The sequence below is a fragment of the Rousettus aegyptiacus genome, unplaced genomic scaffold, assembly GCF_014176215.1.
Source record: "Rousettus aegyptiacus isolate mRouAeg1 unplaced genomic scaffold, mRouAeg1.p scaffold_m13_p_1, whole genome shotgun sequence".
NCBI classification, from domain to species: domain Eukaryota; kingdom Metazoa; phylum Chordata; class Mammalia; order Chiroptera; family Pteropodidae; genus Rousettus; species Rousettus aegyptiacus.
The window spans coordinates 106,724,182-106,868,360 of NW_023416284.1; the positions used below are offsets into that span (position 1 = coordinate 106,724,182).

Here is a 144,179-nt window from a genome sequence, read left to right on the forward strand (position 1 = left end):
TTCTAATTGTTGGTCTATTGATTCTTTAAGTATTTATGGGGAGAATAATCATATCATCTACAAATAATCACAGCTTTATCTCATCCTTTCCAATCCTTAAACTTCTCCTTCACCTCTCTCTGTTGTCTGGGGCTTCCGATGCCATGTTCAACAGTACTGGTATGGGGGTCCTTTACCTTACCTCATTCCTTACCTTTAAAGAAATGTGCCAAAGTTTCTCCGTGAAATACTACTATTTGCTATTTTGGGGGTATACAACTTTTACTAAATTGAAACATAACTTACATTTATTAAGAGTTGTCTTTAAAGTTATAAATAGTTGATGAAATCTACCAAATGCCTTTTCTGCTTCTATCGAAATAATCAGATGATTTTTCTCTTTTACTCTCTTAATGTGGTTACTTATACTGATATATATATATATATATATATATATATATATATATATATATATATATATTTTAATATTGAACTATCCTTACATTCCTTTGGAGAAAAAGTCTACCTGATCATGACATATTATTATATGTTGTATTAGTTTTTGGATTTGCTAAGCTAGTATTTTACCCAGGATTATCATCACATCTATATTCACAAATGAAAACGATAGTAGAATTCTATCTGTATTGATCATACGTGGTTCTCATAAAATTAACTGGGTAATGTTTGTTCTTTTTCTATTTTCTGGGCAATTTTAAAGTGAGAATTAACTCTACTTTGATATGTTTGTCTATAGGCGCTTCTGGGCTGTTTGGTGGTCTTAGACTACTGTTTACATTTATTTAATAGTTTTTTATTTCATGATTATATTTACCACAAATATTTCTACAAGATATGATGTATCATAAAAAGAATCTTCCTTGGAGATTTTTGTAATTATTCTGTATAGTAGATATTGGTGAATTGGCCTGTTTCTTTTCTTGACCATCTACTCGAGTATATGTTCTTTTTGTACACTTAACACCATTCTGTTATTATTTTTAATGTAAATAATACTAACAAGTAGTCCTTTTGAATAAGTCTTTCAACTAAATAATTTTACTGACAAGAACACCAGTTCTAGTAGTACTGATGGATTAGTACAAGGTAAAGGGTGAGATATGCCCACTGGATTCCAGTAAGTCAGAGAAGATTTAACGCTGTTGGTCTCCTGCCTCTTTGAAGAAATTTCTAGTACATCTCTATCTAACAATCAACTTTAGACAATAGTTTGAGCAATCACATAATGATTGAAATGTTAAGCTATTTAGTTTGTTGAAGTCTGTTGTATTTTCCCCTTGCCTTGACTACCAGGTTGCTCCTGGTGAATTTTAACGCCTGACTGCAGTGACCATCTTTCCCAACTTCCAGGTTACTTCCCTTATGTATGTGTGTCAGATCATACTCTCTGAATCTGTCTTTCAGTGCTCTAGAACCTTTGAGTTTACCTAGATCTCAAGTACCTGGTTATAGTGTTTGATTTTGCAGTTTCTCATCTTAAAATGAAGATAAAGATGCTCATTTCACTATGTGGTTGTGAGGATTACATGAGACTTTGGACAAAATGAGAACCTCCAAAGCTAAGGGGAGGATGCAGGGCAGGACGCTGTGGCTTACTTGCTTCCTAAATGACTCACTTCCACACACCAGCCTCTAAGGTAGCAAAATTTCTGTCTCAGCAACATTATAAATTACTACAGCATGGGCTTTTAGAGTCACTTGTGAAGAATGTATTTTGGGGGGAAAGTAGAAATGGCATAAATGATGAGCAGACACATATCCCTATGAGAGCCATGGAAGTAACGGGCACTCAGCAGAGGTCTCTACTAAGGCTCATCTCAGCTATTACTCCCAGGATGTCCTTGGCTTTTCCTGGTTTAACCTTATTTGCCTTCTTTCCTCTTCAGGCTGATGCAGAGTGAAGATCTGCTGGCCGAATTCCACTACTGCAGCCACTTTGAAAATTAGCAGCTCTGGTGGTGGGGTGGGGGGTAGGTAGGGAGAACTCAGTGACATTCCTGCAAATCATTGACAGGAAAGGCTAGGTGGGGCCCCTAGGGGTGACACTCATAGACTGAGCCCCACCAAATGAAACTATAACCTGTTAGGATGTGCAGAATTAAGGTAGAGACCTTCCAGGGAGCCAGGGAAAGACAATGAGAAGGAGGCAAGGAGGGTGAAAGGGAAGCGAGAAAACAAAAGAACAGAACAAAAAGAATATCTGAAACTAGTAACGCATATGGAATTTTTTGGCGTTTACCTCTTTTCATTGGATTTTTCTTTTCTAAATGTCTGCCTCTCCATAATTCTCCAAATCAATTCCCCTAGAGATCTTTCTGAAATCCTTCTTCTCCATCAAAAAGGACTTCTGTAGATTAAATAAAAATAGCGCATCACTGGCGAAGTTTGAGAATTAGAGTTTGAAAAGGAATTGTCGCCTCCTGTTCAGAAGCTTCACGACATGCAACGACTTATCTGGAAGATATACAATTCAAGAATACAGTGTTTTCTCTCAGTATTTAAAATAAAATTCCCTTTCTTTTCTCCTCATAGTCTTTCTATCTTCCTTTCTTCACTCTTTTGCACCTCGTTTGATACCTTCAGGTCCAGCACCTACTTCACATTCCTTCCTCACGTGCGGGTGGTGATAAATAAAGCACATTGATAAGCTTCAATGGAGAGTGGCTGAAAGTGCCATTTGCCTCTTAGAAAGACTAGGAGCCAAAGGGGTGTCTGTAATACAAGAAGCTTATTTTTTTTAAGAATTCTCTTTCTCTTTTTCTGAACACTCTTTCTTTACCGTGTGACTGTGTGTGTGTGTGTGTGTGTCTGGTGTCCACTGCCACAGGCAGGTGAGAGATCTTTTTGTTGTAGAGTGCGAGTGTTTTATTTTGGCATGTGTCCCTTGTCACTGTGGAACATTCCAGTTGGGACAAGTCAGTGGCTAACATGCTTTATTGAGCACCCTTCGCTTTGGCGGAGTTGAAACCCAGAAAAAGCCAGTCAACAGGTAGTTGTTTTTCTGGGATGGCATTTTTCCAATTCTCTAAGGTGCCCAGAGTTGCTGCCTAGGGAAGAAGATATGAAAGGCAGGTGGATGGGAGGGGAGACAAAGCCTGTGACGATTGTCACGTATGTTGAACAGCTGAGTCAGGCAGGAACAAGAACATCACTATCATCTTAGGTCACTGAGTAGGATTTCTCTGACTAGTAGTCCTTCTTAGTAAAACCTAAAAAGGAAGGGAAAACAGTGTAAATTCCCTTAAAGGAGACCACTCTTCAGACTTCACTTGCTTTCAAGAGCTGTCAAACACAATCTAGACCTCTTCCTTCAGGTATCTCCTAAGGCCCTGGGCCTCCACTCCAGCTTTTTGGGTGTGGTGACTGAAGGAATATTTTTTTAATTGTTGTGATGTGGCGACTGGTATATTTCAATGAGAACTGTAAAAAGGAGTCATGAACCTTTCGCTCTTTTTTTATAAAAAAAAAAAAGTTACCAAGTAACCAGCCCACATCACCTGCACTGCATCCCTCTTCCCCAACCAACTCCATGGTGTTAGAAGTCTAGAATTAGAGGAAGGAAGGGATGAGGATTTGGGGTGGATTAAGGCTCAGGGAGGGGTGAGTGTGGCTGTACGCATTTCAGAATACTAGGTTGGAAGCATCCATATGGAAATGGAGTCTCTATTGCTCTTTCCTGCAGATCAATGGAATTCTATCTCAGTGACTCTTCCCACTTACAACTGTCTAGGCAGGTTCTCTCCACCAACTATTTCTGGGAGTCCCTAGAAGAGTCTGGCCCTGTTGTTTTGAAATTTGCTTTTAGCTATTATGTCACTTGTAGAACCAAAACTTGAATGAGAAGACAACCATGAAGAAGAGGTAAAGGAGGTAGCCATGGTAGGAGTGAGGGTTCCCAACCTCACTGACTAAGCACCGCCTTCCTTGTCATCCCTTCCTCACTAGCCCCATTCGATGTGCAACCACTAACACACCACAAACCCCAGCTTGAAAACCAATGATCCTGTCCAATCCCGTAATTTTATAGAAGAGAAAATGGGACCCAGAGAAGGAGAATATGACCAAAGTCAGATGCCTGCTGATGTAATTCTTTGTCAGAACAAAGAATGATTATTAACTAAGTAGCAGTAGGGCTAAAATTCACACTCAGGTCTTCCACTTTCAATTTGTTCTCCCTTGCTGGTCATCTTAGTTTAAAGTGTCCATTGTAAAGCAGTGGTTAAGAGCATGGGCACAGGAATTGAATCTCTTGGATTACAAGTTTGGCTCTACCACTTATCAACAGTGTGATTTGGGTGAGTATCTCAACCTGTAGATGCCTCTATGGGATAAAATGAAGATAATGATATCTAGTTCATAGAATTCTCATAAATATTGAATAAGACGTTCTATGTAAAGCACTTAAGACAGGTCTTTAATAAACTTTCAATAAATATTGGTTATAATTATTATAAGCTGAAGAAAGATGACCTAGGTGCTGGTTTACAATAAATGTTAGCTTTTTGAAGAACTACTTAATTTGATCATAAGCTAGAGGCAAACACGGTGAAAATATTCAATCCATTTTGCTGAACTTAAAAAGCGAAAATTACTGTGCATATTGAAGGTTTCTGCTCTTCCTCAAATCTGCCACCAGGTGACAGCAGTTGATAATAGGAAAGATAGTTCAGGCGGCAATTTGATTAATACTTCTTCCCTTCAAAACATCTGTAAGAGCATCCTTTGAAGCCTTTATTAAGCACATATCTTTGTAAAGTCCTGTAGCGAGTAAGACAATTTCCTTTCTTTTCTAGAACTTCCACTGGAAAATGTATGCTGACAAGAAGGGTTTAAATGGAAGAACACAGTCTAATAATATAAATGTAGTTACTCAGCATTTTGAGGAAATAATGCCAATAAATATTTAGAAACCATAGGATTTACATTGAACCAGATTTTCACAGTGAATAAGCTATTTCCAAGCCAACAGAAGTAGTTGTTCACAAAGTAAGATCCCAAACATCCAGGGGCGGTGGGGGAAGCGCATATTCCAGTCCTGTTCGGCTTTTAATTGAGGCATAGAAAAGCCAATGGTAGAGTTTATGTAGAACTGAGTATTGTATGAGTCTGATTAAACTCAAAGAATGGATCATGGTCAGTCCTCCTAGCCTAAATTATGCTGCCAATAACTAGCTACCTGAAGACCTCAGAAGAGAGAGGTAGAATGAACCAGAAGGATTGCTTCAGAGAGCTGGTAAAATTTAGTCTCCTGAGTCCTTGGGCTAGAAATGAGGAATTTTTGTCTAACAGGTCCAAGGTTCAGCTGGAGGGCATCACTCATGGGATCCCCACTCCAGATAACCAACTGAGAATATGAGCTCAGAGTCAGAAAGTTGGGTTCAAACTTTGACTCTGCTGCTTGCTATCTGGCTGTCTTTGTAGAATTTATTTCACCTCCTTAGGCCTTAGTTTCCCGATTTATGAAATGGAAATCATAACACCTCCCTCAGAAATTTATAATTGAGGATGATATGAATGCTAGCTACTACATTATTTTTGTCATTACACAAATATTATATGATAGGTCCTGAAGACATAGTGGAAAATGAAATAGAGTTATACTTTGGCAGATCAGATACAGACAAGCAAAGAAACACATATTGAGTGATAAGATATATAAAAGGGAGAGAGTAAGGCGCTATGGGCGCCGATAGCACCCAAATCAGTCTGAGAAGTAAGAGACAGCTTCCCTTGGAGACGTGAAATCTAAACTAGGAACTAAAAGATGATAAACTTTATCCAGGCCAGGTGTCTGCAGCAGAGGGAACAGCAGTAGCTAAGTCCTGGATTTCAGAAATTGCATTTAGTGTGTGGTTAATAATAGCTAACACTTTCTGAGAGCTTAGTTTGTGCCAAGCACACTTATAAGTATAAATGCATTTACTCCTCATAAGTATAAATGCATTTACTCCTCATAATTATCCCATAAAGTACCTTTGCAATCTTCATTTTATAGATGATAAGACCAAGGCAAAAAGAGATTAGGTCACATGCCTAGGGTCATATATTCAGTAAGTGGCATAGACAGGGTTTGGCTCCTGAAATGACTTTCGAGGAATTACTAGGCTCTATTGTCCAGAAAGAACAAATTATAATAGATTATTCTCTAAAGCAAGTTTGGAAAGACCTCAAAAAGACCAACACAAACCAAAAAAAAAAATAGATCTCCAACCCCATCAAACAGCCCTTAAGAATCGATATTAGCTTCCTGAAGTCCTCAGGTCTGAGAATTAACAAGAGATTGTCCAAAACCCCTAGGACATCTACAGATCAGACTAGGCTCAAAGGAAATGATAAGAGGCATCTATCATCACACAATCCTCTCTTAAGGAGCCATCTAAAGCTATGCTGTCTAATATCACAGCCACTAGCTAATTCAGCACTTGAAATGTGACTAATGAGACTGAGGAACTAAATTTTAAATTTTATTTAATTTTAATTAAGATTTAAATTTTAAAATTGAAGCAGTGTTAAATATTTTTCTGTTAAGCACAACTTTACGGTTTTGGTAGAACTAGATTTCCCTTTCACTACTAAATCACGTAAGACATTGCATTGTAGTATATGTGCTGGCACGGGCTGTCTTTGCTAATATCTTATTGGTGATTTTTTATATTGCACATTAAAATGATAACATTTTAGATATGCTGGGTTAAATAAGATATATTATTAAATTCATTCCACCTGTTTCTTTTTACTCTTAAAATTTCTTTTAATTACATACATGGCTCACATGATACCTCTATTTCACAGTGCTGGTCTAAAGGAAGTTACATTTAGAGAGTCATCATTTTATCCTCAGGGAAAAGTCTGAGACAGAGAATTTGGCCCCTCACATGTATGTAGTGCTATGCCTTTGTGCTTTGAATGCGTGAGTTGCTTCAGTCTGAACTTGAACAAGACACAAAAATTTACTCAAGATTTCTTAACACAACTGGTTAAACCCATGTGTGCTGCAGGAACAAAAGTGCTAACTATGGAGTCAGACAGCAGGAAGCTCATCAATTAGCACCAGCCTTAACCAAATCCTTTACTCTCACAGCCACTTTCTCACTCTGGGTGGGCTAGATACTTCCTAGGATCAGCTGACTTTGTAAAGTTCTATGATTAAACCAAGTTGTCAGGATCCACTCTGTTCCCCACCAGAAAAAAAGACAGTCCATGCTCACAAATTCAGCAACATCAAGAATAAGCCCTTGGTGATAGACGAGAGTGTGGACAGAGTGTGGGAGAACCAGCACATGGCCTTCACCCACTAGAAGGACAAGGCCTGCAGTCCGGCCACTTGGTTGCTCACACACTCTCCCCCTCTCCCACTTCCCATTGTCTGACCATGCACATATTTAAACCTGGCCCCCAGTCAAACACCCACTAAAAAGATGATATGAATGTTGAGAACATTCATTTACTTACCTATCAAATATTTTGTGTATATATATTTCCACATGCACATGATAGATACTGTGAGTAAGACTGAAAAAAAAAAAATGCCTCGCCTCAGGGAGCTTCTGTTCTAGCAGAAGAGACATTCAAGAAACCACTGTTCAGAAAACTGTTTAATTTAGTATGAAGTGTGAAGCAGAAACACTGAGTATGAAGAAGACTTAGACTAGGACCATCCACCTTGTGTATTTGATATTTCTGACATGCGTGGTAAGCCTATGTAGCTCAGTGGTGAAGAAATCAGACTGTGTGTCCAGATGTGAGGTTTAATGCCACTCTCTTTTTTATTTTTCTCACCTGAAAAGTAGGAATGATAAAATAGTATCTACCTCTGAGAGTGGTTAGAAGGAGTTAGTAGTAAGTGGATACAGGACACTAGTGGGTCAATTTGAACAGCCTTGGCAAATAGTGAACAGTATTTTCCAAGAGTTTGCCATCATCACTGGAAATTCCAAGAAATTTTGGAGGTCTCCCTATAGTAACCATTTGTAGTTGAGCTCATTTTAGAGACTTTTTTTATTCTCTTTGGGGTCTGAGCCAATCTTTTGTGTACAAATTCCAAATGTAGGCTTTCTCTCCTGGACAGTCTCAGGTATCAGCAAAGAAACAATTCGTTCCATAAATTTCCAGACCCAGAAAAGTAGCTGATCATTCATAGCAGAGGAAAAGTCAAGGGCTTGAGAAAAATTTCCCACATATACCAGTCTTCAAGGAAATGTAAATTATAACAGCTAAATGCAATTCGTTGTGTATCAATTAGCAAATGTATTGTTATTGATGTCATTGTTGTTTTCTTATTTTGGATTGTTTATGATAGCAGTGCCAGTAAAGAGTCAATAAACAGATAGGTATCATTTATTTCATTCAATAAATTAAATAATGCGTATACTAGAAACTATACTCTCCTTCTCTGCTAGCAGAAGTATAAACCGAACTGAGGTTTTCACAAAGTTAGTTGACAATATGTTACATAACTCCCAAAGATATGCATGCCCTATGAATTTCATATTTAGGACCCTAAGAAAATAATACAAAATAAAGACAAAGATTTATGTTCATCACGGTATTATAGCAGAATACTGAAAATAGTCTAATTTCTTAATACTATGGAAATGTTAACCAAATTACAGTATATCCACAGAAAGAAATTTTAGGTATCTATTAAAAATATTTACAAAGATTTTAATCATATAAGGAAATATGTATTTTACACTTCTAAATTTTAAAGTCATGTATAAAATTGTACATACAGGCTAATTTCAGCAACATATGACAATAGACAGAGAGAGAGAGAAATATATCAAAGTACTGAAAGTATTTATTGTGATGATTTTATGAGGTGATAGGGCGATAGGTGAATTTTTTATCACATGAATATTTTTCTACAGGTTCCAGTTTTTCTACATGTGCAAAGAAGTATTATTTGCTTAATGTTCCTAGAAGCCAATAACAATGGAATGGACACAAGAGCGAAGGCTCCCAGGATTGCAATTGGAGCTAAATTTGAAAGAGTAGCTACAGGTAAGGAGCCCCTAATCAAGCCTGTGATCCCAGGGTTTGGGAATCCAAAAGACAATCTCTGAGCACAGGATGAAATAGAAAAAAGAAACATCACTTATTTTAATAAAAAGAGAATTCCAGGGAATGGACAAAACTTGTCTGTAGGAGTTTTCCACGGACAATGGCATTTCAAGCACTACAGTAACTGCCCCTGGTGAGAGAAAGGTGAACAAGACAATGTTTCTTTCTAAACCATTGTGCATTCAGCCTCCCTAAATGTAAATGTGGCCTGAGCTTTGGCATTTGTAGCTTTAAACATTCTGTCTCCATTCCTTGTGGGCAACAATGTTTCACTCTTCTGCACCATCTATTGACCTTGACCCTGATCCTTGAGACTCACTCAAATGGAATGAATCTCATTAAAGAAAACCAACTGTATTCGTTTTCCTCCATCCCCATTTCACTTCAGGCTCCTTCTTACATCATCAGACCTAAGATCCAAGCACCTAATCAAACACATCCACAACAAAGTTTCACACAACTGCAGCTACATGAGAGTAACAAAGATGGGCATGGCTTTCCAAGAGGGATCCCAGTATCTCCAAAGATTGTTTTTATTATGGAATCATGTATTCTGATGACCAGAAATGCTACAGACAAACTGTAGCCTCTGGGGCCTGGCAGTCCTTTGCTCAGATGCTTGAAGGACATCCAAGGATGTCCCAAGTATCCTAATATGTCATATGTAATAAAGAATTATTTCCCCCTGGGTTGTACTAATACACCGGTACTCTGCAAAATCCTACATCAAAGACATCTGAAGAACAAAGCTCACAATTATAACTATTTTCACAAAATAGCTTTAAAAATTTGAGGAAAAAAGTATTCTCCGACCTTTTTCCTTTCATTCATATTAACTGATATTAAATAAATACTTTAATTTTATTAAAGATAAAAAATCATAAAATCCTTATTGTTCTAACAATTAAGATTTAATTTCAGTTACAATTCCATTCCTTCTTATATTACCAAGATTTATCTTCGTTATGTTTTCCAGGCTACCTTTTAATTGCTATTTTGGAGGCATAAATTCAGAAGCATTAGATTCTTATTATTCAATATCTTTCCCATTACATGCTATCTTTCTTATATTCACAAGTCTTGAAAGATTCTAAACCACCTGATAACTTTTCATCAATATAAATCTTTTCATTCTTATAGGGATTGAATGGTCAGATTTTTTACATCAGTTGAAAAATCTTTTTGTAGAAAAATTACAACTCTTTTACCTCTTTCATGCTGTCAGTTTGTCATTACTGAATTGCAATCTCTTTCATTTGCATAGTTTCTGCAAGTAAACTTGAAACTTTATCTCCTTAGAAAATAGGTCATAAAATAATCTTAACTGAATAGATCTATATTACTAATATTCAAAGATTAATATATTTAATTTAGCAGTTTAAATTATAGTATTAACTTATTTAGTTAACTCAGCAACAGTTGACATTCCTGCTAGAAGATATAAACCATAGATCCTTCTTCCCATGATAATTTTGATAATACCTCTTAATAAACTATAGATACTTTCTCTCCCTGCCTTTATTTAAGTGAGATTGCCTGAAACCTATTGACAGTCTCCTCAAACCTTACAATTTTAATACCAGATCTAATTTATCAAAGAATTCCACTTAAATTAAGATTAATTTATTCCTGAAGTGTCTCTTTTTTAAAAAAAAATCTTGCTTTTTAATGATATTTAGTAGATAGGAAATTTGAGATACATTGTTTCAGGTACTTCAGCCTTAGATATGTTCTTTCTGCATTTAAATATTATCAACCTCAATTCTTCTCAGTATCCAGTATTTGGAAATACCTGCAGTGAGTTCATCACATTACCATCTATTAGCTATTAATCAAATAAAGCAAGGTCATGTACTTCATATTGAATAGCATAGATTGTAGAAGAGCCGGGATTTGAACCCATGTGTCTGACTCCTTCGACCCTAAAAGAACTTGTAGTATTACTGGGGAAGGTAAACCATATGCAAATAAATGGCAAATCATTTTTTTTTAACAGTCAGTGCACACAATAAGTACCCTCAATTGGGCTGTATGGTGAGAGGTTATTTTGTAAAAGCTCTTGATCTCCTCCCTGATTTAAAAATACTGTTCTAGAAAGAGAGAGAGATTTGTCAGAAGTTTAACAGGGACTTATAGACTCATAGATTTTAAATATGATTGAAGGAGAATTAGTCTATGGATATTTGGGGGTGGGAGTGAGGTAAGTGAAGGACCCCCATGGCACTTCAACTACAGCTGCAGAAAGGGGATACTCCTTACTATACCAGTGTGTTTCTCATTGTCCAGCTAAGATAATACCTCTCACCTTCCCCACTAAACCCTATCACTTTGAGTTTCCTCTTCTTCGAAACAGGTTAGACTTACATCTTCAAGACATCATTACCAAAAACTAAAAGGAAAAATTACAATAATTAAAATATGAAAGCCAAAAAAAAAAAAGTTGAACATACAAGATAACAGTTAAGAAACTTAGATGGGTAAACTCTAGTCACAAATTTCTTAATCAACAAAATGTTCTAAATAAATACATGTCTGTATTCTTTTCATCTACAAGGATACTTCCACCTGAAATCATTCAGGATGGCCCTGTTAAAAAGTATCTCAATTCTTTCCAGAATCTAGTTCTCAATCTTTCAAGAATATCCCATATGGTTCTTGTCTCCTCTAACTAGACATTTGCATCCTAACCCCAAAATCAATGCTCTAAATCAGCCCAAGCCCATGGTTGCTTGATCTCTGATTTCCTTAAGTGAGAGAAGCCCTTTTCCAATCTGGGCCTACGTTTTGAGGACTCAGACACTCTGGACATTCTAGGATCACCTCATACATGCTTCTCCTAGCCAGAACTAGTGCTTGGCTCAGTCCGTAGTGAAACTGTTTCTTCACCTTGAATTTCTCCATAGTATCTAAGCAAAAACTTCACAATGGTGTACCCCAAGGTGACAAGTTTCATCTTGGCCTGGCTCAGTTCCAACTTTATCTTGCCTTCTTTTGGCCAGTCAAATCCCTAACTAAAGCTTTTTCTTGTCAAATGTCCTGTTTTTCTTAATCTTATCAATTGATCCTCCTCCCTGAAAACAAATGTCCAAACACACAAATCTTCCCTTTATTTTTAGTAAATTCCTAAGTCCTTTTGAATCCCATTGATAGATTCCCTAGAAATCTATGAACCCTAAATTAAGAATCCCTGTCCCAGTATCTCCCACCTTTCCCAGGTTCTGGTCTGAGGAAACAGTTTCTGGCTCATGTATAAGCACATCTGACTAATATCCACAAACCCTATGTCATTCATTTACCCTCTCAACTCTTCTGTCCTGTAATGAATTGCTAGCAAAAGTTTAAATCTTTGTAATTGTACAATTTTTAAACCATTTAGCCATACAAAAGTCTAAAAGTGAGAGGTCTGAATTTTGCAGAAATAGTTTATAGGGGCAAATGGGAGCACCATGTTTGCATGACAGAAAACATGAGCTAGACAGAAGCAAAGCTGGAAATTATAAAGGATGAGGCTAAACAAGAAGGGCAGTACTGCATGTGAAAGACCTTGATGTAAAACATCAAGTCTAAACTTTATCTATTCTATAACTTTACAAAGGAAAACCCTTGAAGAGAGCAATGGCTAAGAAAGATGAATATGTTTTTGGTGAATAAGATAGGCTTCAGGGAGGAGAGTCTAGAAATAGGGAAGACCAATGTAGGAAGCTATGACTATTGGAAAAGCATGAAGGGTTGGAGACCTGAGCAAGGGTGAAAAGAACTCCTACTATAGGGCAGAACACCAAAGAATCAATAGGACTCTCTCGGTAGCAAATTGAAGTTGGTGACAGGACTGAGAAAAGAGGAAGAAGGAGAAAAGAAAAAGGCACCAAAAAGCTAAAGACAGTGAAAAAGTTTGGGACTTCATTAATTTGAAAGATATTGCTTAAGGATAATACAAAACAAATTAATCGAATTTGCCGATGGAGGAATTTTGTTTAGAAGAAAAGGATAAACTTCCAAGGCCATTGAAATATTTGTTTCTTAGAATGTATTTAGACAAAGCATAGACATTTAGGCAAGTTTTTAAGAATACCTATTAATTGGATAAGCTTTCTGGATTATTTATTTTTCATTCTGTATATCTATATGAGTCTAAAGGCATGACTATATGCTATCCAAACCTACAGATGGAAAGTGAAAAAATTAACCTATATGGATGTAATAAGTTTATAAATAAGAAGTAAGTTACATTTGGCAACAAGTAGACAAAACATTCTGAAAATCTGGATTTTTTTTCTTCAGATGTCTTGTTAGGTCACTACCTACATGAAGCAATCTCCTTAGATTGACAGGTTATGGCAGGAAGAACTTATCTTCATTCTATATATTCCAGAGTACATAAAATTTTGAGCTCCTGTAAGAACTCATTATGGTTGATGATGAATATAATTTGATAATTAAAAATAACAATATATAATATTTATGTTTCTGCAAAAAAAAAAAAATTCCAATCCTTACAATGACTCTCTGATGTAAGTACCATTATTATTAGTATTGCCATTTTAAAGATGAGGAACTTGAGGCTTAGAGAACATTAAGTAACTTGACTAAGGTCACATAGCTAGTAGCCGGCAGAGTGAATCTAACTCAAAACTTTCTCATTAATTTATGAATTCTTTGAGTGCCTCTCAACCAGTGTACCTTCTAAAACTCTAATTCTTACTGCTTTTTATATAGTAATTGTTTAATAAATGTGTACTAAGTGAGATGGGATAGATGGGATGGATGGATGGATAGACGCATGGATGAATGGATGGATGGATGGATGGATGGATGGATGGATGGATGGAAGGAGATGTTTGATGAATTAGTACAGCCTGTGAGCAATATATTTTTTCTGAGACCCAGGCTTCCAAACAAAGCTTTTCTAGAGCCTTAGGATATGTACCCACCAAGCACCCTGCTGAGTATCTCTTTTCAGCAACAAGCATGAAGGCAGATGAGCAAGTTTCTCACCTCAGTCAATGATCTGTCAACCACTTCCTTGATTGCTGTTAACTCATCACGTCTAGCAGATGCTGTGTTTAGCCCACATAGGACTCTGGCTCCCTGTCTCTCACTTTCAAGTATTAAGCTCACCACATTTTATCTCCATGCTTTATGAAGCCGACATTATCAAAAAAGAGTTCAAAAACCATGTAAGTTCAGCAGGATCACATAAACTTATATAAAACATATAACTATTTTTTAAAATGACAGATAATGGGTCTGTATCCAGCCTTTTCAGACAAGGAAATTGTCTCAAAAATATAATAAACAGGTAGGTATTAAACATCTATTATATCTGTTTTGTACAATGCTAAGAACTACAACTTAACAAGTTTAAGTCTAGCGAAGACAAAAAAAATTATACATAAACATAGATACATATACATACACATTACACATATAAATTATATAATAAATATGTATTACATAAATATATAAATTATATACATATATGTTTAAAATATAGCACCATAAACAAAATAAAAATAATTATTTCACCCAGATTGAGGAAGAATAATAAAGTTCAAAAAGATGGAGACCTCCTTGTCAGGTTTGACAGTATAGAATAAAGAAGCTACCTACATATTTTTCTCTTTCATAGGAGGAAATTTATCTAAAATATACACACCATTTAGAATGTCTTTCCAGCCCGCACTCCTTTTATTAGAGAACAAAGCTAACTTAACCACAAGGCTGGCCCCCCGCAGCAGCCCTGCTTATACTACATGATTCCATTCAACCATAGCTGATTAGACACGTGACTCAAGTTAAGCCAGCCAGGCTCTCCTGAGTCTATGGCTTGGAACTGAGAAATATCAACAGTGGACCTGAGAATATGTGAACATGAGAGAACTAGAAGCAAAGAGAAAAGGAATCTACAGAGAGAGCCATGACATAGTTTAAGGAAGAAAGATTTTGAGAGACAGAAAGTAACTGCTTGACCCTTGTTTATTGTTTAGCACTGGTTTCAGTACGCCTCTGAATTCCTGCTGTCATTCCTACCCTAGGTTTCCTTGAACCATCTTCAAATTTTTACAATTAAGTCCATGTTTTTTTCTGTTAGCTCAACTGAGTTTCTATTACAAAGAAACTATATAATCTTCAAAGTTTCTTAGGAAAACATAAACAATAATACAAAAAACCTTATATATCCTATAATAATAATATGTATTTAACCAAAAATCTAACTAATATTTATCATCATATTGATTAATAGCAAATAATTTAAAATGAATTTAAAATGCATTAATAGGAGAGTAAATAAATAAATGCTGGTATATACATACAATTGAATTCTAAGCAGATATTTAGAGATAATACTTACATCAGAGGGTTTTTAAAATTAATTTCTCTTTATCTACTATTATCTTATACTTGGCATTAGATTCAAGAGGTTTGACTCAATACTAGTCTAATGTTTAAAAATCTGGCTTATGCAAAGTTTTTCTCCAAAGCTAAAATGCATTATGACTGTAATGTCCTAGTTCTCCAGGTCAAATAGAAAACCAATCTGATTCACAGCCATCATACAATATTCTCCTATGTGGTCCACATGCTTAAATTCTACTTCTTCTAACCCCGGTTTTTTAAGAAAAAGAAAGAAAATGTTACCACTTTTCTAATCCAGATAGAAAACTGAGCACTAATCCTCTTACTTCGATCCTCAGTGAAATATAGGCATATAGACACCTTCCTCTGCTCCTCCCTTATTTATTTTTGTGGAAGTCTCCACTTTGAGAGGATCACAAAATAAATGTATCTTGGATATATCTTAGTCTGGACACAATCATAGCTCTAGACAAAGAGGGATTGCCAATCAAATTGAGATATGGACAAGGGTAATTGAAAAGGTGATATCCCAAAATGAATGAGAAAAGATAATTTGATCATTTTTAAGACTTCAAATTTTTGAAACTTCAAAATATTATAAAGTTGAAAAGTCAGTTGCCAAGTAAGTTTTTAAAACTTTTTCAATATCACTGTTTTCAGATAGTCATAGTAAAAAGATCAAAGACTTGAGAGCCAGACATATCTATGATCTATCTCAGGGCCACCATCTGCTGACTTGATGACCTTGAACAAGTTACTGAAACCCACCAAACCTTAGTCTTCTTTTCTGTAAATTTGGAAAGTAGTATCATATAGAATTGTTGTAGAGAGTAAATGAAATAAATAAATGGGTAAAAAAAAAAAAAGTCTTGCTCTGTGACTTTATAAAATTTATAACATTCACATGTATTTGACACCTATCATATGGAACACCACTGTTTTGCATACCTTCATAGGCCTTTCTGTTGTAAATGTTTTTGCTGATGTCTTTAATAGCTAATGCCCTTGTACCTAAAATTGTTAGCAAGCTCCATAGATCTCTGTCAATTTATTTTAAGTATTATTTTTATCATATTTGATTGCCAGGCATCTGTGAATAGATTACATTATATTGATGTTCTTATGAACAAACTAGCATATTTTCTAAGAATGCTGTTGACATCAATACAATTTCTATTTGTTCTTACCAAGCAAAAATTGGTAGGAAAGTATTCTGAACCGAATTAGTCACTCCTTTGCATCATAGGAAAGTACAAACCAGAAAATTGCAACTTAGGGATGCCTGAATAAAATAAATCTTTTCATTTAATAATTTATCTGTTATAAAATTAAAACATTAAATGTGCTCCATTATGATTAAATTTTTTATACTACTATAACAATAAAGCAAGCATCGTTTTCCTAATCCATTCCATTGGACCTTATCACTAAGTTTTGTTGTAGTTCTTTTAACTCTTGACTGAAGTTGCTTCTTTCTGACTCAAACTGTCATTGAAAACAGTTGCAACTTCCCAGTGTTATGAATTCACAAAGGTCCCTCTACTTATACAACCAAGCAGTGTAACCCTTTAATTTTATGTCTTGACAACACTGCTCTTCAGCCAAATTCAGTCACTCTGCAATTATAGAGCTCTGCAGTAATTCTACTGAGCACCAGGTATTAGGAGCATTACTGTTGCAGGGAGATGAGATAGAGAAGTCAAAGAGATAATAAAAACTTGGGAGCAATCAAAATATTTAACAAAGGGAAATTTCTTAAACAGTCTGCTATTTATCTATGTCTTAAGATGTTAGATATTCCGCTTGTTTCAAATACACCCACAAACAACAACAAAAAGCTTTAAAAAGGGTACAGTGGTTAGACTATACTACAAGGTGAGAAAACAAGTTTTGAAACAGTTTTGTAATATGATCCAATTTTGTAAAATAAAATACTTATAGTTTTTTAAATGTAATTTTTATAAACTAGAATAGTACTTAAAATGATCTCAATCTTGTAAAATAACAGGAGCAGTATTCTCCAAAAGCTTATTTCTAAGACCTGGGATTATGGATTAATTTTGCTTTCTTTCTTTTGCTTTCCTCACCTCCCCACTGTTATTTTGTATAATAAATGAGCGTATATTACTTTCTTGGTCAGAAGAAAAACTCTATGTGTGTAATATGTACATGTGAGTAGATAGATAGACAGACATACACACAGATGATAAATAATAGAGATAGAGATATAAAATGAATACATATGCATATGTATACATAGAAATTATGAGCTAAAGTTCAATATGATGTATGGTAAACATTGATATTTCTATATTGTTAGTGCAATAATGTGTAAACCAAATGGACAAATTAATAATCGAGACTATTCCTTTCCACTGATCAGAATGCCTGTCCAAAATCCAAGGCACTGGTTTCCAGTCTATCTAAATACTTCAGATGCCTAGTTTATTACCAGCAATTTAGTAAGCACGGAATAGAAATAAAGAGCCTGGTTACCCTGAATGTCAGCTCCTTGAAAGCTTGTCTTGTCTGCTTATACCCTGCTATCACCCCAGAGCTTAGCACAGTGCCTGGCACATAATAGGTGCTCAATAAACTATTTTTGAATGAATGGCTGTTTCATTCACACCATGTGGAAGTCTGAAGAAATCTCCTTACTTCCTCACAAAGTAGGCATAAAATGAAAAGATAACCAGTACCCCTCAGATTAAATGTGTCTTCTCAAAAAAGTTTGACAAACTGACAAATTCTCATGCCCTGACAGTCCTCCAAAAGGTTAATATTTTATCAACATTAATTGAGCATGAAATATATGCCAAGCCACATGTATTATTTAATTTATTACTCACAACTATCTATGAGTCACTTTCTATTGTTATCTCCATTGTATACATATGAAAACTAAGACATAGGTGATATAATTTTCCCAAGGGAACAGGAATACTAAAGTGAAGCTAAGATCTGACTATGGGAAAGTCTGATATCAAAAATTTGTCCTTAATCAATATACTAAACAAGAGTCCTTTATAAGTCTCAGACAAAATTTTATTTCAAAATGTAATGATGGGAAAAACTCCATCTCCTCTAAAAAATTAGCTAACTTCTTCCTTTCTGCTAATGAGAACTATGCTACTAAGCACATCTACCTGTTTTTCTTTGGCTACCAGGAAGCTCAGAGAAAAATGTAGACCTTACCCAGAGTAATCGTATTGGTCCTTATAGACTGTGACTTTGGGTTTTCTCTTCCCAAATCTTAACTTTTGACTCTATGTTCCCTGGGCCTGGTTCATATTTTTACATCTACTTTATTACCTGAATTTTTGTTATAAAGCACCTCAAATTTTAGAATAAAATTCTTATTTTTGAATAAAGGAATATAGCATCATTAGTATTAATTTTACTATATTTTCAATTTGCAGAGCAGCCAACTCACCATAGCATCCTCTATATTGTCTAAAAGAGAAAAACAATTGACAATTTGTTCCAAATTCACGTGCTATATCTTTCCTTTTAAATATATTCTGTGGTTATCTTATTATCATATTTTTATATTAACTTTGAAATTGCTGAAAAGAAAATAAAGCTGATAACTTGATAGTTACCAACCTCAATATGTGGTTTGGTTTGCTTATTTAATTTTAGACCTTACTTTTCAGTGACATCCGTTCAGACTTCAGTCATTTGCTGACCTTAATTCTCAGGGTATCAGATGAAGTCAGCATTACCAAAGGGAAGGCCACCTGTAAAACAAATTTGCATGTGCCTGCTAACGTATAGGCATAGAATTCTAAATTTATTTGTTTAAAAAAAAAATGGAAAGTTTTTTGACCCACTTTAAATCAGTGTTTCAGTAAAAGGCCAGTGAGAAACCCATCTAAGGAAAAAGCTTGGTTTCCATGAGGTTAGTAATTATTACTCAAAGGAGAAACTGACATGTGTATATGATGTGTTTGATAGTGGATTTTAATGTAAGGATGGGGAAACACTGATGAATTGCGGTTGTTTTAAGATGACATGATGTGATTTGTCTTTCGTCTCTTACACAGCTTCCAGGCATCATTCAATGCTTTGGGGCTGGGAAAAATGTCTAAGGGCAAGTCTCATTTACCCAAAGAATAAAGGCATTATATACTATTTGGAAGTTACCAGGAATAGAATGTCTTTTAGTCAAATGAATAATGTAATGGCTGTTCAATGTTCTTTTGACCATGTAGATTAAGTATGCTTTTTTTTTTAAAGACATCCAACCAGTTTTGTAATTCAAGCCATAGAATAAGTTTTTATCTGATCCTATTAGATAAAAATAGTCTAGTCTGGACCAGGTAGAGGCAATATCAAAAACCAATAGTAAAAGAAAAAAAAATAGTTCCTCAAAAGAACTGTTCATAGAGGGTCTGTATCAGGGAAAACAATCTACCGAAAGATAGAATGACTAATGGTGAAAAAACAGAATCTAAAAACTGAAAATAATTCTGCCGTTATCTCTCAGCCCTTGCGAGCCCATTAACAATGACTCCATTCAAATGTCCTCATTGTTAATCATTCCTTCAATTCACCATGTCACATAAGGAGGGAAAATTCTCCACCAGAGATTCCAGAGGAAGCCTATGTGTACATAACCCTGGAGTAGTCTCACTTAATAATTTATTGTTCAGAATGCCCCTCAGAAAGAAACGCAGCCACAGTGAATACCTAACAGTACAATACTGGAGAGGAACAGTGATACTATCAGGCTGACACTAAGATTGATATTTCCTATTGAATAAACCATGTTAATTTCGCTTTAGTGAGAACCCACTTTGTTTTCTAATTCTTACTTTAAAGCAAGGGTTGATATTCTTAAGAATGGCACACAGGTTAGATTTCATTGGCACATGAGGCAAGCACAAGGAGATCAGCTAGTGCCAGCTTTCCCCCCTTATCTATCAACCGAAAGAACTGGCAGCAAACACATTCTCCTCCTCCTCATCCTTGCCAGAAAGCAACAAGCAAAGAACTCTTTTCTCTACTCCAGGTGGTCCTATATAGGCCACATCATTGTCACACTGTTTTCAAAAAGGTCAGGATAAAGAGTCAAAGTGTTAGACAACTCAATATAGGCATTGGAATGCATCTGGGTCCCTAAAAGAATATTCAAAATTCTGAACTACCCAAATAGCATTATTCATACTGTCAATCAGTAAAAATATCGAGCACTTATTTACTAGACGCTATGTCAAGAGATACAAAAGACTAATAAGATGGCTATCCGTCTACAGATAGCTCACAGTCTAGCAGAAAATTGGAAATGTAAACCAATGACACGCAATACACTGGAAATAGGCATGAATGGCTGTGTATCACAGAGAAATCAGCAACACAAAAAAAAAATCTGTGAGGACCATGTTGTGCAAAGCTCGACATTAGGCACCACGAGAGTAACAGAGATGAATAACGCATTGGCTTTGAAGGATTACAGTAAAACCTGAAAATGTAAATAGGCATATATCTTAAACATATTTTTTCCATCCTAATAAAACACAGTACAAAATGAAGCAAAAGTTATCTGAGAGGTAGATATAAACTATGCTTTACGGGAGCCATTCACTTCAACTAAAGTAATCAGGAGAGACTTCCAGACCTAGAATACACATTTGAACAGGATCTGGAGGAACAAGTCGCATTTTGATAAAATGAGGACAGGGAAGAGCATTTCCGAGACAATACCTTAACAAAAGGCATGTAGACATTAGAAGAAGGATAATCAGGACCCATGAGCCCATGTCCTGGAGCATGGGGGAAGGTGAAGCTAGAAAGTTGCAGATCTCAAATAGAAACTTAAATACGAATTTAAATGCTAATGAGTTAGCATTTGGTTCCGTACTTTTGCTAATAGGACAAGAAAAGACACAACCAGAGCCAAGCTTTGAGAATTATTGCAGGAATGTTAAAGATGGACAGAAGGCAGCAACTTGGGAAGAGCAAAAGTAGCTATTAAAACAGTCCAAGTGGATGAGTGTCTAAGTCAGAGGAATGGCAGTAGGTCTGGGAATTAATACTAGATACGAGAGACACAGCAGCTTCTGACACTGCTACCTGATCACAGGCAGAGAGGAGAGATAGGAGATATGTAGACATATCTGGAGACATGTGTCTTAAAGTTACTCACAGCAACTCCATGTCTTCAAGGATGAATGGTGATGTCAACAACAGAACTAGGATAATCAGGAGAAGATGCGTCTTACTTTCTCTTCTATCTGAATCTGTTTGCCTAACAAGATCATCACTATCCCTGAGGTTCAACTGCTCCTGGCCTCACTGCTCAGTCAGGAAAAACAGAAGTCACTTCATACATTTGTAGCAGGGGAAATTTAATGTAAAGAACTGGTTACCATTGTGATCGAGACTGGCATCAACAAGAGGCTACCACCATTCCAAAAATGGAGGGACAAAGTGAGAAGCAGTGCTCCAGGAAACAGAGCGAGCAGACCCCTTATTCCCCCTCCCCTTCCTTCTCCCCACTCCCACTCTTCTACCCCACAATTTCACTCTGGCCACACCCAGCTGAAAGCCAGCTGACCAGGAAATCTGAGAAAGTGGCTTAAAGGTCAGTTCTCTGAGACACAGAGTGGATCAGAGCTAGGAAGAATGGATTTCAGGACAAACAGGCCCAAGATTCAGCAAACTTCGTATACACCTCAACCGTTGAGTTAGAACTACTAGTCATCCTCCCTTGTAACCATGTATCATATGAGATACCAGCTGAGAGATTCTGAGTTCCATCACTCACTTCACTGGGAAGAAGGGGCAGAGAGAGGGTGACATGTAGCCAGCCACATCTATACCCACTGACCCCTCATCTTTATCATCCTGGGGCTGGTCCTCAGTGTTTCTGAGGAGAAGCTATTCTCAAGGACTTTAAATCAAGTGTAGCTCACTTAGACAGTGGAGAGAAAAGGAATGAGAAAACAATTTCCTTCTCTCTTTCCTTCTTAAGCTCCCTCATTCCTCCTCTCCCTTCCCATTCTTATCATTCTTTATGGTTAATTGACCTCCTTTTCTCTACCTCCTTCACCTTTCTTCAGTCTCTATCTCCATTTTCAATTCCTGTCACTGTCCGTCAACATCTCCTCACTCCTTCATCTCCGTCTCATTCCTCCTGAAGAATTACATGAGTTAACAAGTTGCTTTGTTAAACATGCCTTTAATAGTAAATCTCATTCTCTTTGACCTAGTTATTAGTTCCTTAGTCAAGTAGACATTCAATAAAGCAGGTGTTAACTTAATAAAATAATATAACCTGGCATCATTAAATTATTTATTCTTTTTTTGTTTGTTTACATGGTCAGATTTTGAGCAGTTTCTAAAATGGTCTCCACAACATTTGGTTAGGGAATATGATAAGAAAAGGAATTATCAAATGGCAAATCAAAGTGTATGACACCAGAAGACTTGAATGTTATGCCATACTTCTATTTTCCCATGAGATATTAAAATAGAGCATGCTCTTTTGGCATCTTCATATATGCCCATAAATAAATGATATCAGCTTATAAGTAAAGCATCATTGTTCAGCTTGTGACACGTAATAGTTCCTTGAAGAATAAAGAGAGGACATAGTCTTTGGAAACATGAATTTCTGCTCTTCCAGTTTCCTTCATGATATCAAGCAGATATTACTCGTCATGAAGGGGAGGTTCTTCTCTCACCTCAGCTGGAAATGGAACATTTAACCAAAATGGTGTCAACCCTGACCCACTCCGATACGCCAACGTAAGTGACCACAGAAGTAGCAAAGCACTATAAAAAGAGAGAAGATAGCACTACACTTTGTCCATCTCACAGGAGGCAACAAGCTCAACCATCTCCCGCTGATCAAGGGAAACTACAATGGCTCCTATGAGAACTTCATTCGTGGTGAGTCCTGCACTAATATTCAGTGCTCTTGTTATTTGGATCAGATAATACTTCTGGACTCTGGGCATGAAATTCTGGATTCTAACTGTGGAGATCCAAGAATACTGATCATGTAGAATAGGAAATGAAAGCTTTGGCAGATACTTGTCATTGTATAGCATTCTCAAGAACTGATACACATCAGTTTGAAAGACGAGATTAAAACTGAAAGATACCTACTTTGGGGCTAAACCGCATAAGAAGTGTCACATAATGCTGTGCAGTAAGAAAGAATGTTCATTGAAAACATTCTTTCTAAGTTCGAGCGATTTAATATAATTCTCCCACAGCATTTTTTTAATTCAAAATAAGACAGGCCACTGTCCTTGAGAATTTAATAAGTTGTGGCAATGACATTTGTTTCCATTACCTATTATTATACCATAGTTTTGGTATACCAAACCTGTTTATTCTCATCGGATATATATATACATATATATGTGCATATATATGTGTGTGTGTATATATAATTATGATTTAGTGTAAATGATCTTTATATTTTTAAAACATCTTTTTTGAAATGTAATTTGATTATAGAATCAATATATGTAAATTTATAAAACAGTAAAAAAAAAAAAATACCTAAGAAAACATAAGGGGGATCCAGTTTTGAGTTGGATGTTTGCCAGTGGTACAAATAGCATTTCTAGCACAAATACGGACATCGCATGTATTTTCAATAGCCCTTTCTTCCTAAGTGCACATTCCACTTCACATAGGGTTTCACAGAATGCTCAGACAGAGAACAATGGTGCAGGACAACATTTCTTCCTAGAAAATCAAGGTCAATATTATCTCAATGACCTGGCAATGATGCACATACTGAAAAGACGATGGCTTGACATTTTTACAAAAATTACTGCCAGCCAATTAATAATGTGTCTTTCCTAAATCAAAGGAAGAATGTTCAAGACTGGTAAAAAAAAAAAATTAAATTAAATTAAAAAAATCCATGGTTTAACATTATTTTGCTCACCTAATCCATTTTCATTTAACTGATCTGAAAATTTATAATAGATTGTCCTGGAACACAGTATTTTCTCTATGATTAACAATCCAATCATTATCACGACTTGTTAACAAAAACTACATGCTAATATAATCTCTCACCTTTCTTTCCTTTATCATTTAGTTCCAATCACTGCTGCTGCTGCTGAGTCTGGTGGCCATAGGGAAGGCAGGAATAGCAATCCCACGAAATACAGGATGCCCAAATACTGAGGTCAAGAACTTTCCTCAGAGTGTGAAGGTCAACCTAAACATCCTTAATAAGGATACGGATCTCAGAATGTCTTCGAATTATTGCAATCGATCCACCTCGCCTTGGACTTTCCAGTACGTAAGAATCCCAGATGAAATCTCTGTATTCTACCTTTTATGCATCAGGGCTGCCAGTTAAATCAACTTGAGGATAATTTTACTCAAAATTATCAGTCAAACCTGGAAAGGCCTTTGTGCAAAACAATGATTCTGAAACTTTTATTCTACAGATTTATTTGATAGAGCATAGGATACTCCTTCCCCCAACCCTCAACACCTGCCCTATTAGATCTCATTGTCACTGACCCCAAAAACCCACCCAAATTTTAATGGTTGTCATCATTCTAGCATTTACAATACCCCAAGTCTATTGTTTGTTTATTTTGAAAAATAGACATTCATCATAGGGAATTAATGTTTGAATTTTCTTTTTTTACCATAGCTACCATTGAAAAGATTTCTTTAAAATAACTAGTAATTAGCTGAGATATTTATGCCCTTTAAAAAAATCTTATTAGCCCTGGGAAAATATAGCTTGAATCTCAGTGGAGGAAGTATTGGATTGGGTATTTCCACCTCCTTTTAAGTTAGATAATCTTGCTCTACACCCCCAACAGACCTATATTTGCTGTGCCCTTAATATATCTAGTATTTAGACCCAAGGAAGAATTAAATACAAAATATTCAATATATGATTTCATGCTAAGAAGCCTCAGTTATGTGGTGCCTACAGTTTCACCTGACTGTAGCATTTCTTTTCCTCTTCCCATTACCAAGAACAGTTTAAATAAATCAACTCAAGCTCAAAGCAAATCATTCACTCAGCTTGGGTAGAGAGGGAAGAGGAGGTTATAGAGAGATTTAAGCTTTTATTTCCAGCCCTTTGTATCAGCTCTGGCCTCTGTTCCAAGAATGCGTTGTCAGATAAAATTTTGATGCATTCCATGCTTCAAAGGCAGACTTCATTAAGTTAAATTAACAGCTATCTTATTCTTACATGATTCCCCTGGTCATTTTCCATCAAATGTACCCTAAAAAGATTATCCTTTGTGTCAAACTTACATCCCTGCTGCAGTCCCAGTCTATCTTATTTTTTCCTCATTCTTCAAAGAAATTGGGGAAAATTTATCACTGTCTTTTTTCTATAACATTTCCTGTGCTTAAAAATCTAAGTTTTCCCGAAACTACTTTTTTCAGACTAATAGCACGTAGAGAATTTGCAATGTCTATAATTTGTCACACTCTGAATTTGTCTCCCTTTAATCATTCCTGTTTGATTTTCCTCCTGCTTTACCAGGAATTCACTTTCCTCTTGGCTTTTGTCTCCCTTGTAGCCAAAATAAGGACACTGAGAGATATCCCTCTGTGATCTGGGAGGCAAAGTGCCGCCACTTGTACTGTGTTAATGCTGAAGGGAAGGTAGACCACCACCTGAACTCCGTTCCCATCCAGCAAGAGATCCTGGTCCTGCGAAGACAGCCTCAGCACTGCCCCAACTCCTTCCAGCTGGAGAAGATGCTGGTGAATGTCGGCTGCACCTGTGTCACCCCCATTGTCCGCCACATGGCCTAAGAATTTCCAGTCTGACCCCAGATTCCCAAATCAGTAGGCTTTCTGGGGAGTAGACCCAGTCTCATTTCTAACTAAACTCACTAGGATTTTTAAACAAGTTCATTTAATTCAAGTTTCAGAGGTAATTCATTCAGAGATTGAATCTGAATCATCTTTTCCTCCCCCCAAGGAGGAAGGTTTAGATTGAGTACCAATTTGCTTCTTGTTTGCTTTTCTAAGAGCTTTAAGTTATTTATGTATTTAAGAGGCCCTGAGATAATTTAGGGGCTAAGATTCCATTTTAATGAATTATATGCCTTATTTTGTATTTTTCTTTTTAAAAAAGACAGTATTCCATACTTAGGAATTGTATTATTTAAAAGGTAAAACCTATATTTATATGAGCTATTTATGGATCTATTTATGTTTCTTAAGTCTTTAGAGAAAGATGAAATAGTATGATTGTTCTGCCTAGGGAAATATTAGAAAGAATTAAATGGCAGTTGAAAATTTCTGAATTTGTACTACATATAGATACAGGATTCTCTCCTCTTTATCTCTTAGGAGTGCATGACATAGCTAAAAAAAAAAAAAAAAACAAAGACTATACCTAATTACATATTTATTAACTTAATTTTGTAAATTGTTGAAGTTTCACAAGAGATAGTAAGTCTAACTCTCTGTTAAACCCTTGTAATAATTTGCAATAATAAAATTTGGGGAAAAAATTTGTTTTCTTATTTTTTTTCTCATTAAAAGTACTTTAGCCAGTTCAGTTCTCACCTATTTGAAAGAATATGCAAATTATCTCATCCAGCAAAATAAAGTATGTCTTTGAGTAACAATAACCTTCACCCACGCAAGTCCAAGTTCTCAATTTAACATGCCTTCAAGATAGTAGAGGACCAAGGCTCTCATACTATTAGCCGATGATGTGGATACAAGCATTACAAAATGAATTAAGCAAATAAAAATAATGGCCCTGGTAAAATGGCATGTCATTATTAAAGATTATACAGGAAAAAGAAAAGACTCTCCCAAAAATATGACCTGAGGTTTGACAGTAAGGGGCCAGTTCTGAGAGAAGTTATAGTTTTTCAGACTAGAATATAGTCTGTCCCAAATTCAGGCTTCTTTTGAAGATTAATGCCAACCAAAAAGGAAGATTTTTCTCTTCCTCGGTCTACACCCCTAGGACAACCCCTGGTTCCCACGGCCTCCGATCTAATGTACCCAGACACAGAAAAGAGCCAATAGAGCAAAACAAACTTAAAGCATGAGAAAAGTTTAGCCCAAGTAAAATAAAAACTAAATCACATTCAGTTCCAGAGTAGTTTCAAGTTTCGAGTCGACCATTTTTCCACACCATGGCCCAGCATGCTGTCTTGCCCTACTTCTGGAGGCCCTTGGAAATTCTCAGGCTGGTCCCGCAAGCTCCTGTTTCTTGAAGAATCATTTTCTGCACTCTTTCATTCTCTTGCACTCTCCAGTCCTACCCAGAAGCCTAAGGCATTTCTCTGCTTCTTCTCTAGCCCCTTTCTTCGTAGTGTCATTTGTGTGCTTACATCTTGATTCTTGTGGCCATCTCCTGTCACAGTCTTTATACAAGACATCCACAGGCAGCTGCTGCTGACAGTTTCTCACAGCCTTTACACTTTAAAACCTCCCACTAAAGTCCTGCTGCTCATTTCTCAAGTTCCCCTGAATGGTAGTGGTGAAAATAAAAACTTTGGTTTTGTTTTGGGAGGGCAAGAAAAGGGCATATGTAACTACAGTCCTGAACCACTATTTCCCACTAGATTTTATTTCTGGAAATTTCATGGGTGGAAAGACGCAGCTACCTTTCATGTCTCCCCTCCCCTGATATGTATTGCTTGTATTCTATCTTCGTTTTCCCCAATTAGCACCATTTATCCACCCAGTCATCTACACTAGAAATCTCTAAAGCATCCCTGACTCTTCCTTCTTTCTCTTCCTCATTCCTAACACCTACACATTATCAAACACATTTGGTTTTACTTTCCAAAAGTTCTCAAATTAACCCCCTCCCTGCCCAGGTTCAGAACTTCACCTTTTCTCATTTCTCTCCTCAGTTATTGCAATAGCTTCCTGGCTATCCATGCTGCTGGTGCCCCTGTCCTCAATCCATCATCCAACAGCCACGGCACAAAATTAGACAAGACAAAACACACTCTCCATAACCTGGCCCTGTTCCTGCTCCTGCCCTCTCTTATGCTGATTCCTCCTTGATGTTTTACCCTTCAGTCATAATGAAGTTTTTGTTGTGAGCACCATGCTGTTCTTGATTCAGTGACTGTGCCATGTGGTCCCCTCTACCTGGAATGCTTTTACCACCTCTCCCCTCCTGTTGATATGGTCTGAAAGTTTGTTTCCCCTCCAAAATTCGCATGTCGAAACCTGATGCCCAAAGTGATGAGATTAGAAGGGGGTGGGGGGCACTGGAAGGTGATTAGGTCATGAGGACAGAGCCTTCATGAATGAGATTAGTACCCTCATAAAAGAGACCCCAGAGAGCTCCCTTGCCCCTTCTGCCAGGTAAGGATACAACAAAATAAAAATTTTCAACCTAGAAGAAAGCCCTCATTCAACCATGTTGGCATTTTGATCTCAGACATCCAGCCTCCAGAACTGTAAGAAATGAATTTCTGTTGTTTACAAGCCAATCAGAATATGGTACTTTGTCTTAGCAGCCCAGACAGGCTAAGGCGTCTGCTCACACCACTCTGTCCTACCCCCATTGCTCTGCTCATACTTGAAGATATTATCCAGGTATCATTTTTTCTAAAGAGCCTTCTCAGACCCATGACTCCAGTAATCCAGGATTACTCACTCTTCTGGGCTTCAGGAGCACCATGGGTATCATTTATCACTATACTTATTGTATTGGCTTTATCTATTTAACCAGGTTGTGGTCTCTTGAGAGTGAAACCATCAACACCTGACCTGGAACATAGTAATCAGTCAATTTTGAAGTAAACTCTGAATCAATAATTCATAGACACTTCAAAGTCAACAGAGATATAACTAAAGTCACTAGCTCTACTACTAAACTAGCTTCTCCTACTCCTTTTTTTAATCTATTCAAATGGCATCACCTAATCAACTGAGAAACCTAGACTTCTGTGTCATTCTTTTCCCTTGTCCAATCAGTGACAAATCCCTCATGAGTTCTCATGTCCTCTCCTTCCTCTTTAACTCCAAAGTTGCTAATTAAAGTTGAATTTTACAGCATATTGTACACTTGAAAATAATATAATATTGTATGTCAACTATAATTAAAAAATAAATTTTAAAAAATTAAGTTGCATTTAAACATGAGTCTAGTCTCCATGCTTTGCTTCTTGTAGTTTATAATTCAATGTCTTCAAATTTCTGGGGGAGGCTAGTGAGCATAGGTAATTGAGAGCTGTTGCAATAGACAAATCCCAACTAAACAGAGGTTTATTTCTTGCTCATGTTACTGTCCATCAGGAAGACTCAAGCTTTGCTCCACTCAGACATTCAGGGATTCTGCCTGACAGAGGTTCAGGTTCTGCCTTCTTGTAGCAGTGCAATCTACAATTACATTGTCTAATACAGCAGCCACTAATTACATGTAGCTATTGAGGACTGAAATGTGGCTAGTCTCGAATGAGTTGTGTGATAAGTACAAAATACAGTGATTTCAAAGATTTTTGTCGTTCTTATTTTTTAGGGTAATTCTTTCCAAGAGCTCAATTACTAGTTGTGAGGGTCATAATTTCAATGTATGGATCACACAGAGAAGGTGCTATCAGTACATTTAAGATGCATTTTACCTAAGTATAGAGCATGCGCATTCTTACTAGAGACAGGACATAATATATTAGGAAGGTTGCAAAAAAGTTTCCGAATATTTTGAGGGAGTTGTATCAGTGGAATACTGAGATACTTGATGTTCATTCTTGCTCCTTAGTTCTAGGGATTCAAATATTTTCTCCTTTTTAAAAAAATTGAGATATAATCGACATATAACATTGTATTCGTTTCTTGTGTACAAGGTAATGATTTGAGATATATATATATATATATATATATATATATATATATAGTGAAATGATTACCAGAATAAGTTTAGTTAACATCAATTATCACACACAGTTACAATTTTTTTTTGTTATGTAAACTTTTAAGATCTACTCTCAGCAACTTTCAAATATATAATACAGTATCAATAACTATAGTCACCATGCTCTACATTTCATCCCCAGAGCTTATTTATCTTATAACTGGAAATTTGTACCTTTTGACCACTTCACCCATGTTAATACTTTTTAAATGTAAAACATTTTGCTATTTTTATATTGATAAATGTTGAAATGATATCTTGGATGTATTGGGTTAAATTTATTATTAGACTATAAATTACTTGAAATTAACTTTTTTCTTTTTACTTTTTTCTATATGGCTACTAGAAATTTCAAATTAAAATGTGGCCAGCATTACATTTCTATTGGACATGTAGCCAATGAAAGAAAGGAGAAGGCCGAAAAACTACATGTGCAGCTTTTAGGAGCCAATCTCATCGGCCAGAACTCAGTCACACAGACCCAAATTAACACCAATGAAGAGAAGGAAATATAGACTTATTGTATATCCAAAAAAAGAAAAATTAAATGAGATTCGGTGAGCATATAGCTTACCTCTGCCACAAGACTTACAAATGAAGGCGCATGCATACAGACTCTCACAGTTACACAATTCCAAATGGCTGAGCTGTTACATGGCCACTTTCTATTGTATAAAAGCACTTGAGAGTAAAATTATCATAAGAATAACCTTTAACTTACTCTAATTTTTTAAAAATGGCTTTTTAACACACTATAAAAGAAATAATTTCTTTGTGACATGTCTTACAATCAACTAGAGCACGCTTGATTTTTGTGCATGCTCAGGCAAGCTTTCTTTGATTATCAAATGGTAATTTGTGAAATATTATCGAATTGTACACTGACAAGTTGCACATTTCTCTGTATGTATGTAATGGTTCAATACATATTTTGCTTAAGAAAAAAGAACACTGTTTAGCACATATAGGTTCTCAATATTTCTTAAATAATACAACAGATGACTCAACCAAATTCTCTATCCAATAATATTCTGTAAAGTAAACAGGAAGACTTTCTCAAGCAGGTGAACACAGAGAAAAATGCTACACAGGCACCCGTCTTCATAAAAACAATATTCAGAGATATACTTTAGCTGACTGAGAGATAAATCAATGCTGAAATTCAATAATGGGCACCTTATTTCTTTTATTCCTTATAACCTGAACCTTCTGTGAGCATTAAAACTAGGTATACATTAAACTATGCCTAAATAATGGTTATAAATGCCTTTTAAATAAATCTGAAAGCCAAAAAAGTTATAAAGAAAAGATGAGATATCTAGAAAAATAGGCTAATAATAATAATACAATAATAATCATCAAAAATATCGAACATCGATATCTAGATGATTATCTATCTAGATCATTTAGACAATCGTCATCATGTAGATCTGCAACCTAAGATTCAGTAAGCCAAGTAGAAAGGCACAAAATTCTTCAGCTTTATTAAAGTGAAGTCGAAAATTATCGCTCCACTCCTGGCTTTAATGAGTAGACAATTTAAAGGTCACCTAATTTGATAAATAGGCTAAAATTTAAAGGTAATATCAATAGCTGTAAAGGATAAAAGACAAACCAAATACTGTTCAAAAGCAGAAGCCAAAAGCAAAAGAAATAGAAAAATATCAGAAAAAAAAACATAGAAAGCATAAAATAATGGACTATGAGTAAATGTTTTTAATTAACCTCTTAAAGAACAAATAGTCTCCGATTTGGTTTTTAGAAATCTAAATATAGTCTAGGAATAAGAAATATCCCCAAAACTAAATGAAATAGAAATTTTAAAAATAAAAGGATAAGAAATATATCAGGCAAATGCATACTAAAAGAAATCAAGGGTAATATCAATATCAGAAAAAAGTATAATTCAGATGCAAAAAAAAAAAAGAGTCATACAAATAGAATTTAGATTAATAATAAGAAAAAAGAAGTTCCTAAAATTTATGCATAGAATAACATCCAAATGTATAACTTTAAACAACTTTTAAAATGCAGAGACATTATTATTATTTACCATTGTCTGGAAGTCCTGTCCAGCAATGAAACAAATGTTGGAGAGGAAAACCCAAAATCATCATTATTTGTAGAAGGTATAATTACACACTTAGAAAAGAAATAAGCAAAGCAATACAAAACCCATTAGATGTAATGAGAATGCTCAGAAACTGAGCATTTAAATATTTTTAAAATAGATTTCCCACCTAGTGGTAATAACAAGTCTAAAAATGTAATGGAAAAAAGCACCATTCATTATGGAGAAACAAAAATCTAAAATACCTAGAACTAACCTTATTGAAATATGACAGAGATTTACAAAGAGAGAACCATAAAATGTTAATGAATTGATAAAAAAATAATAAATGATCAGAAATACAATATTCATAGATGGGAAGATTACATACTTACATAAAATAAAACAGTTCTTCCCTAACTTATTTTTCTCTGGCTTTATTGAGATAAAATAGACATAACACTGTGGAATTTTAAGATGTATAACATAGTGTACATTTGTATACATATGTATGTGCTGCAAAATTATTACCACAAAAACATTAGCTAACAAAGCCATCACCTCACACAGTTATGTGTGTGGGGCGTGTGTGTGTGTATGTGTTTGTGTGTGTGTGTATTTGATGAGAACTTTAAAAATCCACTCTCTTAGAAACTACAAATATACAAGTATTATTAACTATAATTGCCATGCTGTACCTAATTTATTACTATGTCTAATGCAATACCAATCAAATCCTGATAAACCTTTTCGTGGTAACAAATTTTTAAAATTATTCTGAAGATATATAAATCATTGAATATTTGTCTTATCAGAGAGTGGATATTAGTTAAATGTTGGAAATTTAAAAAATTATGTAGTGTGAAACAGAAAAATCAATGAACAAATGAAATAACCCAGAAATATATCATGGTATATATAATGAATTGAAAATATGGCAAAACTAAACTGTTATAACAAATTAGTAAAATGAGAGATCACATAGTGAATAGTAGTTATTGATTAACTATTTGGAAGAGAAACAAAATCAAGATATATCTTACATTATACATTCAAAAGAACTCCAGATAGGTTATAGAGTAAAATATAAAAAGTAATAACCACAAATTATAAAAACTGAAAAAAGTTATCTGTCTTCCCAGTGAGATGGGAATTATTTTTGTTTCACTTCACTATACAGTTTTTTTTTTACAGTGAATACATGTCACTTTAAAAACCAAAAGCATTTTAATTCTGTATACTGAAAAATTAAAATACAATTGAATATTGAATGTTTACCAAATATCTGTATGACAAAAGAGCCCATAAGCTTCACAAAAATGGAAAGATTTCCAAGTTAACAAGGTAGATTAAACATCTAATTTTCCTTCATCTTGAAATTGCACTAAAACTACAATAAAGAGATGATAAAAGTTAATAAATAAACCCAACAGAACAAAGCAACACAATTTTACAAGTAAAAAGCAGAGGATAGTGATAGCTGATTCATAAAACTGAAAGAGAAAAATTCTACATTGTCAGAGGGGAAGCTGAGAACCACCCCAATTTATACCCCAGAATCTTCTAAAGGATCAGGCGCTGGCAGCACCCAGTGGCCTGGAGCTGAGAGCAAAGGAGAATTTAGATTCAGCAGGTCTATAAGGAAAGCTGGTTGAGCAGCAGCCTGATCCGGGACTCCTCTACCCAACTTTCATGTGCTGGGCAAATGCTCCGCTCAGCAATAACAGAAGTTGAAGGCTTATCTCCAGAAAGGGTAAAAAAACAGTAAGCCTTTAGATGTGGGTCTACCAGCACAGGCGAAGATGTGGAACCACCAAAAACAGAATTAACTGATCATATAAATTCTGAATGCTGACGAACATTCTATCCTCAGGTCTCTTTAGCCCTCAGTTTCTAGCAACAAAACCTCTACCTTCTGGCAGGAGATTTAGGAATCTCACCAATCCAAAAGGAAAGTCTAAAGATCAAAAGGGATTCCCACAAATAGTCTACCCAGATCACCTTTAGTGAAAGTGTCTAGAAATTTACCCCCACCCACTGAGCTTCCAATCGGCTTTTGAATTAATCTCCAGCAGACACAGGAGAAAATCCCTCTAACATGGAAGACATACCAAAATAAGCAAACAGAAAAGAGTAATTAGAAGGAAACAGAAAATATGCAAGAAGAAAACCACCCCAAAAATATAATTAACATACTCAGATAGAGAAGACAATGCATCTGTGAAATCAAAATAGAATACTGATTTTAAAAGGAAAATAGAAGATAAAAAAAAAAAAGAAGAAGAAGCTCTTGAAAATTAAAACCATGATAGCCAAGATAAAACGGTCAATAGAATGCTGGAAGAGTTGAAACTATCTTCCATGAAGTAGGACAAAAAGATGAAAAATAAGGGAGCAAAGATAAGAAAAGAGACCAATCCAGGAATAACTATATCCAAATAGAAAGAATCGTGAGAGGAAATCAGTAGCAAAACATATGAGAAAATTCTCAGAACTGAAGAATATGAGTTACCAGGGAAGGACTTATCAAATGCCCAGTCTGAACAAAAACAGACTCACAGCAAGGCACATCTCGGTGAAACGATAGAAGACTGAAGACAGAAAAATAAAATTATACAAGCTTCCTGGGAGAAAAAAAGATCAATTTAAAAGACCAGGAATCCAAATGGCTTCAGAATTCTCAACCATTACCCTAGAATATAAAATACAGTGGAATAATACATTCAAAATTATGAAGGCAAATCAGTTCTGACATAAAACTTCAGAGTAAAGCTGTGTTATGAAAGAAGAAAAAAGACATTTTCAGATATACAAGACCTCAACTAATTTGTCTCCCATGCAACCTTTCTCAAGGATCTATAGATGTGCCCCATCAAAACAAGAGAATAAACCAAGTCATAGAAAGATACGAAGTACAGGGAAGTGGGAGTCAACATAGGAAAGACACCAAGGGACTTCCTGGCAGAATGGCCAAGAAGATCCCAGGATGACAACTGTGTACCAGGAATAGAGCGTGCCCAGTCTAGACTGGAGCCATGTGATTCCAGAGACAGACATGCTGAAGACTGTTACCAGGAACATCCCCACTGCTATGGAGCTCTCTTTTGAACCTGAGGATGGAAACCAGATGCCCCTGTCCCAGATGGCTATTTGTACTTGGCGTCTCTTGGCTATGAGGTAATGAATGCTCTCTCAACTCCTCCTTGCTCTAATGCCTGAATTAGTTTAAAATACTCAGTTCTCTGCCACCAAAGCGACTGTTTTGACTTACCTTTGAAAACTGAAAATCGGGCATGGCAGACTTAGAAACAAAAAATACAGAGCAGCTTGCTCATCTTGGTTATATTTCTACTGGTGCACCATCAGTTAAGGTGGGCTACATAGCTGAAGAATAGATCCAAAATGCATAATGGTAGAAGTTTATTTTTTACTCACATGTTACAAACTGTTTGCGCTCCCCAAAATTCATATGACGAAACCTAATTCCCAGCGTATTTGGAGGTAGGAATTTTGGAAGGTGCTTGGGCCATGAGGGGGAGCTCTCATGAATGGAATTAATGCCCTTCCAAAAGAGGTCCCAGAGAGCTTACCCAGTCTTCCTGCCATGGGAGGACACAGCAAGAAGACAACTGCCTGTGAACCAGGAAGTGGTCCTCTGCTAGACCTTGATCTCAATCTTTTCAACCTTCAGAATTATGAGAAATAAATTTCAATTGTTCATAAGACATCTAATCTCTGGTATTCTGTTGTAGCAACCCAAACGGGCTATAACATTTCATAACAGTTTTAGTGAGGTGTCCCTTGTCAGGGAACATGTCTTTCCTCCCTGTGTCAATTCAGGAACCCAGTCTCCTTTCCCTCTCATGAATGTAAGGGTGCTGGGAAATGAGATCTCTGGATGAGCAGATGCATCCCAAATACAACTCTGCACAGGAATTTAGGTGCAGCTGGCCAGCTCTCTTCACTGGCCCCACCCCTCACCTCTCAGGGTTTCCCAAGTCTTACTCCTGCCCCGCTCCACGTGCTCTCGCAAACTCTCAAGGAAGCTGAAGACAGACTAGGATCAAGATAAAGGAGTCAGCTGGGCTCCTGAGAGCCCAACAGTGGGTATTTCAAAACTAAGCAATACATCATTTAAGGATGCAAATATTGGTGTGATAGAACTATAGAGAAAGATGAACACGAAAGTCAGGATAGTAGTTTCTTCTAGAGGGAAAAGAGGGGGAGGGGAGGAACACAAAGCCTTCAAGTCCTGGCAGTGTTTCACTTCTTAGGTAGCGAGGTTTCAGGTGTTTGGATTTTGTTTGTTTTTATTTATTTTTTTAAATTGTACACATACATTTTTATTTATTCTTTTGCGTATATGATGCATTTCACAATTAAGTTTTAAAAAGATGGGAAAAAAAATACACAAAGGAAATAAGTGATAGATTCAGCTACACAAAACATTAAATCATCAATATATTTAAAACCTTAAATTGAAAGGCAAACTATTAAGAAAGTATTTGTCACAAATACTGCAAGAGGTTAATACCTGTAGTATTAACTTGAATACTAGACACATTCCCGTCTCTGGGCCTTTGCCCTTGCAGTTCCCTCCAGCTGATACACTCGTCCACTGATAGGCAGCCTCAGGAGCTTCCCTCCCCTTATTTGTGTCTTTGAGCAAATATCTCTTCAATAAAGGCTTCTCTGACCACCCTTGTACTTCCTCTCCAACTTCCTTGAATTACTTTTCTCCATGGCATTCACCTCCTTCTATATACTATTTCACTTATTTATTCTGTTTTTGTCTATCACTCCTTATGGGCAGGAATTTTGTCTGTTTTGTTCACTGCTGTATCCCCAGTGCCTAGAACAGTGTCTGACACCTTTTAGATTTCAATAGACATTTGTGACTAAATAAATAGGAAAATCTCATGTTAATTGATAAGACAAGCATTAAAAACATCTGCCCAAAGGACAGAAGACATAAACTGACAATGTAATACAGCATCAAAATGTCTTTGAAGCAATGCAGAAATATTTACTATCACCAATAAGCAAATTCATATTAAATGATTACCTACTTTTAGCCTAGCAAATTAGCAAAGTTTTTTTTTTTTTAGCTATAATAGACAGTATTGGAAAGAATTGCTAAACTGAGCAATTATTCACTCCTAATAAGTGTAAATAGGTGCAACATTTTAAAAAGCAACTTTATAATTTAATTCAAGAATCTTAAAAATGTCATGCTCTTTAGACCAGTAACTACACTTCCAGAATATTATCAGAGCAAACTAATGTAAAATATACATAAACAAAACTCTATATATAAAACTATCATAGCTTATCATAAAATATCATAAAACCTTTAAAAATGTTTAAAATGTAGTATAAGTACTTGAGTAAAAATCAGGATGAGAAAGAGAAAAATAGTTCAACTATTTGAAATAAGGCATTAAAAACAGGAAGAAAATATATGAAAATACCATCAGGAATTACTCTGGGTCATAGGAAATGGATCATTTTAATGTTTTCTTTATAATTTTTTTATTTTAAACGAACATCTATTTCTTTTTAAATGTGGGTGCCTTTATGATCTGACAATTGACAGCTTTAAAAATAATGGATGTTTGGTAATTTGAAAAAGTCATTTCCATTTTTAACGAAATCATTTAATGAATGGAAAATATGAGATTATGTGAAAATGACTCTAAGAAAGAGTCACTATCTGAATCCTGGAACCTCAGACCAAAAGAAAAATACAAGCCACCAAAGCTACGGCTCATTGCACCCCCTGGTGGCAGCATACCCCGGGAGAGAAACAGTAAGGTAAGAATCCATTCAAGACAGAAAAACTACAAAATATAGCAAATAATTCATTCTGAAAACAAAGTTTTATATTCAAAACATCAGGATCAATATCTCACCCACATAGAGCAACACTGAAGTAAACATATGCTTTCATCCTTTTTATGTGGTCAAATCAGTTTCCTAGGATTAAGATGTGCAGCCATGTATAATGTGTTCTATACCAATATGAAGGAACCATTCATGATAACGTTCTCAATAAATCTACTTTGGGGCATGAAATATGCAAATGAACTATGCTAAATTAGGTCATCACTGCTACAACTCCATCTCTTACTCAGTCTTGTGGTATCTCAGATAAAAAATAAATTTAGCAGGGTCAAAAACAAATTATAGGGGCAGCCTAGGTAGAGGTGTGAAAACAGGAGGAAATTGGATTTAGAAGCTTTTAAATATCAAGATATCACAAATTGAAATGGTAACATAGTAATTTTTCAACCCTCACACTGGGAAAGATTTTAAAATATTACAACTCTAATCAAACTTCCCCCAAAAAACAATTCCTGTCACTGATTTCCACGTTGCCAAATTCCATTGTCATTTCTCAGTCTTAAGCTTACTCTGCCTCTCAGCAACATGCCAGCCAAGTGCCAAGGGTATTCTTTAAATTACTACATTTAATTCTCACAACCACCCTTCCTCTGTCTTCAATGTCAAGAAATTTATCCTTGTCATAGATATTTGAGTCATGATTCTAGACAGCCTCCCCCTCAGTCTTTCTATTTAGGCTGCACTGTCGCAAGGTCACGTCCATGGGTTCCCTCTTGTGCTGCCATCAAGAAAGTCTGAGCTAATTTCCTAGATGGAAAGCAAAGATTCTACTTTGAACTTGGTCCCAAAGATTTAGGGAATTCCACATTTCCCACCTTCCTAAGTCTTAGAAGTTTTCCTGTAATTCACCTTATCTCCAAATGTGGCTCATCATTTTCACCTGTTAACACAGTGCACTGGGCTGAACTTCATGTTGGAAGGAATACCTGCTTTCCCAAAGTGTCTATTGTCGAATATCTTGGGCTCTAAAAGGTGCTCAGAGTGTCCACAAAGAAATCCTATTTGCAGACCCATAGCAGGCCTACCCTGGACAAAATTGTGACTGAGACAAAATCTGGCTTCCCCTTGGTCTGTTGAATAATCTGTTTCCCCAGCTGCTTTATCAACAGGATCCAACTGCAGTTCCTAGTGCTGACCGTGACCATATTTCCAAAGAGAAAATACATCAAAACATAAGGTGTCAAAGGGATTTGTGTGCCACTTCTGGATAAGAGAAGAGCTGGGAATGAAGAAGTGCTAATTCAAAGTGTTGACACTTTCAGAATAGATGCAATGATTTGGGGAACAATAGAAAGAATATGAAAAATTCAAACTGTCTTGCACAATGTGAGACATATGAAGGCTTTTTCTGTGTTTGAAATCAACCTTTTGTTACCCTCCCAACAAATCTAGCTTTCTATTTTTTCTCTGTGCTTTTCTCAGCTGCCTTTCAAGAGGGTTTCTAATCCATGTTGAGATATGGGTGATATACATTAATGTGTGAACACTCCACACACATCTTTATTTCATTTACCTATTAATTCAAAAGGATTAGTCAAATGGTGGGACTCTCTGGCATCAGTGAGTGGAGCGAAAGAGCCATTCATCACTCACCGAAACCAGAGACAGCAGAGCATATGATTACAAACATGAACTTGATTTTGACAGCTCTGGTTGGCATCTGGCCTCAGCTTTAGTAATTTTGTGACATCAGACAATTTTTTTGGAAACCTTGATTTTACAACTGGAAAATGAGGATAAAAATAGAAACAGCCCACAATGCTCATTACACTGAGCACAGTGATAGTGCCCGCAGTGTAGAAAAGGCTCTATAAACTTTAGTGATTTGATTGTGTTTGTTTTATTTATCTTTAGCAACTGGCCAACAGGAAATCCTGAGTCACCCCTAACATCGTGATGGAGTACGAACAGGGAGATGAACAAACTAAGAAAAAGTTGAGTCAACCTGTGCCACATCATGTTTGGTCTTGTTGCTGGGGCAGGTTTCCTCTTCTGGTGCAAAGTTCCCTCCATTCTCTTCTGCATGGACTTGGGTCCCATTTGGAGGTCAGTTGGCATCATGGTGGCTGTCCTCTAGTCAACCCTAATCAAACTTCAGTGGGAGGAATTAGGAGATTCAGTATATTATGTTTTTTTTACCAGTTTGATGAGTTTTCTCATTCTTTTGAGTATTCATTAGATGCTTAATCTGTGCATATTTTTGAACTAAGACCTTATGGCAGTAAAAAGGAAAAATAAGACCATCTCCCTAGAGGAAATAGTGCTTACTGTTTCCTCTTTTTTCTTCCTTCTCTCTTACTCCCTCTCCCATAATAATCCTCCCCCTCCCACTTTATTCTCCTTCTTCTCCTGCTCCTTCCCCATCTTCTGGATTGCCTGTGCATTTGTCTGAAATAAAACCTCTCCATAAAGGGCAAAAGGTACACCTTCTCTAAAGGTTAAACTGTATAGATAGTTCCAGTCTATAACTTTTCTAAGCTTTAGAAAATCTTTCTTTTGAAGACCAACAAAACATAAGGTCCAACCATAAAAATGCATCTGTACATATTTCACCTAATTTGATCAATAATTTGATCGACAATAAGCATGATAATATATATATAATTGTTTGAGTTGAAATTTTTTATTCGATTAATTGACATATTTGATTCCGTGAAAACATATAATTTCACTTTTTCTTTTTTCAGTTTCCTTTGGCATTTTAGAGCCAATTAACTCCATTTTCACTTCTTTAGGCTCTAGAAAAGTTTATGAGCCCTAAACACCATGCACTTGGGTTTAAAGCAGGGGTCTCCAACCCCCAGGCCATAGGCTGGTACCAGTCCTGTGGCCTGTTAAAAATCAGGCCACATAGCAGGAGGTGAATGGCAGGCGAGCAAACAAAGCTTCATCTGTATTTGCTGCATCACCACCTCAGCTCTACCTCAGATCATCAGGCATTAAACTCTTATAGGAACAACAGTCTCTGGTGCCAAAAGGTTGGGGACCGCTGGTTAAAGGACAAATGGCTCTGACTATATTAGATTTAAATCCCAACTTCATCTATTATTCGGCTGTGTGAGTTAGGGTAAATTACTTAAGCTCTCAGCCTCATCTCCAAATCAGTCAAATGAACCAATTAAGATATACTTAGCAAGCTCCAAGCCCAGTGTTTTCATAAAGAAGCAGCTTGATAACTAATTGTTTTTCCATATTTTCTCGCTCAGAGTCCTACAGTACATAGAGTCCCCAGCCAAGTTACTCTAAACTAAACAGAAAGTATGCTATAGATTCAGACTGAAAGAGACCTACATGAATATAGCATCCCCTTTCTTTAAGTTCCAAAGCTTAGTCACCAAGGATCTCAAGGAAAATTTCACAGGATTCTCTGAGAAACATTCTTGTGTTGTGTTTTGTTCATTTCTCCTCTCATACTTCAAGCCTCACGCTCTGTGTTCTGTGTTCTGCAACACTACCACCAACTCTTCTTTTCATGTTCATGAGAAGCATCCATCCTTGGAATCCAAATCTCAGGCCTCTGTGCTCTTGTGTCATGGTAGGAGATGCTATGAGGACACAGGGATGAATAAGAGAAGCACGCAGGTGGTCCCAGGCAACAGGAGCTGGAACCAGATGTGGGGAACTCAAAATGTGGGTGGTGGAGGAGAGGTTGCCAAGAGGCAGAGAGCCATTGGCGTCATCAACCAAACAGCGATTTCTGATTATTTACATGAAGACAAACCCAAATGATCAAACACAATTGACTTTTTTTTTTTTAATCAGAAGTAGCAACTGTCATCCACAGAGCCATGGATCAAATGCAATATGGATCAATCATTTTAATGTTTTAATTATAATGAGAATTTATATGGGGGCAAAAAAAATGGCATGAGCTATGCAGATATTCAAGGATAAACAATGAAGTTCCTATCCTCAAGAAATCTACAGTCTATTAGGGTCAGGAATAGTGGGGATAGAAGATTAGTATGAAGAATTAATTAAGGTCCTGTGGCAAGCAAGATACAAAGTAAATTAGTGGAACAGATTATAAGTGCCAACAGCTTGCAAAAGAAAGGCACTATACTTTGGATTAAATGATCAGTAAGACCGTCCCCCAAGGAATCTGAGCTGTGCTTAGGAAAAGTTTAAGACTAGATGGAGAAAGAAGTGATAAAAGTAATCGGAGGTTTAGGTCAGAGAGAGCAGAGACATGGCATGGGTTTTTTCTGTTTCTTTGACTCTAAGTCACATTTAGAATCCAGGTTCAGAAGCTCAGAGTCTGTCATAAAAAGAGCAATTAGAAGGGTTGGTGCGGACACTAACGAGAGAGGCCTGGAGGCTACAAGAGTGGTTGGTTGTCTGTGTGCTTCTTCACATCCTCAGGAAACAGCTCTCACCATGTGTGCAATTAAGGGCAGAGTTGACAAGATTGATTCTCAGAGCATGTAATTCATTGATAGTAATGTAGTGGAATACCATATATGTCTGTGGTTAGAAGCAAGCAGCCTTATAAGGCTCATATCAAAGGTGACCTGTAGCTCACACCCCTCATGATGGAATGCCACAGGTAAGTTATTCTCATGAGTGCTTGGAAGGAGTAACAACGCACAGTGGTTTGTGCATACCCAGATGTGTGTCAAATGCAGATGCTGGTGATGGAGACAATGATGACAATCAAGGTTTATCCCTCAACTAACATTTATTGAAGACACCTGTGTCCTTGATATACTATATTGTATTTGGTAAATTGTATATTGCAATGTGGCATTACCCTTTTGGGGATATCTATGATATTTTGAATGAAGTAAGAACTACAAATAAAGCTCATAGGGAAGAATTCCGAATCTATAAACTTAAATAGGGGTGAAGGGATGGGGGCCAGTAAATAAATGGAGGAGTCAGCCTTAGCTCAGGTTACAGTCACATCATCCAGAGTAACAGGTAAGTAGGCAGATCCTAGTAGGCAGGTATATGTAGAGGACTTATAGAATTTCTCTTCTGGTTGCTTTTATATTCTGAATAAAATAAGAAACAAGATCACCTACCAAGAGTCAAGATAGTGAAAGAGGTATTGGAGATTTGAGGAATATATTAATCAAAGTAAATTTGGAGATGAGAAGCAATAAATTGGTAACTGGCAGCAGGAGATAAGAAAAAACAAGAAATAGTCATGCAGGAGAGTGAGGGAGCCAATGGATGTTTGGGCAGCATTACAGGCCCAGTCGAAGTTAGTGGTCGTGCATTAAAGTGAAATTAGTCAACAGAATTGTAGAATGTTGTCACTCACATTCAGCAGTGTAGGTTCAAGCACAGAATAAATGGAGACTTAAATTTAACAGGGATTAGGGTCTTACCAATTGAAAATGACCACGTGAGTGCAATAAAGGACTGAGGCCATGTGCAAAAGGAATGGCTGTAATCATTGGACATAAAATTTAAGATGAGTAAGAAGAGAAATGAGGACATAAGGTAAAGGGACAGTAAATTGATTATAATGTTTAGCAGGGATGAGGGGGCAGGTGTCAAAGACAGTAGAAGCTGGGGGTACTCAACCTTCACATCTAGTCACCAATGGCTATTAATTCTTCCATTCTACTTGCACTTCACTGAGGTACAATTTAATCTTCTAATTGGTGTATCTGACTGCAATTCAGCCTGGAGAGTGATAGAGTTCATAATGCTCAGAGTAGCCAGTTTGGGAGGTGGAATAAAGGGACAGTAGAAGAAAGATCAGTTAAAGTTTAAACTCCTAATCTGTGATATAGTGAGGAAGCAATCAAGAGGTATTGTCCAAGATAGATTAAAACATTTAATTGAAAACTTATACTGCCCCCTTTAACAGTACTTTGCATATGACAAAGAGTTGCTGAATATGTTTGAAGAACAAAAATGAATGGACAAATGAACAGCATTCTTAGCGTGAAAGAAGTAATTGAAAAGATATTATTTTCCTTAGGGAGAGAATAAGTAGCGGAGGTGGAAATGGTGAGAGGTGGTACATTTGAGAAGTATTAAGTATAAAATCAATAGGACTTAAGGAGATAACTGGGGGCAAAGTAAGAAGTAGAGAAAGCCAAGGATAGCTCCCAGATTTCTAACTTGGTTAATGGGGGTAAATGGCAAAATCCTTTGGTATGATAAGAAATAGAAGAAGAAAAAATATTAGGTTAGCAGCCATTGAAAATGGTGAATTAACTTTGAGCATATTGAATCTGAGATATCTGTGGGACATCCACATAGAGATGTCCAGGGGGAAAACAGAGAAATGAGCTCAGCAAAGATATAAGCTTGAGGAACTTGGAGGGTAAAACCCCTCAGGCAAAAGCAGGTGAGATCCAAAATATAGTATAGCATGTGCATGCTCATCGGAAGCCATGTGCTTGTTGGTGTATCCTAAAGAGAAATTACAGAGTGAAAGGATAAAGGCTAAGGGCTAAACCTTGCAGAACCATGATGTTTAAGGATCAAGATGAAGATGAATCCATGAAGAAAACTAAGAAAGAGCAACCTAACATGTACAAAAAAAAAAGTCAGAAAGGGAAGCTAACAGAGAATTTAAAGATGAGGAAGTAGCCAACAGAATCAAATGCTAAGAAATGTAGAATAAGTTATGACCTGAAAAGCATGTTAGATAAGAAAATGAAGACACTAAGCTCAGGAGAGAGCTGTTTCTTTGGAATGGTGGAAACCAAAATGATTAAAATAAATTAAGGAGTGAATAAAAGGGGAGGAAGTGGGAGACGTAAGAAAAGGCTCTTTTCGCAGTAGCTTGACTGTAAAAGGAAGGTGATAGAGTAATTGCTATAGAAACTTGTGACTTATCTGTAGTTTATCTGGTTTGTTTGTTTGTTTGTTTGTTTGTTAAATGATGTTTGTTTGCATGTTAAAAAACTGGGAGAAAAAAAGCCAGAGGTTGAAGACATAGGAGAGAGTTTGGGAGAATAATATTCCTCGGTCAAAGGAAGATAAAATCTAAAGTACAGAAAGGTGTCCATCTTTTCCCTTATTGAAAGGAGCAATAGATGGATCAGATGGAGGCATATTTATGTCTGTCATACTTATTGATAGATACTTATGTCTTTGTTTCCTCCACTTTTTCGTTGCTTAATCTCTACATTCTGGCCTCTGACACTACTACTTTGCTGAAACTGCACTTTCAAAAGTCTCAAATAACCACCCAATTTCAAATTCAGTAGCATTTTCTCAGTTCTCTCCTTCTAAGCCTCTGTGCAGCATTAACCCTATTGAACACCCTCCTCTTCCTACAACTCTCTCTTGCTTTGGTTTCCATAATATTGTGACATTCTTCTTCATCTCTCTCTATTAATTTCTTCTCTTTCCACATTGATTTCATTCTTTGTCTTGTGCCCTAATTGCAAAAATGCTCCCAAGATTTGTGGCTTGATAAGTCATTTTTATAAAAATGGTGTTAAAGTTATATTTCCGATTCCTATTACATGACTTTAATTGTCCAGGACTCTGTTGTTTACAATAGAGCAGATAAATCAGAATCACTGGGCATTATGTACAGCAGCAGTCTCCAACCTTTCAGCACCAGGGACCAGGGCTCCTATGAGAACCTAATGCCTGATGATTTGAGGAGAACGTGAGGCAATAGCGCTAGGGAATGGCTGTAAATACAGATGAAGCTTTGCTTGCTTGCCAGCAACTTACCTCCTGCTGTGTGGCCTGGTCCCTAACAGGGGTTTGGGGACCTCTGGTACATAGCACCAAGTCATTAAAGGGAATCAGTGATGTCTGACCAACATTTTCAATACGTATGACTATGATCGAGTGACTGTAACACAAACATGAAAACCAGCAAAACCCAGTACCACCTGGAATGTGCACACAATAAAGATGAATGCCAATCTACCAGTAGATAAGAAAAAGGCAAAAGGTGGACTCATGCTAATGAAAAGTAAAATTGAAACCAGGTTACTTACTAAAGGACACATGACAGGATATCACATATTTGGTGAAAAGAGGCTCATAGGAACACTCACAAGATCCCAACAAGTTGACATAAAAAGATAGAGGGAAAAATCAACTTTTCTGATAGGGCATTCTCTAAGATGGAGCTGTTGGTATATTGGATTAGCCACCTGTACATGCAGACTTCAAATAGTAACATCTAAATGAAGAGACAGAGCTCTTTGGTGTCACACATGTTTAAATCAATATAGTGTGATATGCAAATTAAAAGTACATTGAGATACCTTTATTTACCCATTAGAGTGACTAAACTTTAAAAATTGGCAATAGTGAATGCTGGCAAAGATGTTAGAGCAAGTAGAACTCTCATGCATTTCTTATGGGAATGCGAAATGACACAATCATTTGAAAAATAGTTTGGCAGTTAAATGTAAACTTACCATAAGCCTTAGCGATCCTAGTCTTAGGTGTTTACCAGAGAGAAATGAAAACGTATGTCCATGAGAGACCTATATGTAAACTTTTAGTCTTAAAAGCTCAAAACTGCAAACAACTCAAATGCTCATCAACCAGTGTGTAAGAATAAATTCAAGCACATCTATGCGATGGAATATTGTTCAGCAATAAAAAGGAACAAACCACTGACACCCAGCAACCTGAGCCAATTTTGAAAGAATTATGCTAACATGAAAGAAGCCAATTGCTAGAGAATATAACCTCAAACCACCTGCTGCTCAAACTTAGCAAAAGCTCTATTATAAGAAGTTATACTTAAAAATCATACATTCATTCTACCATTTCACTATATCAGTGATGAGCAAACAATTTTGCCCAAGGGCAAGTTCCAGAAAATACAAACAAAAATATTTGCATTTTATTAATTACATTTTTTCCAGTCAGAAGGTACAGTATCTACAATTGGGCTTAAGTATTTGTTTAATATTTCTTTAATGAAGGGTTTCAGATTATTTGCCAAGGTTCTTGAAATGACAGAAGAGCACACAATATGATAGTTGATTTTAACTTTTGCCTTAGAATAGGCGGTGTTGAGTATTCATAAAGCTCATCGCTGTTCCAGATAACCTAACCTTTGTCTCTGTGCCACATCCAACTCAGCTCCCACAAGCCCTTTCCTCTCTAGACTCTGTCTAAGCAAGCCTTGTGGTTAACCACACTGTCTAAACCCTCTTGATTTGTTGATGGCTCACTGTAGCAATGCTTATCAAAAACAAAAACAAAACAAACAAAACAAAACAAAACAAACAAAAAAAAACATAACAACCTTGTGTCTCAGATCCAGAGAGGAAAAAAGGAGGGAAAAAAATGCATGCTCTTTTCATTGCAATGAAGGAGAAATTCTCTTCCTGAATAATATGAGTGAATTTAGCACAGACAGAAAGAGAGTTTTCCAGTGCCATTGTCTTTGGGAATTCTTCCCCTTCATTTTAAGCCCCTTTGATGTCTACATCAGCTTCAAGAACAGGACTTAAAATAAATAAATAAATAAATAAACAGAAAATAGTTTTCTCTAATTTTTGAAAAAGTAAAATATTTCACAGTCATTCATGGCTCAATCTAAAATGCTCCTGATTTGTTACTGTAGCTGTAATTTTTCTAAATTCCTTCAAACACTGACAGATAAGCAGGTCCAAATAGGTTCTAAACAAGAAAGAGAGAAAGAAAGGAAGAAAGGGAGAAAGAAAAGGAAAAATGGACAGAGGGAGGAAAGGAAGAAGGGAGGAAAAGAGGGGAAGGAAAGAGGGAGAGAGAAAGGAAGGGAGGAAGAAAGGAATTAAAGAAGAAAGGAAGGAAAAAGAGCTTCTATGAAGAAACTACGGCTTAATCTACATTATATTTCAAAATGTTCATCTTTAATTACTCCTGCCAAATACTCAGATGTGACTAAAAGACTCAATGAGCTTAATCATCCATGTTTCTCTGAGTAGCATGTATTAGAAAACTGGGTGCATTCATCAGCAGCATGACTGGGTCACAGTGTCCTTTCACTCTCTCTTCCCTATTCAGATCAGTAGTAATCAAATATAAATGGCAAATATAAGAGACACTTATCATGCCTTATCTTACAGAGTGAATTTTAATGGACAAGTACATATGATTGTATATTGTTTTTATAACATGTAGGTTTAACTGCAGTGTTTAAACAATGTATACTTAAAATTTTTAAAAATATATAAAATTGAGGTAAATACTATTAATAAGGCATGTATTAAATTCAGCAATATCTCTTAGTGACTCACAAAGAGGCCATGGTTTGGGGTGTCTTGTCATTTGAACAAGTTTGGAAAAATCTCTCTGCTCCAGCAATCCCTATGTCTACTATACCAAAGCTTTTCATTCCCTTCAGACATTAACTCCATCTTTATTCTCCTGCTCCCCAGAAGACTTTCCTGGACCAAAGTCCTCTAACATCCACACTGTTCTCAGTTACTAGCTTTCTTTCTGCCTCAGATATAGCTAGAGATAATAGAGATAGATAGAGATGAAGATGATAGAGATGATAGATGATAGATATACCTATAGTTGTATTTATCACATTGTATTGTACTCATTTGCCATAACCAGGTAAAAAGAAAATTCTCTTTAAAACCACACCCCACCTAACTGCCTAACTGCTTTTGCCTTAAGGGAGTAGGATTTCTCCCCAGAGGAGAGGTGTTTGTAAAGTACTTTGAAAGGCAGCATTTGGTGCAAAAGATATGGCCACCAGACCTATTTTAACAGACAAAAGAGAAATAAAGAGATAGCTAAAGTATACTGCAAAAGAAAAACGAGAAGGAGGTAAGCGGCAATGGGAGGACAATGAGGTCTGAGAAGAGAGGAGAGGTGGACTTAGGGCAGAACTACTAGGAGGCAGCCAAGGAACCCATGGAGAAATGTTTGTCCCTGAGATTTCTGCAATGCCAGCTGAGGACTGTTTAAGAACAAGACTAGCTTCTCTTGGGTGTTGAGCTCATTGCTTCATGATGCTGCTGAGTATCTTCATTCATTACCCCACATCTTCAGGGACACCTGCCACACACAAATGCCCTGTGTGCTTTTTCTCGCAAGATAAAGCTTCCAAGTCAGCTCAGAGCAGAGCCACTTCTAGGAGGTAGGCCATGAATAAGAGCAGATCAGGAGAGCAGCAGTTTAAGAACTCAGGGGACTGAAAGAAATGGAATTTCTTCCAGAAATCCCCATAGGGATTAGGGAAGGGTCATCTGGCTACTAACTGTTATCTAAATTTCAGTGGACAAAATGACCCCAGCTGATAAGAATTATATTTGCTGACTTCTTTTCTGTCTCTCTTTTAGATCATGAGCATCACAATGGGAAGAACAGGCCTTATTGATCTTTGATTCCCCAAGGGTTTACAGAGTGCTGGACCCTTAAAAAGAGGGTTTTTGGAGGATCTCTAGAAAATTGAATTGACTTCACCAGTACAATATGTCAACCTAAGAGGTGTGCATTTTTCCAAAAAGCCCTTGAGAGTGACATTTCAAAGAGAGGATTTAAGCAGAACACAAAGAAATATTTTAGAGGCAGAGTCCCTTTCCATGCCCTACAAATCATATCACATAGAAAATGGTCTGTTTTGCTAAGCTCGAGACTCTGTCATAGCTGACATTCTTGGAAGACTCTCAAGTGAGGATGAGAACAAAGAGGCAGAAGATTTGGAAGTGAAGGAGACAGATTATCCTAAAAAAGAGCACACCCGCAAAGACAAATAATTACCCGCTCGCCCATTTTGCCTCATTGACCTTTAATATATCAAATTCAAAGAGTTCGATGAAGCCACAGAATTTCAAATAATCTTTATATCAAATATGTTTGTCATGCAATATTTACTTCTATGCATTGAACCTCGAACCACTATGAGTATAATGAAGGTCATTTTGGAGGCTGAAAATGTAGGTCAGGCATCTTGAGTTTAAGTTCGTGGAAGGAGCACTCCACCAACACTGACTTCCTTCCCCTGAGGTTACTGTAAGAAGTTGCCTGTTTTGGTCAGATGGTGAGAAGCCAGCTTTGGGTCCCAGAATGCTCTTTGTATGTCTCTCACACAGGGCAGGCAGCAGTCAAACTGAAACAGCATCTTCTGCATCCTTTCAGACCCAAGAATGAATGCGTCAGAAGCATTTCTCAGCCTGTACCTCCCGCTGTCACCAAAGATATTATTCAACTGGGCCAGCCACCAGATAAAGCAAATTGTCTGGGATAAACTAAAAAGGGGCCTGAAAACAATAAACCTCAGTTATTGCCCTGTGGCAGGAGGACTGGCCCAGAGATTAGAAATGGGTAGATCCTGCCTAATAATTCCTAATGAGAATGAAATGTACTTCCGGCCTGGGAATACAATGTTTAGGCTAATCAGACAGCCACGCTGATGAAATTAACCATACGAGAAAGATTTTCAAAGAAGAAAACAATCAGATACACTCTACAGCACTCTTACACAACTGAACATAATACTCTCTTGATTATTTAGAAAGCAATATCTAAGATCGTTCTCATTACAAACATCAATTTATCACCATATTCTAGGGGCACAGACATGTTTGTTAATACAGAACTCAGGCAAATAAATGAAACCAGAGATTCAGCTCTATTAAACTTCAAAATAAATTAGAAGGTATGGAATCATTTTCATTCAGTAGGAGTGCCCTGTAATTTTTGAGACCTTAGTGCAAATAGTAGAATTTGAAAACATGCATTTCTAAGAAGCAACCTTTTTTTTTTAACCTTGCACTTAATGTGCCTTGAAATCCCCTTTTTTTCTGAGAACCACACATAGTTGAGCCCTTTAATTATGTAAATATAAAGTGGAAAGCAACTTGGGAAGCTGCAGTTCCTGGGGATTATACTGCTTTGTAAAAGGTGATTTATAAGATCATTTATACTGTATTCAGAGTTGTACCTCTGCAGACTCTAAAAAAAAAAGAAAAGAAAAGAAAGAAAGAAAGAAAGAAAGAAAGAAAGAAAGAAAGAAAGAACGAAAGAAAAGAAAATGGCTTTCTAACTATTGATGATAGAGGTTTCTCAAAAAATTAAAAATAGAACTAACGTATGATCCAGCCATTCCACTTCCGGGTATATCTGAAGGTAATTAAATTACTATCTAGAAGAGATATTTTTACCCCCATGTTCACTGCAACATTATTTACAATAATCAAGACATGGAAACAACCTAATTGTTCATTGACAAATGAATAGACTCCAAAAATATGTAAAATGAAATATTATTCAACTATAAGAAAAGAAGGAAATCCTGTCATTTGTGACAATGTGGATAAAACTTGAGGATATTATTTATGCTAAGTGAAATAAGCCAGAGAAAGACAAAAATAACCATTTGATCTTAAAGTGGAATCTAAAAAAAAAAACTTAATTAAAAAATCTGAACTCATAGAACCAGAGAACAGAGAGATTAGTGGGGTTGCCAGAGAGGTAAGGTACAGGAGGGGGACAAAATGTATGAAGGGGGTCAAAAGTACAAAAATTCCAGTTATAAAATAAATAAGTCCTGGGAATGTAAGTACAGCATGGTGCCTATAGTTAATAACACTATCTTGTATATTTGAAAGTTGCTAAGAGAGTAAATCTTAAAAGTTCTATCACAAAAAAAAACTTTTTATAACTGTATGGTGACAAATGTTGACTAACATTGTGGTGATCATTTTGCAATATATATAAATATTAAATCATTATGTTGTAAACCTGAAACTAATATAGTGTTATATTTCAATTATATCTCAATTCTTTAAAAAGGTACCAATTTCCAGTTATATAGATAAATAATGTACAGCATGGTGACTACGGTCAACAATACTGTATTATATGTTTGTAAGTTGCTAAGAGAACAAGTCTTAAAAATTCTCATCACGGGAACAAAAAATTTGTAATTATGTGAGAGATGGGTGTTAACTAAACTTATTGTGATAATCACTGCAATATGTACATATGTCAAATCATTATGTCATATATCTTAAATTTATACAATGTCATATCTTAATTACATCTCAACAAAACTGGAAAAAAGAAAACAACCATTTTATTTTGATCACAAAAATTGAGGGAGGGCTCAGCTGCGCAGTACTCTCTTAGACTCTCATGAGCAAGCTGGCTTCATGTGTGTACAGCTTGTGCATTTTCATAGGGTCTTATGCTTAAATAGGTCCCACGCTTGATTCAATGCTCTGTTTGACATTCTTAATAATTTTTTAACAAGTAATTGCACACTTTAACTTTTTACTATAACCTATAAACTAGGTAGTCAGTTTTACTCATGAAGTTGCATGCAGATATTGATTGGGGCTACATTCACCTGAAACCAAAACTAGGCCTGTGTCCAAGATGGCTCCTTCACTTGGCTGGCAGTTGATGCTGGTTGTCAACTGGGAACTCCTCTAGAACTCTCAACCAGAGTATCTACACAGGGCCTTTCTAGCATGGCATTTTCAGGGTGGTCGAACTTCTTGCATAGCAGTTGGCTTCCCCTAGAATGAGCATTCTAAGAGAATCAGGTGGAAGCTATAGAACCTTTTGTGACCTAGCCTTGGAAATCATAGAGCCTGACAGAAGTTAACAGGCCTCCACCTGCAGATGGCTAAATGCGACAGGGATTGGTTGTCCAAAACCAAACAGTTGACCAAGGTAGTGAACAACCTCAAGAAAAATTAGAGAGAAATAAGGATGTTGCTCAGAGATTTCCAGAAACCTGTAGAAACAGAGCCTGGTAAAGAACTGGACTTCTACACATGATCAAGATAAAGGCTATCACAATTTGAAGTGCTTATGGAAGCTGGCAAAGATCTATTGGTTACACTTCCAATAAGCTTTCCTTAAAGCTTAAAATTATATAATCGTAGGATTAAGCAAATATTAAAATTAATGTTCTCTCTTTGACCACTCACCAAGAGATTGATCCTCAGAAAAGATTCCGTGATTCAGAGATTCCAGTGCAGTCAAGTGATTCCTGATGAATTTCCTACAGAGAGGCAATGTAGCTTAATGACAAAAGGCAGGAGTCTACCACCAGATGACTATTATAAACTTAAGAAAACTAACTCAGTCTGTGCCTCAATTGGTGTCATCATACCATGATACCAATTAGTAGGTCCTAAATCATGGAGGCATATGACAATTGATTGGGTGAATGCATGTTAGAGGAATGTCTATTCTAACCATTCAACAAGGGTTAGCTTTCATTACAAAGGATCCCAGTGCTAATAAAAATAACAGAGAATCCCTTGGTATTTGGCTTCTGTACAATAGGAGTTAATTAAATCATTGCTGTGCCCAGTAAACATATTCTCAAATGACAAGAACTTCATCTAAATTCTTAAACCTAAATCATAGTACTTAGTAGATTCCAAGAGCTAAGCAAAATAAATCCAGGAGAGTAATTTTGTTTTATATTTAATTCTATTTTCTATGTGTTTTCAAATATAGCAACCAGAAGTTTGGCATCCCATATGCAGACAGAATCAAAAACAAGTAACAGAAGCAAACCTTGCTTTCTTAATGGATTCCACTTGGGGTTTAAGGTGACCACAGAAGACAATCAGGCATTTGACAAGTGGTCTGTGGGAAACCTGGTTTTTTCTCTTAGATGTTGAAAAGCAAGCCAAGGAATGATGAATCAGCAGATGCTTAGGACCCCAGGAAACTCTTGCCTGATGTACTAGTATGTTAAGAATGTTCCATGAGCATGGTGTTCTATGTGAGGAGGGCAGTCACACTCAGATCCTACTTCAGCACTCAACACATGCAGCTCATCCAATGCTGGGCCTCCAAGATTTGGTTTCTCTCAAAGTCATGATAATGTGGTTGTGGGAAATGGTTATATGGCTTCTACTGTTGTCACCACTACAAACGAAGTCTGGTCCTTACCTTTAGGCCATGTAAAAGGCTGTGGTGTTTCACTACAGACAGCATGTAAGGAAACCACAGAGGTAAGCCAGGGAAGTAGGACGTCTCTGAGTTTTGTGACAGCCACAACCCCAGAAAAACTCGGAAATCTATCTTTGTCTAACGCATGGATTTTACGTGACTTCAAAGCAAGAATTAAAAGGTGGGAGCATTTATCCATAAGCTCTTAAGGTGGCATATTAAACTAGTAAGCCTAATAACAACTAGTTAGAACTTGGAACTGCTCTAATGCTTCACAGTTATTTCTTTTAGTCTGTACCACAACCCTATGAGGCAAGTACTATTATCATCTTCATTTTATAGTTGATAAAACTGAAGATCACAGATATTAAGAAACTTGTCCAAGGTAGACTATGGAAATGAAAATGCACAGAGCAATAATTTTAACATGGAAGACAATTGTATGTATAGAAAAACATAAACTCTTCATCTACATTATATCGTTCAAAATAAATAATTAAAACATATATGAGCATTATTTGCTTTTTGTAAGTAGAAATAGTTAAAAGATCCAAAAATAAAGGCATAACTCAATAAATCCTGGTTCATCAACTTGAAAGGATAGTATATAGTCACTCACAATCATTGTGAATACTACATGAAAAAATAAAAATTTATAAAATATAATGTTAAGTGAAAAATTGCCAAATATAGATTGCATACATGATATGATTACCACCACCTTATAAAGCCCAAGACAGATGAGCAGAAAAGAAAGAAAAATATTAAAAGTTATATGTTATTGTAGTGGGGTAATGGATTACTTTTTCCTTTTTATACATACTGGACAATATACTTAACATGGCAGATATTATTCTAAGCACCTTAAATATATTATCTTCTTAAAGTCTCTCAACCCTGTGAAGTAGATACTGTTATCATCCCCATTTTTCAATAGAGAAAAGGGAAGTTAAGTAACTTGCCCAAGATCATTAGTAATTGGTGCAGCTAGTAAGTGCCAGAGCTGGCATTTTAACTTAGCATCTGGCTTCATCAAACACATTCTTAGTCATTATGCTGTGATGTCTGATATTGCTATGATGTTTGTACAGTTTAAGAAAAGAGAAGAAAAAAATGGTGTAGATGATAGAGGCTCTGTTTATCCTTCTGGCGACCAAATAAAAGTTGTGACGGAAACAAGGAGCAGCAGCAAGGAAAAATCATCTGGGATTTAGATGAATAAGCCATACAACTACAGAGAAAACCAAGAAATCACCCTGTAACAGCAGAAGGTAGGATGGGGCGAGGACGCGGGGCTGCCTGGTCCCCAGCAGCTAAGTGAGACGGAGGCTGTGGCAGCGGCAGCGGCAGACGCAAGCGGATATTTACAGTGATGGACCTGTTCGCTCTGAGCACCAGTGCCCATTCGGCTGCGTGCAAAGGACACAAGGGACTTATAAGGAAATATTGTCTGAGCAAGGGCCAAAGTGAGACTCACTTGGTACAGAAGTATGGGCGGTACCTGTTGTTCCCTGTTGAGACCTCCTCGCTCCCAGCGCTGCCATAGCTGTGACTCATCAAACTGGATAACAGAGGTCGCTCCGCCCAGAGGATTCCCTGAAACCCCACCTCCCCCAAATCGGGCTCCACCCAAGCCACATTTAGGTATCTCCTCAGGGAGTAAGGTGCTCCTTGCGGAGCAGCGCCTAGACTCACACTGGTGGCAGCTGGCCTCGGATTCTGGTAAGGCTTTTTGGGTTGCTTGCTGAAGCTTAATAGGTGGCCCTGGAAGGGCACAGGCTTGGGCTAAATCTGGCCTGTAGCTGAACCCCGCTCAGGACTGTGCCACTGGAAACCTACTTCACAAATCCACTCTTAAGACCGAGAGACTTAGGAGCTTTGTTTAGTACATAGGAACAGACACAGAAAGGCAGCCAAAATGAGAAGACAAAGAAGCAAGAACCATATGACCGAACATAACAGAACTCTAGATATAATGGAGTCAAGTAATCTAACAGATGCAGAGTTCAAAACACTGGTTATAAAATGCTCAATAAACTTTTGAGAAATGTAGAGGACTCCAACAAAGAGATAAAAATGAAGATGGAAATTATAAAAAGGAACCAGTCTGAAATGGAGAACACATTATCTGAGATGAGAAGTATATTAAATAGAATAAACAAAGGAATAAGCAAAGTCAATAAAGAAGAGGATCACATGCCCTATCTAAAGGACAGGAAAGTGAATCAGGACACTTAAACCGAATGGCCAGTAAAAGATGCCAAGACTATAAAGATGATTTAAGGAGGACATGGGATACTATTAAGGCTCCAAATATTCATCTGATCAGCATAAGTGTAGAAAATGAAGATGTTGAACAGCTGTTTGAAAAAATAATGATAGAAAACTTCCCTAACCTGGTGAAAGAAATGGACATAAAACCCCAGGAAGCCCAGAGAATTCCAAAAATCAAGGATCCAAAGAGGCCCACATCAAGACACATCATAATGAAAATGCCAAAGATTAACTACAAAGAGAGAATCTTAAAAGTTGCAAGAGAAAAACAAATAATGACATATAAGGAAATACCCACACAACTGGCAGCTGATTTCTCAAGAGAGACTATGCAGGACAGAAGGGCTTGGCAAAAAATATTCAACAGGATGAAGACCCAGGATATACAACCAAGAATACTTTATCCAGCAAAGCTATCATTTAGAGTTGAAGGACAGATAAAGAGCTTCCTAGACAAAAATAAACTAAAGGAATTTATCACCACCAAGCCAGAATTACAGGAAATGTTGGAGGGACTTTTTTAAGAAGAAAAAACATGTATCAAAAACATAAATAAAGAATGGTAACAACTACATTCCTATCAACAAGTACCTTAAATGGAAAAGAATTAAGTGCTCCAACCAAGGGACGGAGTGGCTGAAAGGAGAAGAAAACAAGACCCCTACATATGAAAAGGAAGGAGATGGAAAAAGATATTGCTTTGATGAACTTAGAAGGTATTTAAGTCAGTCAGAGAATGATAAACACTATATGATTTCACTTATATGTGAAATTTAAGAAGTAAAAAGAACAAACTAATCAAAAACACTCACAAATATAGTGGACAACATGGTGATGGACAGAGGGAAGGGGGTTTGGGGGGCTGGGAGAATGGGGTAAAGGGTTAAAGAAGTACAAATTAGTAGCTGATGGATGGTTATGGGGATGGGAAGCAAGGCATAAAGAATGCAATTAGCATTAATACATTGGCCAGGTGGAGGGTCGGGAGGGAGAAAGCAATTGGGATAGTTTTACGAACTATATAGATGTCTAACCAATGTACTGTATACTTGAAACTAATTAAAAATAAATAATAAATAATAAATAATAAAAAGAGAAGAGATAACCATGCTCAAATCAGGGATGAGGGTCATTCTTTTTTTTTTTTCCTTATCTTAGTTTCAAAATATTTTTTCTTCGCTACTTAGCAAAATTCCCCAAATCAATGCCCAGTAAATAGCTGCTAGCAGGCCAGTAGTAGGTTACAATTTTTAAAGCACACACTTCACATAGCGGCTATTGTAAAATTAGAAGACCAAACAAGGTCTTGTAGCTGGTACTAGTAAATAGGTGTGTTCCTGGAATGGCAGTGAGTAGTGAGTTTTGTAGATTAAGAGTTAATCCTGAAAACCTCCAGTGACCTATGTAAGAAACATTTTAATAATTCTTCATTTTCAGATAGGAAAAGATTCGAGTGGAGAAATATTAGGAAACTAACCCAACTTAATGCAAATAGACTGATTAGATGATCAGGCAGTAAGGGGTCTGAAGTACAAAAGGCTGGAGTTTAAACCTTGAGGCTAACATTTACCAGCTCTTGTGATCTTGGGCAAGTGATAATTCCTCATTTCCCTCATCTGTAAAATGAGAATAATATTTCCAAACTCGTGGCACTAAGATGCACATAAAACATCACAGTACCTGACACACGTAGCCAACAACGCTTGGTATGTATGAGCTGCTATTATTGCTATTATTTTTATTATTTTTAACAACCCCGAATGGACTTGATTGTTCTTGAGTTTAGCTCCCTGGTTCACATTAATGCTCCAGATGTAAAAAAAATAAAGTTCTCCTGCAAATGGAATTTAATCCGGTTGCAAACATAAGAAGATGAAGAATTCATTACGACTTGGTAAGTCATAACCTCCCTGATTATTAGATTCACAAATATAAAAACACATGAAAAAAAGACCTCTATACATAAAGGTTTCTCGCTGCTACAATTGGGCCAGTACCCCACACCCGATCTCACTCACTGCCTGAAGAAATTCTGTTTTCCTGGATACTCTTTTAAAAAGAAGGAATGGTCTTTTTGTAGTCTTTTGTGACACTTGGAAATGCACAAACAGGGTTTAGAGCTCATCGGCTTCAGAAGTTCTTTTATTTCAATGATTCTTTCCTTGGCACCAAATAGGGTGCCAAAAAAATATGTCTCAGTGTTTAAGAAAATTCATCTTCCTTTGTACCCTGAGAGGAATCCAGCTGAACATATACCACCTCTGCGACTTGTTGAACCAAAAATGCTTTTTCTAAATATATATCAGTGGAATCGCCTATAATAAACATCTGGGAGCAAGGGGAATTTTTTTAATATGTTAACTCCATATTCTTTTCAAATTAATTTAAGATGATTTAACCCATTTCCTGTTTGCTCCGAGAGTACTCATCAGCAGTGCTTGCAACTGGAGCATTTACCCAGAGATAACTCATGGATTATAGTCTTAACCTTACCCCGAAAGCTTGTCACAAATTATCTCACTTTTATTATTATTTTCGCACCACTCTAGCATATTAATAATCTTTTGAAACAGATGACATCATTCTATTTATAGCTTTCTATCGTTAGTAGTTTGATATCTAAAAATGTCAAATCCTAGCAAACGTAGCAGTGATGTTATAAAAACGCTGACAGTGAGCTGCATATTTTTTCCTAAATGGAAAAAGGGTTAAACAACATCTATATAATAACATATTGACAATATTTAGATATTTTGTTTAAACTACATTCAAAACAGTGGTCCCTCCCCCTTATCCACAAGATTATATGTTCCAAAGCCCCCAGTGGATGCCTGAAACCACAGACAGTACCAAACCCTAGATATACTGCTTTTTTCTATACATAAATATCTATGATAAAGTTTAATTTATAAACTAAGCACAGAGAAAGATTAACAACACTAATAATAAAATAGAACAATTATAATAATATACTGTAATAAAAGTTATGTGAATGTGGTCTCTTTTGAAATATCTTATTGTACTATACTCACTTGTTGACTTAAAGGAAGCATTTACGGATTCACTTTGGCATATCCGAAGAATTGCCGGCATCACTACTGTTGTACTCTGGGGCATTTATCAAGTAAAATAAGGGTCACTTGAACACAAGCACTGCCTTACCACAATAGCCAATCTGAAAACCAAAATAGCCACTACGTGTCTACGGAATCATCTACCTCATAGAGACCTTGGACAAGGGGATGATTCACCTCTCGCGAGATTTCATCATGTTACTCAGAAAGAGGCATAATTTAAAACTTACGAATTGTTTATTTCTGCATTTTCTATTTAATATTTTCAGACTGCAGTTGACCCCAGGTAACTGAAAACATGGAAAGAGAAACTTCAGATAATGGGGCAGGAGACTACTGAATATACATGTGTATATACAGAGTAAATGGAGGGTATAAATTTAATTACCACAAGGAATATTATAGCTGTGGTGTTTAAGCACAAAAGTTGGTTATGAGTTTCCTAGGGCCAAGCAATATGGGAAACATAAGTTCTGTGCCTCTTGGGATGGATGACTGTAAGTTACTTAGTGCCTATCATTTCCTGGGTACTGTATTAAGTCTTTTACATTTGTTTCAAATACATTACACACTACTCTTTAACATAGATAGTATCAGCCATTTAACATACAAGAAAACTGAGTCTTACTCAGAACGACTAAATTGCCTAAATTCATACAACCGGAAAATGGTAGAACCAGGATTCAAAGAGAAGAGCTATCTAAATATTAAATTAATTTTTTCTACCTCTCCTATTAGGGAAAAAAAAAGTCAAACCAATTAAATAACCATTTATTCTGGTTGTAAATCACAAGTGAAATTTTTCCCATGCAGCATTATAAATACAGGTGACTTTTACCCAGATTTGAGAAGGTGGAGGGAGGGAGAAAGGGACAGAGAAAGAGAGACATTAAGAATATGTTTTCCCCGCAGCCAAGTCTTCATAAATAAGCACTGAATATCAAATAAAAGGCTATGTGCTTTCAAGTTACCATGTAAAAAGGAAGGTTCCTCTGTCCACGAGTTATGATGGTGATGTTGTATCTGCATACCTAACCGCTCAACTTAGACCATTCTTCTACAGGCAAAACAAGGGACTGCCGAGTCCCAGACAACTGGGCACAAGAGCTGAAAAATGGCCTCTCGTTCTGCTTCAGCAGTGTCTCACGTGGCTGCTGAAAAAGATAGACTTCCCCATCAGGGTATTAATTCATTTCCTCTTGACTCATGGTAAGGAATATGAGAACAAATAGGCATGGTGTGCCACCTTGTGAGCAGGATAGGACCTACAGTTTTCTGAATGACAGCTAGCCCTCTCTCTGCTCAAGGTTGGAAGGGGAACTGTAACTCAGGGCCCCAGACTCTTGGGAGCACCATGTACAGGGTATTTGGAGATGAGGGATGTGGAGATATTTCTATACCCATTTGCAGGGGCAGCCCAAAGCCACACAGAGAAGTGACCGAAATGGGTCTTTACTGGACACAAAATTAACATGGAAAGTCATGATCTTGGAGTCAGTGAATCTGTTTCTGCTACTAACTACTTAAGTGACCCTGAGTAAGTTGCCCAGTTTTTTCAGGCTTCATCTGCAAATGAGAATGGTTAATCAGATGATCTACAGGGGCCTATCCAGCTCTAAAGATGTGAATCTGCTGGAGGCGAGAAATTGCCTTCTCTCTGATCTAACTGGCCTTCAAGCTTCCAACCTCTTTTGCACACTCCCACCAAAATTATCTTATGAAATACAGCTATGCCTTCATCATATTTGTAATAGAGCATACAAAACCATCCAATGGCAAGTGGGCCATTTGCCTACTGCCATATTAATTTATTCCTTCATTTATTACAATCATTCTTTCAAGAAATAGTTATTATGTATCCCCCACTCTGTCCCCATGCCCACATTATTCTGCGCACATGGACTACTTGCTGTTCCCCTAACATGTCAAGCCTCTGTTGCTTTTGCTTATACTGTTCTCATTGCTAGGAATGCCCTTACGCCATTTTCCTCTAGAGCAACTCATGTTCACCTCGATGCAAAAGTCATTTCTTTTCTGAACTTTTCTGGCGAGATATCATCCTCTGTATCTTAACATTTCATACCTTGATCATTGTACTTTGCACATTGTTTGGAAATTACATGTGTAAGTGTGTAACAAGATAATATCTTGATACACTCAGAGGTGTAAATTTTTCTTCTGCAATCTTCTTCATCTCTATACTTCTTATATTACCTTCAGGGTAAGGCTATAACAGCCAAAATGAACAGAGAAAAGGAGACTCATTACACAGTTGTGAGGACCAAAATGAACTTGTGAGATTCATAGAAAATGTACGAAGCTGATAGCTATGAGAAAAAATGTTTCTTTTAGATTTCAAGAGCTTGAACATCAATGTTTGTACCATAAGCAAAAGATTCTGAAGCAAAGAGATGAAGAACCAGCCTGGGAAACTTCTCTGTCCCCATCCCCACCAATAGACTACATAAAAATTCCCCTGCACTAAAGGGTTAGAATGGGTGCCAGGCTCCTGCCACTTGCCCATCCTCAAGACAAGTTGCGGGTGGGAATGAGAACTTATGCCCCACTTCCACTGTGGGACCTGGAGGGCAGCAGCAATGCAGATGTGCTCTGAGCCTGTGGTTTGGTAGCAATGAAAAGGAAAATGTGGTGTGCTATCTCTGGACAAGAGAGGGATAAGAGAACCTTTGAGTACTATGGAGACAAGAATCTGGAAGCTCCTGCGTGCCCAAGAAGGATTAGAGATGGATGAAACAACCAGTAACACAAAAGTAATCAGAATGAGGAAAACCCAAAGTGACCACCAGGGACCTAGTGACTAGGGACCCTGGGTATGGCCATTACCAGTACTGTGGCCCTTCCATATACATTTCTTTTCTTTGTATCTCTTCTAGCTAACACAGTGACCAATAAATGTTCACTTTGTAAAATAATGTAGCTAGGAAGATGGAGAATATGAGTTCCATTTGTATCATTTTCCTTAGCTCTTCATGTAACTCCCAAGGACATTAATAATGAAATAATTATTCAATTCTTAGAAACAGAGAATAGACTTGTGGTTGCCAGAGATTGAAGCTGGAGGAAATAGGGAGATGTTGGACAAAGGGTACACACTTTCAATTATAAGATTAATAAGTTCTGGGCATCTAATGTATAGTAGAGTGACTATAATTAACAGTGCTATATTATATACTTAAAATTTGCTAAGAGGCTGTATCTTAAATATTCTCTCTGCAAGAAAGAGAGGTAACTATATGGAGGGATGGATGTGTTAACTAACCTTATTTGGTAATCATTTTGCAATATATTTGTGTATCAAATCATCACATTATACACCTTAAACTTACACCATGTTATTTATCAATTATATTTCAATAAAGCTGGGGAAAATTAATATCACTGAGATCACACACACAAAATAATAATAATAAAATAATTCTAACACTAGTGCTCTGATGAGAAGATATGAAAAGCAAATGACAGGTATAAGGAATTTCAAAATTTTTAGGGTTACAAGGTCTGTGAGTACAAGCTAAGAAGAACACCCAAAGTATATTTTAACCATTAATAGTTTATTATATTAGTACTTCATATATTAATTTTTCTCCTAAATTTTAGATTATCAATACATCATAATTATATGAACAGTTTCCGTAAAAATATAAATATCAGGCCAACCTCATCTATATTTATCAAGTGCTTAATAAACATGTGTATTAAATCCTCATCCCTATCATTCCCACCCCACCCATCCTCCACAGTCCCTCCCACACACTCCTACATCATGGATATATTTTCAACTTTTTCATCCTTGTGGAACAGAATCCCATTTAACCAAAAAGCTCCCAGGAAATGGCACTGTATCGCAGTGACTGCGTGGCTGGTCATCGCATGTGATTGCATGGTGGTCATGGCAGCATATAAAGAGTCAACCAAGGGATGCTTCATTTCTCCTCCACACATTTTTAGGGGGTTAGGACATCTGAACATCTCAGGACTGTGTTAGGATTTGGAAGTGCCCCAGAAAGTTAATACCATATCTACTACAGACAGAGCTTTGAGAATTCCATGTAGGCCTTGTTGAGTTTCATAAAATGGAGAGAACTGGGAACCGTACAGGACTTGCTGCAGAGCACTAGGTGAAGTGTGGCATTTCTGCAGCTTCTTCAGCTAAGTTGCTGTGCAGCTCTCAGGCCACGCACATAGCGGACTATGGGGGTGACACAGGTGCAGCCAACAGTCACCTTCATCTTCTCCAGTCGGAAGGAACTAGAGCAGCCCTGGGGCTCCCTCCGGAGGACCAGCAACTCTTGCTGGATGGGAATGGAGTTCATGGATCTGTCTTCCATCCCCTCGGCGTTGATGCAGCCTGAGTGCCTACACCGGGCCTCTGCAATCTCAGAGGGGAATCGGTGAGGGTCCCGGGTGACGCTGCAGGAAAAGCCAACAAAAGCAGATGGTGAGACAAGGAGGGGAAGATAGACAAAGGATGAGAGCCCTGCAGGATTGGGTGCTCACCTGCAAAGAGTTAGTTCTGAGTTACTCGGGGAGGCTGCGCACAGGCTCAGAGAACCTGGATTCATACGCAGCCCTCTGGCAAAAGTGCCTAACTTCCTAAACCTCCGTTTCCTCAACCATAAAATGGAGATCCTCATACACTGCTCTCATGCGATTGCTGAGAACATTCATTGATACAAATGCATATGAAACGCCACACTGTAAAATGTTGGCGTCCCATAAATGTTAGATCTTGTAGTTTATTTTTCTTTACATTGTTATTATTATAATTATGACTTATGCTTATGTAAACAGTAAGAAAAATGTGAGCTTCCAAGTAAACAGATTTCTGTTTTTAAGAGTATGAAGGCTTTTCATTTTTCTATTTTTTCTAATGTTTCTAATTTATGATTAGAATAAATTAACATATTTTTCAAAAGAATGTAAAGATCATTCTCCTTTGCACTTACTTGTAATCCCAGGGGGAGGTGGAGCGGTTCTGGAAGTCATGTGAGACTAGAATACCCTGGTTTTGACTGAGGATGCGAATGTCAACCCTCACACTATTGTCCTCCAGAGGAGGGCAAAGAGCAGCATCCTCTGCTTTGGGGGTTTTCCAAGCTGTCCCCTTCTCCAGGAGGGTGAGCCCCAACATCAACAGCATTAGGGACTTGACCTGGAAAATAGAGTAGGTTGCAGTTGATTAGGGACTCTAGGGTCACTTATGTCAAGATACATCCCATGCTTTATCTGAACTCAGCGTTCTTGGTCTTTTATGGGATCAGGATTTCTGTCTGAACATCAGAGCCTCATCTAGAAATGGAAACCATCGTACATGAAGATATCAGGGTACCAAACTGAGAATGAAACTCATTAGCCTGGTGACTGAGCCCTCCACAGTGTGAGAGCTCCTGACCAGTGAGACAGAAAGATGTTAGGATCTGGGACTGGGTGTAAATCGTGCCCTGGCCTTCCTCACTTAGCCTGTTTTTCCTTCTTTCTAACCAGATTTTAATATTCACAAGATTAAGTGAAATATTCTCTGTAAAGAACCTATAGAGCTAACAAAAAATAGAGGCTTACTAAGTGATAGCTCTTATTTTTATTTTCAACCTCATATGCCATGAATCCTCCACAAAATCTTTCCTTCCAGCCATTCCTCCACCTTGAACACACTGCCTACCTCTCTCTCTTCAAATCCTACCTTTTCATCGAGGCCCCATTCAGATGTGGTCTCCTCCAGAAACTGTCCCTAAAGTAATCTGATTAGAAATATGTTAATTATCCTTAAATCATAAGCTTTTACCATTTAGCATTCAGGCAGCATTTCATTATTATCTGGAATGAAGTATCTGTGCTTGTGCCAGATCTACACCTATTAGATTGTAAGTTCATGCAGGAGGACATATCGGAGAACAGGTGTGTTCCATAAATACTTTCTGGATGAATGAAAAAGTGGATGAGTGAATGAATAAACAAAACAGAAAGTTAAATTAACAATACAGTGAATTTAAGCCCAACGCATTAAGGAAAACACTCTGCAACACTAACTACAGTAAACTTTCAATTAACCGTGCTAATTAAAAGAAGCAAGGGCACTAATGACACTCAACAACAGAAACTAAAAAACTATTTTTCTTTAACTCTGGAACACATGTTTTTTTATGCTTACGTTGAAATATTGTTTTATGTAGTGTTACGGGAATGCACAAAGGAAGAAAGGTGTTCTGTGAGGACCTAACTCAGAAAAGCTAAAAATCTCTCCAGCTTCCTTTTGTCACAACAGTGCTTTTGCTCACCCCACCATCACCACTGACCCTCACTGGGGATGGACAATGCCCGTCATCAACTCTCAACATGATGCAAAACAAGAGCTGAAGCTGACTTGCTTTCCTTCTCTGGGCTCAGTGTTGTTCAGGCTCATAACTCTCATGAGTTTTGGTAGGGGGGGCAATTAGACATGTTCATCAAAAGGCCAGAAATGACAAGAGTAAATCAAAAGGTTATGGTATCAACTTTCTGAACCAAAGTAGCTGATACTTAAAAGAAGTTGAAAGCAAGATTGACCCAGATAAGCCCAAATAGGCTGATTTGCCTTCAGATAATCAGCAGTCATCTCCCACGATTACTCATTCATCCAACAGCTCTCTCCTAATCTCTGTAGTCTGGTGATTCAGGACATGGGCTCTAAAGTCAGATGTCCAGGGCTCTTACTAGCTGTAACTCAGTTTTCTCCATCAGAAAATGTGGAGATTAAGAGAGATGATCCATATAAAGCATGAAGAGCACAAGCCAGCACATGATAAATATTCAGTACAGGTGACTTTTACGAAGTTGACATCGTGCTGACGATACACAGTGGAAAGGAAAGATGTGAAATCTGCTTTCATGCACCATCTGTCTAGATATAACACAATGAAGTTTTAAAAAGTAAAAGGATGCCTGCTGAGACAAGAAGACCCTTAGCTAGTTCCCCAAGCCTATCAATCACTTCCTTAGGTCTCTTATGTAAATTCCTCCTTTGTGTTTCCTCTTTTCTCTTCCATATCATATTCACTAAATCATTTTTAATTTTCACTATCAAAGCTTTAAAGTAACTGAAACTCGAGGTTATATGACTTAGCAAAAATTGCCATGCTCATAATAAGTCGTTATTGTATTCGCTTATATTCTTAGAGTATTTTAGAAAACACTTTCGCATCTCTTTAAACACTTGATTCTCACAACTGTGTTGCGGGGTAGGTCAACTTAGTATTAATTATCCTGATTAGACAAGTGAAAATTTTCATGTCTGAGAGGCAGTATATAATTTGGTAGGGGTCGCTAGCCTGTTAATGCCAGTCCTGGGACTCAAACCTACATGTCAGTGGTCAGTGCTGTTGCTATTGAAGATCCTTATTACTGTTAACATATATAGCCACTCACAAGTATTTAGCCTTAGCTTTGTCCCACTAGAGGAGCCAAGCATTTTAAGCAATGTGACATCTGCATCAGAATTGCATGAGTGCTGGAGGTCACATGACTCTTTATCAGGAAATTAGATCATGTCTGCAAATCTGTCTAATTCGCTTCACAAAGCTGAAATTGTAGATTTAAGTGGTTATGGAGTACAGAACAGGGGCTCTGATAAGGCTCTTGCTGGTTCACAAGAATAATATATATAACACTTCCTCTCTGAGAGGATCATAAATCTTGCCCCTGAGTCATTCAAGGAGAAAAATACTGTGCTTGGAGCCAGTAAACCTAGATTCATGTCCCAGTTCTTGTGTGTACAGTACTCAGTGATGTTAAATCACTTAATCAAACTGTTGTTCATCTGTATAATGGGGAAAGGAGTTTCCCATCTACTTCACTGGATTGAGGAGAGGCTCAAGGGGGAAAAATAATATTATTAATATTAATATTTAACACTTATTGAACACTTTTACTATCCCTATTGATCATTACATTAAAATGGCCAAGTTAACTAAAAGCTATGCATACATAGATCTGCTATTTCAGAGTACAGGTTTAGTCATTTACAATGATATTAATTAATTCTCCCAAAGACCCCATGAGTGAGATGCCATTAGTATTTCCCTATACTGATAAAGGGAATAATAATGCACAGAGTAGTTAAGTAAATTACCCTAAATCCCACATTTAGCAAGTGGTGAAGCCAGGTCTGATTCCAAAGCCTATGCCCCCTAAATACTGCACTTTGCTGTATTTCTTGACATCTCTAAAACAATATGTAAATGTAACATAGTATTGTCATCACCATATGCCATGAGTTTTTTAATGAATTCTAAGCTCTTTTAAGTCACATGGCTTATACATGGAGAAAAAAAAAGAGAGAGAGAGAAAGTATTTAAATCGATAATATTGTGAGTAATTAACCAAGCCTTGTTTTCATATTCCTCTATATTAAATTCTTCCCAGGTTCGACCTGACTAGTGCCAGGTAAGATTCGAGACCTAGGGTCCCGTCACATCAACATTTCTCTCTCCTCCAAGAAGAATGAAACAAGGCAAACATAATCAGCTATCACAGACATTGCAAATTTCCCTCTAGGAGCTGTCCAAAGTTCATCACTGGGTGGTTTCATGTCCTCCATCCAGGGTCCTTCTTCTCTACCTGTAGTCTTGGGGGAATCATTAAACCACTTGGGGCCCAAACTTCCTTTGTTGGAATATAGACGTATATGTCCTACAAGGCTAGCTAAATTCCCACATGAGATTAGAGTTTTAAGCCAAACTAACTCTATAGTAGTGGCCACAGGAGAGTTCGTGTCCAGCCTGTGACACCAAGACCTGCATGAACTAACAACAAAGTGCAAAAACCACCAGGTGAAGAGCTGTGTTTTACACCCATTATAACTTCTAGTTTTTTTTTCTTTTTCTCCACCAGACGGGAGTCAAAATTAAAGTCAGCTCTGTGTTTTGAAGAAATTACCCAAAGAAAGAACCCAATCAAGCCTAATTCCTTAGAAATCTGTTTTATGAAATTCTAGGAATAACTGTACATAAAGAGAAATTGCGACTACTCACCATGGTCGTATTATGCAGGCCTGTCGTTGTCATTTCGTTCTGGCTGCCTGCTTTGCGCAGTAACCTCTCTCTGTGTATTGTCGCCGTGTGTATGCTTGCGTCGTGTCAATGACAGTACCTGTCAGTTTTATAGCAATCACTGTCCTTGTTTTGATTGACCTGCTTACTGTCTTAAGATGTGGTTGCCCCAGAGTTACTGACGAATGTAGTTTTTTTTTTTCCTATTCCACTTCCTGAAGGGAAGCCAAAGGGGGACCCAAGAAAGGGATGACGAAAAAATGACCAAAGCTTCCTTTTCTTCTACCCCACTTCCACCCCCATTGCCCTCAAATTACAGCAAAATTCTGAGCTAATTTACTACAGAGATGAAACAAGTTACAAATTGGTGTCATGATCTTTTATATTCCACAAACGCCTAACAACTCTTGTCATATACCTCATGTTCTACTTTCCAGTCATGAAATATGAACCACTGTTTAAGTGGGAGATAAGTCATCCTTAGAAGAGCCTTGCTTGGTATTAAATGAGAGGCTACTCCCTAGCAACATTTTAGAAATGGAAAACAAAGCCAAAGAAGGACCTCAGTGAGAGATTCCGAAATTATATTCTCAGGTAGTTGTTAGCCAACCTCAACTAATTCTATTTTAACCCCATGGTTAGACTCCTACCGATACTTGATAAATGATCATTATTTATAAAGCATAGAAGTGACCACTATCTTGGTTATCTCTGATTGAGGATAATTTTTTTTAACCAAAATGGATTAGCAAGTGGAGCCTTTAAAAGAATGCTCTGATGTGTAACTTCAAATAACCTACAAAAAGTTAATTTGTCTCAGTTAACCCCAGGTCGATAAACATTTATTAAGCACATGCTATATGCCAGACATTGTGCTTTAGAAGTACACAGGCATTCCTGAAATAACAGTAGCTCACTTTTTGTGTCTCCATTAAGATTAGATAAAATTACATATGCATTTTTAAAAGGGCAGGGCACATTTTGGCAGGACAAAGTTATCTTCATTTGTCACATGTTTGCACAACTTTCCTCCATTTTCTTTTACTGAAATAAATGAAGAGGAAGCAGCTGCTGGGCACATTGGAAGACCCTCAAAATTTGATCAAAATTCTTTCTGTGATCATGGGTCTTTCACACATGTTTCCACTCGTCATGCCCATGGATCCTTCTCTGCATCTCTCTTCTGGAACAATCAAAAGTTCAGCTCCTACAAAAAGGCTTCCTTGAATCATTCTCTCAGGTCATATCCTTCCTCATTACTCTTGTACTCATATTTAGTTTATCTCACACTTACTCATATGTTTTAGGATGAGTCCTTGGGGTCTTCAATGACTCGATGTTCCCCCAATAATCCTTCCTCATTACTCTTGTACTCATATTTAGTTTATCTCACACTTACTCATATGTTTTAGGATGAGTCCTTGGGGTCTTCAATGACTCAATGTTCCCCCAATAATCTCTACCAGTCTCCTTCTCTAAGTACACAGCCCCAAATATACAATCTAAATTGAAGCAGTATATTTTTATGCATACACAAATTCAAGACAAGTCTCCTAGTCAACCCCTTCTAGCTAGACTGAAACCCTTATAGAAAATTTTAAAGACCTCGCCATGTATGCCCTTACATATACTCTGTGAAGCTACGATCATGAAATCAAGAGCCATGTTTTCATGTATCACTCATGCTACCAAAGGAATATTTGCAATAGCCCCTTAAAAGTTTGTTCGATTGACTGGGTCACTCACTTTCTTCAGTAGTCTCTTATTCATTCAGAGCCATACCTTAATGCATAGAAGACTAGACTAGCTTTTTGAAAGAAAAAACAAATAAATCACATTGAATTAAAAGTGCCTAATTTAATACAGCAACATTTTCTGGATTGCTGGGAAGAATTGAATGGCCTTTTGTGTAAGAAGGAAGCAACATCGACATTTTACATCTAGTGGTCATAGCATTTTCTCCTATCAAGGTAAAAATAAATAACTTGCCAGGATATCAAACTAGTAACCAGCTTTCACCAAGTATGCACTGAATTAACAAATTCATATCATAATTTCATCTAACATTTATTGAGCATTTTATACTGTAAATCATGTGCTAATACTGGGGACACAATAATGACTATATCATGAGCACATAGCTCTTTATTAACTGGTCCTGTAATACCTATGACCCAAGCTGTTTCCAGCTTTAAGAGTTTCTTAATGCAAGGGGAGCCATCAGACACTGGAGCCAACACAGTGACAGCTAGGACACTCTACGCACAATTCAAGAGCCCACATAAACAGATAGCAGAAGACTCTGTAGTTCTGAGAATGAATTACACAATGCCTCACATAGGTAAAATATTATAGCTGGTTAAACATCTAAGTTAACATTTTTTAGATGCCCAATCTAAAAGATGCCCAATCTAGAAGCCCCCTACTACATGTTTGATGGGGCTGTTACAGGTAATAGACTATACTATTACAGACGCTACATTAATGTGTTTAAAATCTTATTATGAAGAAAAAACAAATAGACATATATATTACCCAAGAAGATAATGACATGAGATTGTTGGAGATATTGGTAGTTAAATGTACATGTTTAGTTTTACAAATCAAACCTTCAAGAGTTTTTATATTAACTCAAAAAAAAAAAAGAAAGAAAAAGAAAAGAAAGGTGAATCTAATCAAGATATGCTGCCATAATCTAGCAGTACATATGTGGTTACAGAAATTGATGCCTGGGAGTGGGGTGCTACCATAAGAAAAGGCTAGAATAATGGCATTGTCAACAGAGGTCAGTGATGACAGAGGCTGTGATGACAATAAAACTGTACACTAGATAAATGATGACCCACATTGTGCAATAGCAAAACATTTGGTAAAATTATTGCCTGCAATAACTTAAGGGTAGATATTGTACCTAGAAGTACAAGAGCTCTAGAGGAAGAGACTGGAAAACAGAATGTTAGTCGTGTGTGTATCTATTAACTGCATTTGGCAAAGTAATGCCAGAAAGAGATTAGCTCTGGAAAGAGTTGGTATGTTTGCAAACAAAAATAAAAAAGAATAAAGAGATTTCAGAAATTCAGTCTTTCAAGTTTAAAAAAAAAAAAAAAATTTAGCCCTAATAGCAAAAGATAAGATTGAAAAAAGACTTTGAAGGAGGAATGCCCAGTAAAACCTTTCAACAAAGTAAATTTCCTATGGGCAAGAATCAAAATGAAGCATCTGGTACATCCTTTTAATTGAATAAAAAGGCTCAGAATAAAGAATATAAGGGTATATACAGTTCTGGCAAACTACTATTAAATCGAGAGTGAGAAAGTTATGGTAATAAAAAGCAAAGAAATAGACATATTCTGGCAATTATGACACACACAAAAAAACTGATTTAGATAAGAAGTTTACTAAGCTTTTGAGAAAACTCTTAAACTTAATCATGAACCAACCCTCAGTTCCCTAGTCATCTAGGAGCAGGAACTTAGGCCCCAAAGAAGGTATATTTGCCAACACTATTTCAGATTTGGCCAAAGAGATTATCAGGGGGAAAAATAGCCCCCAGAGAGTAGAACCAGGGGTCACAAAAAGTGGCATCTCCACAATGTCAGCCAAGCAGGATTTCAAGGTAGCTGTGGACCAAAACTACTGTGCATCTCTCATTCTTTCTTTTTCCAAATGGAAGTGTTTATTGCTATCTTCCTGCTCCATTCTACCCACTCAGACCTTATGTAGAGAAATATAGTATGCCATTTAGAAATTCTAGGCTTTGAGCTAGATTCTCTGGTAGGATGGGACTTTTGGGTGCTCTCTCTTAGGGAGAAGGTAAAGGTATTATGTATGCAAGGAGAGTGAACCAAGTATTTGGTGAACAGAAGGATGGACTATGGTAGATGTTGCTAATGATTACCAAAATGCATTGTTCTCTACTTCCTGGAACCTGGAGAGTTATACTTCTTTGCTTTCTTGGTATGTGATTTGCTTTGGCCTAAGAAATGTGAGTGGAATTAAAGTGTTTCAGTTCTAGGCAGAAGAACCTAAAACCCATTTGTCATTCTCCATGACCTCGCCCCTCCTGCCTCAGGGAATATGATAACTTGCGGGGAAATGATGGCATCGTAAGAGGATCTGGACCTCTGATTGAGTACAATGAGTTGAGCCTCACAGCTGACCTACATTGGACATGTAAGTATTATCAAGAAATAAGCCTTTGTTCTCGTAAACCACTGCAACTAGGAGATTGTCACTGTCACATTTCCTAGTCTGAATTGACAGAAACAAGAAATGTTCTTACAGGCTTTTCTGTTTATTTTTATTTTTTATCAGAGCTCTAGCTTCTCATTATGAGTCAGTTAAACAATGTTATCCTATATTCTGTTTTAAAAATATTTGTAAAAAATTAAATGCAAAAAATAAACTGAGACTATCATTTACTATTATTCACCAAACAAAAGCTATTAGTATATAATTTATTTTAACCCCAGTCTTATCTCCAAGTGATATTTAAACAGTTCTTCCTAATTTCCCTAAATACTTACTTACATTAGGACCCTTCTGAATAAGGGTCAAAAACTTTAAGTCAGAATGGCCTCAAAGTGTTACGGCTTTTATTCAACAACTTTATTTTTGGTTTAAAAATTAGAAAAGGATCATTATTATAATTATTTTTCAGATGAAAATACTTTACCAGGTTTATCCTATGCTGATGTTTGTAGGATAGGGAATTACGTGGGCCTCAGGTCAACAAAGGATAAAAGACACAGAAGCCCTTTTTCTTCTCCATCTGTAACTGTCTCCCATTCTCTCCCTCTCTCCCTCTCGCTCTTTCTGCCTCTCTCAGTGTGTGTGTGTGTGTGTGTGTGTGCGTGTGTGCGCGCGCGTGCATGTGCATGTGTGTGTTAAAGAGTACGATTCCTGGTTTTCTGATGAAAAAATGAATAACCTATGAAAAAAGTTACAGGGGAGAGAGATAAAGGAAGGGAATTGGAGCAAAAGCTGAAAAAGAAGAAAAATAAGGGGCAGGGGCAAAGACTTAAAAAGGAGTTGCCCAAAGTAGTCTGTGAGAATCCTGGGCAGAATAGGGTTGAGGTCACTGGAGAAAGTTCCAGATAGAATAGGGGAACCCCTATTCTGAATCTGTTCTCTGGACCCATGGAGGTTTTTGCAGAGCTTTATCTTTTTTTTTTTTTAATAAAAATACCATTTATTAAACTCCCTTGCTGTAGCAGTCACTGTGCTGGGTATTTAGCAAAGGTATGAGGAATAAAAATAAAAGTATCATCTGAAAAAAGAAGAGGAAGATCATTTTTTCACAAAGTGCCATGAACTTTGTGTCATGCCAGATGGCACTTCTGTTTTGGAGAGAACTTGCCTTGGTTCCTTTTGGAAGTACAAAGGTAGAGCCTATTCCAGGGTAGAGCAGAAAGGGAAATCACTGCACATGTAAGTAACAGGATTTTTAGTTATTCCTAGAGATGAGAAACAGAGATGCCAGTAAGAGACTTCCAGTAACTAAAGTGGCAAGGAAACTTTTAAGAGTCCTAAGCTTAGCATGCAAACTGTTTCCATGTCTACACCGTGCTTTAATTCTCTTCCATTATTTCCATGTCGAATGGAAGTCTTGTGATGTCTACACAGCAGAGGTGATGTGGAGAGAGAACAGCAGCCTCAGGAGGAGACGGCAAGACTGGGTCAAGCAAGAATCTGGGATGAGGTAGTAAGCACCATCCCCACGCTGGCTATTGAGGAGCGTCTTGCTGCTCGGAGTTTGATCCTGGAGCCAGCAGCGTCTAGCTTGCTAGCACCTGGGAGCTTGTTCAAAACAGAATCTCGCACCTCCCCCCCCACCAACCCCGAGTTTATTGAATCAGACTCTGCATTTTCAAAAGATCCCCCAAGTGATTCATATCACTTGAATGTCCAGGATACACTGCTTTTGAGAATGTGAAAGAAAGTGCTAGACTCCCCATAAAATTACAGTGGGGTTCACTAGATATATTACATTTTCTGAAAATGAGGATTTGAAACTAGAGTATCCTTGAAAGTGATTGGAATAAACAAACAGAGGCATTAATTCTCACAGCTCCACTCCCTCAGAGCTAAGAACCATACCTGTTCTATTCTGGAGGGCTCCTTGGCTAGGACAGGGATGAAGAGAACAATAGGAAAGCGATGTTGTTTCATGTCAAAATTCAGCAGCAACAAACAAATAAGACAGAGACTCATAGACACAGACAAAGTTTAATGGTTATCAGAAGGAAAGAGGGGAAGGATGTTGTTAGACAACAGTAAAGGAGGTCAAATATTTGGTGATGGAAGATTTAACTTTGGGTGGTGAACACACTTTACAATAGACATGTACTATGTTATTGAATTGTACCCTTGAAACCTATATAATTTTATTAACCAATGTCACCCCAATAAACTTAATTCAAAAAAATTTCAGCAGGACCTGCTTCGGGTTGGCCTCACCAATCTACAACACAGGCTAGCTGCAGACAACTCAAAGAAACTCAAGGTTCCGTGCAGACTTTCACTTACTCAGCAGCCAAGCTGTTTCCTGCATCAAGGTGGATGGAATTAGTCAACATATTACCGAGTGCCAATGCCTGGGGAAAGCCCGTGTGAGTTTCTCTCAAACACTGTAGAATTTTCCTAGCCTCCTCCCACCAAAATTTCTCCTCGGCTTTTTGCTACCAAGTCATACAGGAACAGGGGTCAGCAAAATTTACTCCTGGACTGTCATCTTACTGACAACCAACAAAGCTCTGGGGTAGTGAGCTGGGATGGCAAGTCTAGTCCCAGAAAGATGACCTCGTGCTCCATTCTTGCGTCGAGATTAAGTGATCAATTCCTTAGACACTGACCCAAATTTAATGTGTGGCCCCAGCCTAGTTTGTTAAAGGAAGTCACCTTTCCAAACGTTTCACATGAGATAAACTCATTTTTCAGCTTCTGTTTCACAACACATTTTGTAATTTTGAGCCCTCACCCTCTCCAGGCCAGTTCCTTTTTTCTGGAATGACCATTTCAGTTCTCTCTACTCATTTAGGTTCTGCCCAAATGCCTGGCCTCTTCCTGAAAATCCATCTCCTCTGACCTGCTTTCCCACTTTTGAACTCGACTTATTCTCATCGCATTTCATTTCATAGTTACTGTTTTACTATCTACTTGAAAGGCTCTTTGTGTGTTTTTGTTTTTAAAAATTTCAAGTGTTTATTCCTCATCTGCTCTCTGAATTTTAAATTCTTTAACAGAGACAACTGTGCCTTCTGCTTTTTTTTATGTTCCCACCCCTCCCACAGCCTCCGCAAAATATCTTACCCACAGCTGCTCACTTGATTTAATTTGATATTGATATTGGATAATTTCTTCTACCTAGTTTCTCGCTAATACAGAGATCAAGAGTGTGCTGCCGCAAAATGTCACTTTGGCATAAGGATAATTTTGAGCTGAAGGCAATTGAGAAACAACTGACTCAGGAAAGTCTCTCTGCCCTCCCGCTTTCTGTCAAAGGAAAGGGCGTAAATTTCCCTTTGTAAAAGTAACATAAACTTCCGTTTGTAAGGATGTCTCCCTCCTTTATATTAGGAAGAGGAGGATGTTTCTTAATTATGAGAGAATTAGACAGCTCTTATCAATGGAGTAGGCACCAGTGTGAGTCTGCATTATAAGCCCTACTAAATAACTCTAAGCTTCTGTTAGTTTCCCCTTTATATTTACATTCCCACAATTTACTTCTGCTAGAAATTCTTTGGCTAGTTACTATCACTCTTTGTTAAAATGGTATATAAGTCCCCAGGTCTAACCCCTTCTTTGGAACTTCACTTCTTTTCTAGGGAGGCCTCTGTATGCATACGTAATAAATCCTTTCTCCTGTTAATTTGTCTTTTGTCAGTTTTACTTAGGTCCCCTGGGTGCTGAATCTAAGAGGGTAAAGGAGAAAGTTTTTCCTCTCCTACATTACCTTCAATTCCTAATAGATCAGAGAGGTTGTCAATAAATTATTAATTAAAGAGGGAAATTTTGGAGAAGAAAAAACTTACAAAGAATACTATTTCCAAGTTTTTTTTTTTTTAGGGGAGAAGGATTAGACTGTCAGGAAAATGTCACATCAAGGTTTGATGAACATCTGGTAGTGATATTCCAGAGGAAAATCATACATCGGCGGAGAGGAGTGGTGTTTAGACTGGACTATCTCCAAGGTCTCATCCAATTTGGGGATCTGATGAAAAACAAAAGATATTTATTTTTAATTTAAATAGAAATATAGATATATAGGTACATATATGTGTGTGTGTGTGTGCGTGTGTGTGTGCGTGCGTGTGTGTGTGTGTGTGTGTAGACATTCATAATTTAATTAAACATACCCACAATCTCAGTCTTGGAAGTAGGGATGTGTGTGAGTATGTTTGTGTGTGCATATGTGGTTGAATAGAGTAATGTATCTTCTGCTGCTTCTTCATTTTTGTTCCTTCTTTGTGTGAAAAACAATCACACGAGTCCAAATGTTAAAAATCCTAAGTATCACAACTGTTCGTGTCCCACAAAGATCCAGGTTAAGAGAAAGATAAACTAGGGGGTAAAGAGGAAGAGCAGAGAGAGAGGCCTGAGACACTTCTGAGAAATGTGTCACTTTCACTCTTACATGGGACTGACTCAGAATGATAAATCTCAGGTTCTCCTAATTTTCATAGAAACACTGTATAATAACAGGATGAAATGGGTTTCCTGTGAGGGACAGTTCTTCATCTTTGCAGAGGAGAGGAATTGAAGAATGAATGAAAGAGAAGGGCGAGGAGAAGGAAATAAAGAAAAAGAAGAAGGGAAGGGATGTGGGAAGGAAAGTAGAACCTGGGGGAGTAGAGAGAGGTGCTCCCAATTTAGCGGGGCTCATTCCACTGTTCTCTCTGTTGCACTTGACCCATGGGGAGATTAAAGGAAGGTTGATGGGAAAAGACATTAAGGAAAAATTAAAAACTCTGAGAAGGTTCTTAATCATGCAGACCCCCAGCACTCATTTAGGTTGGAGAGAAAGCTTCCTGTAGATTGCTCGTGTTTATGCCCATTACACAGATTTTATGCTGAATAAATCACCCAGAGGACAATGACACTGCTGATTTTTTTTTATCCTGTGACACCTCTCACACCCTATAGGTGCATGTGTCCAGAGGACCCCTTCTCCTAGCAGCCAAGTTAGTCATAAAAGCAAGGTAGACATCTCTTCATTTTTGCTCCACCAAAGAGTTCAGGAGCTGCACAAGTCTTTAGAGATGATATGGTGCAACTCTCTGGGCTGATGGTGGAGGTTGAATGGCTTTACCATAGATAGCCCCCAGGGAAGGAGCTCGGCCTGCCCTCAGGACTTTTGACTCCTCTAGTCTCCATCTGCAAATAAAATGACCTCTCTCCCCAACTCTTCCACGGCCATTTTTCTCTTTAACGAAGTGCTGCCCAGGGTGGAGAAGGAGCCCACAGAGCATTTTCGTATACATTATTACATTTGATTCTCATGACAATCCCCTGAGGAAAAGATGAGAAATCTCTCCATTTCGCAGATTAAGAAATTGAGACTTAAAAAGTACATGGAAACTGTCCAAAGCCACACAGCCATTAAATAGCAGAGCTGTAATTCAAACCTAAGGCTTCTGACTCCAAGCCAAGAGAAAGAAAAAGAACTTCCCCCAGATGCAGGATGGAGAATATTTGAAACAAAGATGCCCAGGGCATAGTGTAAAAGTGATGGGTGGTCAGAGAATCAGACTTGCAGAGCAAGTAACATGTTCTAAGTAACATCTAGACTAGAGTCAGAACACCCAAGTGACTCTGCCTGTTCCCTGAAGATCATGAGAAATGAAACCGGTCTTTTTGGTGTTTAAACCCTTTTTAGCCGTTTCACATTACCCTATACACATTAACTGTGTATAAACAAGATAAATGGAAACAAGGTCTGGCCAGATGGTTTCGATGACAGCTCATTAGGTGCCTTACTCTACCAACTTTTCACTTCTAGTTCTCAAAGATTATATAGTGGTGAAAAATTACATTTTCTGCACTTGCTATACGTTAACTATGGGGAGAATTTTAAACCACTTCCATAACTCTGAATTGCAAGTACTGGTGAAGGTATTGTGCAAGAAGTACATGGTATAAGATCTTAAAAATAAACTTAAAATCTTAACCAGACTAAATTTGGCAATTTTAAAAAGTTAGAAATAGGGATGGGAGTGGTATCAAGTGTCAGCAAGGATGTAGGATAAAGGGCATCCTTTGTATATATACATGTGGGGATAGAAACTGATGAAATATATCTAAAACTTGAACAATGTTCATATTTTTGGTCCAGCAATTATACTTCAAGGAAATTATCCTAAGGAAGTTAGTTAATAAGCAGGTACCAACTATTTATGCATAAACACAGACATATCTGGGTGAAAAAGAAAAAAACAACATGGTATGTTTTCTCTGGGTAACTAGATTACAAGTGTTTCTAATTACTTCTTATGGTTATTTTCTAGTGTTTATCTAATGAAAATATACTGTTTTTACAAGAAGCAATTATATCAGAGTTGTTTTTAATTAAAAAAAATTTAAACAGGTTTTAGAAACTGGTAATCACAGCACAAGATTTGAGAGATAATAGAAAAGAGCTAACGCCAGACATTCATTGCCAAATAATCTCTTGGCCCTTAAGGCAAATTGTTGAGATTGGTCAGAGATCACTACCAGCTTGGAAAATCTTCGATTTAATCTCTGCACACTGGCACCCACAAACAATGTCACACCAGGTTTACTCAGAGATGCAGCTCTGACCACCTCCAGCTCCCAGAATACTCTCAGCCTTTCGAAGCCTATAAAGGGAACAACACAGAATGCTGGTTAGAACACAGCAGTTAAGAGTCAAGATAGCCCTGTGTTTGAATCTATGGTCCACGTCTAGGCAAATTGTCTAACCTCTCGAAGTCTATTTTTTTCTATAAAATTGGGATAATAAAACCTACCTCATAGGATTGTAGGAAAGATTTAATGAGATAGTTTTTATGTTTAGCACTTACCAAATGATACCTATCAACAGCATGACACCTGCTCACCTGCTCCAATTACTAGGTACATAAGGAAGTTGTTTCTGGGAGTCAAAATTTGCTTGGGAGCTTAGAACCTTTATACAACATCCCTACGTTAACTCTGATTTGCTTCATTTTTTATTATCCATTAGCTAAATGTGACATAGGAACACTTACATTTATTCTGCAGCATCGATTTTCAGAAATCTTTCAGTTCAAAGTTTGATACATTCTTAGTTCCGAAACTCCTACTGAGTATTGTTTATTAATTTCAATCGCAAATGCCTAATCTGTAATTTGCTAATACACTAGATATATTGTGAGGTTTCACTTTTAAAACTAGTTTTAAAATTTGCCACATATAAGTTATTATAGTTAATACTAGGGTGGTAAGATTATTTTGTTCACTATTTTCCTGAGCTGTCTATGTTGTTTTACAAGTCATAACAATACTTTTAAAAACAGAACGAATGCACTGTTAAATCCAACTTTAGGCTATGTTTTTGGAGATATATTATTATAGCTCTCATTCAAGATTCTATCCACTTAGATAGCTATAATAGCAGCACATACATGCAAAATGGCATGAGCTGATCTTTGTATGTCAAGGTTAAATGTTGGTACTTAAAGGTAGGAAGGCTTACTTGCTACAAAAAGTTACCTGCTGGGAAAACTATTATCAGAATGGTACATCTCAGCAGAAGCTAATGTCCTCCTACAGGCTGTGGGAAAATACTCAAGATTTAATAGTAAAAATATTTAGGAAAAGAATTGAGAATCTTAATTCTCTCCCTTGAGGAATGACTGAAGAGAACAAGCTTGGATTACATGCTGGTTAATAATGAAACAGGCAGAAAACAGCACTCATCACAGGCATCAGACCCGAAAAAAGAAAGTGAACTAAATCTGTATTTCAGCAAATTCAAGTGGAGTAGAACAAAAATTAATTTGGTTCTAAAATTTTTGTAGGAATTAAATCTCTTGAGAAAATGAGAACATCCTGGAGTTCTACCTACAAAATAGAGAGGCGCAGAGATCACTACCCTGAAAAAGATATTTAACATGATGGAAGATATTTAACATGATGGAAGACTCATTCTGTCCTGGCTCCAAGTGGTACCAGGTCTTGTGAGTAGAACTGCCACTGGGTGTTAAGAGTCATATTCATACCAGAAGGGACCTCAGAGATCACCTAACTCAACCATTTCCTTTTCCAGATAAAGAAACCGAGTACTTCCCTCTAAGGAAGTGGCTCACCCAGCCTGGCACATTAACTAGCCAGGGGTTAAGAGTCATAGGCATTACCAGAAGGGATCTCAGAGATCACCTAGTTTAACCACCTCCTTTTTCCAGATAAAGAAACCGAGAATTTCCCTCTAAGGAAGTGGCTAGCCCAGCCTGGCACATTAACTAGCCACCTAGTGTCAGAGAGGGAACTCAAACCCAGTGGTGGCCTTGCTTCCCAGTGCAGAGCTCACTTCCCTCTGACAACTCTGGCTCTCTGGAAAGATTTCCTGTGCAACTGGTAGAAAACACTTAACCTCTCCACTTCTCTACCTGTAAAGCGGAAGTGATGATATCTGGCTCCTGAGGAGAGGAGGGGAGATGGCAGGGAAGGGGAACGCACGGAGGGCTGTTGTTAGGACTAAAGCAGCCAGCACACACCTGCCATATTCCGCTGGCCAAAACCCTTTGGGTAGATGTCACCTCAGAAAAAGTCTGGAACCATTAAGACAACTGGTATAGTTTGAACTCAGGAAAAATGAGATGGGGATAACCTATGGATTCTCTGGTTCTCAAGACCTTGCTCTTTATTTTCTTGCTCCGTGGAGTCTTAATGATCCTAATTGACAGAGCTGTTGTGGAATGAGGTGACGCTGCCCACAATGAGTACAAAATTTCAGTCCCCAGGAGATGGTTGAAGAACCTATTGCCAAGAGCTAGAGGCAAGGGCCCTCCCTGTGAGAGGTGCTTGAGTCAGAGTCACAATAACCAGAGGACAGAAACAGCAGGGAAAGAAACAAGAGTTTGGGAACTCAACAAGGGAGAAACCATTTTAAATGATTTCGATCAAAGGACTTTTTTTTTTTTTTAAAGCATTTATCAAAATGAATCATTTTTTGGTGAAGCTTGGAATTTGCAGTAATAATTGAAGTATCAGGGAATAATTCCATGCCCGTAGGCATTTAACTACCTGCTTTCAATTATGTCTCACGAGCATCCTATAAGGCAGTAATTATCCCATTTTACAGATGACATAACAAGCAGCACAAACTTAACCAAACTTATTTGGTGACAAGAGATTCAATCCCAGTGATACTTACCAAGTTGAATTTTTTGAAAACAATCCTAACATATTGACACTTCATTTACCCAGAAGCGTTAAGGAATAAGGGAGCATAACTTTTAAAGATACAACATATTTCTCTAAGTCCTACAAATTACTTTAGCTATTTCAGATGGCAAACCTAAATGCAAATAAACTCTTTTGGAAAGAAGTATGTAATTTTTTTTTTTTTTTTTTTGATGACTCTGGGTCATCATAGCAACCTCAGCACTGTGTGGCAACAGCAATGTCCTCAGGGGCCGCTGATCAGTAGATGAGCCTCTGCCGAGCAGCCTCTTTCAGGTTCCCCCACAGGAATCACAACCGCTTGACAATGAGTAAGAACCTATTCTTTCAACTTTTTATGTTGCTCTAAGTTTTTAAAAACTCAATTGTAGATCCATTGAGTTCTTGAGTAAGTTATCTAATACTATTATTATCTATTATGGCTGCAGAAAACATTCTTCTACCTTGTCTTCTCATTTCTATTCTTTTATTGGTTTGCAGAGAGCTGAACTTGATAATATAGGTTATTACCAGAATGCTGGGTGTACCGTTTCTTTCCAAGTCTGTGCCTCAATTTCCTGAGGAGTAAGGATAGCGAGTAAGAGTTCTATTGACAAAATGTTTGGCTTTTCTGGAACAGAAAGGAGACCCCCGAGAACTGCTAGCTTTTTTTCATAACAGTATCCCCATCAGTAGCTTCCACCCTCCTCCTGACACTCTCATGGCCCCTCAATGCCTATAGCTCTTATTTTGTGTGCTCTCATTTGTTTTCAGAATACACACTGACACATCAGACCCATATTCTCAGCCTGTAGGCCTCAAAAGCATGAAGTCTTATTTTTACACCCACTGTTGCCCCAACACATCATACTCATCGCAAGTGTTCAACTGTCAAATTCCTTCTGGTACTGCTACCCTTTCCTTTGGAACTGTGTTCTCCACATCACTTCCAAAAGGACTCAGATACCGCTTCTGTGAAAAAAAGTCACAAAGATGAAACTGCACTTAATTTCATCTTCCCTTTAGGAAAAACAAACTTATGCCACGAGAAACCGAAGAAACAATGCCTCATGGCTTCAGGGTGAGGGGCTCCTCCCAGCAAAAGGCAGACAGTGCCTCAACAATCTTACAGCTGAGAACCCACAACCTCCTCTCTCCTGAGTGGCTTCTAAGCCATGTGACCAAGGTCCCCATAAGGTCACACATTTTTTGTTTTTCTTTTTACTTAAGTAACCTTAAATGTTCTTCTGAAGCTATTCAAACCATACAACAGTAGACGAGAAGAACTGCCCTGACCCCTCTACAAACGTCTGTGCAAACTAACAAATCCCAAGAGCTGGACACCCAGGGATAAGTGGCTTCACAAGAATCCTGTAAGAAGAACTCTTTACAGGCAAAACACATGCTTTTGAGGTGTCTGATATATCAGATATTGTTTCTCCATGATGGGGATTTGATTCAGGCTCTGAAAAGGCAGGCAGAGGGTCAGTTCTTCTGGACTCTCACTCATTGGCTTTCTGTGCCCATTTAGCTATTTCAAATTGGCAGAGAATGGTTTGCACAATTTTAACTGTTAAATGCTGGTGTCACTGAGGAAGAAAACTGCGTAAGGACCTAATCCCCAGAGTGCGCACAGCAGCCTGCTGCCACCTTGTGGTTGCCTGGTGCAAATGTGGGAACAGCAAATCTTGCTGGGCAGAGCTTTCCAGGAAAATAAAATTAAATGTGTCTATAAAAGCACACAGTAATAAGGCCACATGCACAATATAAATGTGACTTTATTCAATGTCTTTGATACTTAGGTCAAAATTACAGATTAATCTTAACGGTGCTACTGCAAAGAAAAGCTTTCCTGACCTTCATGACTGGCCTCTGAGCTTCTCCCCACCAGCATAAAACAACCCAAAGTCTGTTCTAGAGAAAAGAAAAGCCAACAAACACAGAAAGGATGAACAAAAACCAGCTGTGCCCCTCCCACCCCCAAAATACTCAATCATATGCTATTTACAGCAAATAAAGGTTTGGTTTTTTGTGGGGTGGGGAGTATGATCCAGCCTTTTGCAATGAAGAAGAGTCTCAGTCCTTCCCCACTTTCTTCTCACTTTATCTCATGGTAGCTTTCATTCCCAAAGCTTCCACTGAGTCCTGATTCAGCTTCATCACATGTTCTTCAACTTCAGTTCAATTAAACACTGTTATTCATGGAATAAAGGCAAAGACCAGGATAAGAGGGAGGGAGAACTGGGAGATACTTTCTTGGCAGAGCCCCAAAGTACAGAGATGAAACTTCCTCAGATGAGGAAGACGATGCCCTCGGACACCATGACTTGGTTGTCGTCTTGCATCTTGCTCAGCGCTGCCTGAATCTCCGCTGAAGAGAAGGGCTCGTCTTTGTCCCGGTTGATGGATTCTGTGAGGCGATTCATGCCCACTGACTGTGCATGAGCTTCCTGGAACACCTCCAAGAGGGCCACCTTGAACGCCTTCAACCTGCCCAAGACAGGAAAAAAGGGTGAAGGAGGAATAAACAAATTCAAATGCTTTCAGGCAAGATCTATGTTGGGACAACCCAAGATGTCAATACAGTATAGTTGTCTTCTTACATACTACACATACCCTGCCTCTGGTGGCTTCTCCAAGCCCAACTTCCCTCCTTTAAGCTAAACTGTTATATTACAGAGCTTCCTGTACATTGAGAAGTAATAGCACTTAAAAAAATAAGAGGCCTGAAGAGTGGGAGAAAAATGACGTAGATGATAGAGGCTCTGTTCATCCCTCTGGCAATCGAATCAAAGTTGTGACAGAAATAAGGAGCAAACAGCAAGGAAAAATCACCTGGGAGCTGGATGAACAAGCCATACAACTAGGAGCAGTCTAAGAAATCAACCTGCAACAGAATATAGGACAGGGCCAGGACACGAGGCTTCTCGGTCTTCAGCAGCTGAGTGGGACAGAGGCCACAGCCGTGGCAGCTGCAGACGCCTCTCAAAGGGGCCACATTCCCAAGTAGACTTCTGCAGTGATGTACCTGCTCGCTCTGAGCACCAGTGCCGGTTCGGCTGTGCAGGGACTTTTTGGGCCACACTGAGTTGTCCAAACAACAGTTTCAGTGAGGCTCTCTCCCGGCAGCAGTACAGGTGGTATCCATTGCTCCTCTATTGAGCCCCTCCCACTCCCAGTTCAGGGACTCAGCACCACTATAGCTGAGATGTCATCAAAATGGATAACAGAGGTCACTCCGCCCAGAGGACTCCTTGAAACCCCGCCTCCTCCAAATCGAAGCCCCACCCAAGCCACACCCAGGTGTATCCTCAGTGAGTCAGGTGCTCTTTGCTGAGCAGTACCCAGACTCGCACTAATGGCAGCTGGCCTCGAATTCTGGTCCGGCTTTTTGAGGCAACTATAAGCACAGCATCTGTGGGTTGCTTGCTGAAGCTTAACAGGTGGCCCTGGAAGGGCAGAGGCTTGGGCTAAATTTGGCCTGCAGCTGAACCACTCTCAGGACCATGCCACTGGACACCTACTATACAAATTTGTACTAATAAGACCAAGAGACTTAGAAGCTTTGCTTTGTATATAGAAACAGACACAGAAAGGCAGCCAAAATGGGAAGACAAAGAAGCAGAAACCACATGAGAGGACAGAATAGAGATCCAGAAATAATGGAGTCAAGCAAGCTAACAGATGCAGAATTCAAAACACTTGTTATAAAGATGCTCAATGAACTTTTGGGAAGGGTAGATGACTTCAGTGAGAACTTCAACATAGAGATAAAAATGGAAGTGGAAATTATAAAAGAGAACCAGTCAGAAATGAAGAACACATTATCTGACATGAGAAGAATATTAAATGGAATAAACAAAGTAAATAAAGAAGACTGAATGACCTATGTAGAAGATGGGAAAGCCAAGGACACTCAATCAGACTGGCAAGAAAAAAGAAGCCAAGACTATAAAAATACTTTAAGAAGCCTATGGGACACTATTAAAGGTAAAAATATCTGGTCATCAGAGTACCTGAGGGAAAAGAAGATGTTGAACAGCTATTTGAAGAAATAATGATGGAAAACCTCCCTAACTTGGTGAAGGAAATGGACATAAAACCCCAGGATGCTCAGAGACTCCCCAAAACCAGGAACCCAAAGAGGCCCACACCAAGACACATCATAATTAAAATGCCAAAGGTTAAATACAAAGAGAGAATCTTAAAGGCTACAAGAGAAAAACAAATAATTACATATAAGGAAACACCCACACAAGTGACAGCTGATTTCTCAGAAGAAACTATGCAGGACAGAAGGGCTTGGCACAAAATATTCGACGTGATGAAAACTTAGATCTACAACCAAGAATACTTTATCCAGCAAAGCTATCATTTAGAGTTGAAGGATAGATAAAGTGCTTCCCAGACAAAAATAAGCTAAAGGAATTTATCATCACCAAGCCAGTATTACAGGAAATGTTGGAGGGACTTCTTTAAGAAGAAAAAACATAATCAAAAACAGGTAACAAGTACATTGCTATCAACAAGTACCTCAAATGGAAAAGAATTAAGTGCTCCAACCAAAAGACAGAGGGGCTGAATGAATAACAAAACAAGACCTCTACATATGCTACCTACAAGAGACTCACTTCAGATTAAAAGACACACACAAACTAAAAGGAAAGGGATGGAAAAAAATATTGCCTTGATGCACCTAGAGGATATTATGTTGAATGAGATGGGTTGGATAGAGAAAGATAAATATCGCATGATTTCACATACATGTGGAATCTAAAGAACAAAATCAATGACAACAAAAGTAGAAATAAACTCATAGATACAGAGAATATTCTGAGAGATACTAGAGGGGAGGGGGGCTGGGAGGTGAAAGAGGGCAAAGGGATTGAGAGGTGCAGGTGGATGGTTGCAGAGCAGACATGGGGATATAGAGTATAGCATGGGGAAGATGGTTAATATTGGAATAAACATGTGGTGGGGATGGGGAGTGCTAGATTTGGTCAGGTGAGAGCTTTGCGAGTTGTATGGATCTCTGATCAATATGCTGTACAGCTGAGGCTGGTGTGTTGCATGCCAACTATCACTGAAAAAAAACTCATTGAATTGTACAATGTAAATGCAGGCAACTAGTTGTCTATTATATTTCACTAAAGACAGGGGAAAAAAAATTAGAAGCCTTTGGGAGTATGGAGAATTGCCATTCTTATACCGTTGGTATAAACATAAATTGGGATTGTATCTTTGGAAGGCAATTTAGCAACATTCTACTAACATTTTAAAGTACATATCCTTTGAGGCAAGGAGTCTACTTCTACAAATGAACCTTACGACTACACTTGCTCAAGTGTACAGTGATAAAAATGATAATGTTTTACAATAAACGAGAGGCTTATGGAACCTAAATATATGTCCATCGTTAGAAAGCACAAATAAAATTTTACACATCCTTACTATGGAAACCCCACAGTCATCAGAAACAGATCTGTATAAGCTTATTCTGAAAGCACTTTCAGATGTAGTTCAATGGTTGTCTCTGGGGAGTGGAATTAAAATTAATTTTAATGTGTTTTCTAAATACTTTTCAATGTTCAAATTTTTTCAGTAAACAAATTGTATTGCTTTTGTGCTTAAGGTATTAAAAGAAAAAAGAAAAGCAAACCTTAGCCATGGAATTTCTTTGGTTTCCAGTAAACATAAAATTTATAGATAAAACTGTTTCTGAAACTCTAGTGGTAAAAATTCTTCATCTTAAAATGAATAATGATTCAGTGAGAAAAAACTACACATACACACAACCTCTCCTACTGAGAAGAACCCATGGTTACAGTAAGACACAAACTTTGTTCTTGCTCTAAGATTCTTTACCCTGACCTCACAAGGACTTTAAATTCTCACCAATAATTATTTGGAAAGCAAATGGTAAAGCATAAGCAACTAGGAATTCCAGGTAAAGTGTATACAAGAGTCCTTTACAAACTGTTTCTGCAACGTTTTTTAAGTCTGAAATTATAATCAAAATATAAAATGTTTTTAAAATCTTTGGGCCTCTATTAGTTTTGAGCTCTGTTGATTAGCAGTTTGTTTCATTCTCTCTCCCCTGGAAGAAGTCCTTGCCTCAGTGACACATGGAATTCACTTCCCTACTCACCTGGATTCGCTCAACTCCACCCTCTGGGATTCTTTGGTCTCCTGTGAGTCTGCTGTCTTCGGAGTGTGCACTTTAGAAGATAATGGTTGCAGAGTGAGAAGACAATAAGGTGAAGCCATAAGCACAAACATCAGAGCAATGATCTTCTCCGGTCCCCACCCCTCAGTGAGCCTGCTGAATACTATTTCCTAAGGTTCCTATGGAGCCAGGCAAAAACAATTAAGATAAAGGGAAATCTCCAGTGAACAAGCAATAGAAGAACTGAGTCAGGCAGGAGACCCTCAGTATACGTTATCTGGGATGCTTACACCAGACTTGGCACAGAGCAGTTTCATCAAGGAGGGAAGAAAACAACTAAGCACAGCTTATTTCCCAGTTATACTGTGAGTTTCCTAAGGATCATTTAGGATAAACCTTTTAGACACAAGACCCCAAGCAGAACCAAATGGACACCCACCAAAAAAAGCAGTGCACAGAGCAACTAAAATAGTCAGGAGTCAAGGCACCACTGTATTATCAATAAGGTATTATTATCAGACATCTTCTCACCTTGAGGCATTTCCTCCTCTGTGTCACTGAAGTCATAGGGGTCATATGAGTCCCCATCCTTGGCATCTGAGTGACGAGTCTTTCTCCTAAAATACCCATAGTAGTAAAAGAAGCGCCTGGGGGAGCCCCACCCTGTGCCTCTGACCACGGAGAAAAGGAACTATCAAAGTGAAACGCTAGGCCCAGGCCTGTATAAGCTGTTACTTTTCCTGCCTCCCAATGCTTTTTCCCTTCCAAATTCAAGCACAGGTCTAACAGGAAGAAATGATCTTGAAAAAAAAAATACTGAAATGTATATTTAAAAACCATTGAGTGGGTTACTGCTCCTGTTATTTATCATTTCTCTAGCAGGAAAGAGATCAAAAGCATCAAACTAAAGACAACAGAGGGCTCACTCTGTCCTTCACCTAGGTGACCTTCAAGCTCTGACCCTGGCGGCCCATGTACCTTTCCCTGAAGAACCTAACCTCTACCAGCAGGACTTGATATACTCTTAACCCCACCCCAATCCCTAACTGGAGTCTTTTTCTCTCATTTCTCTTTGCCCCACCTTACCTCTTCCTCTTCTGTACTTGGTCCTCCTGGCTTTTCTCCTCTTCATCTTCTGTCTCTGATTCATCCTCATGTTGCTTCTTACGTTTCTTCTCCTTCTCCAGAACCTAGGATCAAGCCAAGAATGGGTGGGCGGGAGGGGTCACTGATGCCAGGGAACTGAATAAAAACTCTGAATAAGAGTCCCCTCTGGACCACCAGCAGAAATAATGCCCACAGGCCTAATGAGTCACCTAGCCTCTCTTGTCCCCAACTCCCAGGACCAGGACCAGGACTGGGGGGTAGTTTGCTGGGTAGTGTGTTCAATGCCTTTCACATAATAGCTACTCAATGAGCATTTACTAAATAAAAATTTTTTTTTGAAAAGTCCAGCCCATAATGGTTAAGTGGGAAACAATCATTTCTTTATAAATCAGATACTTAATTTAAATTAAAACATCACGCCCTAGCAAAGAAAAACATCCAAATGAAGTTAATCGAACCCACAACTAAACCCCAAAGAGCTATTATTCACCAGACTGGAGGATGGGGGGTGGGTGCTTGGGGCATAAGAAAAGAGGAGTCAAGGCTTTGAGGTTTTGTGTCTAAAATGATAGCAACACAATGTCATAAGCAGGATGAGAAGCAAATTTGAGAGTTCGACTTTTGACACAACTTTTTGAAGTGCCAATGGCTCACCTGAAGAGACTGCCAAGGGAAAGGTACAGAGGAAGAGAAGATTATCAGGTCAATCCTTTGGACACACTTGCTTTTTTAAGAAACAAAGGGAGCAGGGGTAGACAGAAAAGCAGAGAAGGTACAGGCCATCAATTAAGCCAGAATCTCTGGGGCCTCTCATGGCTCTGGCATAGGTATTTTACAGTTTTTTAGTTCTCACATGCAGCCAGGATTGAGAACCACTGGTGCTGAGGTCCCAGAGAAAGGAGAGAGGCTGACTGAACATTATAGAGAGATGTTGCTTTCTGACCTAAATGCAGGTGTCAGACATGGGGAACTGCAAAGCCCAAGCACCAGTAATTTACTCAGAAGAACCTCTCACCTCCAAGCATCTGAATCCTCACCTTTTTGAAGTAAGCATATTGAACCAACTCCACAGCTTCCTCCGCATCCTGCAGGTCCACAGTCTTGCTCATGCGGGCCTTGGCATGGGCCGTGGCCAAGCGAATCAGAGTTTCCAGTGTCCGGGCAGTAACTGGAGATGTCTGCGGAAGGAAATGAGAGGATTATTTATCCAGAATTACACATATTCTTTAGGCATGCCTATTATTCCCATTGCATGGAAAACAAAATAATGACATTACCAGAAAAGCTCCAGGAAGTCCAGGTAAAAGATTCAGAGCTCTGTATTCTACCATACAAAATTCAGAAATATGAAAATCATCAAGGAAGGATGTGTCAAAGTGTTGGGGGAGGGAAGAGTAGGTGAACAGGTATGAAAATTAGGCATCTTACAGCTGGAAAAACAAAAGCCTAGAAAGAGTACAAAAGTGGAGGGAGAAAAATAATCCTTTACTGCAGGCCTACAGTGCACAAAGAACTTTGCTTTTATATTTGTGTCATTTAACGTTCTTAATTACTTAGTAAAGTTTTATAGATGAGGAAAATGGGACTTGAAGGTTTCAAGTAATTTGTCCAAGGTCACAATAAGGGTGAGGTGTGAAAGATCATCTGAAGACAAATTTTTGAAAGTTGAGTAAACTCACTTATGTCTAGAGGAAGAGAACTCTCAACATGTCCAGATCAACTGGTTCTCACAGGAGTGGATGTGTACCAAATAGGGGTGCCGTTATCTTTTTTAAATGCTATTGTCTGAATGGCAGCCCTGGCCTAAGGAATTAGAATATCTGTGTTTAGGATTAGGCATATGCACATTTTAAATTCCAGGTGATGCTGCTGTGCACTCCTAGCTAAGCATCCCTGACATTATCCAACCTTCTCATATTTCGTGGATAAGGAAACTATGATCTGAGAAGTAAAAGGATTTGTGCAACGTCCAAAAGTTATCTGAAGGGGTCAGGACAAAGGGTTAGTTCCCCATCTCCCATTATATGATGCTTCAGTGATGTATCTGGTCACTTCTACTTCTGAGTTTTCAAAATTATCATTTATACTCAATCTGACATTCAAAAACAAATATAATCACATTTAAAGAAGTTGCCAAATCTTTTGATGATTTAGAAATCAGAGTTTGGAGGTAATATATCACATTATAATCTCCAATTGGTGTATTGTTTAATGAGAGGGCCTTTGACACATTGGAACATGTTCACATGATGGGAGAAAGTTAAAAAGAAAGGGATTATTTAATCTGAAGGCAAGTCATATAAAATCTCCAGAAAATAAAATCGAGACTCATGGGTAGAAATCATGGGGAAGCCAGCTTAAGCTCAATAAAAAGAATATTCTAACATTTCAATGCAGTCATATACTAGGCATGTCGTCACTGAAGATGTCAAGGAAGTCCCGGCAGGAATTACAGACGGAATTTCTGACCTCGGTGTGAGGCTGGAGTAGATGATCTGGGATCATGTCTAAATCCAAGTGTTAATGTCTATATCACATAATGAGGATTTTGTTTTTTGGTCTTTATGAAATCCTATATGAACTAAACTGCTCCAAAAGATTCAGATAAATTCATAGGCTAGTATATTAGGTTTCTAGAAATAGCTTTGGAAAAATACCAGTTGCCCAACTCCTCATCATTTGTCCAAGTCCAGCTCTAATATTATACTCTCTGGGAATGCTTTCCTGACCTTCATACGTCTTCCGGAAAGTCTAAAGGAAAAAATAATAGTTTCTTCATCTGCATTCCAACGGTCTTTCACATTTAGTCCTTAAGTATCACACTGTAGTATATATTTATAAATATGTATATATGATCTTTCTTCCCACCTTTCTGCCTTCTCATCTTGGAGCTGAGCCATAGAGGGCAGCTTATTTTAACACTCCGTGCAACAGAGACTAATTCAGTTCCCAGAAGTTGCTCAAATGTTTGCTGAATGTATCACAGCTTCTGGAGGATGAACTGAACTAATCGAATACATGTTATCTCTAGGGTTCTCATTTCATTTTCCTTTGTAAAAGGAAATGATTAAAACTATCTGAAAGTCTTCTAGACCGGAAAGAAAAAGGTAAAGAATCACTAAGCTAAAATGGTTTTAGAGCTCCCAGAGAATAGCGGCTCCTTCCCCAGCCATATACTCAGGCAGTGGTCCCCAGCCTCTTTGGCACCACGGACCGGTGCTTCTATGAGAATCTATGCCTGATAATCTGAGGTAGTGCTGAGGCAGTGGGGAGCGGCTGCAAATACAGATGAAGCTTCGCTTGCTTGCCAGCTGCTTACCTCCTGTTGTGCAGCCCTATTCCTTATAGACCACAGACCAGTGCTGGTCCGTGGCCTAGAGGTTGGGAACCCCTGACTTAGGGACTCCCAGGTCCATCTTCCCCTTGGGAACTCACCCTGGCAGTATCCGAGCTCATGCTGTCTTGGCTACGCAGGCGTGAGTATTCTTCTGCAATGTAGGCAGCTGACTCCTGTGTCAGGATGGGCTTGATGATTTTGGCCACATGGATGTACTTCTTCATGAAAGCTGCACTCACCATCTTCTCCCTGGACCCATACACAGTGAATTCCACTTCCCTGCCACACCTCAGAACCTGCCTGGAAAGTGGCTTTGCCTCTCCTCAGAGAAGTGAAGGTCAAGTGGCAAAGCAGATACAACCTTGAACCCATTATCATAAACCTCATTTATATGGAATATGCACAAGACCCTTTCACAAAATTTTATTTAATTCTACAGGTATTACTTAGATATTATCTGTGAGGTAGAAAGTTTAGGTATTATTTGCCTTATTTTATAAGTGGGAAACCTGTGGCTCAGAGTTTAAGTGGACTCAAATCCAGTTTTCTGACTTCAAATTCTAGGTTCTTAAAACAACACATTTGAAGATTATGTTATGCTTCCTCCTGTACAATGGCCAAAAATAATAGTGTAAGATCTCACATCTCATGTTTTGAGCACCTGATCACAAGTTTCCTTTATCCAAATCTACTTGAAAGCCTTCAACGCTTGCTATCTACTGACCCTTCACCATGAACTCGACATAAATAGCTACATGACTTGTACAATCCTTCATATATGAGGATGACATCACATCTATCATCAGTTAGGCATGTCACTGAGCCTTCTATTTTAAGAAAAGATCAGGACCTGAGCTTAATAACCCACAAACATTTACAAGGTAACTGACCAGGAAAACAAGTGTATCTATGGATCCAGAAAAGAAAACGGGCCCACATGGTTGACTCCAAGCATGATCTTGGCTTGGGCAGCAGATATATGTATATACATACACTCTAACATGACACAAATTATATATATGTGCTCTAATATGACACAAATCTCAAGTTCCCTCAAGAACACATAAGAAGAATGCTCACTTTTTCTTCTTGCTCCCATGCAAAAGATTGTCATGCTTCTCATAAATCTGGGTGTCCTGCTGGTCTTCCTGGTTAAGGTTAGGATCATCTGTGGCCAGGATATCCACAGCACTGCCCAAAGGCATAGCTAAAACACCCAAGTTGAGAAAGGAGAGGAAGAAAGAGCTTAATCAAGGGAAAATTGCTTCTTCTATAGCACAGAAAGGGAAGAAAGATTCACAAGGCAAGGGAAGAAAGATTCACAAGGCAAGGACCAAACAGATATGTGGAGCCTACAAATAAGAAAGGTGGAGCCACCACTCACACAGAAGATGCTCAAAGGCATTCCCAGACCCAGAAATGGGTTGGGCCTGAGATAAAGGCCTCTGTTTAGGTTCCCTTCCCTTCCTTACTTTTCTCATGGCCTCACCATCGCCATCCTGCTCCCCTGGTGTCCTATAACGGTGCATCCGAAGGACATGATCCGATATCTCCCGGTCCTGCTCAGGGTCCATCTGATCCAGCATGATGAAGAGTAAATCAAATCGGGATAGCAGTGAATCCTGCAGCCCAATGTTCTCCATAGGGGTTTTGTACTGATCATACTGGGAACATAAGAAAAAAGGAAAGTGGAAGCAAAATCAATAGGAAGAAAGAACAAGGAGGTTGGATTGATTCTGGGTGTAAGAATATTAAGACTAGACCTTAAAAAAAAAAAAAAAACTGACCAGAAGCAGTGAAATAAAGCATTTCAAACCTATTAAAATACTTATTCATCTTTTATACCTGTAACTCCTCTCTAACTAAACTCAGGTGACTTAAGGGAACTCAAAGGCCCCACCTCCTTCCTTCCAAGCAAACAGAGCCCATCTCCTCACTTAGGCACCTCTAACGGGCTGAGTGCAGGTGTCAAAACCAGTCTCCTTCTTCCCAAGCCTTGTGCTGCTCTCTCATTCTCAAGGCAGGCCCGACCCTGAAGGATGACTCCCTCCTCCCTATCTGTTACAAAGACATGACAAGCAGGCTAAACCAGAAGCACTTGGAAACTTTGGGAGTCCCTTACTCAGAAGGAAATGAGTAAAATCAATGAAAATGGTCAATAATGTACAAATTATAATGTCTTAAAAATCATGTGAGTTTTCCCTGGGACTCAAGAACCCCCTATACTCTTTATCTTTCAATTTGGGGCCCACCAAGCTAATGCCTACCACCCTATATGCATGTCACAGTCAGGGGGCCTAACAACCTTCTGAGTAAGATTAATAATGATTCTGACCATGTTCACATTTCAGGACTTGCTATTTTTTTGCTACATTTTCCAGTATTTCTTCAGAATAATGCAAACGCACATTAGCATTAATCTAAAACCTACGGTTCTTAGCCCAGACCATGCATTAGAGCCAACCCATGGAGCCATTCTAAACCAGATTTACCAAGAGCCCCAACCCAAGGATTTAGATTCAGAAACTCTGGGCTGCAGATCAGCAACTTTGTTTTTTTAAAACAAACACACACCACCAAAGCAAGTATTCCCACACACTGTGGGATCATAAATTGCCATATCACAGTATGGGCTCTGGGTTCAAATCCTGTCTCTGCCATTTTCTAGTTTGTGACTCGTAAGCAAGTTACTTAAACTTTTATGCCTCCATTTTCTCATCTGTAAAATAAGGATAATAACTACCTACCTTAGTGTTTTTGTGAGGATGAAAAAAGTTGACAAATACAAAGCATTTATAAGTTAATAGTATTATCACAATGCAATCTGTAAAGAGGACAATTTGGTAATATCTACCAAAATAAAAATGCACGTAACACTTAATCTGGTAATTATAGCTAAGTATTCATTGGACAGGCAAATTCCCAAACGTATAATAACAAAAGACTCATAAAAGGATGTTTGTTGCACCTTCATTCATAATAGCAAGAAAGGAAAAAAGGGAAAATACCCATTACCCATCTAATGGAGACTAAACAAATTACTATAAATCCACACAATAGAATACTAGACAGCTGTTTTTTTAAAAAGGCAAAACTCTGCAAACCCCAAGTGGAATAAACATGAAAGATTACCTCTAAGCACATCATAGTCATACTAAAAATCAAAGATAAATAGCTTGATTCTTGACAAAGAGATAATGTATTGTTGGTACATGCTTAAATTTTTGTTTCTTGGGAAAAACTCAAGAGCTATTAGTGGCTATCTCTTGAGAAAGAAATGGGAGAAGAAAGGCTTTCAGTTTCCATATATCTCTCCATTCTGTTTACAAATTCTATCAATGCATGTAGTACTTTCATTTTAATGCCAATACAGGTTACCTGGAATGTGAGAATGCAAGTCATTGTTTTCTTCTTTGTATTTTTAAACAGTTATTTTAAATAACTTTCCAGGGTTTCTGATGTGTATGAATGGGTAGAAACCAATGCCCTAAACCAAGGACAGAAATAAGATGACCTTACTTGGGCTTTGGTCTGTTGTTCCCCTGGGTCACCTAGAATAAACTTCTCGGCCCAGTTATTCAGAAAAAAAAGAATGAAGGTAAGGACAATGGTTGAGTGCCTGATTCCACTAACCCTGCCATAGACGGGATTGGCTGCTGCCAAAACACTGCAGCGGGCATTCAGTCGAGCATGGATGCCAGCCTTGGCAATGGTGACTCGACCCTGCTCCATCACTTCATGGATGGCCGTGCGGTCCATGTCAGACATCTTGTCAAATTCATCAATACAAACTATGCCTCGGTCAGCCAGGACCATGGCCCCCGCTTCCAGACGGCGTTCACCTGGGAAGTGGGGAGGCAAAAATATATGTTACAGTCCAGGTTGGAGGGGACAATGGGGAGAGATGTGAATCTCTCCTAGGCACCTATCACTGTTGCACATGAGAATATAGTGAAGTCAGCTCCTAAAGACTTAGAGGGATCCCTGCTGGGTCACCTTTTCAAGCTCTACACTAAACAGCATCTCCTTGTCCCATTTTGAACCATGAGCAGTTAACCTCCAATCAACTTCCTTTATAGATTTTTCTCTCTTCATCCTTATCAAGTGATTTCCCAATTAGTTCTCTATTCAATGGTCTTCAAATCCCTTCCTCTAATTTAGGAAAGAGTACAATCTTCACTTTTATTTCCCTTCTAATCTGCTATCCTTTCTCCTTCAAAACACTTTCAAATAGGCTTCTCAGAGACATTCTTGTCAATTGAGGGCCATCCAAAGACTTAAATAATTCACCCACTACTGCCAAATACTCAGTCCTCTACAACCTGGCCCAAACTAACCTCTCAAGTGTATCTTCTCAACGCAAGCTGTGCCTAGAGAAAGCTCAAAGAATTAGGCTCAAAGGTCCACTGCTGGACCTTTGCCAAGGACCCTAACAGCCATCCTTACCTGTTTCCTGGTCTGTAGTGACAGCAGCCGTCAGACCCACTCCAGAGGAGCCCCGGCCAGTGGTGGGAATAGCCCGAGGTGCAGTGCAAAGCACATACCGTAGAAGCTGAGACTTGGCAACTGACGGGTCCCCTATAATTGAATGTGAGCAGTGGTGACTCTAAGAAACTCCCCCACCCCCACCCAGCAAGTTCTGCTTTTCTAGCAGTTCTTGATATAACAGAAAAATACAGTAATGGGTTGTTAAGATTATTTCCTTTACTTTCCCTTTACCATTTGTAGAAAAATATATTTTAAATACATAAATCAGGAAACCCAGAAATGATAATAACGATAACAATAATAATAAAAAGATTCATTTTAGTCTTTGCCCTTTGATGGGACTAAAGTACAACCAAGGTACAGAATATACTGTCTCACAGGTAATAGATTCCCACAACCACACTCCACAAGGAAAAACCAAGAGTCTAGAGCAAACCCCTAACACCATACCTATTAGAAGAATATTGATGTCCCCACGGATGTGGCTGCCATTTTCCAGGTCTCGTTCCACCCCTCCCAAGAGCAAGCAGAGGATTGCCTTCTTGACATAGTCATGCCCATGGATACTAGGGGCCAACGACCTGGCCAGCTGGTCAAAGATATCCTAGAGGACAAATAACCAGTGAAGTGAAAAAGCCTAATGAAATTCAATGGGGTTTTGCTGAGTTCCACTGTATACCTTAGCCTACAGAAAATACTTGAAGAAATATACAAATACGGACACTGTTTCTAATTATAAAAGCTTCCTTTCTAAGGCAAATCACATTGATCAGTCCATTGTGAGAAGATACAGAGGAAGCCTAGATTCCAAAACTTGCTTAGAGATTTGATCACCAAGAAAAAAAAGTGATCCCTAATCAAAACTGGAATGTTTACTTTATACTCTCCATTATTAATCAATAAATTATCTTAACTTTTAAGCTACAAAGTGTTTCTAGGTTCAAAATGTTTTAGGTATAATAAGAATGTGTATTGTGTGCTTCAGCAGTAACCTTTATCACACATGCATATATTGTGTCCAATTCTAAATATGGACATTACCTTCAAAAAGAAAAAAAAAATTTAAGACCTAAAACAAAAAATTAACATAAAATTTTAAATTTAAGTAACAATGTGTCACTAATGTCTTCCTTCAATAGAGACTGGTACACTGATATTCTAACTCCTAATATATTTATTGGGTCACTTAGCAGCCCAGCAGACAGCACAACAGAATATTAAAGAACAAACAGAAAAAGCATCCTTTTACTTGCTGACTGGGTCAAAACTAGAAGCTAGCACCAAGTAATGCAGAGTGAAAACCTTGAACTTCCTCCTGACCCGGTACAAAGATGACCATGCCCAAACACAACCCATACAAATCCATTCCCACCCTCAAATCCCTGAAGAACACCAGACCTTAGAACGGGTTTTGCTGAACTTCTTGATCTTGGCTATATCCTCGGCAGAAAATGAAGGTTGAATGTCCTTGCTCATTTGCTTCACATTACAGGCAATCAGGACAGTCCTGAGACAAAGAGGAGAATTAAAAGAAAGCCCACTATTTTCAATCCTTAGTCTCAGAGCCTTTTTAGGCTTATAATCTAGAATAGCAATTTGAACCGGGGGGCGGGGAGTGGGGGCGGGCGAGTGGGATGCTGTTCTGAATTCAACAACTGATTCTCTCTTCATCTATGACCTAAATATGCTGACGATGCCTCACCTCAGAAATTTATCTCCTGCTGATCCACAGAGTTTCAGACAGAAGTATATATGGGAAAAGGTTGGAATAATGAGAAACTCCCAGGCTATAATCATATTACAAGTAACTCCTACTTTTAGCATAAGATGGTATTACCAGTTTTATCTGATAGAAAAGCGGTATCTGATCTCCCTGGCAGATAGAGTCTGTTATAACTGCCAGCTTCACAATTGACTCTACCTGAATGTCCCTGAGGTGTAGCCTCCTTTCTTTCCAGGAAGGCAACGGTAGGTCCCCACCACCTGGACTCGATCACCAGGCTTTACTTTATCCACCAAGTCATCATCCAGAATGACGTCCACAGAGCGGGGAAGCTGGCCAGCTGGGGCCTTCTCTGGCATCTCCTGGATGGTGATGGTCTGGTGGTCCTTGTAGACAGAAAGGCCATATTCTGTCTCAAGAGGATTGTTTTCCTCATCCTAGAAAAGGTATGCAGAAAAGCAGAGTTATCTCAGCCCTGTCCTAGAAATACCACACTCATTTGTTGTGGGAAGCAGATATAATTTGGAAATGACTTCATGAGATTTTAGTATCTAGGAACAAACAAAGCCAAATATTTTCTCCAGCTTTTCCAACCTTATCCATTCTCATGACAAACCACCTAAATGGAAGAGGTCATCTTTAGTCTAAAGGGATCATGGCTATATTAACATCCAAATTAAGATTCTTTCTCTACTAAAGCTGAATATATATGATTACATTATAACACACTAGATAATACCCAACAGAAACATTCACCCCAATCCCTGTACTACAAAGTTCACAGCAGCACTATTCCTAAATAACCAAAAATTAGGCAATATCCAAATGCCAGCAACAGAATAGTTAAATAAATGTGGTATATTCACACGTGAATACAAGAGTGAAAATATATAATATACACCTATACGCAACATGAATAAATCTCACAAATAGAAGCCAACATGAGTATTTATTTGGATAAAATATAAAAATAGGCAAAAGTAATCTATGCTGTTAGACATCAGGATAGTCTAACATGGCACGTGTGCGCCCTCAAGTGGGACTTCTGATCTGATTTCTAGTAAGGTTGTTTCCTGTTTTGGGTGCTAATTTTACAGGTACGCTCAGCTTGTAAAATTTCATCAAGCTGTACACTTCTGGGACCTTTTCTGTATATATATTAAACCAGTAAAAACATTTTTAAAGTTATACTTCCTTGCCATTTGAATTTTCCAAAAAAACACTATAGCTATCACTTATTGAGTGCCTAGTAGGGGAAACCACTGTGCTATTATTATGGAATTATCCATGTAATCACCACAACAACTTAGTAAAGCAGATATTTTCCACATTTTACAACAGATTTAAAAAATGGAGACTTGAGATATTGCACTGTAAGTAGCAGAGCCAGGACTTGAAGCAAATGTTTAACTCCAAAGCTCATGCCCTTAAGCATCACCCTAGACACTTCCAGGAGACCTGGCCTGATGTAGTTCATGGCTCAAGCAGAGAAGCTTGGCCACAATAATTGTACTCATGGAGTACTTCTTAGAGAAGAAATTCTAGAAAGTAAGACTCTAGAGAAGAGAGTGTCTTAGAAAATGCAGCTGGCCTAAAAGTAAAAAGACATGGGTCCTAGTCCTTAGGACCACTAACTGAGACCACAAGCAAGTCACTTAAGCTCGCCGAAATTCAATGTATCATCTGGAGGTAGGCAAAATTATCTAAAGTAAAGTTCAGTTATAATTCTAAGATATTCATTCTTGTTTTAGTTACATTAAGATTCCTCTACTAATTGATAAAACTGAAGACAAAGACTGGGTCTTATTTATAACTGTGTCCTCTACAGTGCCTAACAATTCTTTGGATATAGTAGCTCTCAATTAAAATTTGTTGGTAGGACAAGTATTCATTCCTTGATAGGATGAATTTGGACATCAAATAATCTGTTGATCATCTTTTATTTCATTAAATAAGGCCTCACATCATCAAGTCAGATCAACCTGCAAAGTAAGAATAAAGACATTTCCTATGCCCACTTTCTCTCAAACTTGCAGTAAAATACCTGCCAAAGAGCACATAGTAACATTATACAGCATAAGTATTTTTCCATATTAAGTAGACTATAAAATTATATAACTTTGCTAAAAAATTGATGTGGATTAGATTACTTTTTCTTTCTTTCAACCCTTCCATAATTCTCTAAATTTTCTAAAGTTAATATTTATTCTTTAAAAAGAAAATAAAAATTATGAACTTTCCATATTAAGCTCTGGCTAGCAATCAAATTTTCCTTTAGATTAATCTTTAATCCTTACTCTTCACCCTAGCTACTTGTAAAAGACTTCAGATATTACTCGATTATTTGCATTTGTTTATCATCTTTGTTTTTATTACCTGTTTTGACCTTAAAAAAAGTTTATAGTGCTTGACACAATTATTTGCATTAAAAGATATCTTTGACTACAACATCCAAAGAGGCCCAATCAAGTCCTTCTCCTCACCTTGGTAGGATAGACAGAGCTGGAAGGAAAGGCCACCAAGGTAGTAAGATCAGAATAACGTCGCTCTATAGTCTTCTTAGTAGCAGGACAGTAGTGAACACTGCGAACAACTTTGGGACGAACTAGAGAGCCTAAGGATAGGAAACAAGCATTATAAAGTCATCCAACTAACCATGATGAAGGTGCGATCTAACCCAGGCAGGCCTATGATGACTCCCAATACTATTTTTCCAACTAGTTTAAGCTATTTCAATTATACTTGTTATTTATTCATTTTTATATTTTTATATAGAACATCATCATATCCATGTAAAATTTTAAGTACAATTGATCCTGACTAAAAATGGTACAAGTTCAGGGTTAGAATGAAGAGAGCCAAGAGCCAAAACTCACTCTCAACAGAATTCATCGTTCTGCTAGCACAGGTAGTAACTCAAGATCCCCCTAATCACTGTGCCCACTCAGAGCTCCTCCACCTCTCCTGCTTTCCCAGCCCCTCTAAGTCTATCCCACTTCCACTCCCTTGGACCCCTACTTTAAACCCACTCACACTTAGTGACAATGCCCTCCACACAGACTACACAGCTGAGAAAGCAGGAAGTCAGAGTCCGTGGAGAGACATGCTTAGAGCCAAAGCTGCCCTCCAATCCGATGTAGAACTCCTCATACTGTTTGGCATAGGTAGCATCAATGGAGGCCACAAAATCCTTTAAAGCCCGCTGGAAGGCAACCAGTTCCTCAAATGCATTGCTCAGGAGGCTGTATATGGACAAGAAGAAGAATAAGTAGACAGAGAGGGCAGAACTCAAAAAAATTAACCCTCAAAACGGAAGTGGAAATTCTTAAATCATCAAGAACAAGTGAAAATCTAGCTTCTACTTTCTGCTACCAACCTACAAGACTCAGGAAAATACAATAGAACTGAGGGCTAACTTTAATTCAATTTGTCAAAGATATAGAAATGATACTCAGTTAAAAATGGAAGGCAGTCTTCAGAGAAAAATGCCTACCACCTACTTCGGGAAGAAAATAAAAACATAGGAGCAGGGGAGGCAAAGAGGGTTTCAAGGTCAGAAATATTTCATCCAACTCCTCTCCTGGGAAGCCTGTTTCAATATGGAGAAAAGAGATAGGAGCCGTTCTTGCTCAGAGCCAGAATATCCACTATGAAGCCGCCGCCACTCACCGATTAGCCCTCTTCTCATTTTTCCTGCGCAGGTCATTCACATTAACAATCAACCGGTATTGGTTGTCACTGATCAAGTCCCGAACTTTGTTCTGATAAATTCCCTGGTCTTCCTGCAAAACAGCCACACACATAACAGCCACGAATTCGAATATACGATGTTTTTAAACAGAGGCAGCTCTGAAGCAAAATAAAGAGTTCAATCTCTGTGGCAGAGCTGAACCCCAATTTCTCCCATATTTTCACTCACTAGCCTCAGATTCCATATATACTCAAAGGGGAGAGTGTAGGGATTATGACTTCCTCAAGGTCCATGCTATTATTCCTATTATTAACAGCCTTCCTGTATGCAGTCATTTCTCAGCCTTTAATGGGGGAATTAAAATGAGGTCATCAGAACCTAAAGGACAATCAACACAAACTTTGTTAAACGTAAATTAACTGGGCTTTCAATATTCATATTAAAATGACTTTGATTTAAAAATTATATACGGATTGAAATGTTTATTTCCTAATATCTGTATAATATAGAAAGAGTTCTCATACCCAGACTTAAAGAAGCTGGGAGCCTTAGCGATTTGTTTACAGATACAGCATCGGCAACCCTTCAAGATGCTTTACCAACATTCCATGGCTTTCAATCTTGAGTTGCATACAAAATTCCCTTTACCTACATAACAAACACTTTTTCTCTGCCCCTCACTTTGTACTGAAAAAGAATGCTGCCAAATTAGAAAGTCTTTTCCTTCCAATAGGCAGTCTAATATCTAGAGACCCTACAACGCCGGCGGATCACCACCGTGCGAAAGCAGTACTTCCACCGCCCTACTCTCCAAATCAAGAGAGCAGGGAGTGATTTCGAAAAGGTCAAAGTGGGCTTTGCCATTTTGTTTATGCTTGAAGGAAACCTGTCGCCTTCGCGCAACCAGGCCATCACTTGTACTTAGGAGAAAGTTACAGACTCGCTCCCTAAGGTTCACCTATTGGAAATCAACCAAGAACTGACTCCACAACGAGAAAATTTACCAGATCGAGATGGACGGCTCCTGCGCCGGCCACATTGGCCGCGGCAGGGTGCAGGCCTGCCGGACCTCTACCTCCCGGGTCCCATCGCGGCTCCGCGTGGAGCCGCGTCTCGCGTGGCTTCCCTCGGCCCGTCTGCGTCCCCGGGAGCTCCAACCTCCAAAGCGTCGCGACCCAGAGCCTCTCTCACCTCGTCATCCAAGAAGTCCAGGTAATCTCTCTGCGCTTCCCGCAGCTCCACATCGTCCAGTACCACGGTCCCCGCCATGCTTGCCGACTCAGAACTACCTCCGGAGATGACACCGCCCCGGCGCGAAAACTTCCGAACTTTTCCCGCCACCAAAAGTTACCCCAGGAAGGGGCGGGGTCTCTGGGAGGACATGCACATTCTGATTGGCTGATACCTCCTAGATAGTATCCAATCGAGAGCTTCTTCGTCTTGGCGTTTACCGAGCAGCGCCTAGCGGCGGCGGGAAAATACCACCCATGGCTCTCCGTTTCTCCCTCCTCGCTCCCCTCTCACTGACAGGGAAGCTGACCAATGAGGCGAAACGGAGGCTCGTAGACCCTGGTCGCTGGGCACCGGAAGGCAAGCGAGACCTGGAAGCTATGCATTCTGGGAGTCGTAGTCTTCCTACTTTTTCCGGATGTTTTGAGGATTTTTGTCAATCTACGGTTCCCTCACCCGCCAGAGAGTGAACCAACTCAGGCAGCCCGTTGGACAGAAACACTAAACATTAGAGAATGGGGATTTATAACGTAAGGAAATGAAAGCATGAAAGCAAATAGTTTTTGAAATATGTATTCAAATCAAGTGTGCTAGATATGTTTTTTAAGTAGCTGCCCTCAAGTGGCATTCAGGGAAGTAAAGTGAATTTTTAGAATCTTTGGGATGGAAAATAGAATCATAGTATCTTTGGGAAAAATTATTTAGTTCAGCGACCCATTTGCTATCTGAATACCGTTGCCTGAAGTACCCCGTAAAAATAACAGACTGCCAAGGAGGATGAAGTGAAAGAAATTTTCATTATGTACCCCAAACTCCTAGAGATAACTTCGTGTATTATACAAAATTTTGGAGCTAATTACTACACCATCTGACAAATGGGTAAATTGAGGGCTTCCTTGTTTTATAAGCTCACGGGATTTTTTTATATAGTTTATCGAAGGGTAAACCCTAGGAGAAACAAGGGTGTCAAGTCACCCTTAAGTATCAATCAGTAATTAAAGCAAATCTAAATAAATAATTAAAAGATAAATTACATTTCCAAGTTTTGTTTGTTTTTAGTCTTTTGCAATCTTTATATTTTTTAGTTTTATTTTTAGGTATAATTTACATACAGTAAAATGCATAAATCTTGGATGTACAACTCAATCTTTAATAAAAATATACATCCAAGTAACAACTCAGTGCACAATAAAGAACAATAAAGTCTAATTTCCCCAGCATGTGTGTTTAAATTTCCCAAAAAGAAACTAAAATACTAGATTTCCCAATACTAGACACCTGGTAATTCTATATCCGAAATTCTGGCCAACTACTTACTAGCTTGTTTGAAGGTACCCAAGGCACTGTGCCCTTACAAGTATTCTAAGTATAATGAGCCTAAACAAAATATATATGCCATCTATTTGTATATTTTTGGTTATTATACAGTTTATAGTCACCATATGTTTTATATCATCTGAGTGGGCAGGTCAATCAATCCTCAAAGAAAAAATACCAGTTATCTTCTTGCTTTTGTTTGTATTAACAGGCAAAAAAAAAAAAAAATCTCAGAAGAAGATCCTGTTTGCAATTATATAGTAAGGGATAATTACTTATTAACTTAAGAGTGCCTTTATCACTTGATCATAACTGTCATATTTTGGCTATATTGAAGGCAATACTAACAATATTCTCTGTTCTGGAAACTACTTGAAATTAACGCTGAAAGAACCAGGAAAGTGTTAGGTTCACCGAAGGAGCAACACACGGGACTGAAGGGGTTAAGCAAGATTTATTTATTGTAGCAGAGTGACAGCCTGGCTGAGCCGAAGTTGTCAGCCCAAATACAAGGGAACCTGAAATTTATATGGGGCTCGAGGTGGACTTTTTTGCTGGGAATATTTTGGATGGGTAAATTGGGAGGGAAAGGAGGAAAGTCCAGTGAAGTGGGAGGTAAGCACATAGCGTTGCTAACCCAGATGCAAGGTTCGGTTCCCACACAAAGGTAAGGGAGAAGTCTGGTTCCCCCACTTATGGGTGTAGAGATAGGGCCCTCCTGGTCTTAACATTCCAAACTTGTTGTTTTATGGAATAGGGATGATGACCTGGTCTATAGCTGCTTCCTGCTGAATAGGGACGCCTGGGACCTATTGAAAAGGGGTTTGGTAGTAGATAGTCGACTGGAGTGTGGTGTTGTCTGGTAAATTCGGCTGGCTGCAGGGCTTGATAGTGCAACACGGAGTGAAATAGCGTGACTTCTGCTATGAACTGGTTGGTAAATGTGCAAAAGGTCCTAGAGGAGGAAAGAAATCTGGCATAGTATGCAAGGCCCAAAGGCCAAAATGAGAAAAATGAAGGTTAGAGAGCCCTATGAAGAGTACGAGCCAGGTAACCCAGTTGGTTTTTACCCAGGTGTCTCAAGAATTTGCTTGGTGCTCTATTATCTTATTGGCTTTGTCCTTTAGCTTTTTAGCTGTATCTCTTACTAGTCTTGATTGGTTAACATAAAAACAACATTCTTCTTCTAGAATGAGGCAGAGACCTCCTTTTCAGCTGTCAGTAAATCTAGCTCTCGTCTGTTTTGTAAGGTGATGGCTGCTGGGGAGTCTATTTGATCTCATAATTGAACTATGTACTTTTTGCAATCTCATCAAGGCTTTCTTGAAGATCATTGGACAATGCTTGGAAATAGGCTAGAGTGGTGGCAAGCCCCCCTATGCCTGTGCCTAGTCCAGTAGTGAGCCCCAGTGTAACCAACAGTGGGATGATCTGAATAGCCTTTCATGTTTTATGTACTGTGTGATGGGAATTGGTAAAGACTGTTATTGGGGGCTAAATCTATATTTGGAGAGACACAGACTAGAGTACAAGTTCCAGTCCAGTTAGTGGGAAGGCTAGTTCCACAGAGAAAAAAGACCCCTTTGTCAGGTATACAAGTAGGAACATGTATAGAGAACAAATGAATAAGAGGATGGATTTTTCCAGTGTGTGCTCTCTGAGGCTTGGAACTCCGGGCCATACGAGTTGCAGCTATAGCAGCTCCAATCAAAGGGAATATATGTGAAGGAGATTAGTAGGTCTGTAATGAAAGTGTTGGGGAACTGCAGAGACAGTCATAATCCAAGGAAAGAAGGAGTGGGTGGGTATGGAACAGTTGTAAGAGGTTGCAAGGACTGTAGGTAACATGTGATGTGGAAAGGTCATAGAAAGAGGCCATTAGCCTCTGAAGAGACTTGGTAGTCTGTCCGTTGAGTCCTGTGTCCGTTGGGTAGTTGGATTGTGACTGTCTGATTGCATAGACTGGAGGGTAAGTGTCCTACAGCTATGTTGCTAGAAGGCTGGGTAGTTGTTCCAACTTTTCAGAGGGAAGAGATGTGACCCTCCCTTGAGGGGGTAGGTCACAGTCTACTTTCCAGTGACCTTTCTTGCCACAGAGTGGACAAAGGCCTGGGAGGAGGATGAGGACTAGGGCAACCTTTGGCCCAGTGTCCCTCCTTGCCACACTTAAAGCAGGGGCCCGGAGGGGCCTTGACGGTTCTGCCCTCAGGAGTTTGCTTATTTCTGTGGGAGCCCTGGATAGTGGCTGCCAGTATCTGGCATTTAGCCTGATCTCTTTTAAGTTGTTTTGTTTCTTCATCTCTATTATTGAAAACTTTAGATGCATCATTTACAAGGTTCCTTCATGGGGTTTGAGGGCCATCTTTCAGCCTTTGTAATTTGCGTCTGATGTCAGAGACCAATTGAGAAATGAAATGAGTATGTAGGAAGAGAAGGCCTTCTGCTGAAGAAGGGTGTAGTTTAGTGTATTTTTGGAGAGCCTCTCTCTGAGTTTTTCATAATTAACTGCCTTGTGCCGCTTTTTGAAGCCCTGCTATGAGGCAAGTTACCATATGATTTCAGTGTCAGCAGCCTAGGGAATCTTTCTGATAGTTCCAGTTGGGATCCTGTCTGGGGATGGCCACTGCCCCCACTGGCTGTTGATTATCTTGCCAGTGGAGGATATCAGCCTGACCCTGAGCAGCTGGCCAGACTCTCTCTTTCTTCAGGAGAAAGAGTGGAGGAAAGGATTATGTAGAAGTCATACCAGGTAAGATCATAGGATTGAGTTAGGTATTCAAATTCCTTGACATAAGTGGTGGGGTCAGGGGAGAAGGACCCTAACTTTTTCTCAGTTTGAGAGAGATTGGCCAGAGAGAAAGGGACATGAACGCAGACTATACCCTCGGCTCCTGCAACTTCCCTTAAAAGAAAAACAGTAGCAGGCTCTTGGAGACTAGTCCGAGAGTGTGTGTGAAGAGGGGAGAAGGAGAATTGTGAGAGATCTGAGCTGGTCTCATCGGGAGCTGAGGGGTTAAAGGAGGAAGGACTGGGAGAGTTCTGAGATGAAGGGTTACAGGAGGAGGGAGTGGGGGGTTTGTGAGCTGAAGCATTAAGGGAGGAAGGAGTGAGGGAGTCTTCTGGGAGTTTGGCTGAAAGAGGTGGGGACCTAGGGGGTGGTGGTCCATGGTCAGTGGAATCCACAGTGACAGTGACAGTTTCAGAGTCAAGGGAAGTAGACTGTTTGACGTGAAGAAGTAAAATCTGATAAGTAGAGCAGGATTTACAGAGAGAGGGTCTGGAACAGAGAGCAAAGAAGGCCTGGACATAGGGAACTTCTGACCACTTTCCATTGCAGTGACAGAAGTTGTCAAGGTCTCTTAACGTGTTATAATCAAAGGTGCTGCTCTAAGGCCGTTGAGACCCATTATCAAATTTATATTGTGGCCAAGCAGTGTTACGATAGAAAATTAGACGCTTAGGTCTGATATCACCCTCAAGGCTGAGGTTGTCTGGGTTCCTTAAAAGGCAGCCAAGGCTGGGGGATTTTGGAAGGTGTGGATGGTGTATTCCCCGTCATGAAGAGGATGAAAACGACAGGGGAAGTGAGGAGGGTGAGTGGCAAACCACAGAGGGAGCAGCTCTCTGGGTGGGTGTCTTTCTACTAGAGCAGAGGTGTCCTTTCTGAGCTGGGTGTCCCCAGTTCAGAAGGACGTGGAGCCAGGAGGCTGAGGAGTCATTTGATCTAGCGCAAGAGACAGAAGATCCGAGAAGAGGTGGATAACCACTCACTCGAAAATTAAATGACCAATGTAGACTGGCAGATCAGCAATGAAAAAGTAAAGTTCCTAATCCAGCGTCTTCCCTGGCTGGGTTCGAGGAGGATTTGGTGTTTAGGGTTAAACCCCTTAGAGCCCTAGGAAAGGTAGGATCTGGAAGTTAGCCTAGGTGCGCTGCCGCAGCCCAGTTGCAAACCAGTAACCTCAGGGCTCAAAGGAGTGGCCACTGAACCTGTACTAACCCTCCTGGGTTTCAGCACCAGATGTTAGATTCACAGGAGAAACGTGCAAGGCCAAAGGGGTAAAGCAAGATTTATTTATTGTAGCAGAGTGACTGCCTGGCTGAGCCAAAGATGGCGTCATCCCTGAATGCAAGGGGACTTGAAACTTATATGGGGCTTGAGGCAGACTTTTTTGGTGGGAATATTTGGATGGATAAATTGGCCAGAAGGGAGGTGAGTCCAGTGAAGTGGGAGATGAGCATGTAGCATTGCTAACCCAGATGCGAGGTCCGATTCTCAAGAACAGAAGGGAGAAGTCTGGTTCCCATACTGCAGAGTTAGGGATAGGGCTCTCCTGGACTTAACACTTAATTCAAGCAAAGCAAGGATAAGTCAAGTAATTTGCAACGGACAGTCCAAAGGAGTGAGAGTATGAAAACCAAATCTTTGACTCCAGCATCTTTTTCTCTGGTCTTAGTTTCCTCTGGGTTTCAGTTTCCTCGTATAAAAGATTAGGAAATTAGAAAATCCCTAATAATCTATCCCACTTTAACATTCCATGGGCCTACGGTGAATTTGGAAACTTTATAGTGACAATTCCATTTAGAATTAATTATGCCATGGTCCTTGATAAAGAATTGACTTAAGTCAGTCAAGTCTTTAATGCCGTCATCTTCATCCATGAAGGACATGCAAATATTTAATTGCTGTTTCTCTCTTCTTTCATTAGTGCATGAGATCTTTGAGCAGATAAGGGATGTTTCCTTTATTATCTCCTGCTTCTCCAAACTGCAGAGAGAACAATCAGAGAAAGTTAGAGGCATTTGTACATATCTCATATAGAGTCCTGCCGAGTTTAGCCAATGTCTCTTCTCTACTTATATGAAGAAGCATATGTACTCTAGTCATGTAGCTATGGTTTTCTCTTTTGTTCCCATTTTTGTTTTCCCTCTGTGTCAGTTTTTTCTCCACCCTTGGCCCGGACAGACCTAAGCCAATCTCCAACGCTAAATAAACACTGGGAGGGTCCCTGGAGAACAGAAGTTTGCAAGAAGATTGTAGAAACAGAGATTGCAAAGTATGTTATACTTCCACTTTTGTGTGACTTTAGGGACCAGACAGTACCCAAAGACACAGTATAACGAAAAAGATATTTAATAAATATTATTAAATAAATATTTATGCTTACTAAATGAAATATAGGTCTTTGTTCAAACCAGTGAACAATATTATATGTTGCAAACTTTTCAAACAATACCCTAAATACCCTGTGATTAATAACACAGGAAATTGCCTTAATCCATTATAGTCCTTTGATTCTCACTCAAAGGCTACAAAAGCTTGGAAGTCAAAAACTACACTTCTAGGTGCCGAAGCAGTTTAAGGAATAACCTGCAGGTCCAGCTTTGCCCTGGCCAAGCACATCTGTTCTCCTCTGTGATATGGACTAGTCAAAATCTTCTCCTGATGCAGAAGTCTAGGGTCATGACCACAAAGACAAGCAGACTTCCTTTCTCTTTCTGTCTGTTCTATTTATTAACTGTGTGACCGTGAACAAATAACTACTCTTTTTCTCTGTTTCCTCACCTTTAAAATTAGGATAGAAGTATCAAGTCAAAGAATGGTTTGAGTATTTAGTAAGGTAATAACAGGTGTAAAATATACTTACCCCATCTCAATTCAGACCAGACACAGTTCAAGTGCTCAATCACATGTGCCTAGTGGCTACCATATTATTGCAACTTTAGAGTATAAAAATCTAACTATTGAAGTAACTTCTTATTTAGCTTGAAATAATAGCAACCATGCACTATATGCCAGATACTATACTAAGCACTTTATAATATTTCATCTTTTTAATACCTTGTGATGTGTTTATTTTTAATTCTCATTCTACAAGTAAGGAGACAAAAGTTTAAAAGATTCCAGAATCCTATAACCAGTAAGGGACAAAGGCAGGATTTGAATCCAGTTCTATAAAGCTATATCCAATAGCATTTAAAAACAAATGAGTAAGACTTAGTAGAATTTACTTATATATTAAGTGAACAGACATTTTTAAAATAATGGATATTTTTTAAAAATACTTTTATTGAATTTAAAAAGCAGTGTATTGTATTCTACCTTAGTGCATGTAGTTTTTCTTACTTATTTACTATTTAAGGCATAGAAAGGCCTTTCTCCAGACATCATGAGCTATGTATGAGACAGTAAATTAGATATTATTTTTAATTAGTTTTTGTACTACCTTATCCTTCAATTAAACAATACATCATTTTGAAGTTTCAAAATATTTAAAATGGCTGTCTATTCAACCAACATGGTTTTGAGATGCTAATATTTATTCACACTATAAATAATTCTTTAGATATTTTATTATATGAAAGGTATTTATGGGGATACAAAGATCAAAAGTTTATGATCTAATATGGAAAATATGGTACAAGCACAAATAACCATAATAAAAAGCAATATGTGTTTTAGGGATGATACAAAGTGCCATATGCCTTAAAAAACGGCAGATGTAAATTTACACAGGAGAGACGAGGGAAAGCTAAAGAAAGGGAGTAGTATTTGATTTGAGGATTGAAAGGTGGGCATTATTTCCTCTAAGAAAATGTAGCAGCAATGACATTGTAAACAAAATGTAAAGGCAGCAATGACCAAATCCTTGGGAGAGACTAAAGTGTTTGGAATGAAGGGTAAGCAGGAGATGTCGGGGTAGGACCGGAAGCAATCAGGTGCATCAGGCCTGACTGTAGGGGACACTGGCCAGTAGAGTAAGAACGCTGTGCTTGGTTCAGCAGGCAAAAGGGAGCTGTTGATGACTTTGAGTAAAGGAAAGACAGTCAAAATTGTGCTTTAGGAAAAGGATGCTTGGTTAGAGAATGTGTAGAAGGGATTATTTAAATCTGATAAAAAGATATGTGGCCTGGAAAGGGTGTTCAAAGAAGGGACAACTAGAAAAGGATGAGAGTGAGACGATCCAGAGGAAAAATGAACAGATTAAAAGCTACTTGGATGGAACTAGAGATAAGGGGGAGAGAGGGATGAAAATTACATACATGTGCATATAGAATAAATAGATGTGCCGCACGCACAGTTCCAAATGGCTTACAAAATGCATGTAGATGTTAATGATCTTTATTTGGACCTTAATTTAGAATGGATAAGTGTTTTGCAGTTAAGACACAGAGGAAAAGAAATTTAAGAGATAACCAAGTCTCCTAAAACTCCAGTAGTCGGGAGGGAAATAAACTTTGACATTTAGTTCCAAAATTTTATCTAGGACAGTATGCAGAAGAAAAGAAAATTATATTTTGTTGAATTTTAAAACAAAGTATATATACACTATAAGTCATTAAAGCAAAGTATATATAAATTATGCCTCAAGTTCATTCTAAAAATCTAGGCAAAGAAAATAAATCATAAAACTACTATAGCTATATCTGGTCAGCTTGGGATAGGAGGAGGGAAGAGCCAGTGCTCTTTGAAGTAAACCGAATATTCATTTTAATTGTTCCCATGCCATTGGACTAAGAAGCTACAGTTCCTGTCCACAGCATTCACAATCAGTTTGATAGACCAGAAGCTAGGGTTTGGGAAGACTGAATCTCATTGCATGCTCTACTCAATTAACATTTGACTACACGGGAGCAGAATTTGAAAGATGCCTCGGAGGCATCTTGGGATATAAACTGCAGAAATGGTTGTATTGATCACACGCTTGCCCTTTATAGAAATATGCTAAGAATACCTTCTCTATTCCCCACTCCAGTTCTACCTGCAGTTCACTTCCAGTACCTTCCTACATTCTTCTAGCTCAATTGTAGGAATCTTTAGGTAAAAAGTAATATAAGCCTTCATATCCTTCTTCCATCTCTCCAATATTCTGTGGGTTTTAGAGAGTGTAGAAAAACTGTTAACACTCTAATTTTATATTTTAAGTGCAACAGCTATCAAAACAAAAATCTCTGAGAAGCTAAGAGGTTTAGTGTTTACCTCTTTTCCCCAGCCTTTCACTGGATTCTTTGATGAGCCTCCAAAAAATATCTCTGATCTTAAACCAAACCCAGATGGACATTTTTTTTGGCCTGTGTTCATCTGGTTAGTCACCTGCTTCTCTCTGTACTAATATAGAAAGTGGATGTGAGAAAATGGAAAGTGTCGGCTCAAATACCTAGAGGTCTGCAGATGACAGCTTTTTAAATAATCATTTATTTATTCACTGCCATGCTTCAATGCCACCTTCATTAACTGGAAATACAAAGTATGCCAACAATGTTTATAAAATATAAATGAATATCAGCATGGCCATTTAGTCTAAAGCCCCATTTCATAGTCTAGACAACTGAAATCTAAAGAAATTCAGTTAGATCCTAAAAATCAATATATTTAAAATAAATAAAGAGGTTTTTTTTGTTTTGTATTGTTTTCTAAGGTAAAGAAATGCTTAGGTCATAAGAAGACAAAATCCAATAAGATTTAGGTATACGATTCAACAATAAGGCATAAATATTGTATTGTGTGTTCACTGCCCATAGTTAGATCTCTTTCTGTTACCATTAAAGTCAAACTTTTAAAATTGAAAAATACAGTTATTGGAAGAATAATGGACTGGTTAAAAACAAAATAGACACATTCAAAAAGAGAATCTATAGAAGATGGAGCTGAGAAAATTTCCATAATGCAGCAGAGTAGGAAAAAAAATAAAAATTTAAAGAGAAGGTAAGAGAAATGAATGATAGAATGAAAAGATTCAAATATATCTAATAGGAATTCCAGATGGAGAAAATAAAGGGAATTAAAAAAAATAGTAGCTAAGAATTTTTCAGAATTGATCAAGGACATGAATTCTTAGAATTAAAGAATCACAATGAATCCTAAGCAAAGAATATAAAATTAAACCACTTACAGACTGTAAAGAAACTCAGAGCACCAGAAATATGGGGAAAATATTTAAAACAACCCAAAAGAAGGAACAAAATTTTAGACTGACAGAGAATTTTTCACCTACAACAACAAAGGCCAGAAAATAATGAATAATATTTTCAAAAACCCAAAGAAAATAACTGAAAACTTAGAATTCTATACCTTGTTAAACTATTATTAAACAGGGCAAAATAAAGACTTTCAGAATAACTCCCTAGACCTTTGTTAAATGGACTCTATATTTGTCTGCTAGGGCTTCCATAACAAAATACCACAGGTTGGGGGGCTTAAAAAACAGAAACTTATTTCTCACAGTTCTGTAGGCTGGAAGTCCAATCAAGGTCTGGCAGGGTTTAATTTATAGTGAGATCTCTTTACCTGGCTTGCAGATGTACAACTTTCTTGCTGAGAACACCAGTCCTTTTGGATTGGGGCCCCACCCTTAATTACCTCATTTAACCTTAATTACCTCCTAGAGATCCTATCTCCAAATGCAATCACTTTGGAGATTCGGGCTTCAACATATGCATTTAGGGGGTGGGAACACAATTGAGCCCAAAGCGGACTACAAAAGTGTACAGTTCAGGAAGAAGGAAATGGAACACAGAGATAAGGAAAAAATGATGGCGAGTAAAGAAATTGGTAAATGTGAAGGTAAATCTAAAGACATGTTGGCTCTAAAAATCAATACTAATAATAATGACTACTTTGAAAGGAAGTAAAAACTAAATGGAAATAACTAGCGTTTTCCAATATTACTTTCTACAGTGATGGAAATGTTCTATATCCGTTCTGTCCAATATGGTAGCCATTAGCTACATATGGCTATTAAGCATTTAAAATGTGGCTATGCAACCCCCAAAATAAATTTTTAATTTTACTTAACATTAATAAGTTTAAATGTAAGTAGCCACATGTGTCTACTGGCTGCTATATTAGACAGTAACATGACAAATGGCTAAAGCAGATCAAAGTTAAATATTCTAAGGTCTTTGTTTATTTGGAAGGAGAATGGACATTTTGAAAGTAGTAATTCATGTTTAAAATTTAAGGATAAAAGTAGAAAAATTGAAATAAAATGTGTCATTTCCAAAGTTGTAGAAGGAAAAGAAGAGTAAAACAAACACTGTCAATACACATATTGATGGAAAAGACATGGAAAAATAAATCAAAGAAAAGCATGGTAAATAGAAAGCATAAGAAATATGATAATAAAAAATCAATAAGAAAACTGTTTTATCCTTATAATGGAATGCAGAAGTTTAATGGAGCCTCATATATCAAGAGAATACTGATGTGAAAATCAGATAGCAAAAGATATGCACAGTATTAAACTTTTTATATAAAGTTTCAAAACATAAATTATTACTATTTATTTTTATTAACACACAAATGTATCAACCATGACAATATGCATGGGAACAAATGATGCAATCCAACTTCAGGATAGTGATATCTTCTGGAGGAGGGGCAAAGGTAAGGGGAGTAGATCTATTGCTGAATCGGAATATTTTAAAGGAAAGATTTGAAGCAATTATGACAAAATGTTAACATAAAATCTCAGTGGCAAGTACTGGGGCCTCAAACTATATTATTGGAAACTGATAAGAGTTTCAAATTATTATCTTGCATAAATAAAAATTCAAATTCAAAAGAAACACATTAGACCAAACCACCGACCCAGATACTCTTCTCTTTTCTGTTAGACTAGTTGAATCTTACTGGTTAAATCTTGGGTCTTGAACTTGATTTCTTGTTGCTTAGGAAACACCTGTTCACAAAATAATAATCTAACATAATAGTCCTCTTCACTCCAGAGGACTAAGGAGCTAGATAGCCCAGTACCACTGGGAAGTTCTTTTTCCTTGGGACAGGGGTCAACAACTCATCTAACCCAGTATTCTATTGGTGGGACTTGAAAGACAATGAATGCCTATGGGGGAGAAAGAGAGAAGAGGGAGAAGAGAGAAGAAGAGAAGGAGAAAGTTATTGTAGAGGGCTGCTATTGACTTGCTCACCCTCAACATATCCCTGTAGCAGAAAGTGGGATAGAATGACCTCATCTCTTTGCTTTGATATTTTTCTATTGGTGTTCCTTTTATTATTGTACTGCAATTACTTTTTACATATCTGTCTCCCCTGCTGGACCATGTCTTATTCCACTCCTTATCCTGAATGCTTAGCACAGTGCCGGAAATAGTGTAAGACTTAATGAATGTTGAATTAACATTGAACACACTTCAGATCTTAAATGATTTTTTGGCCTCTTGGTTAGGTATTCCAAATCTTTTCTCATTTGCTTTACTGTCTTCTTGGGTCCTCTTTCAGGTCCTCAAAATTGGAAACATTTAAGCCTTTTCTATCATCAGCTCTAAGCTGGAACACTCAAACCAGCTTCTAGGCTTTCACAGAGTGATTTGTCAGGAAGATATAGCAGGATAGTGTCTGAAAATGGGAACTTTCTGGAGGGCCCTAGGAGTGCCACAGAATTCTGAGCCTGACTTTTTTTACTTTATGGGAGCTGTGGCAGGGAGCCATGGTCAAGAGAATAGAGGAGAGGCATATGGCGGTTCCTAACACCTAGTGTTCATGTCCTTCTTCCCATGTCCCAGGCAGAATTGTGGGGCCCCCAACCACCTCACACCTAGCCCTGGCCTTCCAAAGCCAACCTTGGTCTTCATGATAATAATCCTCTCTTTTCAAGAGAAGTCAGGCGGTACTTACAGCTATTGGTGGTTCTATCTTAATAAAGACAGCAATCTGGCCCCACAAGATATTTCTGTTAACTGTGTTATGGGAACCTGTCTGTTCTGCTTAATTTCCACTGAGGGGAATTCCAACAAAGACATTCGTGCACATGGTCTGTTAGAGGGTGACAGGCCCCACCTTGAGACTGCTTGCTCATTGGCCATCCAGCATGGGAGACCTGCTGGCCTTGTAGCAGGGAGTTATTCTAGAACCATGTAATAGTAGAGGCAGGTAATCAGGAAGTTTAAATGTAGTTCAGATATTTGTATACCTGGTGAGGCAGACACAAGTAGGCAGAGCCACCTGTAGTTTACTTAGAGGAAGCCTTCCATTTGCTTCAGAGGGGACAAGACAACAGGTGTCTTTGTCAGAGATTGGGGTGGCTGTGGCCAGCCTATGAAACTCTCCACCTCAGTTTTGTTGGGTGCTAGGCACATCTAGGGTCCCTGGTGAGTCAGCCTGGATGGACGAACCCACAACTCTCTGGTTCTGTTCTTCCCTGGCATAGGTTCTAACTCTAGCGAAGTAGGGCAGAGCATAAGGGCCAATGACACTAGCAAGTTCTACTTTCGTGGACCCTCCAGAGCATCATCTGTTGTAACAGGCACATCCCTGATGATCTCCAGCTAAAGAAACACAAAAAGCAGCAGCCACAACAAATTCTGCAGCAGTGGGACTTTTCTTGGAGTCTTTTTCTTAATACCATGTCCCTTACCTATTTTCATTCCAACCACTCTACAATAGAGGTAGAAACAGAGTACAGGGCTGGCCTAGTCGTGGTCCACTATGACCCTCCTGTCACCCACTGGGGATTGATTGTAAAGAAAGAAAATGAATCCCAGCCTTACTAGCCCACAGCCTCCAGACTGCTCAACAAGGAGACTATGTACCAGGAAGGAACTCCGAAGTCCCACATGGAACAAAAGATTTGCCTGAACGCTGTGTGTCAAGAGACTTGACCAAAATAGCCTGTCTTCTGTCTGCACTAGTCTGTGTCCCCAAAGGTGACCCCAGGCCCTACACTGAGACTTTGCTCAAGAAAATACAGATTTGCCAAACCACAAAATGTACTTTGTCCCAACCCACATTGCCAAACTGTTTTCAGTCATTTTCTATTCACCCACCTTCTGTAATTTTCCATCTCCCCAAAGCCCCCTTTTTAGTTCCCCATAGTTTTTTTTAGCCTTTCCATTCTTTCCTTTTCATTCTCTTATAGCCTCTTTTAGTTACCTCTAAGAGGCTAACTCCCTTTAGCCCCTTAAAAAAACTTAGTCGGCTTTATCTCAGTTGGAGTCAAGCTCACTTTATATCAAAGTCACTCTTCCCTACCGCAGTAGTCTGATAAAATCCATCTTGCCACCTTAACAAGTGTTCAGTGCTATTTCTCTTCGATAGGACCAATCCAGGACTTCCACTGATGGCTTCAGCCCTCATGCTCCCAGGCCAGGAGCCAGCAGGACCATCCCAGGCACCAAAGCAGGAAACATCTGGGGTCCACTGGGCACCAGCAGAGGTCCAGCACCTGCTCTCCATCATGGAGGAGGCTGTCATCAAAAGGTGCCAGAAAACAGTTCACCACAAACACTTCAGTCTATGTAGATGTGGCCAGGTGCCTTCGGGAGCAGAGATATGTCTGGCATGCACACCAATGCCATACCCAGTTCAAGGCCTTCAAGCTGGCCTTCAAGATTGGTCCCACATAGCCATCCTGCACTCTGGGATAACCCCTTCTACAAAGCCGATCATGGGCAACAGCACCCCAGACAACCTCAAAGAGCAGACACAGCCATAGGATCTCAAGCACCACTACCTGCCAACCTAGGGAAGGAAAAAAAGATAATGAACAGAAAGATAGATGAACAGAAGAGTGCTCTCCCCAGCAACAGCAGTAGGAAGCATCAGAACAAGAGATGGAGGTAGAGACAGAGAGAGTATCATTTTAAGCTGTAAGCGGAAGCATTAGAGCTGTGTAGTGACCTCAGTCCTGAAAGCCCAACTGGTTCCCAGACCAACAAAATAACTGAGATGGAGATTAAGCAGAATGTCCAAGGGACTGGGGCAGGTAAGTGGCCAAATGTGTTCTACCAAAGCTTTGATGCCATGGGACTGGGTGGAGGAGGAAGTCATAAATGATAAAACCAAAGTCGGAATCTTCTCAAAGTTCCTAAAAATTTTAAAAAGCGTCGTTTAACTATAGATATTGGAATCAGCATATTTAAGCTGGAAGAGACAGCTGGAGACCGTCATCAACCCTTGTAGTTGAGGAAACGAATCCAGGAGAAAGTAATTTGCAAAAGGTGACGCTGCCAGTTAATACTAAGGCTGACACTGAAACCCAAGCCCAGTGATCCTTCCATTGGCTTATAACTGGCTTTCGACTTAAATGTGGTTGTTAACTGGCCATCATGGGAATCTTTTCCAATCTTAAAACTGGGACCTCGAAAGAATAGGCTGAGGAGAGCAGCTACAATTTTGTTCTTTTTTTCCTCCAACAAAAGCCCAGAGGAGGCTAGAGTCTCCAGAGAGAAACCAGCCTTAGAGAGAGACTCCATCATCAGCCTCAAAGGCTCCAGGAGTGTTTGCAGTGCCCCCTGGAGCACAGGAAGACAGAGTGTGCCAGTTCCACCCCAGATCCATGACTCTCAAGAGCTATCAGGCTATTGTTGCCATTATGGCAACTGAAATGGCAGAGAACAAGTACCTGGTCAGCGAACTGGCCCAGGAATCAGCTACCCAGCGGCAGTGTCACCTGGACCAGCACATTGCCCATATGGCAGTCCTTGTCCAGATGGCCGGAGACATTTACACCCGGTGCCAGGAGGTGGTAGCCATTCTTCAGGACATTGCCGATAATGTCCATGAGCGGGTAGCCCTCCTAAGGTCATCTCTAGGCTACCTGAGCCAAGAGTAAGACCTATAGACCACAGCCTCTGCCATACTCAGCTACCCCAGGACCTAAGAGAGATTTCTCCACTGAGACTGGGATTTTTGCTTCTCTTTTCTCCTCCTTTTTCTTCTAGGAGAAATTTGAAAATTAAGTAGAGAAAAGGTGAATAAAAGGTAAGGGAACTTAGGATTTTAATAAAAAGATCTTCATATGAAAGCAGCTAGCATTCGAGGTTTTTCCTTGTTTCAATCTGTCTCAGCGCAATAGCAAAGGATGGACAAGCCTCTGGACTTCTAATGATTATAATCAGACCTTAGCCAAGAGAAGCTATGGTGGACAGGCCTAGGTCTGTCTTCGCATTACCTCTGAGTCCCATTTGTTATCCTTCATATATTCAAGAGACATTTGAAGGTCTACTGTATGCCCAGATGTTATATTAAGTACAGGGTATTTGTTAGTGATGATAGTGCACTTCATGTTTGGAAAACAGTATGGTGGTTTGAAAAAATTAAAAATAGAGTTACTATATGATGCATCAATCCCACTTCTGGGTATATTTCCAAAAGAATTGAAAGCAGGATGTTAAAGAGATATTTGCATGCCTTTGTTTATTACAGTATTATACACAGTAGGCAAGAAGTAGAAGTAACATAAATGTCCATTGTTGGATGAATGGATAAACAAAATGTGTACATACACACAATGGAGTACTATGCAGCCTTGAAAAAAACCAAGGAAATCCTGAAACATGCTGCAATAGGGATGAACCTTAAGGACATTGTGCTAAGTGAAATAATCCAGTCACCAAAGGGTAAATACTGTATGATTCCATTTACATGAGGCATCTAAAGTAGTCAAGTTTCTAGATAGTAGAATGGTGGTTGCCAGCGGCGGTGGGTAAAGGGGGGAAGGGGACAAGAGGAAGTTACTGTTTTATAGGTAAAATTTCAGTTCTGCAAGATGAAAAGGTTCTGGATACCTTTCACACTAATGTAAATACATTTAACATTGCTGAACTGTACACTTATAATGGTTAAGATTGGAAATTTTATGGTTTTTTATCCTAATAAAAAAGGCGCATCATTCATGCCCTCATGGACCTTATATTTTAGAAAATAAGCTAGTTATTAAATAAAGCTGCACATAAATGGTTAACACTATAAAGAAAATGAACAGGAAGGGTGACCAGGTGAGGCTAGGGATCAGACTTACTTGTGTGGTCCAAGAAGCCATTTTTTATTGTGGCCAGGATTAGGTATCAGTAGGCTCATCTGAGAAAGCCATACTCCTCAATCTCTCATCCTAATGCAGAATGGTCCTGGAAATGAGTGTCTACCAACTCAGTTGCAGCCCCCTGCTCTGGTCACTGCAATAATGGTGATGGTAGTGAGTCTCATACCAGCAAACACACTCTAACTGGTCTTCCTTGGCTCCCTGAAGCTCACAGAGTGGGCTGAGTGAGAGTGATAACTGCCTAAGCCTCCTCTGGAACATTCGTTTTCATGTGTCGTACTGTAAGCCTTTTGTGTATAAACTTTTTTAGTCTTTTTTTTGCACGGATACTGCCTATGTTAGGTCTAAAGCTCTCAAAGTATACTTGGTATCTCGTTTACAGTATTGTACAGAGAATAGGAGCTCCATACACACTTAACTCATAAATGCCCTTCTCCAACTAATCCTTAGAGGTAGCTGTTTTAGTGGGTATTTTTAAACTCCTGAAAGAACACGTCCTTCATGAAGGGAAGAGGGTTACCTTTGATGCTCCCATGCCAAATGATGGCGAAGCCATTGGTGAGGCTTCTCTCCTGTGCCTTTGATTGTCTCAGCCTCTGCTCAGCTGCTCAGCTCTCCCCTCAGCCCAGGGCCCTACCGTAGCCATAACCTAGGCTTCTGAGTAGGCACCTCCCTTCTGTGGTTCCAGGAGGTTAAGAATAGCAGAGGGCAGGAGGAGCAGGGTTCCTTCTCTCTTTTATTTTCCCCATTGCTACCCAGCTTACAAGTCTGTAGCTAGGAACTGAGATCAACTCTGATCATCATTCAAATTTGTCTGAGGCCTCAGAGTATGCTGCTGGGTCTATAATGAGCAAGCACAATGATACACGAGAAGTGATGCAATGCTAGAACTAGAAGCAGATTTGGTGATTTTAGTGGAGCTCTCTCATGTTACAGAGCAAGAAGTTGAGACCTGGAGAGGTTCCAGGACCAGAGGGTCCTAGGGGATGAACTTTCCACTCCAGAACTTTTCCAAGTTTAGACAGGTCAAGTTACTTCAACAGTTCACAAAGCCAGTGAGCTGGTGGAGCTGATTCAGAGTGGAAACTCTGGTGTCTGTACCTTGGAACACCTTGAAGTGTGGGAGGCAAGCCTGCTTTTTTATATCTCTCCAGATAGATATAGATGCTCAAAAACTATTGGATGAGAGAAAAGCAGCGTGGGGAGAAAAGGGAGAGAGGGAGATAAAATTGTATAAAATAAAAACTGGTAGGGGGAGGGATAGAGTTATCTTCCTGAATATGTAAAGGTTCCTTGTGTTTCAGAGCTTTTCTAGTTCTGAATGATAACCAGGCAAATGCCTACTCTTGTTCCCAGTCCCAATCTCAGTGGTATCTCCTCTATGAATCCTTTTCTGACTCAGATGTTAAGTGGATGTCAGCACTGCACCTAATTTATATGTCCATTAACACACTTTTCACACTTACTGTAACTTTACATGCTTGTCTCCCACGCTAGGCTCTGAGCTCTTTGAAGATAAGGTCTCGTGGTGGTTGCCTGATACTCAGTATGGGCACAAAGTCTTTAAATCAATGAATGGCCTTTTTTAGAGCCTGATCACATATAAACAAATACCCTTCTATCCGTTCACTACTCACTACATGCTATTTGTATGATTTTAAGTGAAATTTAGGAAACCTACATAGGAATAATGATAGAACTCCCCCATTTTATATTTTTTCTGAACATGCAAAGTCAGAGATAATAAGAAGGAAAAATAGGAAGAGGGGTGCAAAAGCAAGGAAGCTTCAATGAGATACATGCCACGACATCTACAGGCAGCCCGTTTAATTCTTTCAACAACTATTGAGCATCTACTATGTGCTGATGCTTTTCTTGGCAGAGGGGTATAGCAAAACAGTCCAGATTTCTTCTCTTGTAAAACATATATGCCAGTGGGGGGAAAGAAATAATAAACACAATATTTTTAGAAATAATAAATTCTATGAAAGAAAGAAAGCGGGGAGCTGGGGTAGAGCGAGCAGGGAGGGCACTCTAGGATGGGTGGTCAGGGTGGGTTTCCCTACAGTTACTTGTAGGCTGAGATGTGAATAATGATATGGAGCCAGATCTGAATATCTAAACAAGAGTGTTTTGTGTGGAGGGAACGGCAAGTGCAAAACACTGGTGTCTCTTTGTACCACTGGCCACAAGGGTGAATTTCTAAATGGCTTCTAAGAGTTAGGTGGTATACTATTTTTAATATGAGTGATATGGTCTCTGATATTCAAGATCATTTATAATGTAGCTATACATCTTATCTAACCTAATTACCTCTTCTATAATTTAGCAATCTTTCCCTTTAATAGAGTCGATGCCCTCCCACACATTCAATATTCATCCACGCCTCTGATTTTTTTTTTTTTTTTGCTCTTCTCTCACCTGGAATATTTTTCCCCTCCTTTGTCCTTCAAGGTTTAGTTAAAATTAAATCTTCTCCATTAAAAATGATTTTCCAGTTAGAGCTGTTTAACACCTTGATTGTGTGGATATGCACACTACATAAGTGATAAAATTGTATAAAATTGAATACAAACACACACATAAATGAGTGCAAGTAAAACTGGGAAATCTGAGTAAGATCAGTGGATTATATCAGCATGGGTAGCCTGATTGTATCCTACTATAATTTTGCAAAATATAACCACTGGGGAAACTGGGCAAAGTATACAGAGGATCTGTGTCTTATTTCTTAAAACTGCAAGTAAATCTACAATTGTCTCAATATTTTTAAATGATTAACCTAAAAATGTTATTTTTATGAAAACAATGGAATTTATTTACTTTTTTTACAGTTTATTTTATTTATTTATTTTTTAATTGAAGAAATGATTTAAAATTTTTTTCTTTTTCCTTTTTTTATCTCCCATCTAATCCCCCCTCTCTCCTTCCCCCTACTCTCTAGTAACCACTAGTCCATTGTCCATGTCCATGAGTCTCTGTTTGTTTGTCTTGTTCATTTGTTGCTTTTAGGTTTCTATCCCACGTATAAGTGATATCATGTGATTTTCAACTTTTTCTGTCTGGCTTATTTCACTTAGTATGATTATTGCAAAGTCTATTCAAAAACAATGAAATTTAAAATGCTTTATTAATTTGAAAAATATATAAATTACAAATTTAAAAATTTAAAAATTATAAATCCATTTGTCAATTTCCCAGTCTATAGATTTCTAACTTGCTTATTTTAATGAGCAAAATTCATTGTCTAAATAAAATCATACCAATCTTTTACCTCATCGAAATGAAGAGTGAGGCTCATCTGGAATAATTTCTTCTCAGTAAAAATTTGGTAATTATTAGTTCTTTCCCCACTTTTTTTTCTGTTCGCAAATTGCCCTTCAAGAACTATGCCCAGAACTAGCATCTACTTTCTTCCGCTTTTCACAAACTGGAACACTGTGTACCATCTACAGTTTCTGGCACCCCTCTCTGGCTCCACAGTCCTTGAAAAACAGCCAACAGTCTTCTCATATATAAATTCTATTGATACCCTAGCCAGAATCTATCCAAGTTGGAAGACAAGCTAATTCAAAGCCAGGCGTTCTCTTGCAATCGTCCTGCTGATACTTGTATGACGAATATTCAACTTCACAAAAGTTGGAGCTGGGAAGCTGATGTGCTGAGGTGGAAGCCAGGAAATCCTGAATGCGGGTCCAGACTCTGTAATTCTCTGGTAGTATAATTTTGTATAACTTATAATTTTCTAAGTTATCTAATTATTTGAGTTTCAGTTTGCACATCTGTAAAATGGGAATAATGATAGCTGTTATTATTATTTGGTTGTCAGATTGTAGGGAAGATTGAATGAGATATTTCTAAGAGTGCTGAGCAGGAATTGATAGTAAGGACAAAGCAGGTACGATGAACAGATCTGCTTCCTCATAGATATATGGATTTATAGGACTTCGGAGTTGGAAGGTACTGGAGAATTTACCCAGTCCTACCTCCCACTCAGCGAGGCCAGTACTCATGAAACTGCATTTCAGCATTTAACAGTTTCTTTCTGTCACGCATTACCATCACTTCTGCTCCTGAGCAACATACCTGTATCTTCCATGCTCTATCAAAACTTTAAAAGATCTTTTCTCTGTGCCTGTTACCTTAAATCCTCTATCTTGTTAATTCTTACAACAACCCTATAATACAAGCATTTTCTTTTGTCACAAAGAGTTGTACTTTATTGATAACGATTAGGTTTATGTATGACAAATTGCTATTAATACAAGCATTTTTTTCTACATTTTAAAGCTGTGGAAACTGAGGATCAGAGATGTTAAGTAATTTATCCAAATCTGTATGGTTAGTAAATAGGATTCAGCCCAGCTCTGTATAATAAGAAGCTTCTGCTCTTTTCTGCACTATTATGGTGCCTTTTTAAAAAAAGAATTGTGCTTATTTTTCTCCAGTCTCTGCTCATTCTGTTCTCCTTATAGGAGTTTTCCTTCTGCTGTGAACTGAATTATTCCCCATCTAATTCATATGTTAAAACTCTAACCCCCAAATATGAGAATATTTGGAGATTGGGCCTTTGGGAGGTACTTAGGGTTAGACGAGATTAGTGTCCTTATATGAAGAGGTACCAGAGAGCTCTGTCTCTCTCTCTCAATATCTCTCTCTCTCAATATCTCTCTCTCTATCTCTCTCTCTCAATCTCTCTCTCTCTCAATCAATCTCTCTCTCTCTCTCTCTCTCTCTCTCTCATTATTCTGTGCCCACAGAAAAGAGCTCATGTGAACACATAGAGAACTGTGAGAAATAAATTTCTATTGTTTAAGCCACCCACTCTGTGGCATTCTGTTCTGACAGTGAGAACAGACTAAGACACTTGCATTGTATCTATGCCCTCCTTTTTCCAACATGGCCTTTTTAAAAATCTGACCTCATTAATGAATTTGCATTTCAACCCAGCTCTCAGCTTCCTACCTTCCCACTGTATCCTTGGTGTTGGGTTTTTGACAAGTTCCCTTAAACCCTCTGGAGACATCTTCCCGTTCAGTGTCTCAAGCCAGATAATCAGACCTATTTTTTTTTTTTTTTTCTGAATGATTTGATGTTGCCTTTATAAAATCTGACTGTTTGTTTTTGGGTACTCCAAACTTTATAAAGACATAGTTACTTCTTACCAAGACTCAGTGCTCCAAAATGACCTCTGTTTCGGGGTCCAAGTTAGGCCTGGACGAGCAGTGCCTTCTTAGTTCCTCTGTTTTCTAGGAGCTGCAGTTGCTGACCAGGGAAGATCGACAGGTGACTAAGATATTCAGTATATGAGCCTTCCCGCTCCTACTGATGGCTCTTTTCCCTGAATCCCTGTCACATTCATTGTTCTTCCCAGTTCAGTCCTTGATTACAGGGCTATTAGACAAAGGGCTCCAGATCTATAGTTATTTCTAGGGTCTAAAAAATGTTTGAGACCTGGGGGAAAAAATGGAATTAAAAAAGAAACTTGCAAAATAAAAATTAATGTATGTATCTTTTAATGTCCACAAATTTAACATTATGAAAAGCAATTAACTAAACTCTACTTTTAGGAGGTAACATATAAAGAATGTTTGATGTAAACTGTGGGTTCATTTTTAACATGTTTTGAATGATGTGGGAGTAATAAGGCCTCTGAAAGAGAGAGTGTTTAGGACCTACCAGTCTTAAAATAGCTCTGCATATTTATGCATCATTTCATACTTTATTCTAATTTTCTGTATCACTCTTGAAGTCTTAGTAAGGTTGTAAATAAACAGGTAGTCAAATCCTTCAGTACAGTGGTGTATCTACTGTATGTTAAGTACTGCACTCAGTATTCAGACCATTCAGGTTTGACATAGGAAAGATAAAATGATATACAAAAGATAAAATGGAGTCCCTGGGTTTAAGGAGTCCATGGTATAGTTGATTAGAAGGGGTTCATCTTCCCTAGCTTGCCTCCCCTGGCTTCTTTCAGTTCCTCAAATTCACTGAGCTCCTTCCTTCCTACATGACTCAGAGCCTTTGCACATGCTGTTTCTTAGGCTGTTCTTCCTGCCACCCTTCTGGCTGCTTAACTCCTATTCTTTCATTAAACAGACATTTATCTATTTAAAGATCACTTCCTCAGAGACCTTCCCTGACCACACCTTCCCCCTACCCTCACCGCATCTAGTTTAGGTCCCCTCTGTTATGCTTTTATAACTTTCTAATATTTTTCAGTTTTTTTTTGTTTCACCTTTGTAACACTTATCACTTGAAATTACTTTCTTTGTTTTTTACTTATAGTCTATCTTGCCTCATTCAATTATAAACTCTAGGAGAGTAGAAACCAAGTCTGTTTTGTCCACTGCTATATATCCAGTGTCAATCACATTGTCCAGCAGACAATACATGTCCATTAAGAATTTATTTCATGAATGAGAGGGGAAGGGCACACACTCTTAAAGCAGGTAAATAGCAACGAAAAAATGCCTAGGATTAAAAGGGAATCTTAATACTCTGCAAGGTACTATGATGGTGGATACATGTCATTGAACATTTGTACAGTGACATGTCCAAACCCATAGAATGTACACTGCCAAGAGTGAACTACGATAACAATGTTTCAATGTAGGTTCATTGATTTTTAACAAATATACCACTCTGGTGAGGGATGTTGATAATGGGGGGGGGGCTATGCATGCGTGGGGATGGGACAGGGGTATGTAAGAAATCTCTGCACCTTCCTCTCCATATTTCTGTGAATCTAAAACTACTCTAATAATATGAAGTCTTAAAAAAAAAAGGCAATTAGAAAAGAAACATGGGCCTATAAGGAAGGAGCTGAGAGCATTTCAAGGAAGAAGAGGGATAAACAGGATTTGGATATATGAAGAAAGGGAGCAGCATGAGGAGAAGTCTGGTTATTAAGATAGGTTTGCTGGTCTCAAAACAGTTGAAACAGTAGCTTGGCTGCCTGATTCCCTTAGAAATGGTGGAAGACCAAATAAGACAGGTTAGGTTCAGATTATATTGTGGAGGGTCTTGAAAGCTGTTTCAAGAGTAATGGGGAGCCATTGACAATAATGGTGAAACGTGATTAAAGCAGTGGGAGATTAACGCAAGGTAGACAGTGAACCGGGCAAAGAACAGAGATAGGGTTTAGGAAGATGAATCTGCAGACCCGTACAGTCAACCACGGTTGAGATTCTAAGGGCTCTTCGAAAGCAAGGGTCCTATTTTTTATTCATTGATACCCATCACTACACCTTATTAAATTCTAAGTATTCAGGGTTTGAACCATAGCTGACATAGATGAGAAAACATAGATAATCTGACATAAATATACTAAATAAGCTTTAATTGGGAAAAAATGTGAAAACACAAGCATACATTTCCTTCAAAACTTTGGAACAATTTGAACTGTGAATTTATTTTCTATTATTTTTTACGATTGAGATTTTGAAGTAATTAGACCATGAGTGTACATTTTTTTTCTCTCTGAATTAAGACACAATTATTCAAATCCATTGCAAAGATGGAAAATAGGAGCACAGAGGGAGAAAATTAGGGCTGTGTTTTGTGTCTTTTGCCCAAATATTGCTGCCATTTTCCTTGTACTGCCTGATGAGGGCACATCATCTGCCTACGGAGCACTATCCACTAATTACAAAGGCTCTGAGTGCTGCTGGATTTACCACTGGCCTCTGTGGCTGGGCATCTCCATAAATTTTATCATCTTGTCTAGTTTCTTAAAAGTTTCTCTTTAAAATAGAGCTCTGATGAGCTGGAAAAAAAAAACTTTATGTAAAACATAAAGCTGATCCTAAAATAAACGTGAATTAAAAGAGAATACAAAATATAAATGTTTATGCATTTGTTCAAAATGACAATGTTATTTGTATTTTTTGACATGAAAGAAACTCATGAGGCAGAGGCCCACATATCCATTCTCCCCTACATCTGTATAGTACACCTCCTTAGTGATCAGCTGGTCACCTGGCCCCCTAGAACAAAGACTATTTTTCCTGCCATCTCTTGCTGCTGGGTGTGTATATGTGTCTAAGTCCTTTATATGTCCATTGTAACAGCTTTAAATAGGAGTATCTCATATTTTATATCATCTTTCTTCCTAGAAAGTCAAAGCTTTTTAAAAGTTTTCCAAAATAATACCCTTTCATTAATCGTAATTTTAATATCCATAGTGTTCAAGGTGTTGTATTTTTATTACCACAATATTTTAAAGATATTTTAAAAACTGATGACTTTTCAGCTCACTCAAAGACATTATTTCTCTTATTTTAATATGCGTAAATTTCTTAAAAGGAAATAGAATAATGAAGAAGTAAATGGTCTCATTTCATGTTTTTCTTCTTTATTTTTTTATTTTTTATTAGTTTTTTAAATTGAGATGTAAGTGAATAAAATGTTACATTAGTTTCAGGTGTACAACATAATGACTAGATATTTGTATGTATCATGAAACAATCACCACAATAATTCTTGTTAATATCTGTCATCATACGTAGTTGCAGAATTTTTTTCTTGTAATGAAAACTTTTAAGATTTACTCTTAGCAACTTCGAAATATATAATACAGTATTTTAACTATAGTCACCATCCTGTACATTACATCACCAAGACTTATTTATCTTATAACTAGAGGTTTGTACCTTTTGAATTCCTTTACCGATTTTGTGCCCTACCCCTGACAATCATCAATCTGTTCTCTGTACCTAAGAGGTTTTCTTTTTTAGATTTCACATGTAAGTGGCATTATATGGTCTCTGTCTTTTTCTGTCTCATTTCACTTAGTATAATGTCCTCAAGGTCCATCCATGCTGTCGCAAATGGCAAGATTTAATTTTTTTATGGCTGAAGAATATTCCATTGTATACACACACACACACACACACACACATCATATTTTTTAAATCCTTTCATCCATCAATGGACATTTAGGTTATTTCCATATCTTGGCTATTATAAATACCGCAGCAATGAACATGAGATATGGAATTAATATTTTGCTTTTTTTCAGATCAACACTCCAGAAGTGGGATTGCTGAATCACATGGCAGTTCTATTTTTAAATTTTTGAGGAGCCTCCATACTGTTTTCCATGGTGGCTGCACCAATTTACAATCCCACCAATAGTGCACAAGGGTTTCTTTTTCTCCACATCCTAACCAGCACTAGTTATTTCTTGTCTTTTTGATAATAGCCATTCTGACAGATGTAAGGTGATACTTCATTGTGGTTTTGATTTTCATTTCCTTGATGACTGTTAATGTTGAGCATCTTGTCATGTACTCATTGGCCTTCTGTATGTCTTCTTTGGAAAAATGTCTATTCAGATACTCTGCCCATTTTTTAATCAAATTTTGCTTTCTTGCTATTAAGTCGTATGAGTTTTATATATATATATATTTTGGATATTATATTATATTATTAACCCCTTACCAGATACATGATCCGCAAATATTGTCTCCCTTTCAGTAGGTTGCCTTTTTATTTTGTTGGTGCTTTTTAGTATGATGTAGTCCCACTTGTTCATTTTAGCTTTGTTGCTCTTGCTTTTAGTGTCAAATCAAAAAAAAAAAATATTGCTAAGACCTAGGTCAAGGAGCATTTTCTCTCTATTTTTTTTTCTAGGAGTTTGATGGTCTCAGGTTTACGTTCAAGTCTTTCATTTATTTTGAGCTAATTTTTGTATCTGGTGTAAAGTAGTGGTCCAGTTTCCTTCTTTTGCATGTGCCATCCAGTTTTTCTAACACCATTTATTAAGGAATGAGAATTATTAAAGAGACTATCTTTTCTCCATTATATATTCCTGGCTCCTTTGTTGTAAATTAATTGACCATGTATGTATGGGTTCATTTCAGAGCTCTCTATTCTGTTTCAATGATCTATGTACCTGTTTTTATGCCAATACTATACTGTTTTGATTATTATTGCTTTGTAATAGAGTTTGAAACCAGGGAGTCTATGCCTTCAGCTTTGTTCTTCTTCTCAAGATTGCTTTGGTTTTTCAGGGTCTTTTGTTCCCCGGGGTTCCATATTCAGGGTTCTATACAAACTAATTTCATTTTTAAATGTGAAGTAATTTTCTTGGTAATTATTTGCCAGAAAGATATTTAGATCACCTATTTAACATATTAACCCATGGTAATGTGTAATTTACACTACTCACATTTTGCATGAGAAAACCAATGTATGAGGTATATATATATTAGTCAAGGTTCTCTGTATGAACCAGCAGAAGCCAGCTCTGGCTGATTAAAGCACAAAAGGTATTTATTTTTAAAATACTGGAAAGGTCATAGAATTTTCCAGGGCTTAGAAGCCACAGTGCAGAACTGACATCCCTGATGAAGTTCAGATTTGATAGCTTACCAAGTGAAACCACCTGGTGGAAACAAAATGTCCTGGGTGAGCAAAGGCACCATTTGGTGACTTTGGAATGATCTTAAATGATAAAGGCATACTTGGCTATAAAAATGGAAAGTTATGACCTCGAAGTTTGAATTCAGTGTATATGATAGATGATAGCCAATATTTTTAATTAAATTCAAGCAAAAACACATCTACCATTAAATAAATCTTACAAAATGAATTCCTAAGACGTTATAAATAATGCATATATCGTATACGTTGTATTACAAATACAGATCAACATGCAAAATTTTAAATAGCATATTTAAGTCTCATTTGTGCATATTAAGGCTCAAAAAGTTGCCCCCAAACTTTCATAATCACTGAAGTTGCTATGAAGAATTTAAGAAGGGTTAAAATGGATTATTGGCAGCAGTTCAGGTACAAGGCAAAGAGCCATCCTGGCATTCTAACTGAGAAGTTTGCAACACAAAACAGCTCATTAATTCTTCCCCTGATCAGAGCAGAAAGCACCTTTGTCCCTTCTACAGAGGGTTGTTATAAGTTACCAAGATGCCTTTTCTTTGACTGGTTTCAGAATTAGAGAGACGAGGTGAAAAATAGATGATTTTTGTATACTCATGTTCAGGTTTTGTTCATGACCTTCAGGTCCACCTTGCCAGTTTCTCAGGCTCTCCACTAGAAATGTAGACACACCCTGGAGGTGTGGTTTGACTGTTATTTGCTGCTTGTAAAGAGTAAATGTCCCCACTGAAGTTCCCTTTTGTACCATCTCATTAATTTTTTTTTTTTTTACTTAAAACAGTAAACACTTATTTTCTCACAGACTTTGATCTCATTTTACCTAATAGGTATAAGGTGTGTCAACCTAAGAAACATCCAAACCTTGTAGTGAATTTTAATGAGTTTATTTGCGCTAAACTGATAACAATTGCCAGGAAGCAAAATCTCAACAGATTAAGAAAAAGCTCCAGAGAATGGCAGTTTTGCAGCTTGTTTTATACATTAGAATCAAAGGAGGAGACCTAAGAAGAGTTACATGAAATCTATTGGTGGTAGATTAAGGAGGTGAGAGAAAGCAAAGTAGGGAAATCTCTAGGATTGAATAAAAAGTAAAACTGAGGGACACATACTTCTTTTACAAGCGTGGGCACAGGAGTGTTAATAATTAATATTTACAGCATATAGAGATGGTGCACAGGGGACAAGATAACTGTGAAGGGCTCTGTGGTCTCATGCTTTGGTGCAGTGGGCTGAACCCTAAGGAGTCTGGAAAAAAGAGATTACTCTGATATTCCAAGGATATGTTATCTTAATGCAGAAAGACAATAGACAGACTTACTTAAGGTAAAGATTGACCTTTGTCAAAAAAAAAGCTACAAACTCAGGATGTTAATATCCACCATGACCTGCTTTTAGTTAGGACCATCCTATGTGGTTAATTTTGGTCTCTGAGTTTGTAGGGCCCACTATGCTGGCCTCCCCCAAGCTTGTCAGGTTTAGTATATGGAGCCTTTTTCATCCACAGGTGCTATCTCAACGTGATTTGAATTGTGTTTCTCTTATTATAAGTGAAGTTGAACATCTTTTTTATATCTAAGAGTTGTTTTTATTTCTTCTGTGAATTCTCTGTTCCTGTCATTTTCTCATTTTTCTATTGTGCTTTGAGTCTTTTCTTTATTGCTTTGTAGGGACATTAACACTTTATTCTGATAGAAGTTACAAATATTTTGTTTCTGTTTCTTTGGTGGGTTTTGCTAAATAGAATTTTATTTTTATTTTGTGGTAAAAATATATGTAAAACATAAAATTTACTATTTTAAGTATTTTTAAGTGTATAGTTCAATGACATTAGCAATAGTCACCATATTGTGCAATCATTGCCACGATACATTTCTAACAGAAATCCCAAACAGAAACTCTGTACCCAGCTGAGATTGAACAGCACCTATAAGAGGGGAGTGAATCCTAAGAAAAGAAAAGAAGACAGAAAAGATCTTTCAGGAGGGTGTGCAGTCGAAGCTGAAGCCTCAAGTTTATTTAGCATAACCTTTATATATCTTTATGATTACCATAGCAAAGCACAACATACATACTAAAATAATGCTTGACAATTACATATGATCATACACATCCTTGTCTCCATGGTTGTAAACATTCTGTTACCTTAAAAGGTGAGTTTACGAGGCTCACCAAGGTAACTCAACTTCTCGTTTCCTAGAACCATTGTTTAAGCAAACTCAGTAGCCATGTTATGGCTTCTAGCTATGTGACTTCTTCAGTGCCTCATAATGGCTTCCATCACATCTCAAAATGGCTCCCGATAAGGCAGTCAGGATGATGGATGCCAGTTGGTATGGTCATGTCCTCGTGGTGTGGTCAGGTGTATGTATATGTGAGTCCTTCAGGAAGTCCTTGGGAGTAATCAGGGGGTTATCTGGATGTATATCCAGGCATTGACTCAGGATTGGAAGGTTCAAAAAAGTTTAAGTTTCCACACTTGTAAGGACAAGAATGAAGCCATTTCTCATGACAACTTTCATAATATTAATAGTGTTAGCGGCTTGATTAAAATGACTCTATCTTATATATTCCATGTCTTTGCTCTTTCCTTAGATACTTAGACCAATCAAAGATGTAAAGAATCCTTCTCTAGTTTCTTCTATGCCATGTATAGTTTACATTTTTTTAATTTTATATTTGAAGCTTTGGTTCAACTAAAATTTATTCTAGTTGAATGTGCGAGGTTTGCCTCCAGCAAAAGAAGAAAGCTACTTTGAAGACTGGCTTCCCCAAGAGACAAATTCTGGGACAGAAATTTGAATGCAAGAAATTTGTTGGGGCGTACTCTCAGGAATCACACCTATAAAGTGGTGGAGGGGGAAAAATTGAGCAGAGAGAGAAATCTAATTGCAATGCAGTGGCAACAAAGCTTCAGCCAATTCCTTGAGCTCTGGACCTTACATGGCCTTTCAGAGTTGTCTTAAATTGAGAGAAGAGGACCAGGAATTCATACTCCTGTATTAACCCATCTTTGGCTATGACTGACCCTAGAAGTATAATTTTGGGTGAGGCAGTTTTTTTTGGCTGAGAGCAACTCCTTGGAAGGAGTCTTCAGCTAACAGCACTCACAGCATCTGTGGGAATCAATGCCTTGGTCCTAATGTGATGGTACACCACAGCAGACACTACATTGCTTTCCTAATACAAGTTTTTAACTAATGCATCTCTTTGCCCCCTTTATTATATATAAAATTCCATATGTATTTGGGTTCAATCCTGGTCTTCTCTATTCTGCCCTAATGATCTATTTCTTAATATATTAATAGTATGCTGTTTTACTGATTATAGTTTTATATTTTAATATATGCTAGGGCTAGTTCCTTCTCATTAACTTCAATTTAATTTTTTTCTAGTTATTTTTCCTTCCTTATATTTCTACATAAAATTTAGATCAACTTGCTAGTTATTTGGCAGGGGTGATGTTGTTTGGGTTAAAGGCATAGATTAATTTAGAATGAACAGGCATCTCTGGAATGTTGAGTCATCATTGTCTTCAAGAATAAGCTGACACTTTGCGGAAACATGAGAGACGTCCCCAGATCTCTCTCTCTGAAACAATAATAAGCTGAACATCTAAAACTCAACAAAAAACACCAAACTGCATACCAGCACGTCTGAGCGTGGTATCTGCACGTAAGAGCTACCACAGGTCAGAATCCCGGATGTTAGGCGGTGGACTGTGAGAAATAAAGAAGCTGCTTCTCTCAGCCTCTGGAGCTCCCTGCAGCAGATGGGGGAGGGGAGAAGGTGTGGGGACTTCCCTGAACAGCCCTGCCTAGGACTACAGTGAGCTCCCCATGGCAGGCGGCAGGGCCCAGTCAGCAGGGCAAAGACAGAGAAGCAGGACGGAACTGCAGAGAAACAACAGTTGATTTTTAAGGCTGAGCTGCAGCCCCCAATTCCCAACCCAGGGGGGGCCCTCCCCCCACATCCTCAGGGAACGATCACCACAAAGCCCCAGGGGAATCTGAACAAATGCTGCCCAGGCTGTTGCTGACACTGACAGGGACTGAAACCAAGGGTTGCGAGCATGATTAAATATCTACACAAAAATTTTGTTTAAAGGCATTTTTAAGGCCTTTTATAAAGCAGGGGTCCAAGAGGCTTAGACGCCACCTACTGGAAACCAAAAGAAAAGCGTCCTTTTTGCAATAGGCTAAAGAGAGACCTTTACAAATAAACCTTCTTTCCGGACAAACAGCATAATACACTTCCGTTAATGCCCAGGTGGAGAAATAGTCCATTAAACATCATGAACAACCAAGGTGAGAAGTCATCTCAGAAAGAAAGGGAAAAATCTCCAGAAAATAAGCTTACAGACATGGAAATATTCAGCTTAAATGACAGAGAATTCAGGATGGTACTTCTGAAAAAATTCAATAAGTTTCAAAATGAGTCATATCAACAATTTCATGAATTAAATAAAACAGCTAGATGAGCAGAGCAAGGATAGTGGAACCCTTAAAAAGAACAGAATAGATCTTCTGGAGATAAAAACAAACAAAAAAACAAAGAAAGAAAAAACAAAAAACACTGCCAGAGTTGAAAAATGAAATAGCAAGCTTGGGACATAAAGTTGACCAAATGGAGGGAAGGATCAGTGATATCAAAGACAGATATCTAGAAATAAATTAGAAGGAAGAAGAGAGAAACCGAAGAATGAAAAATATTAAAAGAGAAATACAAGAACTAGCTGATACCATCAGAAAAGGAAACATAAGAATAATGGGCATTATTGAAGGCAAAGAGAAGGAACAGGGACTAGAAAGCATTTTCAGACAAATAGGGGACAAGAATTTCCCAAATCTAAGGAATGAGTAGGAGTTTGGAATTCAAAATGTCAACAGAACACTCAATTATCTCAACCTAAAAAGGCCTTCGCCAAGACACATTGTATTAAAATTATCAAAAATTAATGACAAAGACAGAATTCTCAGGGCAGCCAGGGAGAAGAAAATGGTAACTTATAAAGGGAAACCCATTAGATTATCCTTGGACTTCTCAGCTCAAACCTTACAAGGCAGAAAGGAATGGAATCAAAAATTTAAACTATTAAGTGAAAGGAACTGCCAGCCTAGAATACTGTATCCAGCTAAGCTCCTTTAGATATGAAGGAGAAATTAAGACCTTTCCAAATATATAAAAATTGAGGAAATTCTCCATTATGAGAGCTGCACTACAGGAAATACCGAAAGGAGTCAGCTCACCGAAAACAAAATAACGACAACAACAAAAATACATAGTTAAGAGTAAAGTGACTATCAGGCAAATAGAAGCAGAAGAGTGTAACCCTTATTAAGAGTAGGGCATTATAGCTTAAACAATAAGCAGTGAGTTGTTATAACAAGATAGTAACGAACGTTCAGCATACATAGGGACAAATTAAGACAACAATGACTAAAAAGGGGAGGATTCAAAGATCCAAATTCGCAAAGGGGAATGGAGATAAGGCACGCACACAAGAAAACAGACAACTGTACATATATAACTATCCTTTAGATATTTGTAATGGTAACCACACACCAATATATAACATGAAACAAGAACCAGAGGCAAAACCCACAAAAGCCAAACAAAATAAAGAAAACAGAAACACATGGACAAGGAAGGAATGGAAACATCGAGCTACCAGAAAGAAAAAGATAAAATGGCTATGAGAAGACCTTGTATTTCAATAATCGCCCTAAATGTAAATTGCCTGAACTCACCAATAGAAAGGCACAGAGTTGCAGAATGAATCAAAAAAACAAAACCCAACTGTATGCTGCCCCCAGGAGACACATCTCAGCTCCAAAGACAAATATAGACTCAGAGTGAAAGGGTGGAAAATGATACTTCAAGCAAATGGCATTCAGAGAAAAGTGAGACTAGCAGTACTAATATTAGATGAAATACACTTCGAAATAAAAAAGGTAAAGAAAGATACTGAGAGACACTTCATAATGATAAAGGGAATCATGTACCAAGAAGAAATAACACTATTTAATATTTATGTTCCCAATCAGGGAGCCCTGAAATATGTAAAGCACTTACTAACAGAATTAAAGGGAGAAACAGATCAAAACACTATCATAGCAGGGGACCTAATGACCCCACTGTCGGATATGAACAGATCATCCAAACAGAAAGTCAATAAGGAAATAACATCTTTAAATGACACTTCGGTCCAACTGTATACATAATTGACATTTACAGAGCCTTCCATCCCAAAACAGCTGCTTATACATTCTTCTCTAGCATGCACGGAACATTCTCAAGAATCGACCACATATTAAAACACTATCGTAGCAGTGTTATAGCCTTAACAAATATAAGAGGGTTGAAAATATACCTATATTCTCTGATCATAATGCTGTGAAACTAGAGATTAATTGCAAAAAGAAAGCAGGAAGAACCACAAATACATGGAGATTAAACAACATGCTACTGAAGAATAACTGGGTCAGAGAAGAAATAAAAACAGAGATCAAGAGATACAGAAAGGAATGATAATGGTAGTACAACATATTCAAATTTTTGGCATGCGGCAAAAGCGGTCATAAGAGGAAAGTTCATATCATTACAGGCCTACCTCCAAAAACAAGAATGAGGCCAAATAAACAAACTAACGCTTTATCTTAAAAAACTAGAAAAGGAGGAACAAATGAGGCCTGAAGTCAGCAGGAGAAAAGAAATCATCAAAATTAGAACAGAAATAAATGAAATTGAAAACAAAACAAACAAAAAACAATAGAAAAAATAAATGCAACGAAGAGCTGGTTCTTTGAGAATGTTAATAAAATTGAAAAACCCCTGGCTAGACTCACTAAAGCAAAAAGAGAAAGGACATAGATAAATAAAATCGAGGTTGAAAGGGGAAATTACGACTGACATCACAGAAATACAAAGGATCATACAAGAATACTATGAAAAAGTATATAACACCAAATTTAATAACCTAGAAGAAATGGACCAGTACTTAGAATAATACAAAATTCCTAGACCAAATCAGGAAGAACTGGAAGATTGAACAGACCGATCGACAGTATGGAAATTGAAACAATCATCAAAAACCTACCAAAAAGTGAAAGTCCAGGACCAGATGGCTTCACCAGTGAATTCTACCAAACATTCAAAGAAGATTTAATACCTATTCTCCTCAAACTCTTCCAAAAATTCAAGGAGGAGGCAATACTTCCCAACTGATTTTATGAGGCCAGTATAATTCCAATACTAAAACCTGGTAAGGATAACACAAAAAAAGAAAATTACAGACCAGTTTCTCTCATGAACACAGATGCGAAAATCCTAAATGAGGGACTAGCGAACCGAATACAGCAACATATTAAAAAGATTATACACCATGATCAAGTTGACTTCATCCCAGGGGCACAAGGATGGTTCAACATGTGCAAATAGATTAATGTAAAACACCACATGAACAAATTTTAAAAATAACAATCATATGATCATATCAATAGATGTAGAAAAGCCTTAGACAATATCCAGCACCCATTTATGATCCAAACACTACACAAAGTTGGTATAGAAAAAAAGTAACTTAACATAATAAAGGCCATATATGACAAATCCTCAGCCAACATTATACTTAATGGTGAAAAACTAAAAACCTTCCCTCTAAGATCAGGAACAAGGCAGGGCTGTCCACTATTGCCGCTCTTAATCAATATAACATTGGAGGTCCTAGTGAGTGCAATCAGAAAAGAGAAAATGGAAAAGGCATCCAAATAGGAAACGAAAATATCAAACTGTGACTACTTGTGGATGACCCGATTCTCTATATTGAAAACCCTAAAGACTCCACAAGAACACTACTAGAAACAATAAGCAAATACAGTAAATTTTCTGAATACAAAATCATCATTCAAAAATTCATAGCATTCCTATACTCTTAAAATGAAGTATCAGAAAAATAAGTGGAAAAAAATAATTCCTTTTGCAATTGCAACAAAATGAATCAAATACCTAGGAATAAATTTAATGAAACATGAGAAGGACTATAAGACCCTATTACAAGAAATCGAAGAAGATACAAAGAAATGGAAAGATATCCCATGTTCTTGGATTCGAAGAATCAACATAGTTAAAATGCCCATATTACCTAAAGCATTAAAAAGATTTAATACGATTCTCATCAAAATCTCATTGGCATTTTGTAAAAAAATGGAACAAAAAATCATCAGAATTGTATTGAAGCACAAAAGACGTTGAATTGCCAAAGCCATCCTGAGAAAAATGAACAAGGCTGTGGCATCACTCTGTCTGACTTCAAATTATACTACAAAGCAACAGTAATCAAAACAGCATGGTATTGGCAGCAAAACAGACACACGGACCACTGGAACAGAATCGAGAGTCCAGAAGTAAACCCGTATTTACATGTGCAAATAATATTTGACAAAAAAGCCAAAAGCATACAGTGAAGAAAGGAAAACCTCTTCAATACGTGGTGCTGGGAGAAGTGCAAAGCCACCTGCAAAAGAATGAAACTAGACTGTTTTCTATCATCGCACACCAAAACTAACAGAAAATGGAAGAAGGACCTGAATATAAGACCTGAAACAATAAGATGCATAGAAGAAAACATAGGAATTTAACTCAAGGACCTTGGACTTAAAGAGGATTTTATGAATCTGACCTCAAAGGCAAGGAAGTAAAAGCAAAAATAAATGAATGGGACCATATCAAACTAAAAAACTCTGCTCAGCACAAGAAACCATCAACAAGGTAAAACACAACCATTCACATGGGAAAATATATTTGCAAGCCATGCCTCCGATAAAGGCCTCATATCCAAAATATCTAAATAACTCATACAACTCAATAGCAATAAAAAAGCAAATGATTCAGTCAAAAAATGGGCAGGAACAGATACTTCTCCCTAGAGGACATACAAATGGCCAACAGATATATGAAAAGATGCTCAGCATCGCTAGCTATTAAGGAAATGCAAATCAAAACCACACTGAGATACCATCTCACACCTGTTAGAATAGCTATAATCAACAGGACAAGTAATAACAAATGCTGGAGAGGATGCGAAGAAAAAGAACCCTCGTACACTGCTGGTGAGGCTGCAAATTGGTGCAGCCGCTGTGGAAAACAGTGTGGAGGTTCCTCACAAAACTAAGACTTGTTCTACCATATGATCCAGCAATCCCTCTACTGGGTATTTACCCATAAAGACTTGAAAACCCACATCTGAAGAGATATTTGCTCACTGATCTTCATAACAGTTTTATTCACAGTGTCCAGGACATGGAAGCAATCAAAGTGTCCTATGATAGATGGTTGGCTAAAGAAGCTATGGTACATATATACAATGGACTATTACTCAGCCATAAGAAGAGAGAAAACACTGCCATTTGTGACAACATGGGTGGACCTTGAAATAATCATGCTAAGTGTAATAACTCAGACAGAAAAAGTTGAAAATCACATGATATCACTCACATGTGTGGATATAAACCTAAAAGCAATAAATGAACAGGACAAACAGAGACTCGTGGACATGGACTATAGACTAATGGTTACTAGAGGGTAGGGGGTGAGTGAGGAGGGGGGAGGTAGATGTGGTAAAGAGGGTCAAATACAGGGGGGTAGGGGGAGGATAAAGTGGGTAAAGGGAATCAAATACATGGTAGCTGAAGGACACTGGATTTTGGGTCATAACACTCAATAGAATATACAGATGTCAAAGTATAAAGAACACCTGAAAATTGTATAATTGTATTAAACAATGTTACCTCAATAAACTTAATTTAAAAATATCAAGAAATAACATATATATGGTAGAGGACAAAAAATTTAAATGTAATACTCAGTAAATTTTGACCCCTATGCACACATGCATGTACACACACATACAGTGAAACCACATAAATCAAGCTACAGAACACCTCCGAAATTACAGAAGATTCATGCCCCTTCCTTGTCAGTTCCTCAGGAAGATGTTTAAGAGATAATAGCACTTATAACTGTGTTGTGTGACATGAACTTCCATACATCATTAATTAGTGGATGATTTCTATAAAACAATTTTAGGATATCATCAAAACTATTGATAATACTTAAATTCTTTATTTTGGAAAAATCCAAGCTCCTTAGACTCTATTCTAAGCACATAATGAGATGCAGTAAAGCATCTACATGTAAAGATACTCTTCACTGCAAAAATGTTATAAAATATTAGGAATTGGGGAGATGTAGGTCAAAGGATACAAATTTTCAGTTAAAGAAGAATAAATTCTGAAGATCTAATATACAGCATGGTGACTACGAATAACAACACAGTGTGGTATACTCGAAGGTTGCTAAATGCAGATCTTAAGCATTCAAGCATTCTCACCATGTACACAAAAAGTTAACTATGTGAGGTGATGAATAGTTAATTATTTTGATTGTGGTAATCATTTCAAAACGTATATGTATATAAAATCATCACAAACACTGACAGTTATAGTTGTCAATTACTTTTCAATAAAGTTAGAGAAAAGCTAAAGCACACACAAAAAATTAGAAATAGCCTAAGTGTGCATAAGAGAAAGGTTAGATTATAATATATTTACTTGATGAAATGGTTGTGGTCATTAAGTATTCAGCTTTTGAAAAATATATGACATGAAAAAATACTCATAATGGTTAGGTATTAAGAGTTAATAATAAAAGGGGAAATTCAATATGACTTTAATTTTGAAAAACATTGCTCTTATGAAAAAAAGACTAGCTTGGTATTACCTCTAGTTAATAATGTAGGAGATTTAATTTTGTTCTTTTGCTTTTTGTATTTTCCAAAATTTTTTATAATCACTTGTATATCTTTTATAATTAGAAGAAAACCGTACTTTAAAAAAGCAAGCAAGGAAAGTCAACTAATTGTCATTGGGTCAGTCCTTTTGAGGATGAAATAAAAGCTGTCCCATAGTTGACCGCAATTTCTATACATTTTACACTGGAAACCTAAATAGTAAAAACAACAAAGCAGAGAACAGTTCAATAGTTAAATGCATACACCCGTGAAGACTCTCATGACATACCTTGTGTTATAGACAAGTGACAAAGGCTTGTCATTTCAATGTTTTGTCAAAAGAGAAAGACCTCAAATGTATTCCTTCAATATGAAGAAAGGAGGAAATAAAAGAAAAAGCCATAGGCTCTACAATGATTCATTTTCATTTTCTTCCCAGAGTTCACAGGTGAGCTCAAAGTTAATCCAGTTTGGAAGCTTCTGAAGGAAACCCAAAGTCTTATCACCCACATAGCACAGACTACATGCACAAGCAAGTATCTGACCTGCTCTTTGTTTTAAAGTTCTTTAGCAAAGAGCACAATTTGAAGCCAGAAACTGTATTCCCTGGTAGGCCCTTAAATAGCTCCCTGCTTTATTTTTGCTAGCAGTTGGAGGAAAAAAGAAAGGTCAACACAATTCATATGGATTGAGCAAGAAGGTCTTTGAATTTTACTTTATCTTTATTTTCATGCCATCTTTTAAAATTTTCTATTCTCTCTGTGTACAGAATATATCAGCACAGTGGTACATGTACATATTTAAAAATAAATATCCACACATATATCAGGATGTTCATGCTCAAGAGTTTTTAATGGTAGGAGAGCATGCAAAAAAAGAAGCGGAGCACATCAGTCTTCACCAGAGCATCTCAGCCTCGGTTAATTGTAAAATATGTTTCAATTAATGTCTTACTGATAATAGTGAAAAATTATATCAGTTCGTGTTTTTTAAAAATCAGAGCAGATTCAATATTATTACTCTCAGTACTAATACATTGGTAATGTGATGAAAATTTTTTTAAAGACTTTGTTGTTTAAAGCAGATTTAGGTTCACAGTAAAATTAAAAGGAAAGGGCAATGATTTCTCACAGACTCCTATTCTCACATATGCATAGCTTCCCCCATAATCAACATCTCCCCTCAGAGTGGTACATTTGTTACAACTGATGAACTTACATTGACACATCATGAGTACACAAAGTACATAGTTTCTATAGGGTCTACTCTTGGGATTGTACATTCTATGGGCTCGGACAAATGTATAATGACACGTATCAATCATTATAGTATCATCCAGAGATTTTTATGGCCCTAAAAATCTTCCGTGTTCCTCTATTTGTCCCTCCTTCTCCCTTCCAACTCCTGGCAACTACTTTTCTCTTCATTATTGCTATAGTTTTGCTTTTTCCAGAATGTCACATAGTTGGAATCATACAGTATGTATGTAGCCTTTTCAGATTTTCTTCTTTCACTCGCACTTAAGTAACATGCATTTAAGCTTTCTCAATGTCTTTTCACAGCTTGATAGTTCATTTCTTTTTAATGATGAAGAATATTCAATTTCCTAGACATACTATAGTTTATCAATCCAGTCACTTACTGAAGGACGTTTTGGTTCCTTCCATGTTTGGCAATTATGAATAAAGCTGCCCAAAACATCCATGTGCATCTTTTGTTGGATAGAGATTTTCAACTCTTTTGGGTAAATATCGAGGAGTGTGATTCCTGAATCACAAACTACCATCTTCCAAAGTGGCTGTACCGTTTTGCATTTCCACCAGCAATGAATGAAAGTTCCTGTGGTTTCATCTCCGCAGCAGGATTTGTTGTCAGTGTTCGAGTTTGTGGCCATTATGATAGATGTGTAGTAGTATCACATTGTCGCCCTAATTTGTATTTCTCTGATGACATATGATGTGAAATACCTTTTCATATGCTTATTTTCCATTTGCATATCTTCCTTAACGAGGTGTCTGATAAGGTCTTTGGTGCATTTTTTTTTTTTAACACCTACAGCACCTGGTATTCCTGGATGATCTCCCATCCAAGTACTAAGGAGGCCCAACCCTGCTTAGCTTCTGAGATCAGATGGGATTGGGCTCGTTCAGCGTGGCACGGCCATAGAATACTAGCTTTTATAATTGTCCATGCACTGAGTGTCAGCAGAGATCTTAATTCCTTCATAAAGCTTTGAGTCTCTGCCCAGTGTCCTTTTATTCCAACCTGAAGGATGTGCTACATGCCAGGCAGGTCTAGTGGTAAAGAACTTCCTCAGCGTTGGTTTCTCTGTGAATGTCTTAAG

General features: G+C 38.0%; 3 protein-coding genes and 1 long non-coding RNA gene across 5 annotated transcripts; 1 reads left to right on the forward strand and 3 right to left on the reverse strand.

The window, feature by feature from the left end:
• Window positions 1–19,069: 19,069 nt before the first annotated feature.
• Window positions 19,070–55,556, reverse strand: LOC118604004. The gene is made up of 3 exons (XR_004951604.1): window positions 55,513–55,556; window positions 53,057–53,130; window positions 19,070–19,160 (listed from the first exon to the last, which is right to left on the reverse strand). It is a non-coding gene; the product is annotated as an uncharacterized LOC118604004 (long non-coding RNA).
• On the forward strand, window positions 23,243–26,262 carry IL17A (interleukin 17A). Its single transcript, XM_016147305.2, has 3 exons — window positions 23,243–23,316; window positions 24,488–24,690; window positions 25,950–26,262. The coding sequence occupies exons 1-3, from the start codon at window positions 23,290–23,292 to the stop codon at window positions 26,185–26,187; spliced, it is 468 nt and encodes a 155-aa protein (XP_016002791.1). The 5' UTR covers window positions 23,243–23,289; the 3' UTR covers window positions 26,188–26,262.
• A 7,993-nt stretch (window positions 55,557–63,549) lies between the features above and the next one.
• On the reverse strand, window positions 63,550–68,442 carry IL17F (interleukin 17F). Its single transcript, XM_016147301.2, has 3 exons — window positions 68,410–68,442; window positions 64,351–64,556; window positions 63,550–63,814 (listed from the first exon to the last, which is right to left on the reverse strand). The coding sequence occupies exons 1-3, from the start codon at window positions 68,440–68,442 to the stop codon at window positions 63,550–63,552; spliced, it is 504 nt and encodes a 167-aa protein (XP_016002787.2).
• Window positions 68,443–83,570: 15,128 nt separating this feature from the next.
• On the reverse strand, window positions 83,571–103,707 carry MCM3 (minichromosome maintenance complex component 3). Of its 2 annotated transcripts, XM_016147307.2 has the most exons (17): window positions 103,514–103,707; window positions 102,301–102,413; window positions 101,665–101,873; window positions 101,115–101,245; window positions 98,830–99,068; window positions 98,307–98,415; window positions 97,359–97,512; window positions 96,867–96,998; window positions 96,054–96,262; window positions 93,910–94,084; window positions 93,501–93,627; window positions 92,519–92,669; window positions 90,121–90,261; window positions 89,063–89,166; window positions 88,508–88,593; window positions 87,959–88,028; window positions 83,571–84,300 (listed from the first exon to the last, which is right to left on the reverse strand). In XM_016147307.2, the coding sequence occupies exons 1-17, from the start codon at window positions 103,589–103,591 to the stop codon at window positions 84,102–84,104; spliced, it is 2,427 nt and encodes an 808-aa protein (XP_016002793.1). In that variant the 5' UTR covers window positions 103,592–103,707; the 3' UTR covers window positions 83,571–84,101. The 2 variants fall into 2 exon arrangements, with proteins under 2 accessions (XP_016002793.1, XP_036074666.1); XM_036218773.1 differs by lacking the exon at window positions 102,301–102,413 and having other exon boundaries at window positions 103,514–103,566.
• Between the last annotated feature and the right edge of the window lie 40,472 nt (window positions 103,708–144,179).

Coding starts and splice junctions, on each gene's coding strand:
- IL17F (XM_016147301.2), bottom strand. CDS start 68,442: ATGACAACGACAGGCCTGCATAATACGACCATG. Junction 64,557..68,409: donor GCCTGCATAATACGACCATG/GTGAGTAGTCGC, acceptor TCTATTTTCCAG/GTCAAGTCCCTAATGCTGTT. Junction 63,815..64,350: donor ACCTCCCCCTGGGATTACAA/GTAAGTGCAAAG, acceptor CTTTTCCTGCAG/CGTCACCCGGGACCCTCACC.
- IL17A (XM_016147305.2), top strand. CDS start 23,290: ATGGCTCCTATGAGAACTTCATTCGTG. Junction 23,317..24,487: donor CTATGAGAACTTCATTCGTG/GTGAGTCCTGCA, acceptor TTTATCATTTAG/TTCCAATCACTGCTGCTGCT. Junction 24,691..25,949: donor ACCTCGCCTTGGACTTTCCA/GTACGTAAGAAT, acceptor TCTCCCTTGTAG/CCAAAATAAGGACACTGAGA.
- MCM3 (XM_016147307.2), bottom strand. CDS start 103,591: ATGGCGGGGACCGTGGTACTGGACGATGTGGAGCTGCGGGAAGCGCAG. Junction 88,594..89,062: donor CAAGTACAGAAGAGGAAGAG/GTAAGGTGGGGC, acceptor TGGGTATTTTAG/GAGAAAGACTCGTCACTCAG. Junction 88,029..88,507: donor AGAGGAGGAAATGCCTCAAG/GTGAGAAGATGT, acceptor TATCTTCTAAAG/TGCACACTCCGAAGACAGCA.